Source organism: Balaenoptera ricei, chromosome 13 (assembly GCF_028023285.1).
Source record: "Balaenoptera ricei isolate mBalRic1 chromosome 13, mBalRic1.hap2, whole genome shotgun sequence".
In the NCBI taxonomy this organism is placed as follows: Eukaryota; Metazoa; Chordata; class Mammalia; order Artiodactyla; family Balaenopteridae; genus Balaenoptera; species Balaenoptera ricei.
The window spans coordinates 97,805,375-97,949,553 of NC_082651.1; positions in this window are offsets into that span (position 1 = coordinate 97,805,375).

Genomic DNA, 144,179 nt, shown 5'->3' on the forward strand with positions numbered 1-144,179 from the left:
GAGAGCTGCTTAATCTGCAGGATGCTCCGTGGGAGAACAGACACACATTTATTGTGCTGAGCCATGCGGATGATTTAGTTGTTTGTTAGAGCAGCTACCTGGTATTAATTACCTTAACTCTCAAAGGGATGCCAAGACATGGTATATTTTATCTTGCTGAAGAACAAGGATAACTGTCAATCTATTTCTTCTACTTTCCATAAAGAGAAAAAAAATCAACACATTAGGTAATATTAAGGGGTCCCTGACTAGTTTGTGAACTCCTTGTTGACATGGATTTTGTAACATTCACTTTTGTATTTTGTGTCCCCCTTTCTCCAAATGGAGAACCTGGCACATGGAGGTTGCTCCGTAAGTGTGTCCAGAGGCACTGATGGAGGGCAAGATGAGGCATTATTTTTTAAATTTTATTGAAGTATAGTTGATTTATAATGTTGTGTTAGTTCATGCTGTACAGCAAAGTGATTCAGTATCCTTTTTCATATTCTTTTCCATTATGGTTTATCACAGGACATTGAATATAGTTCCGTGTGCTACACAGCAGGACCTTGTTGTCTATCCACCTTGTGACTCATTATTTTAATATATTCTCATAAAGTGCAGCCTAAAATTTTTGAAAATACTTGAATAGTAACTATGACTTAACTTGTTGATTTGCTCAAAAATGATAAACCACTGAACAATAAGCAAGAGAATGATAAGTAAAATCTCATTCGTACAAATAAAATAAATCTGATTTTTATTAATGTTAAAATTTCTACTTTTGATTAACAAATGGTTCTGCACCATTTGCATTAACTGAAATTAATTCAGCCTCCACACATATGGAGTTTTGATCACATGTCATCCTTCTAATAATTCTGAGATGTTCTGTGCTCGACAGTCTTCCGAGTTTCCTTAAGCACTAATATCTCATTATACTACGAAGCCAAAGGAAGTGTATGTCAGATCTTTCTCTCTTTCCATCTACAAGCTTGCTTTTGAAATGGGTTAACTTTAATTAGTTTCATATGTGTGTTTTGTCTTTTATAATTTAAATAGTGTGTGGATTTAAAACCATTAATCTCACTTCTTAAACTACTTTCTCTGTGTATTTTTCTCCCTCAATTTTGAACATCATAGAGATGGCCAGCATACAGTATCCACATGGCCTAATGTAAGTCAGAACAACCCTACGCAAAATGGAACTAGACTGGTCCATCCCCTCCCCTTAGTGACCCCTTGAAGCTGTTTAGAGACGATGAAGGAATAATTTTAATGAACCAAAGAGCTATTGCAAAGCCACATTTCTCACTGCCTGCCAGAAACTGTCACAGCTAAACTATTCCAGGGTTTATTTCATGCAAACAAGACAATAAAAGTGACCAACATAATTGCCATTGTCTTGTTTATAAGCATCGATGTTTTCACAGAGAAGCCACTGAGCCTGCTCAGTCCATGTTTGTCCGCTGCTTCTCCCCGGCTCTGGCAATTCAGTCTCTAACAAGCATCTAGAGGGCGGAACCATGGGAGCTTTCACTTACCTGTCTGTGCTAGCACTGTATTGACCAGCATGTTGGTGTTTGGGCAGGCTGGTGAGGGACCCAAAGGAGGCCGATGGAGAAATGGTAAAGGCAGATACGTGTTAACTGCTTTTTGGGAGCAACTGTGATCTCTAACAAGACATGAATAATTAGCAAGGACTCAGAAATGTGACTCTTATTTGCATTCCTAATAATTGTTATGAATAACAATAAAGAAAAATATAGTAAGTGTAAGAATATAATAGTGCTAAAGACTTGTCCACCAAATCTCATCCTTTTGGATGTTTGTAACCACAGTGATCTAATATTGATGGATTAGGAACCAGAAGTGATTAGGAGATATTCGTTCATTGCATGCATATTTTTTTCATGCATATTTGCTGAGCCCCTTCTAGGTGCCAAGGAATGTAAAAGGCATTGATGACACAAAACCAAGTGAACCGGTCTGCCCTTAGCTGCTCAGATTTAATGTGAATGCAATCTTGAGAGCTCACTGCTTCAACAGGAATGGTTTTCAGGTCTTACAGTACTGCTCTCCTGTGATACGACTCAGCCCAGAATAAATATGTGTGTTGCTCTGAAGGATTTTACTGTTAGAAATTCTTTTCATTGTTTTCACTGATGCCCAAATGCCCCAAAGCGAGTCTAAAAGTTTAACTTGTCCTTTTATTAAATACAAGCTTGCGTTTCCAAGCAAATAATAGAACCTAACAGCCAGTACAAGGTATAGGAGAATATAAAACAATGAAATTTTGCTATTTGCTGCAACATGGATGGACCTGGAGGGTATAAGTCAGAGAGACAAAGACAAATGTATGTTTTCATTTATATGTGGAATCTAAAAATTAAAACAAACAAATATAACAAAACAGAAACAGACTCACAGATACAGAGAACAGACTAGTAGTTACCAGAGGGGAGAGGGATGGGGGAGGACAAAACAGGTGAAGGGGGTTAAGAGGTACAAACTACTAGGTATAAAATAAGTAAGTTACAAGGATGTAATATATACAGCATAGGATGTATAGCCAATATTTTATAACACTTTATAATTATTTTCTGGAGTATAATCTATAAAAATATCAAATCACTAAATCACTATGTTGTACACCTGAAACTATTGTAAGCCAACTACAATTAAAAAAAAAAAAAAAAAAAAAAAAAAAAAGGGGCTTCCCTGGTGGCGCAGTGGTTGAGAATCTGCCTGCCAATGCAGGAGACACGGGTTCGTGCCCTGGTCTGGGAAGATCCCACATGCCGCAGAGCAACTGGGCCCGTGAGCCGCAATTACTGAGCCTGCGCGTCTGGAGCCTGTGCTCCGCAACAAGAGAGGCCGCGACAGTGAGAGGCCCGCGCACCGCGATGAAGAGTGGCCCCCGCTTGCCACAACTGGAGAAAGCCCTTGCACAGAAACGAAGACCCAACACAGCCATAAATAAATTAAAAAAAAAAAAAAAAAAGAACTACAATAGACAATGATGTCTCCTGCATTGTGGTGGTAGCCATCAAAGCTATGAGCTCAAAAGGAATCACAAGCCTTCTACTGACAAACGTCTAGTGATCTCTCCCAAACTCTGCTGGCTGCCCTGCTATACATTCTTAGTTGTGAATTCCTCTTCTCCTCGATCTGACCCCACATCATTCTTTATGTTTTAGGGGAATCTGTCCCTAAAGTCCGACTATGGAAGAGGACGCCACCTCCTGTGGCTTCAGAGATTGGTCCACTTATTTTTATATTTTAGAGATTGAAGCACAGACCTCGGGGCCAGTAAATCTGGATTTGAACCATATCTCCCTCACACTAGTTGTGTGGCTTTAGGTGAGATATCCGTCTTCCTGCAGACATTCAGCTTTAGCTTTCTCATCTTTAAAAGCAAAAATGAAAGAATGCATAACAGTGCATGCAGCGGGCATCTTGGTCCCCAGGTCAGTGTACAGCGGGGCACCCCAGTTCCCTTCTGGTGCTTCTAGCCTCTATCTGCCGTTTCCCAGGCCAAGATGGGCTTTGCTACACCAGGCCAGGGCAGGGCTGGAGGGACCCCACAGGACGTGACCCAATTCATCTCCATGTCTTTTTGCAAGACGTTTCATATGTTGGTTTTACATTCTCATTTTGTCACTTTTATTCCCCAGTGCTGATGTTTGGACATCCATGTTGGCTGAGTTTCTCCCTTACAGTTAATTTCATACTGAAGCTTCTCATTCTGTCTCTTCTTTAGTTTCCATACAGATTCACCTTAGTTGTCATTATCTGCTTTTCACATCTTCATAACAACAAAGGGGCTGTGATGTGCAGTGAGCTCTAGAATAAGTTTAAGTTTGAATCTGGATTTTACTGTTGACTGGCTGTGATTTAGGATGAGTTATTTAAGCTTTTTGTACCTCAGTTTACTCATCTATAAAACGGGGTTAATCATACTGAATTAGTTTGCCGGCAGTGCTGTCGTGAAGCACCACAGGCTGGGGGCCTTGAACAATAGAAATGTATCATCTCTGCACTTCTGGAGGCCAGAAGTCTAAGATCAAGGTGTTAGCAGGGTTGGTTTCTTCTGGAGGCTGTGTGGGAGAATCTGTCCTAGCCTCTCTCCTTGGCTTGTAGATGGCTGTCTTCTCCCTGGGACTCTTCCACTGTCTTTCCTCTTTCTGCCTCTGTTTCCAAATGTCCCCGTCTTATAACGACATGAGCCAGGTTGAATTAAGATCCACCTGGATGCCCTCATTTTAACTTGATTTCCTCTGTAAAGACCTTCATCTCTAAATATAGGCACATTCTGAGATACTGGAAGTTAGAAATCCAATGTACGAATTTGGGGGAGATTCAGCCCATAACACATAGTAATCTCCATTATAACCTCAGTGGGAGGCAAAATGATTGCAGATTTACAACAGAGCCTAGTTTGTGGTCAGTAGAAGAGTGATTTATTAATAATAAAGTGGTTGTCCTAGTTCTCCTTTAAGAGAGATTTTTGTACTTTCAGTCTTTTTTCTAGGTCATTTCTTAACCACTCAGCATCTCTAGAGTTCTCCTTTGAGCTCCCTCCAAAACGCTTGACTTTTTAGTTGCAAAGCCCAGAAATGGGAGGTGGAGGCCAAGAGATAGTCTGAGAGCCACACTGACCTTCCAGAGGGTCTGCTTGCACGCACACACAGGGTGGCTTATGGCTGTACTTGGGCTTTCGCTCTCCTGGCTGCTCTGCCATGCTTGCTCCGAATACCCACATCCCATCTGCTTCTACACAGACCACCTCCCCTCTCACAGAGGGACCTGCTTGGCCTTATTGTCCCCTCAGTCTTGTAGGACACCCACAAAGTGGCTCAAGTCTTTTAAACATGGAGAACAGACAGCCTTGCGTCTGCCTGACACTCAGCAGCACAGGAGACTGGCTTGCTGATCTCCTTATTTTCTGATATCGACCCCCTAAAGCAACTGGATCTTTGGGTTGCATGTACTAGTGACATTTTACGCATACGAGTGAGCTGACAGCTCCAATGAGCTGCCCCGTCATTTCAGAAGAAGGAGGACTCATCAGGAAGTCAGAAATTCTGTCTCAGCATCCGGATTCTGCCCCCAGGAAATAAGGCCCCTCCTCTCTCTGGGATGCGGGTGTCCCTCTACACAGGGGGACCCACAGTGCGGACCTTTCCTAGCTCATAGCCTCATGAGAGGGTGGACAACACACCCTGGAAAAAGACGTAAAGTTCAAGAAATTGTCTAATCATTCAGATTCTAGCTTGACGCCGGGATGTGGACCCCCAGGCACACTCTTCCCCTGTGGCCGGTCTGACTTGAGCTGGTCTGTGGGTGAGATTTTATCAAGTCACTTTATTGTTGTTTGGTCTTTGGATGAGGTGAGAAGGAATAAAGAAGAAAGGCTGAGACACCTGTGCAGACTTTCAGAAGAAAAGGACTTTTTGGACCCTTCCTTCCCTACTCAACAACAGTGCTGCAAATGTCTTTCTTCCTTGTCTGCTACTCAAAGTAACGAATATCGGAGAAAAATTCGCTGCAGAGTGCATTTGAATTCTGTTTGGGAATAATGTTTTCAGATTCTACACTTGAGAAGGAGCTTAGTGTTACACTATTTACTTCCTCAAAGCAGTTTTATTGTCTTATTAAAGTAATTACTGTGTTACATTAGGGAGACCAGACACTAGTCTTAGGCAGAAGCCTAAAGTTGGTTTTATTGATATTTAACAAAATAATACTTGATACCAATTTTATACTGTAATGGCCTGCTCTCTTTCTGAATGAGTGTCTTCCACCTTTCTCAAACTTGTATTACTGCTCTTAAATATGCACACACACATCACATACACACACCCCACACATACCACACACATCACATACATACACACACACCACACACATCACATACATACACACACACCACATACACCACATACATACACACACACCACATACACACACCACACACATACCACACACACCACACACATACCACACATACCACATGCACACACACCACACACACATCACATACATACACCCCACACATACACACACCACACACATACCACACATACCACATGCACACACACCACACACACATCACATACATACACACACCACACACATCACATACACACACACCACACACATCACATACATACACACACCACATACACCACACACACACACACACACCACATACACATACCACACACATCACATACATACACACACCACATGCACACACATGACACACACACCACACACACACACCACACACACCACATACACACATACATACACACCACATGCATCACATACATACACACACACAGCACATATACATCACACACATACATACAAATCACGTACACACATACCATATATACACACACCACACACAAACCCAGTTAAAGAAAAGAATCTGCCTGTGCTTTGCAACTCCCCAAGTATCCACACCAGTGATTCTTGATTCTTAAATTCAGTGTGTATACAATACCCAGCAGTCTTTTAAAATGCAGATTTGGGACTCAAACCTATAGATGTTGATTTAGCTATGAATAGGGAAGACCCCTTGCATCTGCGCTATGAATAGGGAAGACCCATTGCATCTGCGTTTTTGCCAGCATCCAAGCGATTGTAATGCAGATGGCCCATGGGCTTTGCTTTCACAAACGCTACTCTACACCAACAAATTCCCTACCGACCAGTTCCTAAGGCCACCCTGCCTGGAGCAAAGCCTTCTGCAGGGGAAGCCCCTGTACCGGGGGTCAGCGGCTTTCAGGAGTGGAGCTTCCAGTGTCTTGGTCAAATGTGTGAGCTCTTTGGTCACCACACACCCTCTTCTGGTCTGACTCTGCCCCACTTCTCCAGGACTGCATTGAAAATAAATTCTCCACACCTCTGATTCCTCCTCCTCTTGGCTTAGTATTAGATGAGTTCCTATGCAGACCTGACAACCTCTAACCCAAGACATAGCATTATGCTTACGAATAAGAGACCCTAAATCAGAGTCCCAAATGGTCAGAGCACAGCTGACCTGGTTCCCATTTTGAGGATTGAGCCTGAATACGATTTGTGACCTGCCTAATGAGATCTCTCAATTCTGTAGACTTCTGTATGTCCTTCTTCTGTGGCACTTGTCACTCTACCATGCATTATGGTTCATTTAGTTCATGCTCCTGGGGCCTTTACGGGACTTAGTGTCCACCTTACTTAGCATGGCACCTGGCCTCAACAGTAAAACCAATAACTGAATCAATAAATTAATTCAAATAAAAAGCAACCATACTTTCAAACTGTCTGGCCTCTAAGAAGACAAGCTAATAATTCATGCTCTCACTCAACCAATGCTAAATCTCGATTTAGTGGCTTTCTCATTATTTGAGTATTTAGGTATTCTTCAAGGACAATTGATTAGTCAATGGATTGATTTGCTTGAAGGAACAGTATATTTCTGCTCTATCGTCCCAAACTGAATGGTTTTCACACCCCACAGGCTTGAACTCTTCCAGTTGGAAGATAATTCTTTCATTTTGTCACATGAGAGATGTGTATTGAACAGTTACCCTGTGATAGGCAGTGACCTAAGCAGGAGGGCTGCAAAGAAGGAAATAAAGGATCTCCGTCCTGAAGGATCGCCTGCAGCACATGGTCAACTCTTTGTAGAGGGCTCAGGAAAACACTGAAAAGACTCTTAAAGAAGAAGCTTGGATCTGTGGGAGAGGACATTCTGGGTAAATATAAACCTGGAATTGAGAAAATGAACAACATAATGTAGCAATCATAAGTGGCTTGGGCCTGGTTTCCCAGGAGACAGCTTGTTTAGATGGAGATGTGCCTGTAGTACATTTCTTGAGGGTTTCCCCAGGATCTTCTATTGGGGAGTGAGGAAGTAGGATTGTTCAGAAGGGGCCTGTGAACCGGGCTGCAGCTGTAGTACAAGCCAATCTCAAAGAAAGCCCTGAAATTGGGACTTCCCTTCAGAGTTGTCCTGTTTAGCGCCAGGGGCCAGGATCTTATGCCGCCACATTGAGCCATCCTAGGGCTCAACGCCCCTACCCCGAAGGGTGTTATTTTCATCTAGGTAGCTGTCTTTGGCTGGGGATGATTCTTGGAGAGGGATTTAGCTGCGAGCTGTCAGTTGCCGATATTCCCAGCATCCCGGGAACGAGTGCTTCAGTCCTTCCCCAGGCCTGGGCCACACAGCAGCGTACACTACAGTCAGCCCAGGAAGGAGGAGTGGGGAGAAGACAGCTGCCTGTGCAGAGGCGACAGACAGTGAGCTGGGGTAAGGATCAGAGACCAGACCAAGAAGAATGCTGGTCATCAGAGGCTTGGGCTTATCCTTAGAGTAATGGGGGCCACACAAAAGTTTGAAGAAAACAAACAAATGGACAAACAAAAACCATGATCAGAAGACTCTGTGGGTGTGGTAACATGAAGATGGCTTGGAAGTCAGGAAAGTCTTGAAAATCTTGAGAAAAGTGATAGAAAAGAGGCATGGATTGGAGAGCTATTTAGATGGGAAAAAAACTAAAAGTGAGTGGTTGATTCTTGTGATCAGTGAGGGAGAGGAACAGAGTTATAGAAACTGACAAACAAAAAGAACTTTGGTGTCCACAGCAAAGAAATAGGGAACCCCATGCACTGCCTCTTAGTGTCTGGAGGTGAGTTCACTTAGGAGGTCAGGCTGAAGAATACATCCACTATTCATATGATGCATTCCTTACCCAGGTGCACAAGAATGAAGAATATGATGGTTCAGTACAGGGAAGTTTTCTTCTTTTGTCTCAACAATTCATGTATGACAAAAATAAATAAAGAAAGAAAATAAAGAAAATTAAACTATTGGAGGTGATTGGTGAGCATTTGATGAACAAATTCATATTTTTCAAGATAACCAACTCAAACTAAAATAGAATCATTACTAATTAAGAACATGTGAATAAATCTGAATACCTGAAGTGTTTGTGAGGCTTTATATTTATTATCTTCATGGTCTCGGACTAATAGATTCCTCAACTCTACAACAATTCTGTTTGGGGGTTATCTAGTGAAAGAAGCAGCAGAGGAATTAAGGAGAGAAGATGTGCAATTAATTAAAAGGGTATTAGTTCTTGCTCCTAATTAAAATCAAGTAAAAATTGGAATTTGACAGGTGTTTGGTCAGAAAGAACATATTAAACAATTTTCAATCTTTAGGGAAGGAGCAGGGAAAACTCCCAGAAAGCGTTCAGAGGACATTTCTTAAATGTTCTTCTTTGTAATATGATGCTTTCAACACATTTTAGAGGTTCCCTTCCTTTTTTTCCAGAACCAGTGGGCACCTATTCCACTCTTCATGGCTAGATCAAACCTTTTCATAAAGCATCATCCTAAAAATCAAAATTTTTCATCAACTACCACTAGGATGTAAAGTCCATGAGGGCAGGGATATTTATTCTTCCTTGTTCACTGATTTATCTTCAGTGCAAAGAACGGTGTTGAATCAAAGAGTGAATTAATTTCTCTTGAAAAAGGATTATTCAAGAGGTTGGAGCGCTGAGGGCACGAAACTGTAATTTTCAATGTATCCAGATGCTCTTCTCATTTTGACACCAACTGTCAGACTGCACAATGAGGTAATGGCATGAGCTCCACGTAACATCTGTCAGTCATCTCTCCCACTCGCCCCCCAACCTCTCTCTATCTCCTTCTGTGTCAGCTTCTGCTTCTGAGGCCCCTGCTGACTTAGACACCTTAGTTTGCCATTTGATTGCTTCTACCATAAATGCATTCACAGCAAGATCTGTGCATCTTCATGGATGACTTTCAGGATCATAGCAAAAGGTCTTCTTGTCAGAGAACACATGGCAGGTCCTGCTTTTGTAAGAATGTCCCCATATCTCTTCCTTAACCACCCTTCTCAAGCACTCTGCACCTGATGTATGTGGAATTTTCTAGACACAGGACCATTTCTTCCCTATTTACAGTTGGACCAGATAAGCAGAATCACTATGTGTGATACAGATAAAAGAATTGCTTATATCTTGTAAAGATATAGATACAGAATTTGCTATTGACCTCATGGATTGTTGGAGCTGGTGAAGCAGTCTACTTAGGGCAGTTGCTCCAGTGTCTGGTGTTGAGTTTGAAGTCAGCAGAGTTGGTGGTTGGGAAGGAAAGGAAGATGTTAAGTGGGAGAGAGCAAGGACAGATCTGACCTGGTGTGTCTCTCCCTGCCTCCAATCTTAGGGATGCGGGTGCAGGTCTGCTGGTGCCCTTCACCGCAGAGATGGGCATGAGTCTGGCCCGGGATCCAGAGAAGCTGGAGGGGGAGGGGAGGAGGGAGCCGGAGGAGGTGCAAGCTTAGCTGCTGCCCCTCACCCACAAGGTGAGCCCACGATGAGCAATGATGGGCAGAGCTGCAGCAGCACCAGGCCCGCACCAGCCCCTCAGGAAGAACCGTGGCTGCTGCACCTTCTGGCTTCCAAATCGCGCGCGGATTCCTCTCGTGGCAAAACCCGAACATTCAGAAGTGCTTCTGGGACAGCGGCTCCGGGGCAAATCCACACGCGTTCCCCAGCTTCCTGTCTCCAGGCAGACCCGCCAGACCATCACCGGAAGATGGTGCGGCTCTTCTATGTCTTCAGGAAACAGGAGGAGCCTTGAGGCCACCTTGGCTCTCACAGATAGCCGGTGACGGGCATGTGGAACAAGGGAAGGCCCAAGGAGTTTTAGTTCAGTTATGGTAAAGACTGAAGGGTGGGAAGTTGAGTGCGGAGTGATTGCATTTCGGAGATCTGGACCTCGGCGCCGACACATCCCGCTTGGAACTGTCATGGGTGCTGTGTCTGTTCCTTCTCTCCGCTGATGTGCGTCTGGAGGTGATCGTTACTGAAAAGCACTGCCAATTTAGAGTAGACATTCAGAGAGTGTAGAAGGGAGGGATGTGCAGATCACAGGGGCTAACTTACCTGAATTTCTCAAGTGTACATGACTTGAATGTTTGATTTGATTTAAATTTCAAGTACCATTAATAGAGAGATGAAGTTTGTATGTTCATAAAAGGGGACAGGGCTTTAAGAAGTTTTTATATATAAGTTAAAAGGATTTATGAAGGGAAGCATGAGTTCAAAGAAGGTGAATCTTTTGATTCGATCCAATCCCTTAGAGCCCACTTGTTGAAGTCTGCTTTGGACATATGGCTCAGGCCTGCTATTCGAGTTGACCCAGCGAAGGACACTTTCATTAAAATAGGCACAGTTTATTACATACATGTTTCAGAGGTTTTACGAGTGAGCGCTTTACACATATAAGTTCAAGTCCTCACCACAACACTGCCATGTTGCCTTATAGTTGCTTATTTTGTCGATGAGAAACTGGCTCTCACCAAGGTTAAGTGACTTGCTCCAAATTACCCACCCTGTTAAATGGCTAAGTGAGGAACCGCATCAATTATCTGCCTCTGAAACACAAAGTTTTAAAAGAATCTCTCTCTGATTCTTCCCTTTCTCAAGTTCCTGGGGCCAACCTGAGGCTCATCTGAAGAAAGTGTATGAACTCTGTGCAAAAGAGTGAAGAATGCTAAATTCACTGTGATTTATTGTGTGGATATGTATGCCATTGTGTGTGTGTGCGCGTGCACACACACTTGTGTACACAAACACACACACAGAGGACAGGGACGATGTCTAGCCAAGGCATCGACGTATTCTAATGCTTAACGCAAAAAGTATTAGATTATTTGTCCATATGTCACGTACTGGGTCAGGTGCTGGGTAAACGGTGGAGAACAAGATCAGCTCCTACCGTCAGGAGCTGGTAATCAAATGGGGGAGGGAAAATAATCAAATGCTTCTACTAAGACATATATAGTTACAATTTATCTTATTGTAATCTCAGTGTAACAGAGATCTATGAGCACTTGTTACAAAGGAATTCAACCTGGACTGGGAAAGTCAAGTAAATTTTCCTTAAAGAAAGAGGGTCAAGTTCATCTGAAAGAAGAGTCATGGGCGGTAGTGTTCTCGGTAGTGGAATATTAAAGACAGATGAAACAGCATGTGTTAAAGGCCTGTGTCAGGAGGAATGAATGGACGTTTAGTAATTAATCCATTTAACACCTGGAAGCGTGGGTACCAGAACTTCTATTGGCAGGGTGTGAGGGTCACTTACCATTGCTTGCAGTTCACTGGGCGGCCCCCTCCTGGGATTTTACGGCAGTTGGAATAAATGACACAAAGGCGCCAATGGGTGTGAAATAAAGATTACTGCTCACATAGTAAACAGAAAAAGGTTTCCCTAAGCAGAAAGTCAAGGGTGAAACAAGGGCAAGGGAGCAGGAGTCAAGCTTTGGGTTTTTACTGCTAATGGGGGCTGGAGCTGGGGTCAGGTACCCTCCCGAGTAAGTGCTTACATTGTTTGAAATGTCCATCGGTCAAGTGATGAAGGACACAGACACTGGTTCTTATCAAGTTGCCCAGATGTGCGGCAAAGGGGAAAGGGGAAGGTGAGCCTGGAAAGCTGGCAGCAGTCATCAGAAATAGACTGTTGATCACATAGTGGAAGTCACAGCAGAGTGAGTTTTCATAATTTCAGTGCCACATCAGTAAGTCACCATCCAGGGTAAAATGCAGCCAGAAGAAGTCAAAGTCACATAGTCAAAACAGAAAAAAAAAAAAAAGGTTTTCCTGTTGTCAAAATAATTATCTGAAAAGGAAGGAAATGCCATGGGTGATTTAGGGTGTGTGCGTGTGTGTGTGTGTGTGTGTGTGTGTGTGTGTGTGTGAAATGTATGAAGACTAAATTGATTTTTAGAGAAGCAGACTGATGAAAACATTATTTACATCAACACTTCTTCTGTTAATGGGATCACAGGGGTAAAGAAAAAAGAGGTAAAGAAAAGAAAGATAAATGAGATAAAGTAGTAGTTTTTTGGTTCTTATAATATACTACTGTCTGCCTGGTACTTTGCATAGGTCAACTCTTGAAACCTTCATAAAAATCTATTATGTTAATATTCATTTCATTTTGCAAATCAGTAACCTGAAGTTCAAAGAGTTATGAAGGATAACTCAATTAATAAGTGATAGAGTTGGGATTTGAATTTATAGTTGGGTAATTATGAGATTACCACTGTGCTTAACCAATTGTTTCAAGTGTGCTGTGTTGAGTTTATCTAGAATTTTTTCTCAAAAACTCATTAAAAGTTTGAGAAATTCCCTTCAGCTTACTCTTACTATTGATTAATTGAAAGGAATTTTCCTGCCAGTACAAAACTTTATATTTCCCAACTCGCCCATGAATTCAAAGTTATTTTAAACACAAATCTTCTTAAAACTCAATAAACACTTTTTAATTTATTCCAGGAAGCCATACAGCATAACTATTCTCACTCTCAGAAATAATCATAAAATGCTAATTTGGTCAATTTTCCTCTATAATTTTTTTTCAGAGCTCTGTTTGGGAAGTATACTGGCATTACATATAACTGTACAATATTCTGCTGAGAACAGAAATCAAAAAATATAACCTAGCCCTGAAGTCTCAACACATTTTTCTTTCCTTTTCTAGTTTCATTTTGTTTGTAATTTCATTCTAGTCACCCTTCTTCCCCTTCGCACCTATATTTTTATACCCCTGTTGGAAGAGATGAAGTTGAGACTTCGGGAAACAGAACATTTGTCTGTTTTAGAAATCCCTTAAGAGATTTAAGTCAAAAGATTCTTCTTTCAAAACCTCTTTGTTTGAAAATGTGGTTTGATAATTTGGGGGCTCATAACTTGGTGAAGTCGTTTGCTTTGTTGACACAAATTATAAGATGCGCCATTTTTTTAAAAATTTATTTATTTTTGGCTGTGTTGAGTCTTCACTGCTGCGCATGGGCCTTCTCTAGTTGCGGCGAGCGGGGGCTACTCTTTGTTGTGGTGCGCAGGCTTCTCATTGCAGCGGCTTCTCTTGTTGCAGAGCACGGGCTCTAGGCGCACAGGCTTCAGTAGTTGTGGCTTGCGGGCTCAGTATTTGTGGCTCGCGGGCCCTAGAGCACAGGCTCAGTAGTTGTGGCACATGGACTTAGTTGCTCTGCAGCATGTAGGATCTTCCTGGACCAGGGCTCGAACCCGTGTCTCCTGCATTGGCAGGCGGATTCTTAACCACTGCGCCACCAGGGAAGCCCCACCATTTTTTGAGAGTTAGGAAATATAGCAGTATCCAACCATCCATCTACCCATCACTGTGCAATATCCATAGTGGTATCCCAACAACCAATGCGTGGGTCTGTGTGCATCCACATCCCTGCAATCACCTTCAGGGGGAAGGAGGCATTAAAGGGAGAGAGTCTTGGGGCAAGGAGGTTAGTTTGGAAGCTATTGTCTTTGCTCCCAAACCCATAGCAGTAGGCCTCCTGTATTACTCAGGTTAGAGGTGGACATAGAGTAGACTCGTGGTCATGATCTCAGGTGGCCTGCAGGAGCCAGCAGGTGACATCCTACCTGACTCAAACCTGAGACACGGGGTGAGGAGCCCGGGGCTTAATGAAGAGTATACCCCACACTCAAGGGCATGCACATTTAGTTTAGAACAAAACAAAATTGCTGCGCCTGCCGCAAAAATCTTCAGGACAAATTTTGCCCAGGGGTTACCAGCTTGCAAGCTCTGGTTTAGAGAAACCTGCTTAAACAGTCACAGTGACACTCACACATCATACAGGGACATGGAGTGTGAATCAGAATCAGAGACAATTCGACATTTTTGACTCCCTTACAAGCCTTCATGACTGGGCCAACTGGATGAGGAAATACTCTAAATTAGGGGATTTAAGGTGTGGACACCTGAGTGTTTTCACTGAACACAATACTTTTCGCAGCACCCGTGTAACTGATCTCACAGATAAGAAGGACGTGGAATGGAAAAGCCAAGTTTCATTCACCACAAACATGACTTTTAAACCACAGTAGCAATGTCAGTCTTCAAAAAATAAAAATCACTGTTGACGACTTACAGTATTCCAGACATTCTTCCACATATTATTTAATTTCATAATATTCCTGTAAAAGAGGCATTATTATACCCATTTTATACATAACAAAACTGAGGCTCAGATGGGTATGCAATACACCCGAGGTCACACAGCTGGTAGATGCAAGAAGTCAGATTTCAGTGAGTGCCAGGTCCAACACTTTTCCCTATATGTCCTAGTTTTCCATCCATGTCCCAGGCAATTAAACAGTAATCTAAATCTCTTGGAGTCTGTCTGGCCTAAATTCTCGACAATGCTGAGTTTGACCTTGCTTCTCTTTTGCAAACACTGATGAGCACCTTTCTGTTGCCTCCCTGTATGGTGAACGTGACGTGTGAACCGGGACGTGTAAGGTAGCCTCCTTCTCTGTTCCACAGTGTGCTGGGGGCTGCAGCAGGAATCCACCTTAGACTCAGAGTCAGTTCCTATTCATTGACAACCTACTACTTGTCAGGGGCGATGCTGGAAGAAGTTACTCAATAGCTACATTTTGACTGATGATTAACATCTCCACCAAAAGTCAGATGTTATTGCCAACTAGCCACCCTCTCTTTCTGTTCCCAGGGCACTGTTTATTTCGCTACTGGACCTTTCACCTCATTTTGGTTTAATTCAGGTGTGTACATGGCTGAGACCTCCTGTAGAGGAAGCTCCAAATGCTCCCTATTTTTCAGTCCCCATCTTGCTTAGCATAGGTTCTGGCCCAGAGTAGATGCTCCATTTCAAAAATTAATAAACAAAAATAAGACAAAGAAGCTTCCCATTATATACCAACCCTGGTCTTCATGCTCTGCCCAAGCCACCTTCTCATAGCAGAATAATTCTATTTTCGCATGGAAGGAGCAACCACTCATGGGTTTTTTTCTTCTCCTACAAGGGTGCGGGAGAAAAGAAGAAATAAATAATATACTTCCACAGGCTTCTCATTATTATTTCTGGGAAAACATAATAAAGCTACAGCTGGCAGGCACTTATTTTTTTCTTAGCATTTAATAATAGAATTAATTGCTAAGTGGAAAGCTTGCAAGCCCCTTTCTGTTGTGCATTGCCCTCTGCTATCATTATGAATAGATGTAAAAATCAAAGCTAATTATCATTCAGAATGTTTGAAGAGATAGACTGAACCACACACAAAACTCATTTTACCCCTACCACAGCCCCAGGTTACAAAGTTCACACACACATGCTGTAGGGCAGAGTATCACATGGGTACCCAAGTATTCCTTGAATTTATGTCCTTTTGCTGTAGCCATTGACTGTAGTCTGGCTATTTCATGTGGCTCTGGTGTATCACATTGTTTCCTAGGAGTTGGATCCATGTCAGCTGGAGGTCAAAGACTTGGGTTGTCTTGAGAAACTCTTTATAGACAAGTGTAGGGCTTATCTACCTTCAGCATGATGTAAGTGACCCTCTGAGTTACCAATGTCACTTGGCAACATGTAATGTCAAAAAGCAAGAGTGAAGGCTACAAATGTGGGAGAGGGGAGTGGACAGGCAAAATCTCAGTTTAGAGAGGAAAGAGCTGTAAGGGGGCAACAAGTCCAGGGAACAAGGGGATTTAGAAAAGGAAAACCTTTTAATGTTGTAGGACACGCAAACATGACAGAGAAAATAGATCATGAGAACACTTTCCCCCCATAGCTCTGGAAGCTCTGGAGAGCCCCCAAAGAAAGCTAGAATCAGTAAAACCTATGAAAAACAGCTTTTTTAGGAATGGAGGGCTAATTTCAAGGTTTTGTTTTTTTTAAATTTATGTTCAGTTAGAGACATTGAAATATACTTTTCAAAAAGTTAAAGTCATTGTTCTCAAGTAAATAACAAATAAGCACAGATCAAAGATTTTATGAACCCATTAATTAATGGGTGAACCAATTAATTAATACACCAGATTCAAAGAGTATTTAAGAAGGTAAATATAGATACAGGCACAGCTACAGTACAAAAGTGGTTAATGTCCAACAGGGCCATAGTAATTGGGGTTATATGTTCCAGCAGAGCGAAATTACTAAACTCTCTAACAGGCATACATTTCTAATGCACCTTCACAAGTCTGAAGCTCTTAATTGATGGGAAACAGTGAAACTCCGCACATATTTCTAGATAAGTTTCGGGTGGCCTCTGCCCCCATGTGACACTGAGAGGTCATGGTACCCACCTCTTGGCCTCATTTTCAGATTTTGGATCATTTTTCTGACTAAACATGGAGTACCCTGTCAACAGTTCATGGGGCAGGGTTGGGAGGGGTTGGTTTGTGCATGGAGCTGCTGGCCTCTGGAAAGCGATTGCGGGAGAATGATGTGGTGGGGATATAGAAGTTCTGCTGCATGTGACATTGAGCTTCATTTACGAAAATCTGTCTTTCATAGAGATGACTCATAGGCACATGAAAAGATGCTCAACCTCGCTCATTATTAGACAAACGCAAATCAAAACCACAGTGAGGTACCACTTCACACTGGTCAGAGTGGCCATCATCAAAAAGCCTACAAAAAGCAGGGCTTCCCTGGTGGCACAGTGGTTAAGAATCCATCTGCCAATGCAAGGGACACGGGTTCGAGCCCTGGTCTGGGAAGATCCCACATGCTGCAGAGCAACTAAGCCCGTGCGTCACAACTACTGAGCCTACGCTCTAGAGCCCGCGAGCTACAACTACTGAGCCCATGAGTCACAACTACTGAAGCCTGCGCGCCTAGAGCCTGTGCTCTGCAACAAAGAGAAGCCACTGCAATGAGAAGCCCGCGCACCGCAACGAAGAGTAGCCCCCGCTCACCGCAACTAGAGAAAGCCCATGCGCAGCAACAAAGACCCAAAGCAGCCAAAATTAAATAAATAAATAAATAAATTTATATATTAAAAAAAGCCTACAAATAGCAAATGCTGGAGAGGGTGTGGAGAAAAGGGAACCCTCCTACACTGCTGGTGGGAATGTAAATTGGTGCAGCAACCATGGAAAACAGTATGGAGGTTCCTTATAAAGCTAAAAATAAAGTTGCCTTATGATCCAGTAATCACTCTCCCTGGCATGTATCCAGAGAAAACCACAGTTCAAAAAGATACATACACCCCTGGGTTTGTAGCAGCACCATTTATAATAGTCAAGACATGGAAGCAACCTAAATGTCCACTGACAGATGAATGGATAAAGAAAATGTGATATATAAACACACACACAATGGAATACTACTTAGCCATAAAAAAAGAATGAAATATTGCCATTTGCAGCAACATGGATGGGCTTGGAGATTACCATACTAAGTGAATTAAGTCAGAAAGAGAAAGACAAATACCCTATGATATCACTTACATGTGGAATCTAAAATATGACATAAATAAACCTATCCATGAAACAAAAACAGACTCACAGACACAGAGAACAGACTTGTGGTTGCCCAGTGGAAAGAGGGGTGGAGGGGGGATGGATTAAGAGTTTGGGATTAGCAGATGCAACTGTTATATATAGGATGGATAAACAACAAGGTCCTACTGTATAGCACAGGGAACTATATTCAGTAGCCTGTAATTAACCATAATGGAAAAGAATATGAAAATGTATATATGTGTGTGTGTGTGTGTGTGTGTGTGTGTGTGTGTGCATGTCTAACTGAATCACTTTGCTGTACAGCAGATATTAACACAACTTTGTACATTAACTATACTTCAATACAATAAAATTTTAAACTGTCTGAAATTTTCAACACAACTCCATGACTTGTTAATGTTTTGTATAGTCGGGTGGGATGCAATCAAGTCAGTCCTCAAGGTGGGCACACCAGGACCAACTGGGGGGCTGCCCATGGGAGGCATCCATGATCCCTGTCCCACACAATAGAAGGACCAGGAGTTTTACCCAGTACATTAGATCATCAGTCTTCATAAGAGGTCCTGGAGGTGGATTTCATTCTCACTGTTTTGGAGATGAAGTAGCTGAGATACAGAGTTCTAGTAACTTGCCATACACACAGCAAGTGCCAAGCCAAGATTAAAACCAGGTCTACTAACTTCTGTATCTGGTGCTGCTTTCCTCCCATGGACTTTGCAGACAACAAGAGCCGGGGAAATGAGGGCAAATTGTGCCATTTTTCAGCTTGGAAGTAAAGCAGGCTAATGGCATTTCATGGAACATAGTCCACGAAATAAATGTAGCACCGCAGTAATTTGAAATATCATTCCATGTATTTCCCCTCAGCCATTTTGTCACAAGACCTAAGCCAAAAGTCTCGGCTGGTTGCCCCAGACAACAAACACCACCTAGAGCCTTTGCTCAGCTTCAAGTTTCATACCAGACTTTAAAAATTTGATGGCAAGACAATAGCATTTCAAGAGAGAAAAGGTTTTGCTAGAAACTCTTAAAAGTGGAATTTTGCTCGGGAGTCAAAGCTGGAAAATGTCCCACGGAGTAACATGCCAGATGAAGGTGAGAGGGGAAGGAGGAAAAAGCTTCTAGGTGTTAGCAGGGCTTCCAGTGACTCCCAGCGTGCTAAGAAGACAGGATGACGAGAAGGGTCTAAAAAAGAAGGTTCCAGAGCATGGCAGACTGGTAACCAGAAACAATGGAAGGTTTAAAATCACTATCAGTGGGCACCTGCACAGCACAAAAAGGAGCCGGTGGGATCAGCCTTACACATCAGTCTCTTGACCATCTTAATATCCCACTGTCTTCCCTTTTCTCACAGATTTGTAGGAGGCTCTCTATGTGATGGATGCGAGTCCTTTCATAATTAGATATGTTCAACGCTTAGCGAAATCTTCTCTGGATTTGTGGCTCACTTTTTAACTCTTTATGGTTTCTTTTGGTTAACACCAAATTTTAATTTTAATGTAGACCACTTCATGCTTCTCTTTTAAGGTCGGTGCTTATTCCGTTCTACTTAAGAGAATACTCACTACATGTAAACGTATAGCTGATTCACTTTGCTGTACAGTAGAAACTAACACAACATCATAAGGCAACTATACTCCAATAAAAATTTAAAAAATAAATAAATAAAGCTAACAAACAAGGGAAAAAAAGAGAGAATACTCACTACCCAAGGCCAGGAATATGCTACACTAGGTCATCTTCTAGAAGCCTTTCTGCTTTTTACTATTGAGTCTATTTATTTTATGTATGGTATGAGATAAAATCATATTTCATTTATTGTTAGAAATGGCCGCAGCACTGTTTATTGAAATGACCTTTCTTTTCCCTCTGCTCTGTAGTTTTACCTCTAACATAAATCAAGCATCCATGTATGTAGAGGTTATTTCTGGGTGTGCTTTTCTAGTCCATTGGTCCTTGTGCCAATGCCACCCTGGTTTAATTACTGTAACTGTATAATACATTGTGACAATCATTAGAGTAAATCTTTCCACTTTGGTCTTCAAAAGTGCCTTGGATAGTCTTGGCCTATTTCATTGTCATGCATGTTTTAGAATCAGCTTTTTCAGTTCCACAATAAATCCTGTTTGAATTTTGGTTGAAATTGAACTGAATTTTCAGATCTTTGGAGGAAAACTGTCATCTTTAAAATGTTGAGTCTGCCAGTCTATAAACATGGTATATCTCCCGATTAGAATCTCCTTTTTTTTTTACTGTATCTTTATTTACTTAATATTTGTTTCATATTATTTAATGTTTATTATTTTCTTTACTCTATCTTGGTTTATAAATGCTTTTTTGATTTTTTTGGTGCTTTCATACATTCTATTACATTTTTAAGTATTAATTTTTTATTTTATTGTTAATTGTATCTTTTCTTTAAAATTTGTATTTTTACTTTCTGATTGCAGATACATAGAAATAAAATTGATTTTATGTGTTCACTTTATATTAATACCTCATTAGGCTTACTTCTAATATTTTATCTGTAGACTCTTCCATATTTCCTATGTAAGTAATCATTTTGCCTCTGTAAACCTGTGTTTAATGTGTTTTTTTCCTAAATTGTATAACTTTATTTTCTTTTCCTTCTTTTCACCTAGAATAGGACCTCCAGTAAGAAGTTGAATAAAAGATGCCGTCCTTATCTTCCTTCAGGCTTTCAACCAGTAATTAGTAAGCACAATATTTATTCACTATTGATGTTTCCCTCATAACCCATTATCAGGGTTTCTCCTTGGTTGCTCAAATGTGTTTTTGTCTCATTTGGTTTGTTTCCTTCCTTTCTTCCTCCCTCCTCCCTCACTTTCTCCCTTTCTTTTCTTTACTTTCCTTCTCTCTTCCTTCCTTCCTTTCTTTTTCTTTCTTTCTTTCTTTCTTTCTTTCTTTCTTCTTTCTTTCTCTTATGAGGTTGCTAAATTTTATAAATTTTTTTCTGCATCTCTAGAGATGACTGATTTTTCTCCTAGATTATTTTAATATGATGAATTATAATAATTGATTCCCATATATTAAACCAATCTTGTATTCTGAATAAAGCTAGCTTGATAGTCATGTAGTATCATTGTTATACATCACTGTATTCATTTCATATTATTTATTTAGGATTTTTGCATCTTTATTCTACAGTGCAATTGGTCTATAATTTTTTTTCTATCCTTGTCAAGTTTGGGAACTAAGGTTATGTTAGCCTCATAAAATGAGTTACAGGAGTGCTTCCACTTTTTCTATTCTTTTTTCACAATTTTTAAGGGTTTTACTTCATTTATAGTTATTATTAAATATTAGCTATAGTCTCTGTGTTGTATAATATAGCCTTGCTGCTTATCTGTTTTATACATAGTAGTTTGTATCTTTTAACCCCCCTACCCCTAGTTTGTCTGCAATTTTACCTTGGCCCAGCAATTTTTACTTTCTTATAAGTTTTCTAGTGACACCAAGCAGCCTTGTGTTGTTTAATATTATATCCAGCTTTTCTAGTTTTTCACAGAGAGTAGGTCAGTTTGAATTACCAAATCTTCCATTACTAGAAAGAAAAGTCAAAAAGTGTCTTCATTGGTGAAATATGTGGTGTCCAAGATAATGAATTGTCTAGGACAATCTCCCTCCTTATATGAACTCAGTTTAAGGAGCTAAGGAGCCCTCTGGTCTTTATCACTAGGGATGGCCCCTCTGCTTAATTCCTAAGTAACGTGTCCAGGTATTAGTTAAAAGGGCTCTTAGTAACTTGGGTCCATCTGGTAGTCAGGCCATTCCTATTGTTAGAATATTGGTGCTTCGGATTGTATAAACTTTTAATGCAAGGTACTAGTAGAGCGCAAAGTAGAGAGCTGGGACTCCATCGAGTTTGGAGCATAGGCAATAATGCTGCTCTGTGCTTGCATAATAAATGTCCACACACGTGGCAGAATTTGGTGTAGTGATATACTTCCCTTATAACTGATAGGGAGTTTATAGAAGCATAGAAAACTCTCACCTGTCTGCCTATATTACTAGAAGGGACCTCATATGTGTGTGTGACCAAATAGGTAAGCTTGCAACATGGTTAAAGGGAACTTGGAGTAGTTTATAAGCAATAACCAAAGACTATCTAGAAAGAGTAAGATAAAGTCTAAAACATGAAAGCTTCTTTTCCATAGGTCATATTTGAATAAGAGCCATGTAGGAAGTACAGGCTGGAATCAGGAGGCCTGTGAGAGACAGGGGGACCCAGCCAGGGTCAGAAGAGAGATGGTCTCTTAGTCAGGGATAAGCATTCCCTTCAACATTCAGGAAGATGTTATGGAATCTATGAAAATGAAGCAAAACACCAAAGGAAGAGACCAAACTGGGATGAAAAGACAAAGACATATTAAAACAGAAATGGTAGGCAGAATTCTAAGATGACATCTGGTGCAACCCCCCCTTTGAGTGTAGGGAGGGTGTAAGTACAATCGGATGCTACTGCAATGATTAGACTACAGCACATGTCAAAGGTGAAGGAATTTTGCGGATATAAATAAGTTTCCAAATCAGTTGATTTTGAGTTAATCAAAAGGGAGGTTATCTGGGTGGCCTGAATTAATCAGATGAAGACCTCTAAAGGAGGGCTATGACCTTCCTGGAGAGTTCCTCCCACTGGCCTTAAAGAAGCAAGTTCTGTAGTTGTAAGGAAATGCTTTCTGACAAAAGCCATGTGAACCTGGACAGACCTCAGTCTCAGATGAGCCCCTCGCCTGGCTGACCCCTGACTGCAACCTCTTAAGACCCTGGGTGAAGCCAGGCCCAGATTCCTGGCCTGCAGGGGCTGTGAGATGGTAAACGGTGCTTGTTTTAAGCCACAGTCTGTGTGACAATGTCTTACCTCACAATAGAAAACCAACACAAGGAAGTGTAAAAGCAATAGCAGAAATTAGAAACAGAAAATAAATGGCTCAGAAATTCTTTTTGGCAAACGTAATCTAAAGACATATCCTAGCCAACTAAAAGATGAATAGAAATAAATAATTCAAAAATGGGGAAATTAAAATATTAATAACAAAAGGCAAACAAAAGTCTTGATCATTTAGATGTTTTAAAATATGGAAATAGCCCCTGAAACAACTCCTGATTCAAAGAGGGAATTAAAAAAATAATTATGGACTAATTTAAAAATTATAGTGCTGAGGGTATTATGTATGAGTAATTGAGAAGTATACATATTTTATGCCATGTTAAATTTATAACCCTAAGTATTTTTATTAAGCCATAATGATAATAAATAAAACATTTAACCCACATGATTAGTAAGAGAACAATATCAACTTTATGAAAAGAAAGTGGAATAGTACATTTAAGACAAAAGCAGACAGTAATAAATTAGAAAAAAAGAAACATGAAGTATATAAATAATGAGTTGTTTCTTTAAAGAAAACTATAAAAGGTATAAAACACTGGCTGATCTAATTAAGCAAAACAAGTAGAAAGAAAACATAAATAAATCCAATTAGGCATAAGCATAGAAGGATAGATGCCAAAAAAAAAAAAATCAGAAGAAAATTATACCTCTCACTTACTGTCCACACTCCTCCCTCAATAACAAAGGGCCACTGGGATTGGAATTCACTCTTTCTCTTCTTGTGTAAAATTAGGCAAGTCTCTCACCTTTCTAGGCCTCCCATAAAAAGTGAATAATCTCAAATATCTGACAATTTAATAGAGTTAACCCTTGCGGGCACTGCCTCTGGGTGTGATCAGGATAATCAAAGCTCACTTATCAGAGCACTTGAGATCTCCTGGCTGGCTGAGAACTAAGCAGAGCCTCTTTGCTCCACCTCTGCTAATCAAAATCTTCCAAAACATAGGAGAGGAACAAATATTTCTAACTGTGCGCTTGATAGATTGAAATCACACAGTCAGGGAAATCAGGGAGGCTGAGGAGAAAGGGAAGGTGTGGCTGGAGGCGCAGGGCGGGCAGAAGTGGTTATTGTCAGCCTGTGTGAAGCATCTGGATACACTGGCAGCCAGAGGGTCCTGACTGGATCCCCGTCGTGGTTAGGTGCTCCTCCGTGATCTCCCAAAGCACCCCGTGCTTATATATCTATCATTAGGGGCGTCACAGTGCGTTACGATGGCCCATAGAATGCCTGGTGCTCCAGCAGAGTGAAGCACTTTAGAGGCAGGAATTGTGTCCTCTGTAATACAGACGCCCAGTGCGGGGAATGAGGTCTGCCTGCCTGCCCTCTGCATCACGCCTGGAGAATTGCAGGCATGAGTGGGGCAGAGCCTACGGGCATGGTAGGACAGGACGTCTGGGAGCAGTGAGTGGCCTGTCCTCACGATCCTGATATGGCAGGAGGCGCGTATCACCACTGGGAAACAGAGACTGCCCACCGGTGACCAGCTGGAACCAGCTCGGTTCACGGACCCAATCCCCAGCTGGAGGGCAGCTCCCGGCCTCCCGTGGGCTTCAGGGGAGAAGGTACAGATGGGAAGATGTCCTGAGATCAGCCCAGGCTGCCAGTTCTCCCAGGGGGATCTGGCAGTGCAGATGCCTCTGAAGACCCCACAGCATGCCCACGAAGGAGCAGCGCTTAGACAGCTGCCGAGAAGAGGCCCCAGGGCCACCAGGGATGGCAAGAGAGAAGCAGGAAGATGTCAGTTTGAAGGTTTGGTTTAGAAACCCTGGTCTTTTAAAATAGCTGACTATGACTCTTAGTTATCTAAAATCATTATATATAACTGTGACCCGGCAGAGGCTGCTTGATGGCAGTGATTGAAGAAGGAAATCAAGCTTTTTATATTTGTTCCCTCATTGAGTTTAAAAAACTGGATACACATTCATCCACACAATAAACAATTATTGAGAAACTATTATGGAGAAGGTAGGTCCTGTGGATAAAATGATTAAGATGGTCTGTAACTTGAGGTTCTCAATCTAACGGTGTATGAGGAGTGGGTAAAAAGTGAGTACAGCACAGTAGGAGAAGGGCTGTAGTAAAGGTACAGGCTGCAGGTGCACCCAGTTACTCCGGAGAAAGGAGAAGGGACCTCTCTAGGGAGCCTCGATCATGGACCTCGGCCCTGCGCGGCCGTCCTGTGGTCGTCCACCAACACACCGCGGCGTGAGACACACCTTGGAGCTGAGTAGTGGGAGCTTTTGAAAAGATGGAGAGAGGGGGCAGGAGACAGGCTTAGAGGCCAGTGGACGTGGGAAAGGATGGAGTGTAGGAACCAAAAGATGAGAATTCATTTTGATAGAATGGCTTCTTGGGAATATTGTCCTTGTGAATATCAAGCTAAGTCTCATCAAGTCAGCATGGATCGCAGTGGGGACACGTGCAGTTTAATTTGCTTAATTACATCTGCTGTGTAATATCCTGTAGTCGGTTAGTGCTTTAGTTCATGGTCACTCTTTCTGGTCTGGGTGCTCTGGCTGGCTCGAGGCACCATGCAGAGACTGGCATCAGACTCTCCTGCACGACCACGGGGAGTGAGCCTCACTTTATGATGAGTGTCCTGACCTACAGGCTGGGCCTACGGAGGTTGAAGAAGAGTCATCCCTATTGTTGATTTAGGGCCTGGGGAAGATGGAAAAAGGAAAGGTGAGTGAGAGTCGGGGAAGAGGGTGATAGACAGCTTCTCAGAGTCTGCAGCACAGACTGCTCCATTCATTACATGTTCAGTGGAAGCCCGGGAATGCTTTCAACAACCAGGGACATCTTATCTGCAGCCAGGATGCGAAATTTCACTTATAACAAAGCTCCGCGTAGAAAGGGCTCTTATCTCTGAGTCCAGAATGAGGGTATTAGTAACAGTGCCGGCTTCTTTTTCAAGCCCCATTAATGCCAGGTAATAGGTTTCCCCAATGGTCTTAGCATTTGCTCAGCTGCAGAGAGCTACTGAAAAAGACAATTTCTTTGGAAACAAGGTAGACTTATACTGAGAAACATTACCTAATCACTGAGGTTGCTATTGATTCAGGTATATCAGAAAAGTTGCCTCTAAGGAATTTCTGGGGAGTGAGTCAGATTTTTCCCGTGGACTTTCATTGTGAGGATGAGGGTGGTGTACTTCTGGACAAGGCTTCAGACAGCCTCGCAGGAAACCTGTATGTGTTTCTGTGACTGTAGTTGTCTTTATGATTTCATAATGCTTCACTGCAGCAGTTTGAAACTCTGGGGTTATGTGAGTCAGTTTCTAGGGTTCTCCGAAGTCCATGAAACTATATCCAAGACTTCTGTGCATTTTTGTGGGGGACAGAAGGGCATGGCTTTAACTAATAGCACAAATAAATACACAGATCATTTCCACATACACTATTAGAGAAAAGGTCTGATAAGGGGTGTGTGACAGCCATTCTTGTTAAGAGGTTGGAGCAAGCAGCAGGTACAAAAGCCTTGAGTCGGGGCGCTCCTGAGATGTGCAAGAAATAGCCAGAAGGTCAGTGCGGCTGAACTAGAGTGAGGAGGAGAATTGAGAGAGATGAGGCCAGAGAGACATCCCACGGGTGGAGTGGGGGCATGTCTGAAAGAGCACGTGGCCATGCTAAGGACTGTCTCTGGCACTTGAGAAGGATGGGAAGCCAAGAGAAGACTTTGAATCTGCAAGTCCTTGACTGGACGAACGGAATCAATGGGGGGAAGGACCGCAGTGGAGAGACTGATCAGGAGGCCATTGCCAGGATCCAGGTGATGGGGACTTAGATCCGAGTAGGAGCCATAGAGCTGATAAATGTAGTCATATTCTGGATAAGTTTCATAGAGCTACAGGGATTGGTGATGGTTAGGTTATGAGTGCCATAGAAAGAAAGGAACCAAGGATGACTCATTTTCAAGGCAAAAGCACCGAATCCTCTTTTACTTAGAAATCCTGGAGCCTCAGCTGCCTTTGTGTGGGCACCATGTGCTCCTTGCTCCAGGTAGAGGAAGGGCTTAGTGTCCTGGCAATCGCCCTCTGGAGTGGTCACTCAGGAGGAATTCCACACACTTGGTCTGTCCTGAGAACCTCTTCAGATCGTGAACAGACTCTATGCGAGCAGTGAGTGCCCATGTCACTGTTTGCTAAAGGCAGGACCAGGAGGAGGTAGAGAAGATGGAGGAGAAGAATGTAACTTCATTTTTTTCCAAATTGAAAATTATCCTTTTTTAAACATCATTTACAGAACCCTTCTACTTTCCCCACAGCTGATCACATACTAAAACTTATGGAGTCTATCTGGACTCTATCTTGGGAACTGACCTATTTTCCATTCTTGTGCTATTATCACACTCTTTTAAATATTGTGGAAAAATATTTCAACTTGATTTTGTTGAAGCATGTTTTGGAACTGACAAAAATAATTATATTCAGTTTTGTTTTCTCCATGCAATGTATATAAAAAAGTTTACTCTTTCACTGCCAGAATTTTTTTTAATAAGTCAATGAATTTTGTGAAAATGAAATCTTTAAAAGAAATGACTGATGTTTGGGTTCAGCCTGTTTATTCCCATATTCAAAGGCAGGATAACAATCGGTGTGCAAGCAAATCTTTCCAAACCTGCCTCAGACACAGGGCACCTGGAGTCTTTAAAGGTGCCCTGGGAGCATGACCAAGACGTAACTCCACAGGAAGTCTTGGGGTCACAAAATTATACGTGATTTCTTCAACGGACAAAACGTGAAATCTCCTCCCTGACCATTTATGTTTTATTGATGATTTTCTAACAATCCAAACCAACTGCCTTAGGTATAGCACTTTTCTTGAACTTGAAGGTGATTTGAAGAGCCAGGTGTGTATGTGTGTGTGCATGTGTGTGCACATATATGAATTTTGACTGGATCTGTAAAAATGTCCTATGTCCTTTGATCAACACCACTTGAAGTTTAGTACATTACTATTTTGGGGGACAAAGGAAAAACATGAGGGAAAATTACCAGAATGTACTGATCCTCTCTTTAAAGGCTCTAAACCCGTGGCTTAGGCTAATGGTGTTGAACAGAGGACTAAGTCTATGAGTAAGATGACCGTGTTTTCCCACCTGCTCAGGAGTGTTACTGTTTTTATCTGTTGTCCCAGTACTGGGATTTATAGAGCCTCTTGTTCTTCAGAGCCCTTTTTTAGATAATAAATAATGTGGTCACCCCGGGCATGAGGTCAGTAAGCATGATGGTGCCAACTTGGGCCTGTGAGGGAGTGGGGCTTTGCTCTTAGGTTCAGAGGTATTTGAGGATTTACGGGTGAAGCTGGACACATGCTCAGGGAAAATGCAGATATGAGGATGCAAGTCCATCATCCTTGCTAAGGAGGGATGTGCATTTCCAAAAGAGATGTCTGAGAAGGGTAGGATTGTTGGATTGGAGACATTTGCCTTCAGGGAGCCCCACATTTGCATGGGTTTTGCAGAGTGTCATGGGTGTGGAGATTTCAGAATACAGGCCATGGAGCTTTGCTGTGGCAGGCAGCTGCGATGAAATGGGAAAACACTGAACTTGAATTTTAGGACTGTCACCTATGAGCTACGTGACTTCAGGGATGTCATGAAGCCTTTTTGAGGCTCTTTAAAATGGGAAGAATGATGCTCACCTCATAGGATTGTTGTGGGAATTTAAAAATAGAAATGCGTGGAGGTATACTTAGAATACACTTGCTGAAATTACATGTGAGGGAAAGAGAATGAAATATCTAGAGGCTAAGGACGAGTGTTATGACCTAAAGCTTCAGAACATGTCGCAGAAATTAGTAGAAGGCTCTCTAGCAGTTTTAATGTTGCTTCTCGTTAAGTGTGGTCTGTGTGTGTGTGTGTGTACATGCACAGAGAGAGAGAGAGAGATCTTTGTTACTGTGTCTATTTGCTTTGAAGGGAATGGATTGGAACACCCAAGTCTGACCTTTATTTTTTTGTTTCTGAAAACACATGCTGTCCTCTAATTCAATCCCTACTGTCCTGGTTTAACAAACTGAACAAGCCTCGCACAGAGCCTTATTGTTGGGTGCCTGGAGAGAGCTGGAAGCTGGAGGCACAGAACACTCTCCACACGGGGAGGTCTGCACACAGTACAAGCCCTTGTCCTAGAGGGTGACTCAGAGGAACCTCCTGCAGGATAATAACAGAAGTGCCACTTGTGGCTCAAAGAAGACCATTGTAATTAAAAAGAAAAAAAAGTATTATATGTATAATCAAGTCTAGGGTCTGTCCACAATTCCTTGTCTGCCAGCAAACTGTCTGCTCAATAGGCACAGTGAACAGCAATTATCTCCTCCAAGCTATGAAACCCCAGTGGCAATTGACAGTGACGGTGGCATCCTATGGGCTCACAGTTTGAAGGAGCCTGTTATTAGCAATCACATCAGGTCCCCTCCCTGAGTCAGGCTGAGGTTACATAGGTGTCAGGCTTCCTCCTGTGTCCCTCCATCCCAATGATGAGTGTACTCACAAAGGCACAGCTTGGTGAGGAGTCGAGGACATGGGTCTCTAGCCTCAGTGCTGCTGGACCATCCACCGGTACATTTGATCTGGCACTGAAAAAGGGCAAGTTTTATGATTAGATGAGGCTTCAACCCCAAACACCTAATGAGTTACAGTGGCACAAGGAGGTTTCTTTTGTTTCAGTGGATGTAAGGTTGAGGGAGACTGTTCTTTCCCTAATTCCCCTCCCAACATTGGACTTGACTTCTCACCTCTCCATGACGGAAGGAGGCCAATTTAAGGGAGAGTGAGACAGCCAGCAGGAAGCAAGAGTCTTTCCTCCAATAATAACATTTTTAAAGCCCTCATGCTACTGTTGTTCACCTAGAAATAGGGCTCAGTGAATGTTCTCAAACTTGATAATCTTATGTCTCCTCTCCTCCTCCCTGATGGTGGGGTCAGAGAACAGCCCCAGAGAAGAGCTCTCTTCCTTTTAGATCAGAGCTTCCCAGCCTGGTTCTCTAGGGTGGATGCAAGTTTGCTAAGATATTGATCCCTCTTTACACTCAAGGTAGGAATGCCTGGGCCTTACTGTTGTTTTAAACGGTATATTTTACAAACATTACTATTTTCTGTATATTTCATAACATGAAAACTTGGGGAAACAAGGTTCTAGCAAACATTCTCCAGCATTTTCGTTCTTTCCTTTGTTGCGCTGGTCATCTTACTTGTCAGATGCTGTGTCAGCCAGCCTGCTATTCTCCTCATTTAGGTCAGAAGGGCTCTGGGATATAAGAAAACGCTACAGTTACCTCCATGGAAACATTCTCCAGTCACGCTCTGCTTTTATTTAGGTATTAATTCTGTACTCATCAAAAGCCTGGGCAGTGTCGACCAGGACTTTGGGAATGAATGGCCCTTTGATATTAGTGCCACATACTTGTGAAATAGGTCAGGATCAAACATTGCTGAAATTTGCCCACAAAGCCCACTCTGAATTAAGCTGACCAGCTGCTTCTATTTCCTTTCTCAACTTAAACTCAGCTGCACTGTCCATCCAAGTTCACAAGTAGAAATATATAAGGTAGACCAGATCTGGGTGACGATGACAGTTGAATAAAATGTCAGCCCTGAAATTTGATGCCAAACAATGTAACGTGACAAAGTGTGCTCTTTACTGGTAGTGCATCTCAAAAATGAAATCTTCTCCCACCTTTTCCACAGATAAATTAGAGACTAAATGGACCGATTTCATTTTCCCCACCATCACAGTGACATTGGACCCAAGAGATACACAGAACTATCTTGTCTTCCATGTGCAACTAACTTTACTCCTATTATATACCAGGGAGTGTTGCCTGTCATTTAATTCTTGTAGCATTCGCTCCATTTTATAGAAGAAGTAACTGAAGCTTAGAGAGGAACACTGCTATGCGGTGACGGAGATTTGATGGGTTGAGTTGTCTCTAAATTTCATTCTGCCATGTATTTTTCCAGTATCTACTTCAGAAACCACACCAAATGCCTCCCAACCTTCCCACTACCCCCAGTATTCTTACTTTCAGTGTTTTATAACATATATGTGCAGAGCCGTTTGATATGACTCAGTGACACCAAGTGACAAAAAGATCCCTGACATTTCTTTTAAAAGTAAGATGATATTGGAGTATAATAATCTAATAAGTATTTCTTAAATTCTTATGATGGGCCAGGTTTGAGTTGAACAGGGACCAAAACCAGATATTGTCCCCACCTTTATGGAACTCCTGGGGAGGGAAGGATATTACTTAAAGGTTCACATTAACAGATGCATAATATGGACAAAGAAAATGACCGTAGTTCTGGGGGAGCATATAAAACAGACTTGTCAGGGGCTGACGACCAGAAGAAGTCATCCTGAGCTAAGATTCTTAGGTGACAACTAAGTGAAGCATAATGGGACCCTGTGAGTATCATTGCAAGCAGAGGGTGTTGCCTGACCCATAACCGGGGCAGAAAGAAACACAGATTTCCAAGGAGCTGAAAGAAGTCTGGGGCAGCTGTACACGAAGAGCAAGAGAAAACACAGGAGCATGAGGTGGGAGCCAGAGGATGGACGGCGTCCCAAGGTCACGTGTCATGGTGTGAGCCGAGGCAAGAGGGTGCTGATGCGTCAGACAGGACCCAATATGCATTTAGAATGACCCGTCTAGCTGTCGCGTGGAGGACTGAATGGAGGAAGCCAGTGTAGATGCAGGGAGGCTAGTTAGAAAGCTGAAGAAAAAGGATCGAGCTTAGACTAGGAATCTATAGAGGGCGCAGAAAGAAATAGATGGAACTGAGATAAAATTGACAGAACTGTCTGAGGAATTACGTATGGGGGAGAAGGAAAAGTCAAAGAAGATCTCTAGATTTCTGTCCTGTGCAACATTCAGAGATGGGAAACACTAAAAATATCAGACTAGGGGGCAAATACTAGTCTTGGTTTTGAAGCTGGATTTGTGTTTCCTTTGAGACATCCAGGTGAGCACACTAAGAGGAGGAGGAGGGATGGGGTGGGGTTGGGAAGCAGGGATGGGGAGGTGGGAAGGATGCAGGTCGGGAGAAGACGGTGGCATCTTCCTCAGAGGAGGTCCAGGAGGCCGAGGAAAACCCTCAGGGCTGCGGAGAAAGAGCAGCTGCTCCACAGAAGGGAGGGAAGGAGCTGGGAGCTGCCGGGGCAGAGTCAGTGGCAGTAAATGCGCCCAAGAAGCAACTGCACTGCATTTGGGCACTGACCCCGCCCCGGTGTCCCTCTGACTGCAGGGGGCTTGACACGTTTTTTCCCAGGTGGCTGGGAAAAACCTTCCCTCCCTTGCGGTCCCTCTTTCCTTCTCCTGATGAGGATCCTAAAGCTACACGTGGGAAAGAGATGGGAGCACGTGACTCAGCGGGTCAGCACCAAGCCTGACCCTCCCCCCAGATGACCAGCAACTTCTCAACCGTCCCACACAAGTCCTCACCATAGGACCTGTTCTCCACAATCCAGAGAGGCTTTCTTCCAGATTTAGGATCGAGTTTGTGCAGAGGTGACAACAGCCAAGTTTGCACAGCCTGCTAACTACACCCCGTGGAAGGAGGAACATCAGGCTGAGGGGTGCGCACACGTCTGTCCTAATTATTCCCAGTGACTTTCCGGTACAGAAGCTAGTTTTCAGCCTGTGATGAGAAGCCCCCTCAGTGCAGATGGGAAATGCTTATTATGTTAATTGAGTTCTGGGTTGTTAGTGAAAATTATTAAATGGAGATGTTAGCGATGCCTCTGGTGGGATGAGGAGGTGAGAAGGTTAAAGGCAGAGATAAATGTTCCCGTGACTGCACGGGGCTGGGCTGGGGGTCCAAGTTCAAAGGAAGAGAACGGATTTCATTTGTTGCAAATTCCAATTTAAAGGGTGTCAGTTTTTTACAGTAAATTTAACTGAGAGAAATAAAGTAAAATGATAGAGGAATGGCATTCCTTGCTTATTTACTGACCCTAAATAAGAGAATTACTTTAAAATACAGTATTTTAAGAAGAGGTAGTTTAGGAAATGTCAACAAGAATAAAACCCAGAACAGAAAAGGGAAGAAAAACTTCTAATATGAAATCTATGTATTTGGACAGTAACACTGAGCAAGAGAAGAAAAAAATGAGTCGATTATAAGAATTTAACAACATGTTCTGAGGACAATAAACTAATTGTAAGAAATATATGTGTATGTGTGAGTATCTTGTTCAATATTTCTGAAAAGCTAGAAATTGATTTTTTTCTAGGAAAACATAGATTTAAATTGATTTAAGGAGGCAATTAATCTGCATGGACCAATAAATATGGAAGAAATTTTAAAAAGGTTGACAAATGTTTAAAAATCTAATGGGTTAAAAGGTGGTCCCCAAAAAGATATGTCCATGTCTTCATCTTTGAAACCTGGGAATGTGACCTTATTTGGAAGAAGGGTCTTTACAGGTGCAAGGAAGTTAATGATCTTGAGATGAGATCACCCTGGATTACCCAGGTTGGCCCTAAATCCAATGACAAGTGTCATTCTAAGAGACACACAGAAGATACACAGACACAAAAGCAGGAGGCCATGTGACCACAGAGGCAGAGATTGGAGAGATGCGGCCACTGGGAGCTGGAGGAGGTAAAGGAAGAGAATTTTCCCTAAAGACTTTGGAGGAAGTAGAATCCTGACAACACCATCTGGCCTCGAGAATGTGAGAAAATAAATTTCTGTTGTTTTAGGCAACCCAGTTTGTGGTAAGTTTTTACTTGGGGAAACTAATACCCAAAACTCTTCCTAGAATATCAATAGATGGATACTTGTTTATTATGATCAACAGTATCTATCTGTCAGCGCAAGTGAGTGCATCTTAAGATGGATACAACAGTGCTTGGGATTTTGTTGCCAGACCTTCTCAGTCACTTACCTTTGGTCAAGTTTGTTACTAAATAGACCTCATTTTCTACAATGTGGGTAACAAAACCTTGTATAGTAATTATTAGACATAATGTTATTATGTATATGTACATAATGTATATACAAAGGTATATGTATGTGTTTGTTAGACAGAATGTATAAAGATGATTACTACAATGCCTGACACACAATAAGCCCGTAAAAAGTAGTAGCTCTCACATACACGCAGATACACACACAGAGCTATGGGCCCTGGGCCATGCTGCTTGGTGCCTGGAAGCTTCTTATTTCATCAAATAATTCGGTAAGACAGACACTACTGCAACAAAAATAGAGCTAACTGGTCAACCGAACAGGTTAAACCAAAGTGATTTTTTTTTCTTTCTATGACTCAAAGAGAAATAATATCAAACAAAAAAAGAGAAAAAGGGTAAGATTACAAAACTAAAAAAAGGTTAAGGGCCTTTGTATCAGCCATGAGGAAAAACATATTTTCCCAAATACTGTCTTTAAAATCTGGGAACACCCACAGCAGAGAGGCAGTGCCCATGCCCTGGCTCTCTCCAAGGGTACCTCTGTGTGGGACTTGGTGTCTGGCAGGAGAATGAGTTTTTAGAATTCTTGGTGCATGCACTCAGCTGTGTAGGCAAATAAAGGGAAATAAAATATTTATGATAAAGGGTGGGCACATCAGTTGAATATGTGGTAATATCTATATTCAGGAATACTGAAAGGTCTTACCTCTTCACACAACACTCTCTGCCTTTGCTTCCCAACACCTCCCTGGCCGTAGTTCACTCCCTTGAACTGGCTACATTTCTTTCCAGCCTCAAAACATTTGCGTTGTCAGTTTTCCCTGCCTGAAATGGTCCTCCCAGTCTCACATGTGACATGGCTAATCCCTTGTCATTCTTGCCTGATCAACTGATAGCTTACCTTTAGAGGCCTTCCCTGACTACTCATGTTCAAAGTAGCTCTTTCTCAATGGATTTCTATCTCTGCTCCTTGTTCTCTCTTTTTGGCTCTTAGCACAACTTAATTTCTTTTATTTATTTGTGTGATTCCTTGTTAGGGTTTGCTCCCCTCACAGGCATGTACACCACAGGGAACAGCGATGACGTCCGGCATTTCCACCCTTGAATCTCTAGCACCTGGGCTGGTGCTTGGAACCTGCATGCTCGGTGCACATTAATTTTGCTTATAAGGCAACTGATGTTGTTACCGGGAGTCCATGAGTTATTCAGTATTAAAAAAAAATATCAAATAGAAATAACAAGACCTGGATTTTATTAAGCACTTGCTATACTGCCTCTTGGAAGTAACTCATGATAAAGCAACATAGATTGAAAAAAAAAAAAAAAACAACACACAAAATTACTTGTAGTTGATTCTCATTATTTGCAATAGTTACGGTCTTCAAAGTTTCCACCAACACCGGAATGTAAATTGATACAGCCACTATGGAGAACAGTATGGAGGTTCCTTAAAAAACTAAAAATAGAACTACCATACGACCCAGCAATCCCACTACTGGGCATATACCCTGAGAAAACCATAATTCAAAAAGAGTCATGTACCACAATGTTCATTGCAGCTCTATTTACAATAGCCAGGACATGGAAGCAACCTAAGTGTCCATCGACAGATGAACGGATAAAGAAGGTGTGGCAGATATATATAATGGAATATTATTCAGCCATAAAAGGAAACGAAATTCAGTTATTTGTAGTGAGATGGATGGACCTAGAGTCTGTCATGCAGAGTGAAGTAAGTCAGAAAGAGAAAAACAAATATCGTATGCTAACACATGTATATGGAATCTAAAAAAAAAAAAAAAAATTGTTATGAAGAACCTAGGGGCAGGACGGGAATAAAGACGCAGACCTACTAGAGAATGGACTTGAAGACACAGGGAGGGGGAAAGGTAAGCTGGGACAAAGTGAGAGAGTGGCATGGACATATATACACTACCAAACGTAAAATAGATAGCTAGTGGGAAGCAGTCGCATAGCACAGGGAGATCAGCTCGGTGCTTTGTGACCAGCTAGAGGGGTGGGATAGGGAGGGTGGGAAGGAGGGAGACGCAACAGGGAAGAGATATGGGGACATATGTATATGTATAACTGATTCACTTTGTTATAGAGCAGAAACTAACACACCATTGTAAAGCAATTATACTCCAATAAAGATGTTAAAAAAAAAAAAAGTTCCCACCAACACCAAATTAGCAAATATGGAGCCATTGCTCCTGGGGGAAATGTCAGGTTATGTTCCTAAAAGCCCCTGGTCACAACGTTTTTAACAACTGATCAATATATAACTTTGTTGGTTGTGTGCTTCTGTTTGAAGAAACCTTATTTGATACCAATTATTGATTCATTACCATCTAACCAAATAGCACTGTCCCTCATGCTGCATGAAGCTGACCTAATGTGATGCATTTTCTCTGTTAAGCACATCACAGCTGTCCTGCAGTCAGGAACGCTAGACAGCACTTTGGTGGTGGTGTTGTGGACCACGTTAAGCAGCAAAATCACCAACAGAAAGCACAAAAATGTGAACAACGTAGCATAAAATAGACCGTGAAAAGGACACTTGGGAACAGTGTGAGAGCTAAGACAAGAAGGCAGAGGCTTGCCCTGCTCGACGTCAGCTGGGAATGTGTGTGCGGAGTGACTCAAATACTTCAGCACTCTGCACACGCCCTTGAACGACCATGAAAGCACCACGAGTATTGACTTGTAGGGTTACAAATATATTTCAGTGAGTAGATAAATTCATAAATACAGAATCTGTAAATAATGAGGCTTAAATATACTTCCTTTTGGTTAAAAATGTATCATCTTCGGGGGACAATAGTGGTTATCTTTTGCTGACAAAAACTCTTATAGTAGATAACACGGGCATTTCTGGAGGTTTCACGTCCAGTAAATGAGTTTTCGGCATGTTCCACATTGGAAATGATTCTCCATGACCAGGTTTGTAGATGAGGGCTGATATTTACAGTCTGGACTGAGGTTGAACAGGTCTTTGGCTCCTGGTTAATATCATTCTACTGCATCCCATTTTTTCCATAGAAATAGATTTGAAAAATACACCACCAAGTAGTTTATGATTCATTTTAGAAAACAACTTAGGGATTTAAAGAGTTAAAATTTATGCAGAAAGGCAGCATAATGTCATAGGGGCAAAAGAGGGCATGGGCGAGAAGTTTACATTTTGACTTCAACTCTGTCACGGACTGGCTATGTGATCTTGCCCAAGTTCTGACCTCTGTGAAATTACAGATTCATTTATTTGCTAAATGGGGATGATACTATCACCTCCTTCAAAAGATGTTCTAATTGTCAAGTGGGAGCATAAAAATACTCTGTAAATAGTAAAATAAAATATACGTTCACATATACATACTTATGAGTGTATGTGTGTATATGATTTAGCACTGATTCATCTGTCATCTCCTACCTCAAAGTGGTCTCCTGTTTTTCTACTCTTGTTCCCTTAAAACATATGCATTATATACATATATGATATATGTGTATATATATAATGCTGCATACATATTTATGCATTACATATCTAAGATATATATTTATTTATTATATATGCATATATCCTCCATTTACATATGAAAGGCAAATGGCTGTTGGGAAGCAGTGACTGGTTGAGGTATGGGTGGGAGCAGGGCAGATGAGACAAGAGGATTTCCAGTGGGAGGACAGGGAGAATGTGGGTTGGGTGTGACTTCAGCAAGAGATGCTGGTGTCTTCTTGCTTATGTCAGAAGGGATGCAGGATCTCAAGCTTAAAGTTTACTGCTTTTTAGCTGAACCCGGCGCACAGTGCACTCTTAGAGGTGCCCTAAGTTTCACCCCCATGTTCCGTCCAGGAAACAGGCTGAGGTCCCCAGTGGCACGGTGGAGCCACATTTGCAGAGACAGGTGGCTGGTCCCCAAGCTGCCCACCGATTCTCTTAGGGAAATAGCGCCGAGTGATGCAAACCTGCCTTGAGGCCCCAGAGCAGAAGGGGCTCTGCATGCTCTTCAAATGCATCCCGAGGAAGCCTGGGCCCCCCTGTGTTTTCCTTCTTGGCTGTGAAGCAGATGGAGATGGGGGGGGCGCGGTGACTGAAACCGGAGACAGGGGCTCTGCAGGCTCAGGTCAGCCCTGAAAGAGAAAATCTGTCACCTCCCCTGACCTGTGTGGAGCCCTCTAGAGAGTGGGAAGGATGAAACAGGGATTCAAAGAGAGACAGAAGCAGAAAATGCTGCCAGAAACTCGCCTCCACCAGACGGCTGGCCTCACTCAGGTCCACAGACATTCCCTCCTCCCACACTTCACGGGCACAAAACCGGACTCACGTTTGTTTTCCAGAAACAGGACCTGTTCTCATGTGGTACCCAGTCCTAAGAAGCAGAGCCCCCTGAGAAACTCTCAGGTTGTCACCCTCTCTTGCCCCTCACAGGTGCTCAATAGGTCCTACAGAAAGAGTATGGATTTTGCTCCATCTGTAGCTAAATAACTGAGAAAACCACTGAGGCTTCTGATCAGCAGTTGGTACAGGTGTAAAATTGACATCATAGAGGCTGAACCAAGGTAGTAGTTGTAGGGTGAAGAGAAAGGTAAAGATCTGAGAGAACCAAACAAAATAGAAATAACTAAGCTCCGTGACCAGTTAGATGGGGTGAGAAGACACATTAGATTTTACGCCCTTGAGTTTCATGAGCCTGCATGACCCCCTAAGAGGAGGAACTCAGTAAGAAGTTTGAAAAATAGATTGAGAGATCAAAAGCGGTCTGTGCTCTGATATAGATTTCACTTATTTTGTATATATATTTTTAAATAATTTCACATTAAACATTGGTAGTTTTTTTGGTTTTTGTTTTTTTTGTTTTTGGCCGCTCAGCTTGTGGGATCTTTGTTCCCCGACCAGGGATTGAACCCGCGCTCCTAGCAGGGAAAGCTCGAAGTCCTAATCACTGTACCGCCAGGCAATTCCCTGATATAGACTTTAGAGGCACCAGCAAATTCACATTAATTGAAAGCATAAGGGGGAAAGGAGAGATCAAGGGGAGGGGCATTGCTAGGGGGGGGGCACTTACCTTCCGTGTCATACAGTCTGCGTGACTGCCTTTTACATGCAGTGTCCTGATGGCTGGGAATGGATTCTTGCTGAATTGCCTTTACCTCAAATACACATTTTTATAATAATCTGTTCTGCTTGCTTACTCATTTATTCAATAAACTATTTATTGCATGCATATGATGTACCAGACCTTGATTTTATCTCTAGAGATATAACAGTGAAATGATATTTTAGAAGAAGAAACTAATTTATGAATGAATTAGTACATGAATGAATGAATTCTGCATGGAGTCATATATATTATATGAATTAAATTAAAAAAATTCCACGTGGAGAGGACCACCCCATGGTGCTGCTGGATCACTGGCAAACAGCTATTGACCAGTAGCTCTAATTAAAGTTTCCCTTGAAAGTTACAGTGACAGAGTTTAGGACTAACTTCTGGGCCCATCTGCAGGAGAGTGAAACGTGACCAAGTTCATCAGCTGCATTTGGGCGTATTCTCCTAGAGCTACATCTGGACCCTCCTACTGAACACTGTACTGTTTATGCTGTTCTCTGAAGGAAAACACAACCTGTGTCTAGCCTTTGTTTTCTCTTTTCTCCTTCTGCAGAGCCATTCAACCTTTGCTTTATAGTTTTCTTTCATAATCTTTTTATGTTCAAACCCTCAGCTCAGTTTGCAGATGTGGCTGGAATCTGACCGCCTCGGACTGCCGTTGACTGACTGTAGGACACCCGCTACAAGGACACCAGCTACAAGTTTTCAAGAGCATCTGCTTGGCAGGGGTTGATACTGGCCTTAGGCAAAAATAGGATAGAGGCTGAGTCATGGACAGTCAGCACACATTGCTGATCTGATCCCATGAGAAGGTTAGTAAACACTTAGTTCTGGAAGCCCTAAGAAGCAAATACTCATGTCAGGGTGTAGCACTTCTGAGGGAGGTTTATCACTCTGATGAAAATTGTTCCATTGCCTCCTCCTCCTTTATTTTTCATGGAGGGATCTTGGCTCTGCCAGCCTCATTCCCTCGTGTCAAATGCCCTCCTCCACAATGACCCTCTTCCTGGAAATGTGGGTCATTTGTTGTCTTCTGAATAGGTCTGTCCTTGGAGGGTTGCAGTCAGCTTTCTCTGAGTCTTGAGTGGTCTCCACAGGGATGATCCTTATCCAGAGATTCATTCTGTCAAGAGATGAGGATTCTGGAAGAGGCGATCGGGGCCGTGCTTCTTGCCGACATCAAACTCCAAATGTTAGAAATGGTCCATGACTCCCCACAGCCCCCAATCTGCCTTCCATACAGACATGTCCATATAATGAGGAGTCCTTCAGTCAACTTTCTCAGCTGACCTGGAGCACGTACACTATCAAGTGGCAGCAATGCTCCAGAGAACGTAGCCACTAACAAGATCCCCCTTTTAAATAGCACCATGAGTTGTGAGTTATGTGAATATGTGTGTGCTGTTTTTGCTGCTGTTGGTTTTTTACTACTCAAACATTTTGAGGTAGTCTGTTCCCTAAAACTTATGTTTGACTACTAATGAAAGTTATTTTTATGCAGTGCTGATATTTCATTCTTTTGAGTAAAGTTTTATTTTATCTCTGTTTAATCTTCTTTGACAGCTACTAATTTTAATTGATTCTACATTCAATGTGATGTAAAGGACAATGACCAAGAATTAAAGCACAAAGATTATGGTCTAGTTTTGTGACTTACTGACTGTGTGATCTTGAGTGAGTCACAAAATCACTGACCCTTAAAAAAGTCTTACTTGAAAAACAGTGTAATCTCTGCCTAACTGGTACACACGTTAGATAGGGACTTCCCTGGTGGTACAGTGGTTAAGAATCCGCCTGCCAATGCAGGGGACATGGGTTTGAGCCCTGGGCCGGGAAGATCCCACATGCCACGGAGCAACTAAGCCTGTGCACCACAACTACTGAGTCTGCGCTCTAGAGCCCGTGAGCCACAACTACTGAGCCCACGTGTCACAACTACTGAAGCCCCCGTGCCTAGAGCCCGTGCTCTGCAACAAGAGAAGACACCGCAATGAGAAGCCCGTGCACCGCAACGAAGAATAGCCCCCGCTCGCCGCAACTAGAGAAAGCCCACGCGCAGCAACAACGAAGACCTAACGCAGCCAAAAATAAATAAATAAATAAATTTACAAAAAAAGAAAAGTTAGGTAAAATTTTCAAATTATTTGTTAACTGTTAGATAATATGTGTGAAGCAGTTATGATGCAATTATCATCCTCTGTACAATTGCTGTTATTTTTCTTGACCATTTGGTGGCATTTCTGTAAACTTTCATGAGGATAGATGTCATATTTGAATGCATGTATTATACACAGTCATATTAAGACAACCAGCACAGTGCATGGCCCATAGAAAACACTCAAAAAATATTAGGTGCAGAATGAATAAATTTTCCAGATAAGAGGTTTTCATAGAGAGGGTAGTAAGCCACTAATGAACCATGCTGAATTAGTGGACCATGACAAACATTAAAAAAATAAGTAGAACAGAATGGAACAAGAAAATATTAGTGCAGTATAGTTGGTAAAGTTGAGAATTATTGACTTATCCTTGCTATTTGTTGTCATAGTTGTGTACATGTATTTGCATTTGTATGAACCAGAGGGTATAATTGACTTATACTACCTACCTGGAAACAATGTCAAAAAATTCTTCTGGACAAGAGGAATTCAGATTTTTAAATCTTTGGAGCATGACACAACAGAAGATATGAGTGAAGAACATTCTGGGTCAAAAGGACTTGAGAAACTAGGTGAATGTAGCTACTGAGTCAGCAGTTCTTCCTTTCTCCTCCTGGAAACTATACAAAGCAAAAGGGAGAATGTAAAAAAAAAGGTACAATCTCCATCTTTAGTGGAACTTGGTCACATATACGATGCACAGATTTCTAAAACATATGTAAAACTGGTCAAAAAGAGCCAAGATCATGCAAAACTCTGGTGTGAGGAAGGAACAAGGAGAAGTTCAGAGCCTGAGAGGTATGCTGCAAGTGACCTTAGAATCAACCAGCTAAATATGCTTCTTGAAAGTGAGAGGGTCACCCTGAAAGGAAAGATTTTGCAGCTGGTGTAGCAACAATAGGTTTCGACAGTGTGAAGAGCAGGGATGGTGGTGGAATTGTTTCTGAACCTGGTTTGAATCAGGGGCAAGGGAAGGGAGGGTACAGACGGGCTCCCGTGTAGGATTAGAAGGAAAAAGTTTGTTTTTGTGGCAGCAGAATCCAGGGAGCCTTTCATCTTTGAGCCTTGGATTACTATTCTGCTGTACTAGTTTCTCTCCAGCACCCATCACTCTCAGAAATTCCCATAAATAGGATGTAAGAAAATCCAGTCCATTGCTAAGTGATGTAAAAATACTTAAGAAGTAAACGCAAAAAAATTGACAGCACATGCTCCCTTGCCATGTAGCAATACATTTTTCTCCCAATTGTTTCCCCTTAAAAACACCAACACCAACAAAACAAATACAGAAGACACTGGAACAGTTAACTCTGAGAGGGAAGACCACAGTTCAGAAATGCATGACTTGAGGGAAGAAACTGCAAGCTGATGAAGAGGATGAAACATTTGGTGGCAAAACTCAAGAACAAAGGTAAGAAAACAGGAACCAAATCATTGCAAAAATAAAGTGTGTAACTTCACAAAATCTGCCAAGAGACAGGCTGGAAATAAGAGATGGGGGAAGAAAATGAAAACAAAGAACAGAAAAGGATAAAAAGAAAGTGACAGCCATGAAAGACCAGAAAAGCAGAGTTAACACACACATAAATTCCCCAAAGAAGCATTAGAACACACTAGTATACAACAAATATTTAATGTTATGAAGGAAAAACAATTATTTTCCTGAAATTAAAAAAAAAAAAGATTTGACTCTACCTGTTGAAACGCTCCCCTATGTGCTAAGGGAAATTAACATGAAAAGGTTAACTTTGAGACATACACTAAAGAAGTTTTAAAGATAAAGAATCCTTAGGACAGCCAGGTAAGGCATCACTAATGGAGTGAAAAAAAAAATAGTTGGTCTCAAATTTCCCCCCCAAAACCTTCAACAGGAGGGAAATGAAGCAACATGTAGAAGATTCCTAAGGGAAATGTGTGGACCAATGGTTTTATAATTAGCCAAGCTGTCAAATATAAAGCCTGTAGACAAACTATGTGAAAAATAAACACATTGGGAATATTATTACAGAATTGTGAAGAACACTGACATTACTACAAGATAAACTTCAACCAAGTGACTAGGAAAACTTTTGCACTGGTAGTGGACACCGGATATATTTAACTGTAGATATAAAATGGAAACTCCCATGAGTATGATGGGATATACAAAATATAAAGGTCATGTGTCCCAGCAATTAAGAAATGACACAGCTAACAAAAAGTGGGAGGAAAGAGGAAAGAAAATTGAGGTAGAATAAGTTTTTTGATACCTCAGCTGTAATAGCTGAGCATCAAAGCATATCATTTAAAGCTGAGAAATCAAGTCTCAGTGTATAAGCATTTTTAACAGGGCAAGAGTCAATATTAACAAAGACAGAATTAAGGGATTGAATAGAATTAAGGGATTGTGAGAAGAAGGTGACATGAAGGGATAAAGACACGTGTCATTTTCAGCACTGTTCACATTAGAGAACTAGTAGATATATTTTCTAAATAAATAGAAACTAAAGGTTTTGTATTAAAGTCTAACATTAAAGGCAACCATTTGAAGAAAAATACAAGACGTTCTAAGTACTAGAAAAATTACAAAAAGTTAAAAACAAAGACCATGAAAATGGACCACACAGACATTTTAAGCTACAAATCAACAAAGAACATGTGAGGGTCAGTTTTAAATGTCAATTGGTCTAGGACACACAATCTCCAGTTATCCAATCAAATGCTAATCTAGGTGTTGTTGTGAAAATATTTTGTAAATGTAAGTAAAGTCCATAATCAGTTGGCTTTAAGTAAGTAAGACTCCTTGAGGATCTGTGTGGGTCTGATTCAGTCAAAAAGCCTTCATTGCAGGGTTCAGGCTTCCCTGATGAAGAAATTCAACCTGTGGACAGCAGTTTCAGTTCATGCTTGAGAGTTCCAGCTTACCTCTTCCGATGGCCTGCTCTCCAGATTCTGGGCTCACCTAGTCACCCTCAACAACTATGTGAGTCAATCCCTTGCGATAAATACTTTAATATATATCTCCAAGGGTCCTGTTTCTCAAGCTGAACCTTGACTTATATGAGAGCCAAGCTCAAGCATATTTGTCTTATTAATAAATGAATAGATTATCCTATCTACCACCAAAAAAAACTATTTTCAGAAAGAATCACAAAACAAAATAACAAATCCTGCTCTATGCTGTATAAAAAGACACATCTAAAACAAAATAATTGAGGAAGCTTGAAATTAAATGAATAGGCATAGCATAATGGCAAATGCAAGAATTATATAAGCAGTGGTAATGATCTTAATGTCAGACAAGATGGAATTCACTCCATAAAACATAAAATGACCTAAAGACACCATTTTACATTGCTAAACTCAGCAGTGAATAAATACTAGAATCTAAATATTTAAGGGCAGGAACTTTGGTCACTTTTGTTTATTGCTATATTCAAGGATCTAGGTCAATGCCTGACACTTTGTAGTTTTCAATAAATATTTGTTCAATAATTGTTTGAACAGTCGTGAAAATCCATGCACAAACTAACACACCAGTGACATTTATAAAGTAGAAATTACAACATACAAGATGAAATAGAAACATAGCAGGAGTAAAAGACATAAACTCATCTCTACCCTTTATCTCTTTCCAGCCAAAAATCAAGCAGATAAAAAATAAGTAAGGCTATTTCCTTCGCTTGGGTCTTCTAGAAAGAAAACCATAAAGCAAGGATTAAAGTGCTGACATAGTGTCAAGCCCAAGGCTGTGAAAATGAGGACAAAAGAAGTGAGTCAAAGGGAGATTTGGGGAAATGCAATAGGCTGTGGTACAGCGCTGGCCTCTCAAGAGATTTTGTCACTTGTGCTCACTCAGTGTAGGCTGCTTCTCAGGTAGATTTTCAAGGAGAAATTACACTTCAGAAAGTTCCTGCAAGGAGAGAAAAGAGAGGAATCCATCTGCCAGACTTCAAATGGTCAAAGTTCACCTACAGGAGCTCAGCCACCTGGCCCTCCCAGGTTACGTCATCTGGGGTGTCAGGGGCCACTCAGGTAGGCAGATGCCACATGCACTGCATTTTATCCTGAGCACTTCACCTCATTGTGGGCACTGCCTTCCATCATGTGCAGTGCATTTCATCCTGCCATTGCATTTCTATCACCCCTGGGTATGATGAAGAGAACTGATCTAAACAGGGCACAGACAAGAAAGAAAGGAGACAGTCAATGGAATTGAGAAGACCCACACAGTTTGTGCCCAATACAACTACAGAAGACTTCATGAACAGAGTACATCTGATTTCTGAAGATTAATCTCTGCTCCCATATTGAGGTTTTCCAATATTCATGACAAGTAGTCATATATTAGGTCAAAATAAAACTGAGTGCATTTCAAAGTGAATCATAGTACAGACAACATCTTCTAATTATAATGCAATAAAGTTTTTAAAAATAATAACTAGGAAAGAGATAAGTAAATTTGAAAAATCTTTTCAACATATTTCTGATGGGAATAATTAAACATAGATCAATACCTTAAATCATATGCCAGTGTAATTCCAAAGTGATCAAATATTTAAATGCAAAAAATGAAACTATAAACATACTAAAAGAAACACAGGGACATGTCCTTATAGTTTTGTATTCAGGAAGACCATTGTAATATGGGTCACAATTAAAAAGTCCAACAGGAAAATAATGATAAAGTTGACTAAGTAAAAAATACACAAACTACAAAAAAAACCCTTCTGCATAAAAATAATCATATAAGCAAAATCAAAATATAAGTGAGAAAACTATATTTATAGTTCCTATCACAAAAGGACTGAATTCTGTCATACCTAAGGAATGCTAGGAAATTTTTAATAAAATAACAAACAAAACAATAGAAACTTGAGTGAAGAATAGGTGTATGGACAGTTTACAAGAGAGGAATTACAAATGGCTCTTAAGCATAAGAAAAGATGCTCACCTTCTCTCATAATATGAAAAGAGTAATATAAGAAACTACACTAGGGTACCATTTTTCACCTCTGGGATCAGCAAAAATCAAGAATTTCACAACACTGTTGGCAGTCTGTGTCAGTGGTCAGTCAGACATGCATGATGGGATTATTTGTCATTAAAACCCTTTTGAAGGAAAATTCAGCAAGAACTCTGAGCATTACAGGTGCATGTAGGTTTGGACAAAGTCACTGCAGTTTGGAGGTTTCTGTGGGTATATTTGCAAGTATGTGAAGTGATGCATGTACGGCATTACCCACCCCCCAGCACTGAGGCAATAGCAGAGTACTGAAAACTAGCTAAGTGCCCATCAATAGGGTATTATCTGAGTATTTGGTGCTGCCTCTATTCATGAAATCCTATCCAGCTGTTAGGAAACATAATGACAGTGCTCTATAGGTACATACAAACATACTCCAAACACATTTAACCCTTGCAGACAAAAGGAGGGAAATGAGTATATATTTGTATTCTCTGTGCTTAAAGAAACTCTGGAAGGATACCCAGGAGACTTAGTGTTTACTTGATCTTGGGTGGGTCAGCAGATGAGAGAATATATACACCAAGATATAAACTTCTAATAAGCTTTAGAAATCTAAAACTTTTAGACTTACATACCCTTGACATGAGTCTAAATTGAGGTAAGGGTTCTGGAGGATAATTTGAAAATACATTTCAAAAGCCTTAAAAATAAATATACTCTAAGGGTCCAACAATTCATTTTACAGAGAATTTTCATAGATGTTGAAAAGAAATTTTATAAATGTTATAATTCCTTATCAATGCACTAATGAAGTGAAATAGAAAGATATTTTCTGAAATGATGGCAGGTATCTCGAGCTAAAGACCAACATTTTTCTTAATAGGGGAAACACTAGAAACATTCTAGTGAAAATCAACTAAAAACCAATCAAGTGCAGTCCCATCAATGTCATTTGACAGAGTCACTAGCTGCGTCAACTAAAGAAGTTGTAAAAAGATACAAAAAGTTCAAAAGGATGAGTAAAATAATCTTTTGGGGGCATAGTAACCCTTTAATCTCTCTCTGTGCCTAAAATTGAATACAACATGAGGCAAGAGTGTGACATTTTTCCCAATTTGATGTTTTTTTGTCCCAACATAGTTTATCGAATACATCACCCCTTTGCTCACTGCTTAAAATATCCTCTTATACGAAAACTCTGTTTATACCACCATTTTCCTCCATTCATATATTTGTCAAGTTGACTACCTATCAGTGCTCACTTAGAGTCTGTATTTTTGTGTTATGTTTTGACATTTAGCATTCTTCACCCTTTTCAAAATTAAAGATAATTTTCCCACATCTGAAAGTGCGATAAATTAAGTGCAAAGAAAATCTGCATGTTGATCAAATATTTAATACTTACAGCAGCCAGATTAAGTGGTGCACGGCCTCTGTCCACAGGTTCAGCATCGCTCAGGGTGTAAGTGAGTTTTATCATCATATGTTCCTGGAAGGGAAACTGAGGCAGCCATCACGAAGGGAAATTTTTTAACAATAATATATGAATTGTCCAGCTTTATCTTATCATTTATTCAAGCATCATTAGCCCGTCAACAAAACACCCAGACATGTGTAGTAATAATTAAATGTAATCATCTTTGATATTTTGCTGAATTTTAGTTACATAAAAAACATAATTTTTGATCTGTGTTTTGAAGTTTTATTTGTCAAAGTGGCAGAAAAAATATTGTATTTAACAGTTTCTTGGTTTGCTTTATAACTTTCAAATATTTCGACTAACGGGCCTTTCTGTGTATTCTTGCCCTGGACCCTGCAAATTTAGGGACGGGCCTCCCAAGTGACTGTTCATCACTTTTAACATCTGTGGGATCCAGGCCTCCACTCACCAGCTCTGAATCCCTGGGCTGGTGGCTTTACCTCTCCAAGCATCAGGCTGACCCCATCAGCCCTACTCTCTCCAGAGTCTGCTTTTTAGAAAGTGCTCTGCTCACCAGAGGGTCCTTGGACTTAGATTTGGTGGCCTTGTTTCCAGAGCAGACTCTGGTTGCCTCGAGGGCAGTGCCCTTGACCTCTGGCATTTCTCCCAGATACAGCTACAGGAGAAGGCATGTGGGCGCCTCTTCTCAGCCCCTTCCCGCTCCTGCACCATTTTGCAGAGAAGCCAGGGAGTTGAGCACATGTTTAAGAGTCTTCGACCCCGGACCTTGATGCTGCCATCCTGCAAGGAAGGGAGGGCCAGCAGCCTCTGCCCACTGGGCGGGAGCCCCTCGGCTTTGGCCATCAGGCTGCGGGGTTGGACCTGATGACCCTCAGCCCCACCGCTGCTCTTTCCTCCTCTCACCCCTCTGCAGCCCACCTCTACCCCTGACCCTGCCTCCTGCCCCCTCTCTCTGAATCCATTGACCACACTATCCTTCCCTCTGGCCAAAGCCCCCAAAGCTTGTCCTCTGTCCACTGACATCTGGGCTGACAAATCTTCACAGTCCCTGCTCGCCACCCTTCCTTTGCAGAAACTTCCAGAAGGCCAGAAAGAGTCCTCTGGAGAGGCGTATGGAAAGCAGTGGATAGAACAGAGAGCAGGAGAACAGGAGTTTATGTGTGTGTTCTGTGTGTGCTAATGTGGAGATCTGAGCCATGCTGATACTCCGGCAGCCCAGTGCTAAATAACTGCGGGTCCAACATCACTAAAAGTACGCTGTGGAGTTCCTTCACAGTCATGGACCAGGCTTCATCTACTTGGCTGCTGAGTTTCTTCCTGGGGGACCCTCAGCTCCCAACCATGAAGACCAACCATTCCTGCCTCCCATGCACCCCTCTCCCTGCTCCCCAACACCTATGCCCAACTCAGGCTCCTGGGAGCCTCTTCTAGATCTGGAGAACAAACTCATGCCCATTGGGATAAAGCTGTAAGGGATGTCTGATCTTTATTTCTCCATCAGGGTTGTTTGATTTTGTTTAAATGAAATGAAGTATTTGCATTAATCTCCTTTTTATCTCCTTTTATAAATAAAGTCCTTTTTGGCATTTATCTCTGAGTTCTAAAGTTCTGTAAGATTATAACACCCATACTAGAGTTTACTTAGGGGTCTACTTGTGACTGCCTGATACAGATCATATTTTATTCACTGGGCAGTTTTATGATGCTGACAAAGTTCATAGCTGTATAATGCTTCCAAATAGATGAAAATGAACATAGAAAATTAGGTGTGATTGATTAACAAGGTCTGGGAAATAATGTCGATATTTTTGCCAGAATTGTTCCGCCTAGAAGAAAACAGATATACTCTAGTGAGAGGAAAATTAAAGCAGGAATGATCAGTATTTCTCTGGGCCACTTTGGAAGCCCATTGGTCAGGGCCTTTCAGTGAAGAAATTAGTTTAATGTGCATATAGAAACAGTTCTCAGAGTTAGGTTTTCTTGATGTACAATTATAATAATTCCATAGGTTCAAATTCCCTTCTTTGCAAGTAAGCCAATAAAGGGGAACATATGTAAGTTTTTAACGAGGAATCTGCTGGGGGGAAAAATAACAAGTCACCACGTCAATGTTATGCCTTTTTTCCCCAAGTATTTTGGACTGTGAAACAAGAGCATCTTCCAGAATCACATGAGTTAAAGCCTTCGGTGGTTGGGGAGTGAAGGCCAGGAGAAGTGTTCACGTGAATGTTGCCCTCCTGGCGCTGTGGCTGAATTACTCACAGCCCATCTGACCAATGTTCTACGTTCTCCACCCGCTAGGAGGTCTTCGTGCTCTCCTGCTCTTGCACAGACTGCAGGCTGCAAGGCTGAGGACGTGGACCAGCAGAAGGGAGATTACACCAGCACGGACTCTGAAGATTCCTGCAACACCAAGGACCCTCAAGAACAGAGTATGCAGTTTTATCCCTGGTGGCTCCACATGTATTTGGAGAGAAAAGCTGAGTCTTCACTGTGATTATTAAACAAGGAATGAGGGACACAGGGAAGACCCCACGCAGGTGAGAGGGTGTCCCGAGGGCTTGGGAGCCGGCAGCAGGGAAAGGATTGTGGGGAACTCGAACTCGGGGGCTGGGAGGTTGGACCAGGGATTCCTACGTTATTTTGCCATGAGCCCAAACACAGAAAGAAGATTGTAAGAGGGTGGGGAAAATGCACAGCCGCATGCACAGGTTTTACTAAGGGACTGACATCCATCAACACCAAGTCCTTACCTGAGCCCCTCTCCAATCACCAGCAAAATTAGGACCATTTCGCATGTAAAACCTTATGCCTGCGATTTTTCATGAATTTCGCCAGGCAATTAACTGCATCAAATATTGTTAAGTGGCTTCAACTCCGATTCTCACAACAGGTCCAACCACAGAAATGGATTGCCAGTCTATGTACCAGCCGCTGTTCTAGGTGCTGAGGATACAGCAGTAAACAGGAACCAAGTCCCTGCTTTTTCTAGCATACCTCCTAGTAATGGGAGGTAACTGAGATAAACCAATAAAAAAGAAGGTATATACACAATATCAGAGCTTGATCAGTGCTGCGGATTACAGTAAAGCAGGATGAAGGGAGAGAAAGAAGTGTGAATGCTGTTCTCATCGGGTTAGGCAGGCACATTCTGTCTGATTGGGCGGACTTTGAGAAGAGACTTGCAGGAAACTGAGTGCAGGGCTACGCAGGTGTATTCAGGGAGTGGGTTCCAGGGGGCAGACAGCAATGCAAAGCCCTGAGCCTGGAGACCACTGCGCAGGTCTGAAGAACAGTCAGGCCTGCAAGGCTGTGAAACCGAGCGGGGCCCTATGGGGCTCCCAGGCAAGGAGGCCTTTTTGTCCCCCATTTCTTGTAGGCAAGACTCCAGCTTCCATAACCTTACCTGAGTTTCAAAGGGCAGATTCGAACAGTTGCTAATCAAGGGAGGAGCGGCCAGGAAACCACCTGAGGCGAGATTAAGGGGACCTGAGAAGCTCATCCAGATTAGGAGAGCGACCACCTGAGACCCTGCACACACCCTCCTCTTGTCAGCAACTCCACCCTTTTGAAACCCTGCGGAAGAAAGAAGAATGCAAGACTGTTACTGCCTTGATCCTTATCACATACTCCTGACCTCCCTGACTATAAGACTTCTCCTTATTCCCCAAGGAGGGGGGCACAGTTCTTGAGGTGCCAGCCTACTGTTTTCCCTCTTTGCCTGGCAAAGAAATAAAGCCACTCTGTCTTTCTCCTCCATAACTCTGTCTCTGTGTTTCTGTTTGGAACTGGTGCACAGAGAGCCAAGATTTTGGCGTCAGCTGGAGCGTTAAGTGAGGGGAAGTGGTAAGCTGGTGGCTACTGGTGGAAAGGTAGTCTGTGAGAGGCTGCGTGTACAAAGATTAAATGAATTATAAAATGATTTTATGCACGGCATTAATGATTCCATTAATAGAAATTATTCATTGAAAATTACCTTAATAAAATAATAATTACAGACTTAAGAAACATAGAAATCACAGGAAATGAATCTTTTTCCAAGTTATCAAAAAATTGCTTCAATAAGAGAAAGGAAACAGAACAATAATGATGGAGAAGTTTGACAAAGAGTCTCCGAAATAGGGCCATGTCCATTATTAATTTATTTCTTCTCAGATCCAAATGCACCTTTTCAATACATGCTCTTGGGTACACAGCAGAATTCCTCTAGGTATTTCTTTTAAAGGGAGCCTCCATGTTAAGCCTTCTCAGTAGAGGGCGTTGGAGGGGCATTGCAGGGAGAAGAGGCTTCCAGCAATTCCCTGAGTGGGTGGAGGCCTTGGCCATGTGGGTGTGAGGACCCCCCCCCCCCCCCCCCCGCCAGGAGAGGCCAGGACCCCAGGCTTGGTGCCCAGCCCTTCCTGCCTTCCCTCTGCCACCTGTGGACCTTGGTCTGGCAATGACTTTTCCATGACCTTTATAACATGAAAACTAGGCAGTTCTTTTGAACCTCTGCATCGGTTACCTCAAATTCAGGTCTTCCATCTAACCTAGACTGTGAGTTGCTTAGGGACAAATCATTTTGTTTGTTTGTTTTCTTTTTTTGGAACTTTAGGTTTCCTAGACCAAAGGTCGGCAAACCATGGCCTGCAGGCCAAATGCATCCGGTCACCTGATTTTGTAAATAAAGTTTTACTGGCACTCAGTCACACCCATTTGCTCAGGTGCTGTCTGTTGCTGTCTGGCAACAGCAGAAATGATTGTCTCCAGAGACCATTTGGCTAAGAAAACATTTACTCTCTGACCTTTACAGAACAAATTTGCTAGGCCCTGCCCTGGGTCATAAAACACATTCTTTATGTTAGACAAATGAAAGAAATTAAGTGGATTAATGCCCATAAAATTATCCCATCAATACTTTACAATGACAATGAGATGTGAGATAGCTTCCCTTCCCCACAGCCCAGCAAGAAGGTGGCTTAAGCTCTTCAGAGAACTTACAAGAAGGAAATTACACTGTGATTTGGATGGATTTTCCAAGCTTTAGAAAAGCTTAGCTTTGTTTGAAAGGAAGCATTATTTGTGGTGCAAGAGAAGGCACCCTGCCAAGGGAGAGGAGATTCCTCTTTTATAAACAGAAAGGTTTCAGAGTGAAACCTGAATCAAGCAAACCACGTGTCTGTGTCGTCCTAGGTCCTAGGGACACTGGGGAGGCAGCTGAGGCAGGAATGGGGAGGCCTGGGTGGGAACGGGGTCTCCACCGCTCACCACGTGGGTGGCCCTGGGCAACTTCTGCCAATGTCCTAAGATCTTACACTTCCCATTTATAAAATAAAGGATTTAAATAAAGAGTTGCTAAACCACGATAAGCATTAACGTAACCTGGGCAGCTTTTTAGAAACATTGATCGTCAAATGTTTCCTTGGAGATTCTGGTTCCACGAGTCAGAAGTGGGACCCAGGAACATGATTCTAGGAGGCAAGTAAGGCTACAGGGAAGCAGCGTGGGCTCCACGGGCTGACGTAAGGGCACCTCGGAGTTGGAGTCGAAGGGTCCTTGCAAGTCAATAACCTGATGCTGCCTTCATACCCACAGTTCTGGGGAAACACACAGACACACAGACACACACACACACACCATTAAGCTTCCTCTTTCCTTATGTCCTGGGTTTCCATATTTATGGGGAAAAACACTTTGAATTAAACCGACCTTTCCTGAGGCTACTTGGTATTCCAGGAGACACCCACCCCAAATTCATCGCTGCTGCACGTTTCACTAAAATCAGAAGCCTCCTCGTTTGTGGGGCGGCCACTGTCCCTGATGACACAGGACCTGGGAAGCAGCCAAAAGGTGAGGGAGAGCCGCTGGGTTTCCTGTGCACCTGTGTTCTAACAATTTCCAAAAGTATGTTGTGCTTTCTTACATCAGTGAGAAACTTTGAGATCTCAGTTTCAACTCTGATGCTTGGCATTTTCCAGTTTTTGTTGTTGTTTGTTTATGTCTTGATGAGTTAGGAAGAAGGTGAATAGTTTCTGGTCGAAGTTGGTATCCTATCTCGAGGCCCTCAGACAGTCCAGAAGATGAATTTGTTCCTCTCTCCCAGGTTGAAACAATTTGGCTATTGCCTAATTTTCAAGTAGGATTAGCTTCAAACAGATTGTCATGCATTTTACTAAGTAAGTAGAGGTTAGAGACACATGTGATTCCGGGAAATGAAGCGACAAATCATGTATAAAAAGAGGGTTAGGCAGCAGACGTGTGCCATTTCTGGGCACCTAGGGAGGGAAGGTAGGAACACTGAGAAACGTGTCCTTATTTTGTAACAGCCTCTGTCTCCCTTTGCCTTTCCGGTTACCTTAAAAATTTAAGCTACAATCGTGTCAAAGTTAGTTTTGTTTAATTAGCAAGATGATTCCATAAATAAAATCCACACCACAACGCTGTCTGAATGTATGTTCAGAAACTAACTCGATCCACTTTTCTGTTTCCTTAATACATTTTAAAACAGACAATGACACTGGACCTTCAGCTCTAGAGTTTTCCCGACAGCCTTTGGGTAAACAGTCAGTTCTGCTCTGAATGGTCTCAGAGAGAAGAATCAAAGCCTGCGGCTCCCACCTGGCAGCAGAACACAGTTTCTGTTTTGCTTTCTCATATTTAACCTGGGGCGTCATAAGCACCTGCTTACAACACAGAAGGAGGGAAATGTGACCCTGCGCCTGGTGCAGTGACCTGCACGCGAGGTTTTGGAGAGCAGAGGTGAAAGCTGTGTTTCCTGCATGCAAACACCTCAGGTTAACGGAGAAACTGATGTATAAAGCAATAATTAAATCTATAGTTATAAATGCTAGGCTATGCAGGATTATTTTTAGCAACCTTGATTTCCATTATGTCAGTGAAGGACCCTCCCCAAATAAGAATGAGTAAGGAAGATTGTACTAGTGACCAGTCCATTCTACATCCTAATTCCTACGAGGGACAGAGAGGCAGACACAGGGCAGGGGGGAGGGTTAGACAGAGATCCTCCCATGCTTCAAGCAGCATGGTGGTGAAAAGAGCACAGGTGTCTGGTCAGAAAGGTGACGGGGAGACAGGAATCTCTGTCCCGCTCTCAGCAGATCCCTTCTAACTTCTTGGTCATGGTTCCCTCGAGATGTCACCTACCTGAAGTGCTGCTGTGAGAATTAAGTGAAATGACACAGGTGACATGGCCAGCCAAGTCTGGCCAATCAATAACCATTATTTTTATTCTTCTTTCAAAATACAGAGCAAGTTCCTTAATGAGCAGCTCCCATCTGTCCCCTTTTGTCTAAGAGCCACTGAATGCAATGGTTAAGAGTGACTGATGGGGTTCAAATCCCAGCCCCTCCCATACTAGCTGTGTGTGCAGTTTCGGAGCTTTTGTATGCTCACATATGTGCAAAATGGGGGAAACAGCTGTATTTCTCTCCTAGTGTCGTGAAGGTGACACGGATCAGTATACATACATGAAACACACACAGCAGTGTCAGGCACATGCCAACAACCACAGTCCCTGTTCTTGGAAACAGCTGTGGGTTATCTCTTCCCCTTGTTCAGATCGCCTTTATTGAAGACTGTCTGTCTGCCTTGGGACAGAAAGGGACCCATCCACGCCTTAGTCTTCACCCAACTGTGTCACCACTTTGGGATGGATTTCCATCAAGACCGCTGCTGTCCATAGACACACAGAGCTTCCTCTGGCCGGGACTGGCTCAAGGCAGCCAAGGGTCCCACTCCCCACCTGTGGTCTCTGGTGCTGTATGCAAGCCCAAGATACATATTAAAACTGGAAGGGACCTTAGAGGCAGCTTGTCCCAGCCCCTCATTTCATAAAAAGAGTCAGACACCTTGAGATGGCAGGAGGGTTCATCTCTGGCCAGCCAATGTCAGAACCTGGGCTGGAATCCATGTCTCCTGTCCCTGCCTGCTGCGCTTTCCATAACATGGTAAGAGGCAGCGCGGTAGATGGAAAGGTCATGAACTCAGAGTCAGAAGGCCAGGTCCAAACCTTGGCTTCTCTGATGTGCCACCTGACTGTCCTCATCCAACACCTAAAAATATTAACTCCTTTCTCATGGAGCTGCTTTGAGGATTAAACAAGGTTCTGTGTGTGAAAGCACCTGGCTTGAAGCAGGTGCTTAATGAATGTTCGTTTCATCCCCATTGCAGCAGAACGTGTATATTTATAGATGCTTGGAAACAGGAGAGAGACCCAGAATTAACAAAGGCTTCCGGTGGAACAGCTGGCCCCGTGCCTGCGCTCAGAGGTGTGCACAGGTGAGTGCCTCAAGGCAGTGACCCAGAGCAGACACTGAGCTTTGGAGCAAAGAGAGCAATGGGAGCTCTCTCTCTCTTTTTTTTTTTTTCTGGGAACGCAAACGAACTGGCTAGGATGCTGTGGGAAAGGGAAGGTAGGTTGTGAAACCCACAGGTGGCCCTGAGCACCGCAGGGATGAGAGTCAGTGTCAAGGCTGTTTTCCTCTGGGCTGTGCCCGCCGCCGGCTTCGCGGGGCCCGCGGCCAAGTCAAACAGGGCTCCCCGCAGTCAGGGCTGCACTGGTTGCAGGTGCTCCCAGGACGTGGCATCGGGCTCTTGGGTCAAACGTTTGCGCCCTGTCACCAGGAGGCAGTGCACCTGTGTGGCTGGAAGGCGCCGGCGGAGAAGCCAGCCCCTCCGTTCCCAGAAAAGCTCCCGGGTTTGCATTTTCTTGAAAGCATCGAGCGCTAACTGAACGCCAAGCCCTCAGCCAAGTCTAAACATTTGCCTTTGGCATCAGGCCATGCTAACACAGGGCCCCAGTGCTATCCCAGGCTGACGCGCCTTAAAAGAGCTTCACAAGTTGAAATTCAGTGGGATCGTAAATATGCCAGGTAGACAGTTGAATCTGAAGATTAGAATCAAAAGGGTGAGTTATTAAATCCACGGAGAAGTCAAGAATAAGCAAACCAGTTTCCCAGTGTCCTGGGAGCCCAGTAACACTCAGAAGGGCTTCCCTTCACGGAGTGCATGCTTGGTGCCACGCTCCCTCTGGCTGTGCCCTCCTGCTCCTGCTAAACACTCACTACAGTGATTAGATATCACGTCTCTTCGTTGGGGCACAAACTGAGGATCGCTGACAATAGCTGACTTAGCACAAGGTCACAGAGCTAATACGTGATGGAGTCAGAATTTAAATAAGGTTGATTTAATTAAAAAAAAAAAACACTTAAGTTGTTTTCACTAAATTCATGCTAGGAAACCAACGTAAGTGAAAGAGAAATTAAAAATTAAATATCCTCAGAGATAAGAGCTTTAACAAAAATTAATGGACGTGGAGATTTCACTTTCAGCAGTCCGCAAACAAATGATAACTCGCCTTGACTAGGGCAGGAGACAGAAGTTCAGGCTTCAGCTTATCGCCTGTGGTTCTTCTTCACATATCCTGTGCCCTTGCCGATTGGATTGTTTTCCAATATGCTCCCCAAGGCTTTTCATGTTGCCTTTGCCTTGCTGATCCTTCTGCAAAGAATGCCTTTCAGATCTCTGATTCTTGAAGTCTTAAGCATCCTTAATTCTTCTGCCTTCAAGACCGATCTCTGACTCTTGTAGGTCATTCAGAGAACTACATACTCAGGTTTGCCGGGTTCCCCTCTTGGTTAGAATGAAGATTCCTGAGTTCTGCCTCTGGAAATTCTGATTTGCCCAGTCTAGAGTGGACCCCCCAAATATCTATTTGAATTAACATTCAGATAATTCTGATGCAGAAGGTCCATGGGCCAAGCTTTGAGGAACACAACCTAAACTTATGGGTCCTCTCCCATTAGAAACGTTACAGTTCTTATTCTTATTTTAGTTGTTTCTATATGTTTGTTCTTACCTCTTTACACTTCATGCAGGGGCTGTGCCTTGTCAATTTTTTTATTCTTCGAGTGTCAGACACTTCGTAGAGACTTCACAAATAGTTACTGAACTGAAGTTATTACCGTCTTTTTTAATTAAAAAGAAAATATTTGGTAAATATTATTTTGGGGTCTTTTCCCCCTTGTAGCAGGTAAAGAGTAAATTGGGGGAAGGGTTGGGGGAAGATAAAGACAGCAGATGTGGGGACTTCCCTGGTGGTCCAGTGGTTAGGACACTGTGCTTTCACTGCAGGGGGCACGGGTTTGATCCCTGGTCAGGGGACTAAGATCCTGAAAGCCGCACAGCACGGCAAAAAAAAAAAAAAAAAAAAAAAAAAAAGACAGCAGGTGTGGAGAGATGAGAAAATAAGGATGCTGGGAGGAAGTTCAGTGAGTCCGTTCATTCACCTCCCAGGGACCCAGGGGATAAGCACGGAGATTGTAGCACAACCTTGGTATTCCGAGAGAAAATGGAAAAGGTGCCAGGAGGAAGGATTTAGTTCTATCTTTTGATGCCAACTGACTTTTAAAGATATTCAGCCCTGGATGGTTTGGAAACCAATCTACATGGAGATGAGAGACTGAGTTACACGGATTCCTCGGGGCTATTGGACCCTAACTGGATGAGATACAACTATTTAGGTCTCTTGAAAGTTTATATGTCTACCCGTTAAGATAAATTAATGCATCTGCAAAAAGCTTTCAGTATGATAACCTAAGTTTGGCCCCAGCTCAAAGCCTCCTAAAGTCCATGTGCATTTAAATTCACTAAATTCAGAGTTCATAAGGGAATCAAAGCTCGGCCAAAGCAAGGCTTAGAAGATTCTAACCTATTGTAGGTTTGGGAATTCAGTCTCTTCACAGGGGGCTTTAGAAACTTTAACCTGAATCACCAGGAAGGCCTCCCCTGCTCTCATCCTTTTTACCTAGAGGCTGAATATATAGATGATTATCGTTTGTGCTTGTTCTATTCATCCCTTGCAGGATTGTTCTTTTGTTGAACCCTCTCCAGACTCATGAAACTTTCCTTTACTCAAATAACTATTTGGCTGTCTTCTCCCTCCTTCCATTCGTTCTCTTCTTTCTCTTACTCCTAGAATGACTTTTAAATTACAGTCTTCGAGGCAAGCTCAAATCACCTTTATATTCCATAAGATTCTCTATAAGGAGGTTCCGGTAAGGATGTTGCTAAGAATTAATTTGTAGTCATAGAACCGAATACAAATGTCCACTGGTGGGTGGACCATAACATAACATCATTTATTTACACAACATGAAAGGGGACCATAAATAACGCATTTTATGTTGCTTAAGCATTCAACAGGACAGCCATTTTTTGTTAAACACCTTTGACTATTTCACCGGACACCAGGGATCCTGAAGGCAGAGCTGGGAAACAGGGGTTTGAACACTTAAGCATTTACAGCTCTCGACATTTACCCTCAGACTCTTCCAGATGTCTGTGGTGACACCACCACTCAGTAACTCTTCAATATTCACTGATTAAACAAGAGCAAACAAAAAATCAGCACCTATTATATGCCAGGCACTCTGAAAGGTGCTGGGAAATATGATTTTTACTCTTAAAGGACTCATACTCTATTAGTCAAAATCTAATATAATGAACAATTTTGATAAAACCAGACAATTTTTCCAAAGGGGGTGTGAATAAGGTTCGAGAGGCCAAGGAGAAGAACGCTCTATGGGTCTGTGGCCTGGCTGTGGGGAGTGAGGGTCCTGAGCCCAGGCTGCCTGGACTGGAGTCCTGACACTTACCAGCTCTTTGAACTTGTGCTGGTTACTTAACCTCTGTGTCTGTTTCCTCATGTGAAAATTGAGTTCAATAACAGCACACGCCACATGGGGCTGTGTGAGGATTACATGAGTTGATATCTGCAAAGTCCTTGGAGGAGTGTAGTGTGTGGCGTGTTTTAACTCCTTTTATTAGTGTACAATAATATCTATTTTAGCATAAATGTCTATCGATAGCATATATGTCTAACAATAGCATTTCATATGATTGACACCATAGCTTTGCACTTCCTAAGTCTTCATGCTAAATGAATATAAATGGCCACACCATATATGGTAATAATCATTAGAAGATAATACTCCATCTTTCCAATTTCTCATTTGTTAATTCATCAGTAATTTAATAAGCACCAACATTCAGTAGAGGTGCTGCCCTATGCTAAGAGAGAGGGAGATTAGGATCATTAAAAAACCTTCCCCCTTTTTTTTTTTTAAAGAAATTCTTCATTTTTATTATTTATTTAATTTATTTATGGCTGTGTTGGGTCTTCGTTTCTGTGCGAGGGCTTTCTCTAGTTGTGGCAAGTGGGGGCCGCTCTTCATCGCGATGCGCGGGCCTCTCACTATCGCGGCCTCTCTTGTTGCAGAGCACAGGCTCCAGACGCGCAGGCTCAGTAATTGTAGCTCACGGGCCCAGCTGCTCCGCGGCATGTGGGGTGGGTCTCACAGGGAACGGGTAACTCCGGCTCTTTATTTGCCTGCAGAAGACTCAATTCTTCCTCTTTTTCTGAGAACAAAGTTGAGGGTTCAAGTTTGCTTTGATTCTGCCCTACTTCGGGTTGAACCCTAAGTACCCCTCCAGGATCCCACACATCCCACACCCAAGCAGAGCCTGCAGAATCCAGAATGATGTTCTTCTGCAGATCTGATCATCAGAGAATTTATGAGATTATTCAAAATCTTCCGCCTTTCTTACAGGAGAAAAACTAAGTGACTGGCTTGGGATCCCTGACCTCACCTCTAATTAGTTCCCTTTCATTCCTCACCTCCTGCCACTCCTCAGACAGGCTTGATCCTTCTTTGCAACTCATTCACTCAGCAATCACCAGCAGATATTGTGTACCTGTTGGGTCTCTGCCTGAAATGCACAAAAGCCTGCATTTCCATCATCTTCTCCAGTTCATCCTTCAGATCTCATTTCTGTGCCATTTTCCTCAGTCCCTCGTGCATAGTTTGGTTTTTCCTCCTTCATGCTCTCACTACGCCTTGTATGATTCTGCACTGTACACTCCCTCCTACTGACCTATGGTCCGATCCACCTTTCCCCACTTGGGAATAAGCTTGTGGGGACTGTCTCATTCATCACTGCACCGTCACAACTTTGCACAATGCATGACACACAGTAGGTGCTCATTAGTACTTGGTGAATCAATAAACTTACCTTTATTCTTGACTTCACGAGCTTAGAAAACACAACATATGTGTTTAGTGCTTGATATGCATCATGTAGTATTTTTAGATGCTTGGGATACACGGAGGACCCCTGACCTTTTGAGCTCACATTCCAGCAGAATTATAATTCAACCCTTTCCACATCTCTTTCTGTCAAAACAGCATTTTTCATTCATTCCCTCATTCATTCATTCTTATAACAAAAATTAACATGTCTATACCATGTGCCAGGTATTTTAGTGAGGGATCCCCATGTACGATTTAATGAAATTTTTACAAAATTTTTTACAAAATTTCTATGAGGAAATCACTGTTTCTCTTCCACTTATGGAGAAAAAAAGTAAGACTCAAAAAAGTTAACTAATCTTCGAGGATTCTTTTGGCTATAGGCTCAAGAATTCTTTTGGCTATAGGCTATAAGAATCTGCCTCATACTGGATCAAACAATGACACAATTTTTTATATCAAATGACTAAATTCAGAGATAGGGGAAACTTCAGGGGTTGATGTTGATGTTTTCAGCGATTGTAAATAAGGCTCGAGTTCTTGGCAACCCTGGTCTTCCATGTTACTGACTTCATCCCAAACCCCCAACCCCCAATCCACCGTGTTCTTAAACAGGGTTGCTAGTAACACTCAGAGCTCTGCTGCCTTGTTCCCATCCAGTGGTAGAGGGAGAGAGACAAAGAGAGAGAGAGAGGCACTGTAGCCTTTCTTAAGACGCCTCTAGCAACCTTTTCCTCATAATTTATTAGCCCAGATTTTGTCATATGCCCAGTATGAGTTAATTAATTGGCAATACTCTTAGATCAGTTATTCCCACAACTTAATTTGAGATCAGTTCTCCAACTTACATTGCATCAGGGAAACACGAGCCCAGATATTGAAGAGTTAACCACAGTACCCTCTATAGATAACAGCCAAGAGTAGGAAGAACCAGAATGTTAATCTATGTCTCAGGAGATTCAAAAGTCAGAACTGAGGAAGTGGATCTTGTCATATCCCGAGAAGAAAATAGCTCCGACACAAAAAGCCAAATTTTTCAGAATCTGGAAAGAGGAAGTAACATGGAAGAAAGTGAAGAGTGAGGACGCGGAAGAAGCTTGAGAGCCGAGGACTACTGATGTGAGTGTATGGGACAGAGTTATTGCAGCTCTTTTTTTGTAGGCACTTAAGTGGTGCTAAAATGGTGAGGCCACGCGGAACTCTGGAGGTAATTCTTCAATAAATGTGTAGTTTTTATCATTAACTGAATTTTGAAGGGGATTATTTTGGCTAGACTCACTCTGTGTCAGATATATGGCAATAGGTATTTGGATGTAGAAACTACAAGTACCATTTTTTCACTTTAAAAATAGAATGTGCTAAAATATAGAAGTATATCCCTGTATTCACTTTCTGGATTTTGGTTCACAACTGTTTAAAATTTTCAAACTTTTTTAGTCCACTAAAATACTGTCTATGAAAAGATTGATAAGGAGGCTGCATTGGGAGTATAATAGGAACCGTTACTTTGGAAAGTATTTTGATAATATCAACAATTAAAGCTGAACATTTGCAGCCCTGCCACTAAATAAGTCACTCCTAGGCGTGTACTCAACAGAAAGGTGTACGTCTGCTCACCAGACAATGTATGCAAGGCTGATCATAGGTGCCTTATTGTGTAATAGAACCAAAAGGGAAACAACCCAAATATCCAGCAAGGATAGAACAGGTAGGAGATGAAGCTTCCATACTGACCAGACAAGGAGCCTGGCAGAACTTCTTCCCAGCAAAGTAACAACTAACTGGTAAGAATCACTTTTTTTTTTTTGTTAAACGATTTTTTTGATGTGGACCATTTTTAAAGTCTTTATTAATTTTGTTACAATATTGCTTGTTTTATGTTTTGTTTATTTGGCCGTGAGGCACGTGGGATCTTAGCTCCCCGACCAGGGATCGAACCTGCACCCCCTGCATTGGAAGGCGAAGTCTTAACCACTGGACCACCAGGGAAGGCCCGATGTTTTTCTGTTTTGTTTTTTAAAAAGAAAAAAACATCATTTAAACTCTCTGGAAAATGTTCTAAGTACACACAGCAAATGGAAAAACATTCATTCAAGAAAATCTACTGTTTCTCCGTATAATCATCAAGAGTGTGTGGTGTTTGAGCTACAACATGCTCCATTAACCTGCCTCAGCTCCAGGAGTTCCGCTCCCTGGTGAGAGCAGCGAGAGGGGGCTCCTTCTCCCCCAGCTCTGGAGTGTGGTTTGACTGCAGGAGACACGGTTAGCAGCATTTTTCATCACCCCAGCCCTGTGTTTAAGAAGCTCTGTTCTAGCAGGTGGGCATAGATGACCTGTCTCTCCCTGCTCAGCCCCCAGTGCTAGGGCAGGGGCTCTACCCCAGCTGAAGCTGCTGAGACTATGGGCCTTGTATGGTCCCTATCCCAGCTAGCTTCTAAGGCAGGGGTTTCATATCTGGAAGGACAAGCCAAGAAAACCAGGGGTTGCTGTTTTCCTAGTGCCCATTGTAGAGACAGGTGTCATTCTAGGAAAAGTGGACCCCCGCCTTCAACACTGCTGCAGGGATGCAGGGGATTTGCCTAAGGGGAAAGGCGCGCTGTAAGGATGAAGACCTCCACAGCTCTGCCTGAGAACACCGGCTCTTTGGAACGGGATGGGAAAAATTCATCCCTAAGGGTGTTGTCAAAAAGAATGGAGACCTTGGTGGAGACTAATGAAGAGCAGGACGGTGGATCTAAGATGCATGTGAATGGCTGAGCAGCAAGAAGTTTAATAGAAAGAACCAGGAGAAGAGAGGCCAAGAAGAGCCCTCCTGGGACCACTGGCAGCTCTGGGGGTCAGGGAAGCTGGGAGTGTGTGCTAGAGCACACCCACTCCGGAGCAATCAGAGCAGGATGTGGGGCAGACCTACAGGCATTCCTCAGGTAGCGCCCAGACTCATCAACACAGGTCAGAAGCCTCACTGGCACAAGAGGCTTAAACACAAATTCTGCCCACACGCTGACGAACCAGAGGCTCTGACCTGGGGCCACTCGTAGTAAGCCAAGCTCTTAAGATGAAAAGTCACGCTCAGCCCTGGAAGACCAGAGGTCTGTGTGTAAGCCCAGGACTGCACATTCTCAGGGGTTACCACAGAGGCAAGCTCCAAGCTACCGGTCCCTGGAAGAACATGGGGAAAAAACAAAACAAAACAAACAAACAAAAAACAAAATAAAACAAACCACGTGAACTCCCTAATCTGTGATAGCAATCTCAAAGCATACACTCACCCAATGATGAAAGGGTAAAGATGTAACTGGCTGAGGGGACTTAAGCACAACCTGTTGACCCAGGAGTAACTCCTAGATAGCAAGGCTAAAAGATAAAAAAATCATGGGGAAAAATCTGAGCACAAATAAGAGAAACTATGCATTGCAAGGGAAATGGATGTAATAGATTTAGTTTCAGCCAAATCACTAAAGAAATAAACAACAACCACCTCTGAGAAGGGGGGTTACTAGCCAGAGTTACTACAGTACGTTATCTAAAATAACCAGTTTCCAACAAAAAAGTGTAAGGCATGAAAGTAAACAGGAATGTATGACCCATATACAGGGTCATACAGGCATTAGAAACTGCCCATGAAGGTGAACTTAGCAGAGAAAGACTTAGAAGCAGTTATTATAAATACCTTCAAATAACAACCAAAGGAATCTATGCTCTAAATTCAAGGAACATAAGATAACACTGTCCCATAAAGAGCATATAAGTAAAGAGATAGAAATTATGAAAAGACCAACAGTTGAAAAGTATAATAACCTAAATTTAAAATTCACTAAAGATCAGGAATAAGAGAAGGATGCCCACTCTTGCAATTTCTATTTTACATTGTCCTGGAAGTTCTAGACAATTAAGCTAAAAAAAAAAAAAAAAGGACATCCTAATTGGAAAAGAAGTCAAACTTTTTTTTTCTCAGTTGACATGATATCATAAATGGAAAATCCTAAAGATTCCACTAAAAATCTATTAATAAGCTAGTAAATTCAGCATTTCTGCAGGATATAAGATCAATATGCAAAACTCAGTTGCATTTCTACACACTAGCAATAAACATTCTGACAATGAAGTTAAAGAAACCATACCATTTATGATAACATCAAGAAGAATAAAATATCTAGGAACAAGTTTAACAAAAGAAGGACGAACCTTGTATTCGAGCACTAAAAAACATCAATGAAGTAAATTACAGATCTAATAGACGATGCATAATAAGCTACACATCAGAAAACTTAATATCGTTAATATGGCAAGACTCACCAAATTGATCTATAGATTCAGCTCAACATCTTAAAATCCCACCTGCCATTTTTGCAAAATTTGACAAACTTTTCCTAAAATTCATATGGAAATGCACAGGACCCAGAACAGCCAAAACAGTATTAAAACAAAATAAATTTGAAAGACTCACAATTATTGATTTCAAAATTTACAACAAAGATACAGTAATCAAGACAGTGTGCTATTATCATAGTGATCAACATATAAACAATAGAACAGAATTGAGAATCAAGAAATAAAGCCATACACCTGTAGTCAGTTGATTTTAGACAAGAGTGCCAAGACCATTCATTTGGGAAAAATAGTTTCTTCAACAAACAGTATTGGGAAAACTGAATATCAACATGCAAAAGAATTAATTTGGACACTTACACCGTACAGAATAAAAGATTGACTCAAAATGGATCATAAATCTAAGAACTAAAACTATAAAACTCTTAGAAGGAAACAGGACTAAATCTTAATGACCTTGGATCATGCAATGGTTTCTTAAATATAACACCAAAACCATGAGTGGCAAAAGAGAAAATTGATAAATCATACTACATGAAAATTTAAAACTTTGGTGATGCAAATAATACCATCAAGAAAGTGAGAAAAGGACCCACAGAATGGGAGAAAATATTTGCAAATCATATAACTGCTAAGGGACTTGTATCCAGAATATGCACAGAACCCTTATAACTAAATGTTAAAAAGACAAATAACCAATTAAAAAATGGGCCAAGAATATGAATAGACATCCCTCCAAAGAGGATATTAAACGACCAATAGCACATGAAAATATGCTCAACGTTATTAGTCATTCAGAAAATGCAAACCAAATACACAGTGAGAGACCACTTTATACCCACTAGAATGCAGTAATCAAAAAGACAGACAATAACAAGTGTTGGTGAGGATGTGGAAAAGTCAAAATCTCTCATACGTTGCTGGTTGGCATGCAAAATGGTTCAGCCACTTCGTAAAACTGTTTGACAATTCCTCAAAGAGTTTATCACAGAGTCACCAAATATCCCATTATTTCCACTTCTACATATGTACCTAAGAAAAATGGAACATACGTCCATATAAAAACTTGTATGTAAATTTCATTACAGTGTTAGAAACAACCTAAATGTTCATCAACCAATGAATGAATAAATAAAAAATGGTATATCCATACAATGGAATATTATTCAGTGATAAAAAGAAATGAAGAACTGATACATTCAACAATGAACCTTACCATCATTATGTTAAGTGAAAAAAGCCAGTCACAAAACATCACCTATTGCATGATACCATCTATATGTAAACCAGAATAGGCAAATCTATAGAGACAGAGAGCAGATTAGCGATTGCTGAGGGCTGGGTGGAGGAGGAGTGCATGGGGGAAAATGAAGAGTGACTACTAATGGTTTCCAAGTTTCTTTTAGTAACAACAGAAATGTTCTAAAATTAGATTATAGTGATGGTTGCACAACCCTGTGAATATACTAAAAAAAAATATTGAATTGTACATTTTAAATGGATGGATCATATGGTACGTGGATTATATCTCAATAAAGCTATTAAAAAAGAGATAAATTCTCATTGATTTGTACATTAAATGCCATACAGGAATGAGAATGAACAAATTTACAAATGAAATGGGTGTGTCTTACAAAGACAGTGTTTTGCAAAAGAAGCCAGACACAAAAGAACACATACTGTTTGATTCCTTTACATAAATACACTAACCTGTGTAATAAAGATTGAGGCTACCTTTGGGAGGAGGAAAGGAGTGGGGAAGGCAGAGGACAGGGCAGCATCTGACCTCCTATTTAATATTTTATTTCTTGATTTGGGTGCTAGTTACATACATGGGTGTGTTCAGTTTATGCAATTCTACAGTTGAGCCCTGCTGGTTTTATACAACTTTTTGAAATGCATGCTATACTTCAGTGTTTATTAAAAAAGGATTTAAAAATACTTTTTATGTCTTATCATTTTATTGTGTACCCCAGTTCTGAGCAATGGTGGAGAAGCAGCCAGCTGCACAAGATTTTCAGTTTGGCAACATGTTCTTTGTTGGTTCAGCATAATGTTTAAGAGCCACATGCAGAGCCTTTGAAAATGGCCCAGGTTTCTGGATTAAGAAAGTGGACTGAACATTGTAACTACTTCTTCCCCAAATACCCATTGAATTGGCAGAAAACATGAAACTGCTTAAAAGTAAGGAAGAGAGCCAGCAGTGGGCCAGATATTTTGAGGTATCTTGGGAAACAGAAGGCAGATTGGATTGGATTAATGGAAAAGAGGAAAGAAGCAGAGATGGCATCCACATTATAGAGGTAAGGTGTGAATGCGATCCAAGGGGGCTCCAGAGGACCCGCAAATTTATAGCCATGGGATAGAGAGAACTGAGTGATCCATGGGCAGTCTTTGGAGGGATACATGAAAGAAGGAAAAACTATATTCAGAACAAAGGGGCTAGTTGAAGCCCGGTACAGCAGAGCTTTGGGTATTCTGATCCTCCAGGGAGGGTGGGACGGAAGGCAGCTCCAGTAGGATGAGTATCACGATAAATTCACCGTCCTCATCTCCATAATTGGCATTGAGAGATACTCCAAGAGTTCACTGCTCAAACTGTGTGTGAAAACTGCAGCTGCAGCACCTGGAGGCTTGTTGGAAATTCAGGTTCTCAGGCTCTACCCTGGACCTACTGAATCAGAGTCTTTATATGATTCATATGCCCCTGGTGATTCATACACACAGTAAACACTGAGAAACTCATTTCCTAATACTTTCTAATCTACTATAGCAATGTTTTTGACATGCATTTCACTACATTACTATGTGTTCTTTTGCAAGAGAAATTTCCCTCACTCTTTGGTGCTAAAAAATGAATTAACTCACTATTTGTCAGAGTTCTCCAGAGACACAGATCAATAGGATATGTCTATCTATCTACCTCTCTATCTCACTGTCTATCTAGACTATTTAGAAAGAAACTTATTATAAGGAATTGGCTCATGCCTTTATGGCAGCTGGCAAGTCACAAGATGTGCAGGGCAAGTATAGGGACACCCAGGGGTTCTGACAGTGTAAGTTCCAGTCCAAATCCAAAGGCCGGAGCACCAGGAGAGCCAGTGGTGTGGTTTCAGTCTGAAGAATGGCAGGCTTGAGACCCGGGGAGAGCCGATGTTTCAGCTTCAGTCGGAAAGCATGAAAATAGCAGATGTCCTAGTCCAAAGGCTGTCAGGCAAGAGGAATTCTTTCTTAACTAGAGGATGCCAGCCTTTTGTTCTATTCAGGTCGTCAACTGATTGGATGAGACCCACCCACATTAGAAGAGGACAATCTGCTTTACTCAGTTTATCAATTCAAATGTTAATGTCATCCAGAAACATCCTCACAGACACACTCAGACTAACAAAGAACATCTGACCAAGTATCTGTGCCTCACATCTTCTGGTCAAGTTGACACATAAAATTATATGCTTACCAAGGATTTAATTTCTTCAGTGCACATTAGTGAGTGCCGGCTGTGTGTCAGGGTCTGTGAAGAGTGCTGGGAGGCCAACGTGATAAATCCCCAAGGCATTTACAGCTAGTCCTGTGGATGCTCCAGACTTTATAACTGACAGTTTCCCCATTGCCTTGTCCCCTATTAAGGACATGGAACATTGGAGGAAACTGTCAGTAATTATGTAAAACCTCTCAGCATTAGTTTTTCTGTACTATGATCATTTTCTCCATAGCCTTACTTTACTATTTTCCTTTATTTTCACTTCACACTAATATTTAATATTTATCTTTGGCTGTTCTATGTGTATTTTCCTGTTATCTGCTTAAGTTATCTTTAGGACAGTGTGGCACACTTGACGTAAATGTGAATATCTGAAATAGTCTGCTGTGGCCAAGGTTATTTGAAGTGTTCATGCTGGCACAGAGCAGGGGCTAGCCCTGGGAGGAGGGATTCAGGTATAGTGGCTGAATGTGGACACCAAGTCTCTCCCACTCCCTTCTCATCCCTAAGCTCATGTAGTGACTCTGCTTTCTAGTCCTATTTCAGGATGCCTGCCATTTTCTCAGTAGCTTCTCCTTCTTGCGTGGACTGAATTGGGTCCCTCACAAACTCATATGTTGAAGCCTTGACCCCCAGTGTGACTGTATTTGGAGATGGGGCCTTTAAGGAAGTAATTAAGGTTAAATGAGGTCATAAGGGTCGACCTTAATCCAGTAGGACGGGTGCAGGGGGACCACACACAGAGGCAAGACCACGTGAGAACACAGGGAGAAGATGGCCATCTGCAAGCCAAGAAGGGAGGGCTCAGGAGAAACCGAACTTGCTGATGCCCTTATGTTGGACCCCCAGGCTCCCAAATTTTAAACAAAAACCTAGTGCTCTTTCAGCCTCCCAGTCTGTGCTGTTTGGTTACAGCAGCCTGTGTAGACTAGCACACCTTTGACTTGGGCTAAATGAACCCTGACCTCTCCCTCCATCCCAGGACCAAAGCACATCCTCCAAGGGCCTTCAGTAACTCACCCCTTGGCCTGGCTGAGTTGATCTGATTCTTTTCCCCAAGTATCAGTGAGAAGCACTTTTCACACACTAATCCAAGGGCAAATTAAGAGGTGGCAGAAAGGATCTCTCTTTGAGGAATGACGTTCATTCAGCGTCCATGCTGGTTTTCCTTGAGGTCGAGCAGAGGCTTTCTTTCTACCTCCTACGTTTCCTCAGCCTGTGAGGATGCAAAGTGGGGAAGGTAAAGGCTTCTGCAAGGCTTTTTCTGCTTCTCCCACCAAGGAGGACACAGCCTGAGCTCTGGACCTAGTTGGGTACACTCTCCATGTCTGTCCAGGGCTGCCGCAATGCGTGGGCAAGATGAGGTCTGGGACAAAATCAGACAGCAGGCACTTCGGTCACTTTTCCTCCTCAAAGACCAGAGAGAGACCCCAGCTGGGACTCTTCTATGCCTGGCTCCTTCTCTTCAGCTTAGAATTCTAAGTGGTCTCCAATCCCTGCATCGAAATATGCTCAGGTGTCCTGCCCCTCCCGCGCACGGCCATCCTGATCTGGGGAGAACTGAGTAGTGGACACAGCTCCGGCTCCATCTGGACAGCCTCTGTCTCACCTAGGATCTCAGACATCAGGGAGGAATACGTGAGCACCGTGAAGCCAGAGGGAAGATGAGAGAGACGCATTTCAACCCCGGGTCAGGGAGCTTAATGTGAAGACAGGGTCTTAGTCAAAAACACAGGAGAGCAAATTTGCAGGACTATCAATTATTATTAGTTTAAAACTCCTTTTGGAAATTTGGCCATGGATGAAAATTAAAATGAGAGCCAAACATTTCAGCTTTAATAAAGATAAAACCTGCAAAACATCAGCCCCTTTTTGGTCCAGGCACTGACAGAACTCCTAACCACACAGACAGAATCAGCCTTCTGTTAAATCTCTCAGCCCTCACACTCAAGGGCAGTACTTAGAGAAGGATTCTTGTCTTGCTTTAAAACAAATGCGCCCACTATTGAAAAGCTCCTCGGAGAGACAGGCCCTGAAAATGATGTGAAAGCAGCTGCCAGAACAAGTGTCCTGCCTGGTAAAGTCAGTACCAGGGAAAGAGGGCCCTCTGGGTCAGGACAGACCTGGATTCAGGTCAGCTGTGTGACATCCCCCAGGTGACCCAGTCCTTCTGAGCCTCTCTTTTCTTTCAAGTGGAAGAAAATTATATTTGTCCCCTTAGTTTGTGGTGACAGTTAAGTGAGAATCATATGTAAAACACCTAGCCTAGGGCTTGGCATCTCAGAAGGGACCAGAAAATTCTAAACTCTGCCTTGTCCAGTTGCAGATCCTAGAAAAGCCCTGAAGAGTCTGTGTGCTTGGCTGGCCGAGGACTTAAAACCTCAGACTCTGATATTCCTCTTGAACATCCGAGTCTGTCACGGCTGGACGGAATGGTTGTAGCATTTTCAGGAAACTGTTTGAGATGAAAGAAAGGCTTCTAGCCTTACAAGTATGTAATGACTTCTGAATGCGAACGCTCGTGCCTGCAAAGAGGACTTTCAGCCAAGAGTGACGTGCATTCTGTGTTGGCAGACACAAGGGCTCCTGGCATCACCTACCTGGCATAAGAGAAGCCCCTCTGGATAAATTTTTATTTTAAATTTTACATCACATTTGCTTTTCTTAATTATGAAAGTAGGGAATTTTGAATGATGAAAATATAAGACAAATGAGTCCCACGGTTGGAGAGCCTGAAGACAACCACTAGAACCATTTTGTTTCAGTTCTTTCTTGTGTGCTTTCCCTCTAACATCTCCCTCATTAAAAAAAAAAAAAACACGCACACGCACACGTACACACACACACTCACACAGAGCGGAGACTGCCCTGTCTTGCTTAGCAAATTATGTAATATTCTAAATCCTTTGTTGTCATTTCAACAATCTTCACAACATCTTCATCAGGAGGAGATTCCATCTAAAAAAAAAGAACCACTTTCTTTGCTCATGAATAAGAAGCAACTATTCATCTGTTAAAGAATTACCATGAGATATCAGAGGACTCACTATCTCTGGCAGTTATAGCCTTATGAAATGTATTTCTTAAATAATAAGACTTGAAATTTGAAATTACTCCTGATCCATGGGCTGCAGAATACACGTTGTACTAGCAGGCATGAAAACAACATTAATATCATTGTACTTCTCCATCAGAGTTCTTGGGTGACCAGGTGCATTGTCAATGAGCAGTAATATTTGACAGATTTTTTTTTTTCTGTGCAGTAGGTATTAACCAGTGGGTTTTAAATATTCAGTAAACCATGTTGTAAATGGATGTGCTCTCATGCTTTATTGTTCCATTTCTAGAACATGGGCAGAGTAAATTTAGCATAATTCTTAAGGGCCCTGGGATGTTCAGAATGGTAAATGAGCATTGGCTTCAACTACAAGTCACCAGCTGCATTAGCCCCTAACAAGAGAGTCAACCTGTCCTCTGAAGTTTGAAGCCAGACATTGACTTCTCCTCTCTAGCTAAGAAAGTTCTAGATGGTATTTTCTTCCAATGGAAAGCCGTTTTGCCTACACGGAAAATCTGTTGCTTAGTGTAGCCACCTTCATGAATTATCTTAGCAAGATCTTCTGGATAACTTGCTGCAGCTTCTACGTCAGCACTTGCTGCTTTACCTTGCACATTTATGATGTGGAGAGTTTCTTTCCTTAAACCTTGTGGACTAACCTCTGCTAACTTCAAACTTTTATTCTGCAGCTTCCTCACCTCTCTCAGCCTTCATGGAATTGAAGAGAGTTAGGGCCTTGCTCTGGATTAGGCTTTGGCTTCAGGGAATGTTGTGGCTGATCTGATCTCCTATCCAGACCACTCACACTGTCTCCATAGCAACAATAAGTCTGTTTTGCTTCCTTATCATTCGTGTGTCCACTGGAGTAGCACTTTTAGTTTCATTCGAGAACTTTTCCTTTGCTTTCACAACTTGGCCAACTGTTTGGAGAAAGAGGCCTAGCTTTCGGCCTGTCTAGGTTTTGGCATGCCTTCCTCACTAAGCTTAATCAGTCATAGCTTTGGCTTTAAAGTGAGAAGGATGTGACTCCTCCTTTCACTTGAACGCTTACAGGCCATCGTAGGGTTATTAATTGGCCAGATTTCAATATTGTCATGTCTCAGGAACGGGAGGCTTGAGGAGAGGGCGAGATATGGGGTAATGGCTGGTCAGTGGAGAAGTTAGAACACGCACATTTATTAAGTTCGCCATCTTTAGGGGTTCAATTTGTGGCGCCCCAAAACAATTACAACAGTAACATCGAAGGTCACTGATCACGGCTCACCCAGACAAGTATAATAGTGATGAAAAGTGCAAAACGTGGTGAGTATTATCACAATGTGACACAGAGATACTAAGTGAGCAAATGGCGTTGATAGACTTGCTCAACACGAGGCTTAATTTGTACCTTCAATTTGCAAAAAATGCAGTACCTGCAAAGCACAGTAAAGTGAAGCACAGTGAAGGGAGGTTTGCCTGTACTACAGTGGTTCTCAGGTCCAAGGGTGCTTCAGAACCCCCTGCAGCGCTGTTGAAGCACAGCTCACTGAGCCCACCCCCAGAGTTTCTGGTTCAGTGGGCCTGGGACTTTGCATTCCTAACAGATTCCCACATGACGCTGCTACAGTTGGTCAGGGGACCCCACTTTGAGAACTGCCGCTGTACCGTGACCCAGAGGGAAGGAGAGTGGTTCCTGGATGATTCTTGACACCAGGCCTGAAACCCCACACCTAAAAGGATGGCAGGCTGCAGACCCAGTGGTTAGTGAAACTACTGCCAAGTGAAATCTCAGAGCCAACCACACCGCTGCCAACTATTTAGGCTCTGAGTCAAAGTTCAGGCGGACCGTGGAGAATGTGATTTTTAGCGGTGTTGCTGCAACCGAAAACTTTGCCCGACTTGAAGTGTCAAAAGCCAGCATCAAACACTGGCCCTGCCTCCTGTCTTCTGAGGGAGACTCTGCTCCTCCATATGTGAAAGTTTCAGCTGCTGTAGTGTTTGGGGCTTGGCAGGGAGGGACGTTCCACAATAATGAGATGACTCTGACCTAGAGGACACCACAATGCCACACCTGTGTACGTGGTGACTTCCTCCATCAGAAAAGCTCCCTGGAGTCTCCCTTCCCAGGAGGCTGACATTTCTCTCTTCCAAGGAGACCCTGGTAGCAGAATGCTAAATGATGTTGTGCCCTCCTGCAGCCACAGCTACCTGGGATTTGCCACTGAAGCTATCAAAAAAATAAATCCTACGGGAGAGACATTGCTGCCACGAAACTCATGCATTTTACTGTGTTAGAGTATAAGAGAACCTTGCAGAGATACACAGCCAGGTAATTATTTATAGAACAAGTTTATGAATAATATTATATATTCTAATATATAATAGTCATAGGAAGTGACAGAAAACAGCAGGATAAATAAATAGAAGAGCAATACAGATTAGAGAGAGCTTCACCAGAACAGTGATCTTGGGTCAGTCTAGAGGGAATTATTCTTTGCAATTTACTCTGAGGGCACTACTAAACATGCTCTAGTGGGTGTAATATTCTAAGTTCACCTACATGACCTGGAATTATAAGGGGAAGGCTCTACGCAGTTCACTGTTCTCAATTTAGGAAGGCAAAGTTACGCATACTCTATGTCATTAAGAGTTCCACAGAATGATAGAGGGTGTATGGGTTGGTGGTTAAAAGCCCAGACTCTGGGCTGGATTTGAATACTGGCTCTACCACTTACTAGCTGTACATTCTTAGATAATTTACAGGATGTCTTTGGGTCTCAGTATCCTCATCAATAAAATGGGAATATAGGAATACCTATATTATATAGTTTTTAAGGAGATAAAAGATTTTAATGTATCTAAAATGCTTATAATGGCACAGTGTAATATATTGTTTACTAAATAAACACTGGAGTAGCTAATGAAGCACTTTGTATTGCTCACTAAATAAATCATCAAAATAAAATTTCAGATATATTGTGCTTGTAACTATAAAATTCAGTTATGGAGAGAATTCCTATTGTGTGGAAGCTTCTCATTTTCTGATACTGGTGGGTAAGTGAGATGTCCTGACTGTTCAAGTCTTAGAGAAGCATCCTGGAAGTGAAGAAAACACAAGCCTTCGAGTCGAGCAAGTTTAGGTGCAAATCCTGGCTGTGTCAGTTCTAGTTAGAGGACCTTGTGCAAGACCATCAACCTCTCTGAACTTCAGTCTCTTCCTCTGTGAAATAAACATCTATGATTTATTTAAAGCACCTCATAAAAGTTGAAAGACTCACTAGGCTCTGGATAGATGGAGACTCACGTATGTGTGTGTGTCAGGGAAAGCATGGCACAGTCATACACTCTGATGGGACTGAAGTGTGAGCAGGTACAGGTGAAGGACTGGATGTTACCTGGGCTACAGCCACCCTGCCTAACGCCTCCACCAGGTGCTGCCTACCTGCCTGGCAGGCTGTTTACACGTTTCAGTCTTGTTCCGTGAAATCAGGTATGGATAAAATAAACACGAGGAGCCACCAAGAGACCCAAGCTCTTTTCCATCTCTGTATTAACTGACTGCAAACTTGGGCAAGTCACTTTCCCTTTCTGAGGCTCAGGTTTTCTGTCCGTAAAATATCAAGCCTGAAGTGCCTTCTAGCTCCAAATCCATTAAAAGCAACACTGGTATTCTGAAGGGTTTTGACTGAGCCTTAATCGTGCTGCTGTGAGCTCTGTCGTTCTCATCGTTTGCTTTTCTATGTGCTGGCTTCATGCCTCTTCACGGGCAGCCTCCTGGATTTTCTAGCCCTATTCCTCATCTCCATAAGCCTTAGCCATGGGAGGTAAGCACCTGGCCACATTGCCCTCCCTCTGTCCAAACTTTACCTCCTCTTGCCAGTTTCCAGAATGCTTATATCAAGGGGCAACATAAAAACTCAGAATATTTTAGACAACAAAGGAAAACTAGTATATGACAAAATCATGTCTAAGGAATATATCTCAAAAGACTACGTGAAAGGAAACCCACATGGTAGATTAGAGAAAGCCTGGACTTGGGAATTTCAAGTCTTATTCGGAACTTATAACCATTCTTTGCACCTCGTCTTTGTCATCAGGGAAATGGGAACTAGTAAGAATGATCCAGCAGAATAGCTGTGCACGATGAAGGCACTAACTTGGGCTTTCCGGTACAATGCTTGGCGCCATACAGAGTTCATAATTTTATTATTTTTCTTTATAAGTTTTTACTTAGTTAAACGTCACTATAAATTATAAGGCCAAGTGAACTTTGGAATAACTCAGAAGGAGTTATTACCGTGAGAAGACTGTGCAGGGGCTGCATGATGGGGGCTGCCTCTGACAGACTCCCTTCTCACCTTTCCAAGGAGGGTGCCAGGAACTGAAGGACTTGGATTCGGGAGAGGTGGGCTGGAATCCTGGCTCCTGCACTTGGTCACGGTGGGGCTTTGTGCAGCTTCCTGAAGTGGGGAAACACCTCTTAGGATGGTTGGCTCCCTGTGGGATCTCATGCACTTTTCCTTGGATGGCAAACGAACAGCCTACGGTGAGTGCCCTGGAATAACGTTCATGCCTGCTGCCAGGATATTTTCATGTGAAATGTAGGTTTCCCCCTACATTTCAAGTCTCTCTTTCTACTGTTTTCAATATAGCGTTTGGGAGAAAAACACAAGTCCTTAGGGCAGTAACCACAGTCTCCCTCAGCTTCTTACACAGCTCTTCATTTTTTCATTTTAAAAATGTCACTGACATAATTTAATTTTCCCTTGCAAGCTGGATTCAAGCAGCGTCTTAATGTAAAATGTTTACAGGCAGTCTTGTTCATTGGCAGCGGCAGTGTCACCGATATGTAAGGGAAATTATTACATAATCTGAGGTTTTAGCTTTTTGTCATCTAGTTAATTTTTTTCATGATTTCACAATGGGCCTTCTGTCTATTTCTCCACCTTTAAGCAAACAAAAACAGTTGGCAGATGCGAGACTACACCTCACCCGCCATCACCAAGTTGACTTTTCATCTGTTTCTGCAGAGGTGTCTTAGCTTTGGCCTGGAATGCTGTCACGCCATTGATGTTTTTTTTTTGGGGAATTAATTTGAGAGCTTGATGTTTCTTGCAAAGCTTGATGTTTCTTGTTTTGTTGGGTTATGTAGCTCTCTCCCTGAGCTAACTAAAACAGTGATGGGCAAACTCATCAAATCTTTGCCTTCCCCTTAACTATCCCCCTTGCAAAGTATTCGTCATTTGCTCATCTTGTCATCAACTCATCCTTCTATTTAACAGAGACACTGACCCCCTGCTGAATGACCCACTGGATGCAGAGTTCACAGTGAATGTTGTCTGGGGGCAACGTGCAAGGTGCTATGAAATGCAGGCGCTGTTGTCTCAGTGTCAACTCTGACCGCTGTGCACCTCGCCTCCCGCTGGTGGTTGAGCCCCATTGACCGAAATATAACACGAGGACATTCTTCTGCCTTTGGACTCAGCACCCTTCCTAGTCTTGGAGCCCTTGTCCTCAGGGCCTAGTGGGGTGATCGATAGGCAAAGAGGTTCCTATCCATGCCTCTGTGTGTGTGTGTGTGAATATGTGTGTGGCGTGTATGTGTATTACATGTGTGTGTGATGTACAGTGTGGTGTGTGTGTGTGGTGTGTGCTGTATGTGTGTGTGATGTGTGTGGTGTGTGTATGCAGTGTGTGTATGTGCGGTGTGTATGATCTGTGTGTGGTGTGTGTATGCAGTGTGTATATGATCTCTGTGTGTGTGTGTGTGTGTGTGTGGTGTGTGCTGTACGTGTGTGTGGTGTGTGTGTGGCGTGTGTATGCAGTGTGTGTGTGTGGTGTGTATGATCTCTGTGTGTGTGTGAACATGTGTGTGGCGTGTGGTATGTGTATTACATGTGCGTGTGATGTACAGTGTGGTGTGTACGTGGTGTGTGTGTGTGGTGTGTGCTGTACGTGTGTGTGTGTGGGTGTGGGTGTGGCGTGCTGTGTGGCACATGTAAGTCAAGTTCATGTGTGTTCTGTGGGCAAGGTGCTCATATAATAGGTTTTATTACTTCTGGCAAATTTTGCATCACGCTGAGCGGAATTCATTTACTCAGTAAGCACTGCCCGTTGGGACGAGGAATGAACGTGCTCAGGGGAGTCAGACGCCCAGATGCAGAGGCCCCTGGTGGCTGGAGGTGAGGGGCTGCCGCCTGTTCCCCCAGGGCACGCAGGTTGCAGCGGCAGCGTCAGAGTCGCCGCGTGGAGCGAGCAGCCCCGCGGGGAGGCCCCGCCGTCTGGCAGCAAACACAGGCGGCTCCGGCGCATCCCGGGGAGATGGCCCGCCGGAGCCCCGGGCCCGAGATGGATTATCTGCCGGTGGGACGCCCCAGGCCCCGCATCGCGAGCAGGAGAGGGGCCGAGGGAGACGCGTGCTCTCTGGGAGAGCAGGACTCAGCCCCTGCGGCCCTGTGGACCAGCTGTAGGGACCAGAGCGGCCTTATTTGGTAGCAACGCCGGGCCCTGATGCTCTGCTCCAAGGTCCCCTCTGAAATCTGCCTCGGGGTCTGTGGTTCCTCAAGCGCGCAGGCCTGAGCTGCTCCCCGGTAAACAAGCTCTGGGCTGGGAGCCGCTGTGAGGCCATGACGGCTGCCAGACAGCAGCTGACAGAGGCGAGGACTAATTTGGTAATGGGGAGCGTTGCAGGGTGACATTTACTGGATCTTCCGTGGAGCTAACACAGAGCACACAGCCGTGGGGACCTGGGGAGGGGCGCTGGGTGTAGCGCGCAGGGGAGACGGAGAGCCAGGCCCACTTCCCGGGGGTGGGAGGCGCGGGGAGCCATGACTTCCGTGGCCCTGGTGCTTCTCCACCTCGGGGCATCGGGCTTTCTCTGCCACCGCTGCTCCTTGCCATCCGATGCCCCGATCCTGCCATCCCGCCATCCCTGGTTACCCCTCAGCGCGCACCCTGAGAAGTCATGGTGCCTGAGAGGCAACATGTTCCCTGAAAAAAATGACGCCTGCCCTGAAGTGAGCAGCAAAAATGCAGAATCCTTTGGTAGGAAGAAAGCAGGGTCCATCACCTCCAGGTGCGCCAGGAGTTAAACACATAATTCTACCAGATTAGAACTGTTATGAAGGAAGATCTTGGTTTTGGGTATTCATCCTTTAACTCGGAGGTCGCCAGACATTTTTCATAAATGGTGAGATACTAGCTATTTTAGGTTTTGTGAGCCATAGGGTTTCTGCTGCAATCATTCAAGTTTGTTGAACAGTGCAAAGGCAACCAGGGAGAACGTGCAGACCAGTGGGAGAAGCTGCGTTTGATGAGGTTTCCTTCACAGAAGCAGCCCCGGTGGGATTTGGCTTGCACCTGGATTTGCCCACTCCTGCTTCGATTCTTCACCAAATACTGAGTGAATACCTACATGTTCTAGGCCCTGAGGGAATATTGATGACCTCAAAGACAGAATGTTGCCCCAGCAGAGTTTATGTTTTATGGGGGACAGAGACCGAAACTCCTAAATCATTATGTAATAGATGACAGCCAGGGCAACATGCCCTAAAGAAAAGGAAAGCTGGGTAAGTGAGGGTGTTCACATTTATTCAGGCTGTTTCTCTTTAAGCTTCAACCTTTCATTCAGCCCTGTGAGGGCAGGGGCCTAGAGGATCTAATTTATTTTTACATCCCCCGCACCTTGCATGATATTTTCTGATGACTACTTCCTGACATGCTGGCCAACGCAATTAGATAAGAGAAAGAAACCAAAGACTTACAACTTTGTAAGCAGACAATAAAGTTGACTACTGTGGGTGATATGCTCATATTCCTATATGAAAAAATATTGTAAACAGCAAGAAAATCCAGCTAATAAAGGGTTATGTACATTTTATAATAAAGAAGGGGTTTATTAAAATAATGAAATATGTAGCTTACATATGTAAACATATATGTATATATATATATATATATATATATATATATGTATAAAACACATGAACAAAAACAACAAAACAAAATTCTTAAGAATAAACTGGGGACGTATGTGACCTACAGCAAGAAAATTGAAACATACTCCTGAGGGACAAAAAAATACAAATATGCCAAATGGAACAAACGTTTATATTTTTGAATAAGAAGGCTCATCCTTATAAAGATATTAAAATTCCCAAGGAAAAATTGTATATGCAATATAAATCCTTAATTTTTTTTTCTTTTTGAAGGGGTGTGATTCTATTGAGAAGGCACTGGTGTCTGTGGCTGCACCATGTAGCTGGGTCCTTTGCTTCAGGATCTCTCACAAGACTTCACACAAAATGTTGACAAGGGCTACAGACTGCCTCTTCTGAAGGCTGGGCTTGGGAAGGATCAGATTACCAGCTCACTCACGTGGTGACTGAGATATTCAGTTCCTTCAAGGATGTTGCATGGATGGCCTCCATTCCTTGATGGCCACCTTCACTTTCTTCCCTCTCCAAAGGGAAATTCACAAGGTGGCAGCTTTCTTCATGAGCGCAAACCCGAGAGAAGAGGCAGAGAGAGAGTCTGAAGAAGGCAGATGTCATATTCTTTTATAACCTAATAACGGAAGTGATGTTCTATCACTTTTGCTCTATTTTATTTCTAGCACAAAATGACTAGTCTAAGCTCAAGGATTGAGGACTGCACAAGGGTGTGAATACCAAGAGCTGGGGCTCCCTGGAACCCTGGAAGTAATATAGCAAGGCTGCCTGACAAAGCTCATTGTCACCGCTGTACAGCGCTCTGCTATTTTCATTCCCTGCGTAACATTTATCACTATCAGGTGTGCTCCTTGTTTGTTTACTTGTTTATGGTCTGCGTCCACCCCCTTGAATAATATGTCCATGAGTGCAGAAACTGTGCCTGTTATCATAGTAGGTGATCAATAATACTTGTTGAATACGGGAAGAAATCAACGCATGACCTGGAAATACCTGAGCCATTGGCCGAAGTTCCCGGGGAACCGGGCAGGCTGTTCTCCCTGAAGAGAAGGTTGCGGAAACCAGCATATATTTTGACGGATGCAGGAGCAGTGAACCAGAGCTTCTCTGATTTATTTTACAGCAGATGTTCTTTCTGTTCTCTGACCTCTGTCCTGGGGACAGCAATTTAGAAAATGAAGGGGTAGCAGTACATGATTATGCCACATACACTTATTTAATTGAAGTGATCTCATTTGTAATAGAGCCTGCAAACTGGGAACGAGCCCTGAGTGGCAGCTGCTCTTCTCCTCTGTGGGCTGTTCACCTGGCTCCGAGCTACATGAATCATTCTCTGCTCACCTCTCTTCTGCTTCCTTGGCCTTTCCCCTCTTCAGTTTCCCCCTGTGCCTTCGAAACTACTTGTCTTCCTCCCTCCAGCAGTTAAAATTTAATTATCCTTTGCTTCATGACCTCATGGTCTTCCATTTATTCTACTTACGTAAATTCTGTTCAAGGGTCTGATTTTAGCCATCCTTTGAAAAGACTGTGTGGAAGGGAAGCCTAAGCCCGTCCTCAGGTGCTACCTCTCCCATTGCTCACCTACATTCTTTAGCTTGCAGAAGGCTATGAAACTTGCACTGAATCGTCTATGACTTGCAATGTGTTCTTGGCAACCTGGACATGCACTAAATGAATTGGTAAGTTAAAGATAATGTTCTCCACTCTTTCCAGAATTTCCATTTTCTGGGCCATGTGTGGACCCTCCTGTTATTTCTTATCCCTTTCCCCAAAGCACCCCTGGACTATCAGCTAATCCAGAAAAATAGGAACTGATAACTTCTGTAGTGACGGTGAATTTTAATCACAAACACAGATGTTCAGATAATAAAATTTTCTTTTAATGTTGTCAAAGATGTTCAAACACATCTTTCTTAGAGTCAAGTACCTTTGTAATGATTATAACAAAAACAGTAGACTATATTTCACCTCTCTCACTTCTAGTCCCACCTCAAAGAGGTGGCCACTTCCAACTGGTCTAGCTGGTTTTTGCTGTGATGGCCCATATATTTCTATAAGGCATCCGTATGCATCTATGTCTTGAATTTTCCTTTTTAGGTATTATCTACCGACTTTCTAATGTGTAAGATGAGGAATCAGCTCTCTGAGAAGCCCCACCCCTAATGCAGACATGTGCACACATGCATGTACACTCACACAACCCTCTTCCCCCAATAGTGATGGCTTCTGTACATTATGAAGATCAATTTCCTTTCTGTAAATTTTGTTTTGCTTTGTTTTAATGTTTTATCTCTTTTATCCATTTAGATCTCCAAGTAGTCATAGCATTCTACACGTCCCTAACTGAAGAGTAAATCTCCTCTTAACATATTGGGTTTTTTTGTTTTGTTTTTTTTTTTTGGAAGACATCCATTAGGAGTCTCTATTTTCCTCCTCCTTCACCTATGCTAGGTCTGTGCATAGGGGTTCCCATGCCATTCCCTTTATAATCATCCTGGGAATTTGACTATTTGCTTTTTATTTCTTTTGGGTTAAATATTTTTTGACTTGGAATCCATCTCTTTCTTTTTCATGGTTAATTCCTCATTTATTGGCGTTCATCCTCCAGCAAAGAGTACATGAGAAGCAAAATTTTGATAATTTGTTTATCTGAAGGCATTATTCTACACTTTTGCTTAATTGATGGTTTGAATACAAATAGGACTCCAGGTGAAACATAATTTTTTCCACAATGATTTTGAAGATGTTACTCATTTTCTTCTACCTTCTTCTGTTGCTGTTGAAAATCTCTGTTTCAGTCACCTTTTGCTGAGAAGGAAACTGCCCCAGATAGTGCTTAAAATAAGGATTTATCATTTGTCATGATTCTCTGGGTTGGCTGGTGGTTCTTTTGCTGGATTCACATGGTCTATCTTATATGATGGCATTCAGCTGGGGTACAGCTTGGCACTGGGCTCAGCTGTGACTTTCTCTCCCTGGTACTCCATCTTTAAGAGGACTGGTCTGGACTGAGCTTCCTCACGTGGTGACAGATGTTTTCCCAAAAGGCAAGACCCCAACACAGTAGCAGCTTATTAAGCATATGCCTGAAACATATTTGCTGATGCCCGGGGGCCAGAACACGTGCCATGGCTAAACCCAGAGGCTTTGAGAGCCGATTATACAAAGGTGTGGTTATTGGGAGGTTTGATTCACCAGGTACACCATTTATGTAACAACCTACAACAGTCCACAGTCCGACCCCAGTGATTCACACCCCTCTATATGCAAAACACACCCACGCCCTAACAAGACCCCCGTGCTAAACTCATCAAGTCACAACAGTGACTTTGAAATTCATGATGTTATGATCTATATCAGGCCCAGATATGGAGCAGGCTCTGTGGATACTTCTCTTTTTGATCTAGAGATTTGTGAATTAAAAAGACGTGCAACCGGCTTCCCTGGTGGCACTGTGGTTAAGAATCAGCCTGCCAATTCAGGGGACACGGGTTTGAGCCCTGATCTAGGAAGATCCCACATGCCGCGGAGCAACTAAGCTCGTGCACCACAACTACTGAGCCTGCACTCTAGAGCCCGTGCATCACAACTGCTGAAGCCCGTGCACCACAACTACTGAAGCCCGCGCGCCTAGAGCCCATGCTCTGCAACAAGAGAAGCCACCGCAATGAGAGGCCCATGCACCACAACGGAGAGTAGCCCCCGCTCGCCGCAACTAGAGAAAGCCCGCGTGCAGCCAAAAATAAAAATAAAATAAATTAATTAAAAAAAAAATTTTTTAAATAAATAAATAAAAAGACATGCAAGTCGCCTTTCACACACCTACACACAATGGTGAGATAGGGACAAGATAACTGCAATGGACACTGAATAGAAAGGGTAGAGACAGGAGGCACAGAGGTCACTGGTACATAGCAATTCTGAAATCCAGCTTGTCACATGTCAAGGCCTATGTCTGGTAGCAGGGAAGCTTCCTTGATTAAGCCCAATTCTGCCCCTCAAAACTAGTTCTCCAACTCATGATTTTCTATGGTTTTGGGTTCCACCCTCTGGGGATTCTTCCCTCTGCAACATCTTTTCATTCCCATCGGAAATATCCCATGTTCTTACCAGAGCAGTTCTCTCAGGCTCCTTCTTGACTATAGAAAATTGAGAACCCCAGAGGTATCTTTTCTTTTTGAATGGTTTATGCCCCTTTTAGTCCAAACTTGTACGACACCTTTAAAATTTGTGTGGGCTTTCTACAAACCTGATTGTGATTCATTCCATGTCCCAAAAGCCATGGTCATAATTCTTTTTGAATGAACTCTCTCCACTTTGGTCCAAGTATACAGCTGCAGTGAAATAACATTTTTAAGATTTTTAGAAGTGCTTTTTCCTAGTTGAGAGAATCTATTAGGTGAGGGTCTTTCTGGGGTCTTAACAAAGGGTCTTATGACCACATCCTTGATTTACTCTTTACCCTGGGGCCATTTTTTATTTTGAGAGTCTTGTGCCAGCTGGAGAGCCTGGAAATGTGAAACAGTTTTATTTTTCAACTTAGTAAGTCTGGATTGGAAATTCTGTTCGCATACTGAATAGTTCTCTCTTTAGCTCAATTTCATCTTTCCATATCTTATCATATGCAACTAACAGAAGCCAATTGGCACTTTCAGTATTCTGCCTAGACACGTTATCTGCGTGCGTAGGTTAATTTGGTACTCTTTTTTTTTTCCAGGTAAACGCAAACAGCAGTTTTGACACTTGTTTCATTACTACAAAACATGGAGCATCATGTTTTAAACCTCCCGTATCAGTTGTATCACTGCACTTGCAGCCTTCATCAACAATCTCCTCATTATCCTTCCAGCCTCCCCCTCTGCCCCATGAAAAAGCCAACACCTCATGTTTTAGGTCTTTTTGACAGCAGTGCCCTATTTCCAAACCACTTTTCTGTTTTACTTATCTATCAGAACAAAGCACCCTAAAATGGGATAATATATAACTGTGGAAAGCACTCTACAAACTTGAGGAATATTCTGTATTATTATTTAAGAAGACATTCTATCTGAGGATATAAAAACTGTTCGTTCCATGCAAATGGCAGAAAGAGAGTGAATACCAATCTCTTAACATTGTCTACTGATTTTTGCAACGTGATACCTGAAAGTTTAATCAGAGGTTTTCAACGTCTTGCATCTCCCCAAAAGGCATGCTACAACAGGGCTGAGAAAAAGTCACGACATTTTATTTTAAGATGTGTATTTACTCAGAGAGCTGATTGAAAATGCATTCGTGTGGAATTTAGGAAAGATGGGTTGGTCTGCCTTCGCTCCTGTGAGTGGATTTCAGTAACAAAGATCAAGGAGGGATTTAGAACAGTTGGTTTCCAGTGTCATGTCTGACACCAAGTGGATGACCTGGGAAGCCACCTCATTGTTCTACCTGTGTCCTCATTTGTGATGTGGCAATGTTAGCCCATCTGCTCTTCATCAACTCCCCTAATCTTAACAGTCAATGACAGAATAAGTTGAGCCTTTAAACAAATCTCCATCTGGAAATTGGACTTAACATCAAAAGAAGACAGTGTTATTATTTGGGAAAACTCCTGAGACAATTTTCATCAAATATCTTGGGTTATTTTAGTAAGGTACCATAACAGTCCTAAGTTTTTATTTACTAATAAGCTTGTTCCCATGGTAAACTAATAGGGGTAAATCTCTTCCTAAATATATGTTGCCCACCCTTCAGAGATTAATGTGATTCAGGTGATTAATCTAGTTTCTATTTAATTGCATGAAAGAGAGTGTTAAATTTTCTGGCTGAATTATGAAAAAACTGTCCACCTAATAAGCATGAGTGCAGTTAACATGAGACAATCTGTATGTCTGGATCTTTATCTATTTAATCATTTTATCTTAGAGAAGTTGTGTGGTGACAGGCTAGAAAACATTCACAAAGCATGGCCTGTGTGGATTAATTGAACATCTCTCCAAAGACATGAAATTAGAGAGAATCTTTTCTGCTGCAAAATGAATTCAACTTTCCAAATTGAGAGTGTGATTCCTTTCTGAGGAGTTTATTTACCAGATGATTGTAGCTTATCAGAAGATTCAAATTGAGGAACGGAAAGACTCATACCACCTCTGAGACCTTACTGAACTTAACATTAGTTTAAATAACAACAAATATAACAGCTAAAGTCTCTTTTGGGCTATACTGTTTAAAAAATGTATGATTTGGTCAAATAAATTAGTTCCACTGAGCTTTATCTTTATAGGCTACAGAAAGATAAAAAGAAATAAAAAATATGAAAATACTTTGTGAACTGTAAGTTGCTATTAATATTTGAAAGCTTACTTTCATTCATAATGCTATTGTAATTTATTTCCTTTTATTGAAGGTTTTTTAAATGGATAATGAAAAAGCTAGAGTAAATGTTAAGCAAGTTTTATTGTTCCATATACACCGATTAAGTTATTTTGAAAAACTGATAGGTACTAATATTATGTGTTTAATTTATTCCAAAGGGGGGAAGTAATTGTATCTTTTTCTAAAATACGCTATATAGTAAATATTTTACAATTTAATGAATAACTCCCCCAAACTTAACTTTAAATGCATGTATAAGAGTTAATTTTCTTCAAGTACCCATGTTTCCATTGGTTACTCATTTAAATGTATTTCAAATTAAAAACAAAATTATAAATGCCACAGTATTAATAATTTTCATGCACAAAGTATTATCAATATCTCTGACTAGTTTGGTAGATAGATTCCTAGAAGTTTCTGAAGTTATTGGGCCAAAGTTAGGAACTTGACCCAAATTGACAAATTATTTTAAGGACAGTTTGGGCCAATTTGGGCTCTAACAAGTAAATTGTGACAATTCTTTTTACAGTACATGCTCCCCACCATTAACATGCTTTCAAACATATTTCTAATTTGTTATGCAAAAACAGTGTTTTATTGTTTTTGTTAAGGTAGAGCTTCACTGTCCGAAACAGTAGCCGCTAGCCACATAATTTAAATTTAAATTAACTAAAGTTAGGTAAAATTAAACATTCAGTTTCTCAGCTGCACAAGGCACATTTCAAGTGCTCAATAACCACATCATATTAGACAGTACGGAACACTGCAAAAGTTTCCGCTGTTAGAGAGACTAGACTTTATTTTCATATATTAATTAGTTTTTATCCGCTTTCAATTGTAAATGACAGACACAGACACATAACTCAAAATTGTTTAAAAGTAAAAGTAAATTCAAGAATGTTTTAATATTAATTTTAAACTGTGGCCGCCCACCCCCAGCTCCACCCTACACACACCAGTTACCTCTTTAATCTTAAGTCTTTTGCTCATTTTCTGCCCTGCTCTCCATTTGGTGGCAAAGACCACAGCTTGTGATTTATCACCTCCTCATAGCTAGTTTTTTCATTAAAGATTGGATTTGACTTATTTTAATCACATAATTAATAATAGAACAATTTTTAAAAGTTTATTTTTTAAAAATGTTTATAGTATTCCATTTTCCCATCCCCCAAAAAATTACACTCAGTGTATTCATGTTTCTTTTACAGATCATTGAAGTAGCTTTGTTAATTTACTGGTTTTTATATACTTTATAAATAAACATTGCAAAATTTATAGCTAGGTACTTCATATATCTACTCTTACTCTCAATGTGGTTATTTAAAAAAATATATTTTCTAAAAACTTATGGTTTATTTCTAAGAAAATTTTTGAATTTTCTGTAGTTTTTTTTACCTGGTTATTTTACTTAGCTAATTTATTGAGTGTAATAGTTTTTTCAGTTTATTCTCTTGGGATAGCTAAAGTATAATCTAAACATAATCTTTGAATTATATTTCAATATAATTTGGTATATATATCTATATATATTGGTGTTATCTGAGTACAATCTTTGAATTATATGTGGATTGTTTTTCTTTTTTGTTTCAAATAGTTTGGATTATATTTGTTCCTGTCTTTTTCCATTCATGGGAACATTCTGACCCATTTAAAAACTTTTTATTTAAAACTTATTAATGGTTGTTTCATTTTTTTTATTTTGATAAAGTCACATTGAGAAGATTTAATACAGATTTTAAGTTCATTTTAGAAATCTTCACTTGGTCACATATGAGATAATTTAAAAATAGTTAAGGTGTTTTAGAGATAAACAGTGTTTAGAGGTAAACTCCCCCCTTTGGAATAAATTAAACACATAATATTAGTACCTATCAGTCTTTCAAAATAACTTAGTCGGTGTATATGGAATAATAAAACTTGCTTAACATTTATTCTAGCTTTTTCATTATCAATTTAAAAAGCCTTCAATAAAAAGAATAAAACATTGCCAGATTTTCATTTTTTTCCCTCCTTGTTGGATGACTAAACAGGAAGAGGGTAGAGTTGGTAAGTCAGCATTTACTCAGCTGCGTCCTGCTCGGTCTCAAGAGCAAGGTGAGCTCAGCCGGGGGCCAGCGGCTGTGTCTCTTAGCCATCTCCTGAGGGAGGGTCCTCCAGACTCCTGAGTTACAGCACTGAGGGGGCTGCTGCCCGTGGGTGGCTTCTCCCTGTGTCACCCTTTCCTTCTCTTCCCAGTCCTCTCCGGGATGCTTTAGCAAGGAGAACCCATACAGATGCACGGCCGACCTTGTGATGCACCCAGGTCATCAGCATCCTCTGTGTCCGCATTTCCCCCTTGTGCAGAGGGGTTGGAAAACTAGCTTGAGTTTGAATCTTCCAATTGGTCAGCCCTGACCATAGCAGAGAGTTAGAAGCAGTATGAAATTCCTTTTTGGGATGAATTTCATGGAGAAGTCAACACAAACTGCATAACTGCATAAACTCTTCCTGCCACTGCTTAGTTTTGTTTGTTTTTTTTTTAAATTAAAAAACAAAATCTTCTTAGACAGCCAATATCCCAAGATATAAGGCTGCTCTGTATGGTTTTTTTGTTTGTTTGTTTGTTTGTTTTACCACTGTGTAAACTGGAAGTCTCTGAATTGGAAGGAGGTGAAGGGGAATAAAAACTTCAAATATTTATTGTGTTCCAGGCTGTGTACACATTGAGCAAGGATGTGACCCCTGGTTACTCAGCCAGTACCTCTACTGAGTAAGAGGAGTTAAGTCTGTGTTTATTCTTATTCATTTATTTTTATTTTCTTGGTTGTATCTTGGCTCATTTCACAGTCAGCTGAAGTCCCGGGATCCTTGAGAAGGGGCAGGCCATATAAGAGTGTCCAACAGTTTTTTCTTGCTATTCTTTGAGCCATTGGACTTGTTTTAACACACAGCTAGTTAGTCCAAGAACATATTTCTCAGTACCCACACACAATAGAAAGTACAGTAGGAGAATACTGCCTCTTCTTGGGTGTATTGTCCATTTCTATCTTCAGTATAATTTGCTGAGAGATTCTACTTTAATATATTTTTATTTAACATATTTTAATGAGATGAGGGAAACATCATCTGCCATGCTAAATAGAAGTCTTCTTTAATATGTTGAGTATCACAAAGAATTGGTAGAAACTGCTATTGATTTGAAGCACCTGCTTTGTTGTTATATGATTCATTTCAGTTTTCCAGATAGACTCTAAAACCAGGATGGGGGTAGGGGCAAAGAGGAATGGGAGAGAAATCATCATGTTTTTGTAGCACCTAAATGCAATATATTTCAAAGTCTTATAATTGCGCTAGCAGTTTAATTTGATTGGCACAGATGGTGAAACAGGAGCAACCCTGAGACTTAGACTGTGCTCTTAGATTCCATTTATTCAACAAATATTTATTTTGTTCCAGGTCATGTACTCATCATTGAGGATAAAATGGTGAAAAAGACACATGACTTCTGACCTTTTAGGGTTTATGTCTTAGTGAGGAGACTAAAGGAACAAAACGATGCAGCAACAAATTTAGTAAAAAATAGTCAATTGAATAAAAGCATTGGCAAGTTCCATTAAGTACCATGAATTTTTTAAAGTAGCTAAGATTAAAAAATAATGAACAGGAACTTATTTTGGATGAGATGGTTAAGGAAGTCTTTTTCAAGGAAGTTGTATTTAAACTGAGAGCCAAACCATGAGTGGTAGAAGTAACTAAATGAACAGTAGACAGAAATCCTTAAAGTCACACATAACAGCATGCATAAAAGCCCAGAGGAAGGAAATTAAAATACAACTCAATGTGTTTGAGGTTCAGAAAGATAACCGGCTATAGCTGGCGAGTGGTGACCAGATAGGATTGTGGCAAAAGGTGGGGTTAATGAGATGGGCAGGGGCCAGGTCACGCCCCTCACTGTAAGCCATGGTGGGATGGGCGGTGGTTAAGAAGGGTTAGGAAACCTTGGAAGGATTTAAACAGAACAGTAACATCATGGTGGTTATAATTTAAAAACATTACTTTTACTGTTGTGTGGAGAATGAATTAGAGAAGAGTAAGTTAGGAACCCTGTGGGGAGGCTGCTGCAATAATCCAAGTGAAAGCTATGGGAACCTGAACTGAGAAGGTAGCAACTGGTATGGAAAACAGAGACCACATTCAATATGTATTTTGGATACATAACAGGTGAACATATATTGATGTCAAATAAGAAAATATGAGTTGATGTAGTCATCTTAGAGGAAGACATAAGGAAAGAAGAGAAAATGGTTCTGGGAACAGAGAAGCTCCAAGACCCAGAGGTTTGGTGGAATGAGAGTATCTGGCAAAGGAGAATGACCAAATACAAGAATGACCAGGAAGGCATGGAGTTCACTGGGGACTGACAAGTAAGGAGTAATTGGGGCAAGAAACTCCAATATTGTTTTAAAAGTTGATGAGAGTACAGGAAATGGAGACTGCATTGTAGACAAATCTCAAGAAACCCATAAAGGGAGTAGGAAAATAATCTGTTAGCCAAGGAGTGCTAGGAGGTCAAAGATGAGAAATTCTAGGACAATGTCTGTCTATCGATTGGAATGATGCATTGGAAAAAGAAGTAAATGAGGTGGGAGAGAGAAGGAAACCACTTAAAGATGAAGTCCTTGGGAAAGTGAGTGAGGATGGAATTTGAGGATGGGTAGGATTGGTCTGTGATAAGAGAATGAACATGACTTCCTTTTTAGTTGTTGGGCAGAGAGAAAACTTTGGTGCATGTATAGACAGGTCATTAGTTTAGTGGTAGGAATATAAGGGTTTATAAACCTGATTTTTAAAAACATTTTCAGTGACTATGAGGATACATGTGGGAGGATGGTAGAGATTTCAGTAACAAGAAGATATGGACATATAATACTGGGAAAACTTAATTGTAGTGCCGAGATTTAGTATCAAGAGTTTGGAGATTATGAATTTAAAGTGAATCTACTCCTGTTGTTTGAAAGCTGCTGGTATGGATTAAAAATCATACCAAACAATGGTGATGAGGAAAGCAAATCCAGTCATTAGTGATGCTTGCCATATGTTGACATGAGACTCAGTTGGGTCACTCCACCCACTGTCAAGCCTCTTGAGTTAGTTATTACTTTGCTGGCACTCCTTTCATGCCCTGGGACAGCTGGGTTTGGCTTCTTGGCGTGCTGCTCTTGAGAGGATGCCAGTCCTTACTCCAAAAGTTCCCAAATAAATTTTCATCTGAAAAATTGTAATCAGTATCTATTGTCCTACTTCTCCTAGAAAACTTCAAAAATCCTGAAATCTGAATATTTTCTCCCCCTCCCAATAGCAGTTTTGTATGTTTTGATTAAAGCACTTATGACATTTCATCATTATCTGGCCCCTGCCAACAATCCCCCCATAATTTCATTCCACATTGGCTTTCTCTTTGAGACTGGTCCATGTTTCTTGTTCTCAGTATGTAACACATGTTGAGCCCTTTACATAAAATGCTAACACCAAATTGTTTTTCTGGTTAAATATCATATCCATAAAAAGATCTTCCCTAACTCTTCCTACTAGTATTTTTCCCCTCTGTGTTAAACAATACCTACCATTTCTCCCTGGGAGAGAACTACCCTTCATCACCCCATAAATCTATCTCATGGCTTAGTCATGTGACTTGCTTTGACCAATGAAATGTGAATAGAACAGACAGTTGTCACTTCCAAGTGGAAGCTTTAAGAGCCGGCACTTTACTCACCATACTCTCTTTCTTTTCACTCTGAGATTTTTGAAAGCATGTGCCGAAGACATAATACCTGTCAGTCTGGGACTTTGATTACTATGATGAGTGGAACATGTGGCTCTGGCTTCAGAGCTGAAGAGCGAGCAGTAAGGAAACTCTTAACGGGGTTTGTTAGGATGGCTATCTATGTTAGGTCACAGTGAAACACTTAGTAAAACTGCCAGGCACGGTAACTTGGAAGACAAACATGTTCCTAATAAGATCATACCTAGCTTTAGCCAAGTAAATGGGAATTCAGATTTAGTGGCATGAGTTTGTTGGTAATGGTTGTATCTGGTGAAGACCCATGAGAAAGAGATGAGATTAAGAAAGAATTGTCAAGTTTACAAGCAGGAATAAAAGTAAGTGAAAACTCCATAAATCAACAACTTGAAGGATTGACAGATGGGACAGATCCTTAGTCTCCCAACTTTGAGCCTCATAGGTTGATGAAAACTCAGCCTTGTGAAAAGGGCCAAATCCAGGGGATCCCTGTACTCTTTGTTAAACCATGTAAAATTTTATTGAATTACTTCCACTTGGGTAAAATGGTTCAGGTAGAGAGAATGAACATGTTTTATTCCATGGAAATCTGCTAGACTCAAAGTACAAGCAATTAAGTCTAGAGGGAAAAGAAATCCATGTCTAAAACGTAATTTTGGGCGTGGCTATTAAAATAGAGTAGGTATGAGATTGACATCATTTTTGAGAGAGTTGTATTGTCAAAAGAACCACTAGTCTGAACTAAAACAGAGTAATCCTTGAGACTTAAGCGGAGGCTTAAGTCTCCAACATTTCCGAAGAAGGAAGCATACTAAGATATCTGCTGAGTCCTAAAGACAGATATTATCCATTGATCTCTTCAAATGTGGCCAAGTAGGACAATTAAAAGGAGAGTGGGACCACGGAACAATCTGATCAATGGACCAAGGAGCAGAACAGGATCTTAATGAAGCAATGCCTGTCAGTGGGGTTTCAGAGTGTTTATTGAAACTGTGCCTCCCCTCTTCCATCATTGTTGTATTGGTTGTAGGGAGGGAAGGTTTGTTTTGTTTTGTTTCTTTTTTCAGTATATAGATTTCCAGAGCAAGAGGAACTATTTCCTTTGGGGAAGGTATGAGTGTATTTGCAAGCAAAAAAGGGGAGTGAAATTAGCATTTGTGACCAAATGGCAGATTGCGGGAGATTGCATTGTTATTTATAGCAATCTGCTGCCCCTCTGGAGTGGAGGACACTTCCCTTCCCATTGACTAAAGACCTGGGCAAGAGAAGGTGAGCATTCTGTTGGTCAATGGTAGTGATCAGTAATGACTTCAAGAACCAGTGTGTGCTTAGCTATGCTGTTTTTCATCCCAGCTCTTATGCTTACGGGTTGAGGTAGAGCCACCATCATCTTGGATGCCTGAGTGGCTAGTAAGAGTGGCCCCCTTGTGGACCAGCAATAGACTTGTGAGGCAGATGAGAAATAAACTGTTTTAAGCCAGGTCAGTTAGTTTCTTTGTGTGCTTCCCCCAAAGAACCGTGCCTATTCTAATTCCTCCTGTTATAGCTCTTATAGCATCCTGTTCCTTTTCTATCACCATCAGGTATATCATTAGTTTTGCAACATTTTACGCATTGGGCTGAGAAACAGCCTTACTTCTTCAGCTAGATACGTTTAATGAAGTATGCTTTTTGTTCACAAACTTTGATCAGATACCTAGGAATAGCAGGTAGGGCCCTAAGCACATGAACTGAAGGGACAAGAAAAAGATAGATAAATTGGGCTTTTATAAACCATGAACTGGAATTTGGCACTAGTTAGGAGAGCAAAGAAAGAAGAGAGAGGGGCAAAGGTCCTGGTAATCTCTAGGAGCAAGATGGAGATGGCAGAAAAGGAAGAGGAATATTCCAACTACAGGGAAACCTAATACTCAGCCCGAGTTTTTCAGTTATCATTGGAAGGCTGTATGCTTGCTGTGTCGGGAAGCCCCAAGGGAGTTCTGTGAGAGGCATTGCTACTCTGCAAACAGTCAAGCCTGTATGATATGTCTGTGTTTGCTTTTCAGGACATGTAAAAGAATAAGCACCCAAATGAAAAATAGAAACCAAAGGTAATTAAGATTATATATCCCCAGGGATTTACAAAGATCTTGGGAAGAATGAAGGGATTTCCATAGTATATAAGATAGGAAATTGGGCAGAATCTCTGGATCTTAAGAGCACTGGTGACCCCAGGTGACATCTGGTTTACATTCATTTAATATATATCCCTTCTACTACTCTGTAATCTGCCTGGAGTCAGACTTGCTCAATGCCTTTATTTCAGTTCCTACTACAACCCCTAGCATAAAACTAAGTGATGGCATGAATGAATGAATGAGCAAATGACTGAATGAACTGGATTGAGTCATGTACATGTATATCTGTCTTCTCCATTCTGTTGCGAGTTTCAGAGCTCCAAAAGTCATATTGCATGTGTCTTGACCTCCCTGCTAAATAAGGAAAGTGACAGTCTTTGGGGAGTTGAGGTATTAAACTAAATTTTCCTTTCTTGGTTATTTATTTGCTTTAGTTGTCATTGTTGTTGTTTTAATTAACTCCCTTAGTCTGACTGACTTCCGTAAGTCATCAGAACCAAATGTCTTTGCCTGGAAATGTGGAGTGCTTTCTCTGAGGCTGCTGGAAAAAACAGTCAGGTGGAAAATGGTGACTTTTGGGGCCAGATGGCTATAGGTCCAAATCCTAGCTCACCCAAATACAATCCTGGGCAAGTTCCTTACTCTCTGAGCCTCTGTTTTCCCTTCTTTAAAAGAGGGAGAGCAATGCTCATGTTGCAGACTTTTACGACAATTAAATTAGACAAGATGTTTAAAGCCTTGTGCAAAGTGTTTGACGCATGGTGGATGCTCAGTCCATTATGGCCCCCTGATGGGGCTTTAGTGCTGCAGCCAGAAACGAAGAAATCCCATCTGCAAGTCCAGAGCGCTCATCAGTCCTCGCGTTTTCATGCTCTCGCGCGAAGCTGCCTTGTTGCCCCTGCCACTGGGAGATCATCTTCACTTTCTACTATTGCCATTTTGGTTAGCACCTGCTAAAAAGACTGAGGTTACCTAGTTCTGATATCATCCTATACACAAATCATGGTTTTGGTTTTTCTCAACAGACGGATGAAGAGGAAAATGAATTGTACAAAACTCAGAGGGATGTTTGAAACTTGGGCTCTTGACAGATCAAAACGAAGAAAAATGTCCTGTCATTTTAAACTTTTTTTTTTATTAGTCTGAGTTCCAGAACTGGGGAGGTGACATGGAGGGAGAAACTAAATGGGGCGACATTGTCATTCTGTAATGTTTTTCACAGTTCATAACTGATTGAAAAATGTGCATTTATGACATTTAGGTTAAAAGTTAATTAGACAAAGGAAAAAGTTCATTGGATGAAAGTTGATGCCATTCTAGACATAATAGCAAGCCTGTGGAGGTCACTGCCATCCTGGACTAGGGCAGAGCAGTGAGACATGCAGACACAGGCTCAGTAACTGCCACTGTTCTAAACAGCCATTAATCCCTCAGAACTTCACGTCCTGAGACTGTTTGCCATGTGAGGCTGTGGAAACGTCGAGGGCCTGGAATTCCAGGTTGGTGACCTGTTCCCAGAGGAGGTCTGGTCGTGGGTCTGATTTCACCAACCACAGGCTGCATAACTTCTTCTGTCTCTGGGAACCAAGTCAAAGTTAAGGTGACACCACCCAGGTTGTGGGAAATACCACCAGGAACTAGGGAACTGGCTGCAGCCTGTGAGGCTTGGCTGCATCACAGATGCAGGTGGGAGGCCATTACTCATGATACCTGTGCTGTGAGCAGGAAGTGGTGGGTTCTCGGGAAGAAACAAAGTGATTTTCCTCCTGGCTGTTCGCAAAGGCCAGTGATGGGCTTTGTGCCAACTGAAAAAGTTCCTGGGAACCTGTCCCTCTTCCCTTATCAGATCCCTCAAGATTTGGAAAGTAAGGCCCCGAGACAATGAGTTCCATTTTTATTGCTTTTTCCTATCTCTTGTGACCTAACTCAGAGATCCTGAAATAGTAAGTTGATGTTAGTTTAAAAAAAAAAAAAATGAGTTTAAATTTAAGAAGACACCTATGGTGCTCATATGACATGTTTGCTTTTTGTTTCATCAGCAATGTGACCACAGTTCTACCCCACTAAAACCTTTACCTGGCTCCCCTTTACCTACAAGTGGTACCCACATCATTTCAGCTGATACTCAAGATCCTCCATGGGCTGCCATCCGGCACCTTCTCAGCCTCATTTCTCTGTGTCTTCTCTCATCTTCTACACACAGGTCATGCTGAACTACCCTTTCACGGTCAGACTGTCCCCCGATCCATAAGTTTTCATTTGGGCAGAGGCAGCTACTCATCATTGAAAACTTAACTCAGAATTCTCCTGCTTGTGCACATTTCCCAACTTGCACACGTAGAACAAATCTCTCCCTCTTATGTGCTAATATTGCACCGGGTACATAACCTCTATAACAGCACATTTCCAGTGTATCACAGCTAACACATCAACTCCCTTTCCACCTTGTAATTTATTTGAGGAGAGAGAATCCATCCAACTGATGGTTAATGGGATGACTAACCCATGGCTGGCTCGTAGAAGGCACTTACAAGTTCATTGAATTAAGATAGAAAACTCTCCTTAAGCAAAATACGTTTAATCATTATCAAAGTTGGAGCTTTATAAGCAAAAAATAAAGAAGGAAGAAAACAGCAAGAGAAGAAAGAAATAGATGTCTATAGCTGATTTAACTTGTTTATTATCAGATCCTTTATTCCTGTTATCAAACACTATGCACACCTCCTAAAAAAGCATCATTCCCAAAAGCCATTCTATTTTCCTTATATCACAAACTAGAGACAACAAAATCAGCAGATGAAGGGAAAGCATGAGACAGACACACTCTTGAATAAGCCACAGACTGACTCTGGGCACCGAGACCAACAGGAGCTGGGAGGGTTAAAACTCTGCACCATAGTGGCTGTGACTCAGCTCCCAAGTACAAGGGCACAAGAGGAGGCTCTGGTTGCATTCAAGTCATGAGAGAGATTTAGGATGCAAGTGGCATAACAGTCTGACGAAGGGCTCTTTCCTTCCATCTGGGTGCAAAGCTGAAGTCCATTCTCAGAGATACAGAAGTCAATCACCATGTAGCTTTGTAGAGTATCCAGGCACAGGTTCTTTCCAGGCTCTCCCAGGTTGTTCCTAAGCGAGAGCTGGATTGCTTTTCTGCTTTCCTTCAAATATGTTTAACCAACCATGTGAACGCTATTCTGCACAGTGGCCCCAGCAGCTCGTGTCCACAGGGCATCCCCATTGGTCCTTTGCTCATCCCCTCCAGATACTGAGCTGGAAGGAAGTTCTCTGAAGCCTTCCTGCATGCCCATCTCCACCTGCTCTCTGCAGAGGGAGATTGTGCATTGCTCCTCACTCCGTTTTGACAAATTTACCTTAAAGTTGATCAAATATCTATTCTATGTCAGGTATAAGGCATTCATATGTATGCATCATCGTATTCAATCCTCGTGACAAGTGGAAAGGTCGTTATTATTGTCCCCATTTGAAGGATAGAGGGATGCAAGGGCAGAGAGCTATAGAAATGCAACTTTGCTCACGGAGCTGACTTACAGGAGAGCAGAGATTCCCAGGTTTTGGACTCTGAAGCCCATTCTCTTTAAACATCACACTTTCTTGCTCTGTTTCCTCTGCCAGAGCGCTGCCTTATGCTCCTGTTCTTACATGTTGTGGCCACCGAGGCAGGGCCAGGCGGCATCATCTCTTAGCAAATATGCAGCCGCAAATGCCACTTCTAAAAATAAGTGATACTGACAAATCTTACCGACTTACCTCCTTGAAACCGTAATTAGTATATCAATATAATCACCTTTACTTGCTTTTAACCAAGATGCCTATTCTATCCTTGTTGATATTAAAGCAACATTTACTCAAATTTAAGGGAAAAATGGACAGTGCAGAAAAGTAGAAAAAGGTCACTCACAGTAACTCAATCCAAGAATAGCTACTGTCAAGTATGAATCACCTGTGTTCACAGTTCAGACAGGCTCAAGTCACTCTGCTTCAAGGTGGATGCAGCCTAGTGGCCCATGTGACGGCAGAGACGGCAGATCGCCTGAATCAGTGACCATTCACTGAGGACACTTCCTCCAGCCCCTGTTGGCTCTTGAGAGGATTCAAATGTGCACCAGAGCCCACGTGATCTGAAGCGTCACTTGTAGATTGCAGCTTCCTTGTAATCAAAGCATCTGAAAGACTTCTGCTTCCTTTGGAGTCCTCAGGAAAGGCTGTCCCCCATTACCCCACAGGTCACCCCCATGTCAAGAACAGGAGTTGGTCCCCAGACTGGAGGGGAGACTTTATTTGGAGGATCTCTGAGAATAAACAAAATTAATATATTTTTTAATACCCACTATCTGCCCAGTACTTTGACAAGGGGTTTTTAAGCTCCATGAAAACTAGGATTGGGTCTCTCCTGTTCACTATTGTTTCCTTAAGACCTAGGTCTGTTTCAAACATAATGTAGCATTTAAAAAGGATGACAATTCATTACATATTTATAACAAATCCATAAGATAAACATCAAAGGATCTGAACCCAAGGCTTAGAAAAGTCCAGGGAGCTTCCCAAGTTTACAGTATATGGCACAGCTGTCACTGAAAGGACTGTTTGATTCCAAAGCCCATCTTTTTTGTACAACATCACTCTGCCTTTTCTCCGACTGTGAATTTGATATACTGGTAAGTGGCTTCACGTAGTCATGTTTGGTCCTGGCAAAGGAGAACTTCATATACAAAGGCCTTATTTTTGTCATCCTTGCTTCATCCCTTTCTCATTTGATGCCAGCCTTCCTACATGCTGGATTTCCTGACCACAGTATTTTGTGGAGATAATGTAGTTTCTCTTCTGGAACTGTCTAGATACTACTCTTTTTATTAAAAAATTAATACAATATAAAGTGGTTTTTAATTCCTCTGTCTCGATCAAGTACTCTGTGCTTATCTCTTTCTTCCTGAGAGCCTTTAATTCACATTAAGCAGTTTGAACTTTATTTCAAGGATAATGAGGAATCCCTCAGCAAACTTTAACAGGTGAGTGACCTAATAACATTTGCTTTTCAGAATAGCTCTGTGTCAGAAGGATGAAGGATGGATTGGAGAGAGGCAAGCTTGGAGTCAGGGAAACTGATTGAGAGAACAGTACGTGACTCCAAGTGAGGGAATAAGGTGCTATGGTAAAGAACTGATCCTCCCAAAGTGAACTTTGGAATTTGCCCTTGGCTCCTGGAGGGTAAGCTCCGAGCCCTGGAATGTCACGCCTGATAGGGGTGTTTGTTGCATGGGGGCCTTGGCTCATACCCACAGAGACTTAGGGTGGAGGCTTTGCATAACATTGCGTCAGCTCAACCTCCAAAGGGTCTGGAGAGCAAGGTCAGCCATGTGGCAGCCAACCAGGTTTCCATGACCGGGGCCAATAAGCACACTGGACCTCAAGGCTTGGGTGATCTTCCCTGGATGTCCACACCGTGCATATTATGACACGTTGTTGTCTACAACCCCCCTGGGAGGGATAATTGGAAGCTGCATGTTGGAACCTTCCTGGACTCTGCCCTGTCCACTTCTTCCCTTGGCAGATGTTAATCTGTATCCTCTCACTGTGCTAAACTGTAACCATGAGTATAACCACTTTCTGTAAGTTTTGTGGGTCCTTCTAATTCATTAGTGAAACTCAAGGTGGTCCTGGGAACCGCTAAATATGAAACTGGTGTCAGAAGTAAAGGTGGTCTTTACTCAAAATTTCACAGATGTCCAGACAAAGGGAGTAGAAGCAGAGATTTTCAAGAGATACTTAGAACATATTACTGGTGAGGCTTGTTGACTGATTGGACTTGGTGAGAGGGAGGATGAGAGGAATTCATCAAGGATGACATTCAGATTTCTGAGTTGCCCAGTAGTTGAGTGGTTTGTGATACTTACCCAAACTTGGTTTTGTCTTCTAAGACATTTTACTCCTAATGCCTAGAACAATGTCTGAGATATTTTGCATACGAAACAAATATTGAATGAAGAGTGGTCTGGGGCAGTGGGAAAGATGTGACAAATTCATTAAGCAGAATGCGAAGTGATAGTTAATTTACAGTGGAATATTAATCGGAAGATAAACCCGACAGTTTTGACATCTATCTAGGAAACTAGACTATAGTTTGAATGGATGCTTACAATTAGAGGAATCTTGTTGTTTATTTGCTGCATGCTTATAAAAAGGGTATAAGGCAGCCTTTAAGTAAAGAAGTTAAATCTTCTGAAAGATTAATTTCCACCAAATTATGTTAGTGAATATTGGCTTGCTTCAATTCAGATTATTGCTGCCCAAGTAATAGGCATGGCTTCTCCACTATCTGAACGTCTAGAACCCTGAGAGGCATCCTGAACAAATCTTACTGTTTATGAGATCTCCTTGGGTGATTATGTATTTAGAGCACTGATTCTTTATTTCATCCATTCTTTGGTCACCATAAAATTGAATTCACAAAATTTTCTATATATTTATCATATTGCTGTCTTACAGCTAAGCGAAAATTCTGACTATGGTTTCCTTGCTGGTGTATATTTTCTCATTTTTATACTCTCTTTTCTCTATCAGTTTTAGATTCTACAAAAACCTCTTTGGTTAAGCTTTTAGAATCACCATTGTCTCACTAGTATTACATGTATTTTACTAACATTATTAAATTGTTTTTAAACTGAAAAAAATGTTAAATTGAAAAAAATTGGAAGACTGGATAATATTTCCTTCCACTTGTTACCTGAGAGGTCTTAATCATCATTGTGTAATTGAGAACAATAATATTAATAACAATGATAATTTATCACCTGCTGAATTATCAGACATTTTAAGAAGATTAAATATGATAACATAAGCCTAAGTACGGAGTAAAATATAAAATTTTATACAATTGTTAACTCTATATTGTTTAATTAGCTGAATTCTTGGTAGATGACTAAAACCTATTTTTTGTGAATTCTGTGAAGTCCAATTTAAAGACATTTCACTTTACTAAATAACTTCATAACTTTTATCCTACTTAGTCATAACAGTAATCTTGTAAGCTGGTGTCGTTACAGATTCTGTACACAGCGCACTCAACTGCAGGGAGACCGAGTGACTTACATAAGCTGCACAGCTGCTGAGCGACAGAGCTGTCAATCAAGTTAGACCCGTTCCCCTCCACAGGCCACGCCACTTGCCTACCCCACATTCCTTCCAGGTGGGAAACTTTGGTAAAACAGATAAATAACATTTCGTTCTTTTCTGAAACAACACTCTGCCCTTCCTTAAAAGTGAAATCATGGTCCAGTTAGTCACGTGGCAAGAAGAATCAAGTTGAAATAATACCTTTGTTCTTTTTAAATGATCCCTGCTTAGTCTTGATTTACTCAGTGCTGAGTGATGATAGGCTCTTGTTTCCTAGCAACAACAATAACAACTAACATCATAGAAAGGTGCCAGTACTTGTCACTGCATCTCATTCAATCCTCACCACAAACTTCTAAGGCATAGACTGTTATTACTACTACAGGTGAGGGTCGCAGAGTAAAGATAGTAAGAAATGGACTCAAGTGGAGGGGCTAGTCCATGGCAGACGTGTCCCTGTGTCCGGCCAGGCAGTGCCTCCAAAGCCCCGTTTCTCAGCTCTGGCCTTCTGTAGCGTAACCCCAGCTTTTCTTATTTCTCTTTGGTCCAGACCTGCTCACAGGGAAGGAAATCCATGGCCAGTCTGAGTGGGCAGATGGCAGTCACTTGTGCATTTTCCAAGTGTATTGAGAATGTCTCAAAGCACGTCTTAGGTAGCAGTCAGCACGGTTTGTATTGAATGGATACTTCAAGAGGAGCGATGTAACTTCACTGTTTTCTACTGGAAAAGGTTCCCCCTGTGTGCAGAATAATCAGGAAATCTCAATCCCTGGAATGATGTCTTGGTGGAAAATTAAAATGTTGGGAATTGAAATCCGGAGTGAAAAAGCCTTCCTGACTTAAGAGAGGCTGATGGTACAATGACACTGATGGTTTAGAAACAAACAACAACAGAAAATTAAAATTTCTCATTAAAATTGCACTCATGCAGGACCCAGGAATCGCATTGCTCCCACAATCAAAGCAGCTAAGTAGCTCTGCTGTTCATCCCCGTATGATGAGAGCTCTGGGGTGGGGTAGGGCAAATGTGAGCTTGTTAAGCAGAATGTCTTGGTCTGAGGTTCTCTCTCTGACAGTTGCTGACTGTGGGGCCCAGGGAAGTTCCTCACCTTCTGCAAACCTCAACTTGCTCACCCATAAAGTGGGAATTAAATAACAGCCATGTTGCACGTTCTCACACAGGTACCACCTACAGGGCGTCTTTGCTGCTTCTCTTTCCACTCCAAGCCCCCTGCCCTGAGAATTACTGAGGGAAAAGGGCCCGGGTTTGTTTCCCCAGTGAAATGCTTCATGGTATGCATCCAGTACAAGCACGACACATGGAAATCATCTGTCTTCCTTGTCTTTTAGAGGCAACAACTTCTAAAGATCAGGTTGAATTTAGTGATAACAAGGGAAGACAGGAAAGCAGTGACAGATGTTCGGATCTAAGCAAAAATAATACATTCACTTCTGGCTTTGATTTCCTTAAATGCTCCCCAAAGTCATGGACATTGTTCCATCTAATTTAGAGATACTGAAGACCATTCACTGAGCAAACAGTAAAACCCATTTTCAGTGGGTTCGTTATGTTTCCACTAACCCTATTTAGTTAATGTTGCATTTTCTAAGAGTGTGCTTTCCATAGAGCAGTTACGAGTCAAAGACAAAAGAAAATTGCAAATTAATCAATGCTTAAATAGTAAACAATATACCTAAATAGAGGCTTTAAATCTTTTTTTTTATATTGGAGTATAGTTCATTAACAATGTTAATGGGAGAAAATTAGCAAAGGCAGTAAGCTTTTAAAGTGTATATTTTGGAGTAAATGTAACCTGTGATGACCATTCCTTTCTTAATTTCATTTCAGTTCATTGGATAGATACTAGAAGAGGATATCGGGATATATTTATACATCTTGGGTCTGTACCCCTGGCAGGGCCGTGGAGTGACATAATGTGTATTTCCCTAATTCAGCAGCATCTTCTCGTCCTCCTGCTTTGTGCCCAGCGAGGGCTCAGCTGTGAGGACTTAGTGGTCTGGAACAGCTAGACTCCTCTTCCCTCTGGAGGGTCACACAGCACACTCACACATGAGCCACTCTTGTTCATGTTAATGGGAGCTGCCCTTGGCTCTGCAGTAAGTTAGCCTTTACACAATTCCACTTTGGGGACCCAAGATGAGCTACAGTTCACTAGATTTAGGGTACCACCCATTTTTCAAAATCATACTTCAAACCAGACCAAATAGGCTAAACAGTGTTCTCTAATGGAGGTTCCACAAAGACAAAAGGAACAGCCAATAGCTACCCTTTTCTTGTGCACTTCCTATGTGCCAAGCACTGTTGGATGCCTCACATGTGTTATCTCCAATCCTCACCAACACCCTGTGTAGTAGGCGCTGTTATTATTGAGAGCTGCTGTATCAGGGGGGTTAAGAGAGTGAGAACCAGATAGACGGGTAGGATGTCACAATGCTGCCGTTTCCTCACTATGGGCCTTCGGACGAGTCACACAGTCTCTCTAAGCCTCAGTCTTCTTATCTGTAAAATGGGGATACCATCATCCACTTCTTACTTAGATTGTGATCAGGACTGCCTCACCTATCACACTGCCTGGCACATGGAAAGGGCATGATAAACACTACCTTTATCTTCATTGTTCAAATTAGGCTGGGTTCAGAAAGATGAAGAATCATTGTACTCCTATAGCCTCCATGTCTCTCCCAGACAAAGAATAAAGTTGTATAACTTTTCAGTTTTAAGCTTAGAGCCCACTTCTTCTGGGACCCCATTTTAACAGTAGGGTGGTAGTAGATGGAGTGCTTCTCCAGCTTCCTCAGGGGCACCTCACTGGTGATTACTCAACTCATTTTTAAAGTCTATCTTCAAAATGGACTTTGCCTCTATTCAGCATTGTTCAGAAGTTACTAGCCAGTGTCATAATGCAAGAAAAGAAAAATGAAAGTCATAAAGATTGGGAAGAACAAAGTAAAACAATCTTTATTCAAACTAGATTCACGGATATAGAAAACAAACTTATGGCTACCAAAAGGGATAGTGAGGAATAGCAGTGGGGGAGGAGATAAATTAGGAGTTTGGTATTAACATATACACACTACTATATATAAAATAAACAACAAGGACCTACTGGAACTATTGATATATTCAATATCTTGTAATAACCTATAATGGAGAAAAATCTGAAAAAGAATATATATATATGTATAACTGGCTCACTTTGTTGTACATCTGAAACTAATACAACATTGTAAATTAACTATACTTCAATAAAAACGTTTAAAAAATGGCCTTGACCTACTTCTATTTATAAAGAGCCATTTTGGATTCTCAACCTCACCCTCATCGTGTTTGTCTTTGTTCTGTCCTTGAGAAAAGCCTGTCAAAACCAAGGGTTAATCATCTGAAAAGCAAGTAGGCTGAAGCCTCCCCATCCTCGTCCTCCAGATAAAGCTGACAAGGGCATGAAGACCCCAGAGTCCTCATCTCCATCATCCACCCATCTTGGGCCAGTCATCACTGGCAGCAATGAGTCTTACTAGACACCTGTAAGTGACAGCTGCCCCACAGGACAGTTTCAAAGTCCTCTCTCAACCTCATGATGCACCGGGACTTCTGCTGGAAGAATTCTTTGCGTAGCTGTCAGTCTCCACAGAATGCATTCAGAATTCTCTAACGGGACTCTCACTTGCTGCATATATGTCCCTCATTATATCAACACACGGTTTAAGAATCAGTAGGTGCAGAGGGGCTGAGTCCCCGTGAAGTCCTGTTGCAGGTTGGGTTCTGGGGAAGCTGACTCTAAGATGACAGTTTAGTATGAGGAACTTTATTGAGGAATGTCTTGGGATCAACACCTGTGGAAGGGAGAGGAAGGAAGCAGAAGAAGGCAGAAGGAGGATCCAGATTCAGTTGGTGCCTAGGACAGCCTCAGCTTCCTTTATGGGAAGCTTGCAAGCTACCATAGCCCTTCAGAAGAGTCTCTGAGTTGGGTTGAGATGGCTAGAGTTTTATTACTTGCCCTCATCCCCAACCCCTGTGGACCAGTCATCCATGCAGATCTCCCCAGAGTAGACATGATCTTGGGCCAGCTCTCAGTAACCAAGGAGACCTCTGAAGGGCTGTCCACCAACACCGCCAGCCCCAGGGGCAGCTAGTGCTTCACCGAAGGGCAACCTGGGTGGTGCATGATAAAGTCCATGAATACCCCCCCAACACACACACACACACACACACACACACATGCACACACATACATTCTGCACAAGCTTAAATGACGCAGCCACTTCCCTTGTGACAGGCATCATGCTCAGAACCAGCACAGGAAACACAATTAGGATAATTTATCCAGGTCTTTGGCTTCGGATGGTCCAGAGCTGTGAGAAGATAGAGGGTAGGGAAAGAGAGAGGAAACGGATAAGAAGAAGAATGGAGGGTAAGAAGGAAACTAACAATTACTGACCATCATGTTGTGTCATGCACTGTGGTAGTTTATCTCCTCAACTTAATTTAACTTTTACCACCTCCCTCAGAAAACATAATGTGGTTATTTGCCATTTTATAGATAAAGACTCGGGCTCAGTAAGTGCTTTATCTTGTCTCTTTTGCCTTAAAATCTGTGTCTAGAGCTGTGGTGAACCTGGTCCGAGTCTAAACACACGAAGACAACAGCTCTGCCAGGTGCACTCGGCATCAGTTAACGGGGTCCGCACCCCTGCATCGCGCTCTGCCCTCCAAACCACCATGTTTGCTCTTGAATTTGGAGCTCTGTTTACCTTTTCTACCTTTCTTCTCCTTTCTTGACCACAAGCACACTATTCTCTAGCTTCTGACTTATAAAATGTGCTCAATATTTTGCAGTGAATCTCAGGTGGGAGCCCAAGAGTCAGAGCTGTACAGTGGTCACGACCTTGTGTTCTCCCCAGCCCAGTGCAATCCACCTGCATTAACCTACCTCCGTGGTGTAACGATGTTAGAAAAGGACTCGAGGAATTGCAAGGGACAGCCCAGGTGGCTTAGGAATCCAAGATGATGTGCCCTTGGAGGTGCTTTACAAAGAGTATGTTTTATTACATAGGGCACACTTACATACACATAGGAACGGCTACCATTTGTACATAGTACCTCAACCCACACAAACAGCTCCAAGAGACAGCTTTTCGCCTTGTTTCAGAGATGAGGAAACTGAGTCACGGAGAGATTAAGGAGTGTGCCCAGGGGCACCATGGCTAGGAGGTGGTGCAGCCTGGCTTCAGATCTGACTCATTCAGACTCTACATCTTAGCTTTTAACTCTGCCAAGCCAAGATACAAACACAAACTGTCATGCCCCATCTTACCATCTTAGCTGGGAGACCCGCGTGGCAGAAGGGAGCCCACGGGAAGTGAGGTGTACAGTCTGTCAAATGAGAAAATGTAAGCTATACGGTACTCTATAAAGAGTTCATGTATTCATACACATAAATGCAAGCACATCTCCCACAATTCACAGTGTGGTTCCTATGAAATATTCGATACATGTTGGATGTATTTGGGGTACCTATCTTGATCTAGATACCTACACACAAGTTATTAGTATACCCTACTCATATCTCACACTCTCTCCCACACACTGGCGCACACACACACACACACACACACGCACTCGTGCTGTTCTTCCCTCTCAGGAATGTTTGCTCAGAGGCTGGCTCTTGCCTCCTGCTGAGCCTCAGGGTGGGGCCCCTTGCACAGGTGTCAGCGTGGGTGGAAATTTATTTTCTAAACAAGTGAGAGAATGGCAAAATGAAAAGAAAAACCACAAAAGCAACTATGTCAGATCTTGTTTCCAAAAAAAAAAAATGTAGACAGAGAGGGCTGAAGTGAGTCTATAAGGCGGTTTACGGAATGGGTTGGGAGAGGAAAAGGAATGGAAAAAAGAAGAGAAAAAGTAATAAAATAACTTTTCCACACTCCCCTCAGCACAAATGAGTCTAGTGGTTGCGAGCTTGTGAACCCATCTTACGAATTACCACACATTAGCAGACATGGGAGGTGTTAGAAGTTTTGCAGTTGATATTGTCACATTACTGATGGCTTTGCTCAGACCAGGTCCAAAGGCTACAATCGCAGGCCTCGCTTGCGTGCCTATAACCTCAGCTGCTCTGAATCGTGTGACTTGGAGTGCAAGGGCAGTTGTTTCGGTTTTCATAGTTCCATTTCTGTGAGATGCATGGTTAAAAACCCTATTTGCTTTTTGCATGTCAGCTACCTTGCTGGGCTTGCATGAGAGCTTCACCAATCAGCCTGCTTTACAGGGAAGGCAGGGATAGAAATGGGACTTAGGAACCCTGCTTTCTTAGGGTTTTCCTTAAACTCTGAAAGTGTCTCCTTCCTGCAAAATTTCACTGACAATCTGTAATCAATTAGCTAACTAGCTCCCCCTTTTGAAACTTTTCTTTCTGATAAAAACTGCATAGTGCTATAAAGAGATGTCTAACATCAGACTAATCTGTGTTTATGGCCATCCTTGGAATCAATTGTATCAGAAAAAAAATGTGGATGGATGCGTTAAAATCTGTCCACATGTAAAATCTGCAACTGTGCCATTATTTTAATTAGGTTTTCAGCTTTTACATCTTTTTTACTTGAAGTTCTTTTGACACAGCCTAAAAAGGAAACAAATCAGACACTTTCTTGTAGACTTAGCTTAAAGCCACTACTGGCTTAAAGAGTTTGGTAGGAAATACGGTGAAATTCGTCACCAAAAAATAAGTTTGTGTTGCTGTCAGAAAATTAGGCTCTTAACAAAATGTCATGCCGTCTGCATTGTTTATTTTGTATTGTTATTTTATTTTTGCTTTGATACAGACATTTTCTCCTTTCGTCTTACACTGAAAACAAGAAAAGCTTTAACTATCTCTACAACTCAAGCAATGAACTTATTATGTATATTATATAAATTTCAGAGCAAGTAATGTGGCCATTATGTGGTGTACCACTTCAGATGATAAGAGTAATAGCAGAGAGATAAACTGGAAAATAATCCATGCTGAGATACTAGGTACCAGGCTTAAACCTCTTTAATCCAGCTGTCCTCCAGCTTGGTGACACATTTGAATCCTGTGAAGAACTAACTCGTTACTGATGCCTGGGTCTCATCCTCCAGAGGTTCTGATTTCCTTGGTCTGGGGTGTGACCTGGGTGTCAGGGGCTTAAAAAATTCTCCAGGTCTCAAATAGGCAGTCACAGGCCACGGGTGAGAACCTATTTTAAGTGAACTGCAGCATCTACACATACTTCTTTTTTTCCCAGCTTTATTGAGGAATACTTGACAATTATAACTGTATACATGAACTTCTGACAATAAAAACAAGCACCCACGTTCTCCTCATTCATCCTGGTCCTACTTTTGCTCCAATGTGTCTTTCCAGGGCTCCAGAGTTTTGCCTACATCGGTGACTCTGGTACTGCTTTGAGGGCCAGCACTTGGCCATGTCAGCTTTTTGACCCATGGTTAGTGTATCAGTTTGCAAGAGCTTCCATAACAGCATTTGGGGGCGTGTATATCAGAAATGCATTTCCTCACAGTTCTGGAGGTTGGAAATCTGAGATCAAGTATCGGCAGGGTTGGTTTTCCTGAGGCCTCTGCCCTGGGCTTGTAGATGGCCATCTTCTCTCTGTCCTCACATGGTCACTCCTCTGTGTGTGTCTGTGTCCTAATTTCCTCTTAAAAGCACACCAGTCATACTGGATTAGGGCTCACCCTAATGACCTCGTTTGACCTTAATCACCTGGCCATCTCCAAATACACTCACATTCTGAGGTACTAGAGGTCGAGGCTTCAACTTATGAATTTTGAGGCAATATGGACCATCAGAGGCTGTAAGACTTAGAAAAGCTGGGTGGGCTCCTCTCATTAACAGCAGAGCCATTCTTACTTTCTTTTAATCTTTGGATCTTTGGACTTTTAGTTTGTTCTTGGCTTTCCTTGGTTTGACTCTCAAGCCCTCAGTGTTTTGGGAATTATTCTTCTCACTCTTTCCATTCCTTACATCTAAACGTCAGATACTTTTCCACTTTTATTCCTATAAGGGAAGGTCCAGGTAGGTCCAACTCTCAAATTTTCTAACAAAATTTCTTTGACCCTTTCACAATCCTTGGTTATTCCTTTATCGATGGCCAGGCAGAATTTGACTTGGTATAAAACTTTGTATTTCGTTTGTGCTGTATCATGTTCTAGTTATTACTCTAAGTGTTTATTGAGTCCTCTAATTAGTGCTTCAGAATATCTATGCTATTTCAAGTCCTCTTCTTTAACAGCATCTACTCTTTGAAAACTGAGTTTATTACTACTGGAGAAGAAGAAAATTTTCCTCTACCTTTCAAAGGTTCTTTCAGTTGGTCTAATAATCAAATCGATAGGAAACAGATTAACGGAGAAGATTGAATTTAATTTCATATATTCAGGAATCCCACGTACACGAGAGGTTCAGAGACAGAAAGGTATTGTAAAATGGGATACATACGCCATCCCAAACTAAGGAATTGGTCAGGGCCTGGGCTTCCAAGGACAGGAGGGTAAGTCACAGGACAGTTAGCAGAGCAGATGATAGGTAATTAGATGTTTGCCCTGCTTTACAGGTGAGGCCGCTTAGAAAAAATTTATCTTAACAATTATGGTAATAACTATTTTTTTTCTGGGAAAATTCCCGAACTTAAATTCTTCCAGGTAGTTATGGGAGGAGCAGTAGTTTCTCTTGAGGCCACGGGGTCTCAGTTGCCTTTAGTTCAAAGTAATCCACACGTCAAAGTGGCACATCTTAGGGATGCCAACTTCTGAATCCTACAGTAACAAGATGAAATAATAAAATTAAATAAAGTATTATTTTGACTCCCTGAGAACATGGGCCATTTACCCATCAGTTTCTGACATTGTGTAGATAGATACACATTCAAAATCTGGTGAGTTGAACTGAATCAATCTTAATTTAATTAAACTAATCATTTTCTGCCAAAGCTAGAAGGGACCTGAGACAATTTACCTTTAGAGATGAGCAAGATCCAGAGAAGAGAATTGGTCCAGAGTCAGACCATGGTGTTAAATCAGAGCTGGGATTAGCTCTACATCAGTTAACACCTACATTAATTAAGATATTAATAGGAATATTCTTAACAGACATGCTTCAAGATTCGTGAGCACTTTGCTTTAGGAAGATGTCAAAAAAGAACACTATTTCATTGTCTTCCTTTTAGCATCTCTCCAAATAGCACATAACTTTAAAAAATGAACAGTGATATGCATGTTTGTTAGAAATTTTAAAACTCCCGTTATGTTCAAAACACAGAGTTTCTTAGACAAGACCATGTGGCTTGCAGGCCATGGGGAGAAGATCTCCTGCAATAAAAGAGCTGGATTGAGTTTGCTGGTGGCAACCCCTCTCAGCTACTAACAGCCATCTGGATCGTTTATGTGGAGGCCAGATTGCCTGTTATGTCCACCAAGTGAGTTGTCTTGCCCTGGAAAGACAAAACACAAAACATCAACAAAAGAAACCTGTCATCTTCCTGCCTTTCTCCATGGAAATGAGCTTTCTTCCAACTTGCACTGGTGGCACAGACCCTGAGCTCATCTCTGCAAATCTGGAGGGTGACAGCTGCCAGGGGGTGTTTGGACGAGAATCTGATGGGCCGGGAGAGGGTTCCAGATGAGGAAGCCACAAGAAAGATTTTAGTGTGTTATTTCCCTTGCAGTCACCGGGAGTTTAAGAAAATAATACCTATTTATTAGCTGAATAAAAATCCTTTTCCTACTTCACTTTGCTAAATAGAAGATGGAAGTTTGGGGCTGTTTGTCTGAAGGCTCCCACACTCTGCCAATCCCTTCCTTTTGTTTCTAAGAAGAAGCAAATTATTGAAAGGCTGAAAATCTCTCCTTTTAAAACAATGAGCTGGTTTGATCTGGCATTTAATCAGGGTTTTTGTCTCTGTTTTGGATTTTAGCAAATCTCACTCTTAGAAAGTGGCGGTTCTCACTTTTCTTTCAAGTTCCTCCTTAAGTTCTATTAATATATCTGTGAATTGTTTTGCAAGGCTGACCCAGAGGAGCAGAGTGTGTGTCTTTCTGGACCAGTGTTCTGCTATCAGTGGAGCGCAGGAACCCCAATATTTTCCCAAGTAACATGGCAGCCATTTATCAAATTAACTGTAGCAATTCTACATCACAGGCCTGTGCATTTTATACCGGTTCATAAAAGATCTGTCTCACAAAGAACACAGTGGAATACATTTTGCAAACTGCTATGTGGGGATGTATCTACCAAATTATTTTATTTGCTGTAAAAACTTATCAATTTGTAATTGTGATGATACATCTTATACTGCCTACCACACCAAGGGTGGGGGGATGGATATAGATAATCAGATAAAACAACAATCAGAAATCCCAAACAACCTGTGAGATTTACCTTGACATTTGCAACTAAGGTTTGGGGCTGGCATGATGTTCCACTGAAAAAGGGAAATGTTTATGGATAGTTTAGATAAAAATTTCGCATGTAAATCAGCATCTGAACGACTGATATAAAGAATCCATATTATTCTGCTTTCTTTTTTTTTTAATTATTTGTCGTTTATTTAAAATTCAAATTTAACGGGGCCTCCCATGTTGTTGTTGTTTTTTTTTAAATTAATTAATTAATTTATTTATGGCTGTGTTGGGTCTTCGTTTCCGTGTGAGGGCTTTCTCTAGTTGTGGCAAGCGGGGGCCACTCTTCATCGCGGTGCGCGGGCCTCTCACTGTCGCGGCCTCTCTTGTTGCAGAGCACAGGCTCCAGACGTGCAGGCTCAGTAATTGTGGCTCAAGGGCCCAGTTGCTCCGCGGCATGTGGGATCTTCGCAGACCAGGGCTCGAACCCGTGTCCCCTGCAATGGCAGGCAGAGTCTCAACCACTGTGCCACCAGGGAAGTCCCTATTCTGCTTTCTTAATCTAAGAGATCAGAGGTGTGTTCAGGGTGTCTGCATGAAGAGAACAAAAGCTCATTCACAAAGCATATGCTAAGTTCCAAAACCAGAGCCTGGAAAGCATCCTTTGAGACTGAAGGAGGTGTGGGGATAAAAGCAGGGAGACACAAACTCTTACTGAGGAAGCACTAAGCCGCGGTCACAATGATGCCAGGATACACACACATACACGCATGTTACAAATACACACACATACACAGGCATTTACACACAGTTACATACATTTGCTTCTACTTTCATGCATTAGGAAGAGTTTGCCTTCTCTGCCTGCAGTGACTTTTCCCCATACACACGAATCTACCCCACCTCATCATTTTTGGCTAATTCCTTTTCTGTCTTAAACATGTTGACCAAATAACACCCCTTGTAGGAAGTCTTCCCAGGCTGTGCTCTTCCCATGACAGCCCTTTCCATGGTGTTCCATAAATCCCCAGGGCATCCTTTCCTAGAATTTTGTGATGGTACATTGTGGTCATACTCTGGTCAATGCACAAAAGTAGATCTGCGAGGAGTCTCATTTTATTGTCTCGTCTGAGCCTTCATTGTATTCAGTCTTCTTCAGCGCCCCTCTGGGCACAAGGGCTGCGCTAGAATCTAAGACCTATACTCAGGGGACTAAAATAAGGCTGGGGCCTCCAACCTGCTGCCACTGGGGGCATCACCGATGTGCTCATTGTCAAAGAATGAGTGGTCCTTCGAAGGCTGGCAGGCCTGTTTCTGGGTGGCATTGGCTTAGGGACACTTTGGATGCTGCTAGGAAAGGTGGTGCCTAGGACCCAGGTGGTCTAGGTGTTGAATAGAGATGAGGAGGCATTATGGAAAGCAAAAGCCAGTGGACAAGTTCAGGGAACTGGAAAAAAAAGCATGTCTATGGGGTGCTGGGTTTTCTATTTGGCTAGTATAGTGCTATAGTGTAGCTATTAAATGTGTAAATTCTAGAGCTAGATTGTGATAGGGAATCCAAACTTATTTATTCACAACTTGTATGAACCTGGAACAAATTTCTTAAACTTCACTTTCCTCATCTATAAAATGGGGTTAAATTATTACCTACCTCACAGGGCTGTTAGAAGGATAAAATGAGTTACGTTTAGAACAGTGCATGAGCTGTAGTAAACACTACATATTTACTGTTGTTGTTACTGTTATTATTATTATTGCCCAATGCATTTATCTATTTACTGTTTTACTAGATCTTTAGGCTGTTGGTATACACATGCATGAGGAAAATGAGGCTCCTTCATCTCATCTGCATTTTCATTCTAGCAGAAGCACATGGTGTGTTAAAACCTAGACCTGGTCATGATAGAAAGAAACACTCACTTTTTTATGAAAACTAAATTGATATTTTACTAGCATCCATTTGGATTAGTAATATGTACATAAAACATGTGGTAGAATGGTTAGTAGTAAATGTTACTAATACGATTTAATATACAAAAACAAAAAGATGTGGAAAATCCAATGATATTGTTGATTATAGATCTTTACTACTAAAGTAACAATGAGTTACATACTTAATAAATATATAAAAGAAACAAATTACTCTGATCAAACAAAAATATAAAATAATCCCATTAATTGCTAAAAAGATGGTAAGCTACCGACATTCACTTTGACATCTGGCACCACAAACCATAGAGCTGAGGAATAACCAGGACAGTTATTGTAATAACTGAGTCTTATTCAGATAAGCCTGTGGCTTCATTTCCATGAGCCGGACCGAGATTTTTGAGACAATGCATGAAAGCTGAAATGATGATTTATCAGGTATTTCAACACAGTTTTCTGTCAGTTTTTGAAATTTCATGGCAGAGAAAATATGCTTAAGGAGTTTGATGAAATGAGTTAGCTTTTGAAAAGATTTTTGCAAAAACTTTTATATTCTATCTTAATATTTAGCAACAAACTGTTCAAGGCAGACTCTTTTCTAAGGGAAATATGTTTTTACACTAAATTTTTTTAACATTAATTAAATAACATTGAAATCATATTTAAATATTATGGAAAAGATAGTATAAAACACTCAAGTATATTTTTTAAATGAGAGAGAAGCATAACCCCAGCATTATAACAAACTAATGTTCCTTTTGGCATCTTTCTCCAGTCTTTTATTTAAAGAAACAATTTTAGATTGCAGTATTTATATCACACATATTATTTTTTAGCATTCTCTTTTAAAATAATTATGACATTTTAAAGTAATTTGGAATAATTATAAAAATAGTACAGAGAGATCTCCTGTACCCTTCATCCAGCTTCCCCCAATGGCAGCATCTTACATAACTATAGCAAAATATCAAATCCAGGGAATCAATATTGATAGAAGCCACAGACCTTATTCAGATTTCATCAGATTTCACAGGCACTTGGGTGTGTGCGTGCATGTGCATGGGTGTTTGTGTATCGTACGAGTTTGCATTTTCTTTTTTTTAACATCTTTATTGGAGTATAATTGCTTTACAATGTTGTGTTAGTTTCTGCTGTATAACAAAATGAATCAGCTATACATATACATATATCCCCATATCCCTTCCCTCTTGTGTCTCCCTCCCACCCTCCCTATCCCACCCCTCTAGGTGGTCACAAAGCACCCAGCTGATCTCCCTGTGCTATGAGGCTGCTTCCCACTAGCTATCTATTTTATATTTGGTAGTGTATATATGTCCGTGCCACTCTCTCACTTCGTCCCAGCTTACCCTTCCCCCTCCCCCTGCCCTTAAGTCCATTCTCTAAGTCCACATCTTTATTCCTGCCCCTAGGTTCATCAGAACTTTTTTTTTTTTTTTTTTTTTTTAGTTTCCATATATATGTGTTAGTATACGGTATTTGTTTTTCTCTTTCTGGCTTACTTCACTTTGTATGACAGACTCTAGGTTCTCCTGTATTTTCTTTCTACACAATAGGTTTTAATGTTCTACAGGTCTACATGTTATTTATAATTACCAAGCTTTTCAATATAAAAACTAGTCACCTTACGGAAGAAAATAGTTCATAAAAGAAAAAAGAAAACCTCTTCAGTTGTAATTTCATTGTTTTCTGCAAGTATTTTCATCAATATCATGAGTTTCTATCCAGCTAAAGGCAGAGTTGTATTTATTAATATTTTTAAAGTTGGGGCACTGACCTATATAGTTCCTTGTTTAATGCCTGCTACCCCCAAAGACAGTACATTCCACAGGGTTGGGGGTGGGGCATGCATGTCTCTTTATTTGCCACTTTATCTTCACTCTGTGTGATATTTTTAGCTGGCATTTTATGTGGTAGTCCTATTTTACCTGATATTTGTAGATATTTGTTGAATTAAATAATTAGTAAGTAAACACAAAACATAGACCACCAAATTTTTAGCATGGCAGCAATTCCAGATTTATCATTTAGTATATTTAGGGTCAAAAGAAATGGCTCACCATCCCTCAGGTGGACTTGAAAGTTAAGGAAGGATAAAGCCCTCTGTCTGGTTATGAAAATCCCAGGCTCTGCCTACTACAGCTTCATGGAAGTGGTGCTCAGCAGAGTGTGATTAAATTGACGTAAGACACCATCCTGGTATTTCAAGAATGACCCAGAAATTAATTAATGCTCTTTGGCAGAGTGTAGACTGATCATTGTTTGGTACACTGTGTCAGCAAGCATTTATACGAGACCCCTAACTGTGTCCAGATCTTGATAGGCTAAAAGACATGGATTTTATGATTTACTTGGAAAGAAACAGAAAAAGCCGTAATTACAGCAAGAAGGATACTTGCTAGATGGAAGTAAGCACAAGGAATCTCAAGGAGACTTCTGATATTGCCTGATGGGTAATGCTGAGTGGCCCACAATGTATAATAATTCTCTAGGAATATATAATATTCCAAACTTATATATGAGTGGCTCCATTTCACCTGTCATTTCTTTCTTTTTTTTTTTTTAATTGAACTATAGTTGATTTACAATGTGTGTTAGTTTCTGCTGTACAGCAAAGTGATTCATGTATACATATGTATACATTCTTTTCTATATTCTTTTCCATTATGGTTTAACATAGGATATTGTTCCTGTGTTATACAGTAGGACCTTGTTGGGAGTTTGGGGTTAGCAGATGCAAACTATTGTATATAAAATGGATAAATAACAAGGTCACCTGTTATTTCTGCTGGAGCTCCTCTTCCTGCCACAGGAGGATGAACATTTAGAAGTTTTAAGAACATGTGTGCCCTGGGTAAGTGGTTGGGGAAGCATAAATCTCAAAATACTGAACGGGGCTTTCTCCCAGGTCAATCTGGTTTCCTTACAAAATTAATCACATGCCCCAAATTCCTCTTCTACCTCCAGAGAAAGATCTGTGTATTTTTTTACATAAAGCTGGTATCTCATTAAATGTTAAGTCAGCACAATCATCTTTAAAATGCAAACAGCAGGGAAGTAAGATTAGGGTCTACTAGTCACTTATTTTTTTATTAGCAAACTGCTTATTTTTCTCCTACTGCTTAGCAGAATAAAGCGGAGCTGAGGGATATTTTTATTGGGGGATGAGTCGGGATGGTGATTTTATAACCCGGAAATTCATGGAAATGAGGCCAGGAAGAAAGGAGTTCACATCGGTGGATAGGTGGGGACTCCCTACTCAGCAACATTTGAGGAAATTGGTTTGCTCTGTCTCTCCCTTTCTTCCCTTAGGACCTCGGTCTTATACCAGTGCAAGCCCATCATGGGTCAGTAGCGTGTAGAGGACTGGTCTGAGAACATAAGCATTATTTATAACACTGACTTGACCAAAAAAAAAAAAAAATGTGACCCAGGTTCTCAATAACCAAAATTCAATTTAACTTGTGCATCATAATCAGTGTGGAAAGATGGACTCCTTACTATACTTGCCAATGTGTGAAGCTATGCTATTTTTCAAACAGCTTGGGATGTAAGAGCCATAAGTAACCCTGTGGTCATCCAATCCCAAATCCTTAACAGAAAGGCTAAGTGACTTGCTGGAAGTCATATGATTAGTTAATGAATAGGGAACCTAGACTTCAGTTGATTCCCTTTACTTTTTTTTTTTTTTTATCATTTAAAAAAAATTTTGTTAACATCTTGATTGGAGTATAATTGCTTTACAGTGGTGTCTTAGTTTCTGCTTTATAACAAAGTGAGTCAGCTGTACGTATACATATATCCCCCTATCCCCTCCCTCTTGCGTCTCCCTCCCTCCCACCTTCCCTATCCCACCCCTCTACGTGGTCACAAAACACCTAGCTGATCTCCCTGTGCTATGTGGCTGCTTCCCACTAGCTATCTATTTTACATTTGGTAGTGTATATATGTCCATGCCACTCTCTCACTTCGTCCCAGTTTACCCTTCCCCCTCCCCGATTCCCTTTACTTTGATCCATGAGACATCCTTTAATTTATAGCACTTCCTGTCTGTATTAGCCAGGGTACTCCAGAGAAAAAGAATTATGCATAATCTCGTTGGTTCTCTTTCTCTGGAGCACCCTGGCTAATGTACATATTATATAGAGAGAGAGATAGAGAGAGAGAGAGAGAGGGAGAGAGAGAGAGCCTCTATCTCCATCAATCTGTCTATGTATGTATGGAGAGAGCTCACAGCACATAAGGAACGGGTTTACATTATGGAGGCTCAGAAGTCTCAAGGTTTGTAGTTAGCAACCTGGAGACCCAGGAGGCCCAGTGCTTTGGTCCGAGGGTCAGAAACCAGGCTAGCTGATGGTGTAAGTTCCAGTTCAAGTCCAAAGGATTGAGACCCAGGGGAGGCAATGGTATAATTTCAATCTGAGTCTGAAAGCCTGAGAAACAGGAGAGCCGATGGTGTAGTTCCAGTCTGAAGGCAGAAGACCAATGTTCCAGCTCAGCAGTCAGGCAGGCAGAGTCCTGTCTTTCTCAGGCTTTTTGTTCAGTTCATGTCTTCAGTTAATTGGATGAGGCCCACCCACATAGGGGAGGGCAATCTGATTTACTCAGTCTACTGATTCATGCGTTAGTCTCATCGAGAAACACCCTCACAGACATACCCAGAATAACGTTTGACAAATGTCTGGGTACCTGAGACAGTGACACCTAAAATTATGCGTCACTCTGTCCTACCTTCTGTCTCTAGTAATAACCTCACCCCGACACCCCACTCCCTACCTGTGGATCCTCCTTCGTATGCTTGTTTCTGATTCAAACAGAAATAACTCTCAGCTTCACCTAATTCTACTAGTCTCTTCTGAGTTGAGGCATCTTGACTTTGATGAGGTAAAGAACATGCACGGGTGGCCAGAGTGGAAATGAGACACCAACAAGAGGCTTAGAGCTTAGACTTTGAGGAGAAGGGGAGTCAAGGGGCTTATAGACTCATTACTCAGAAAACCATTATGATGAAGGATCTGTATCTATGATGAACCCACAGTGCATATAGGAATTATAGAAATTGACATTATGTTTCAGAAAAGGTAGATTTGTCCTTGACTAGAAATTGAAATGGTAACAGTCGGTGAGAAATTATTCTCCATTCAGCTATGAATATAAATCCATACTTTAATAAGTTGAAAACAGCTTGCATTGGGGAATTTTTTAAAAATATGTTTCCCTACGTAGTGAGTGATGTGTTTAATTAGGCACTATCTTGACTTCCCTGTGCCCTGTCAATCTTCTGGTGTTGGAGGACACATTGCTGCTGTGAATGGCTGGGCCACTGGAGCCCCAGAGCCAAAGCTGGAGCAGTAAAGACAGACAAACATCCAGACAGGATGAGCAATCCATGGATGGAGACCTTTAAGTTATTGGAGGACACAGTGAGGCTGATGGTGAGAAATCCAGGCTGGCAAAGTGTAAAAAATCAGAAATAGCTGTAGTACACTGATGAAAGCTGGGGAGAGAGTCAAGGTACCATGGATTTGAATCTTGGCTTTGCATCATACAATTGTGTGACCTTGACAAGGACTTGCCTTTCTTTATTTCTAGAAAGTTGGATAATAACTTCCTCCACAAGAATTATTAACCAACATATGGGGAAATGTTTAGCACAATGCTTGGCTTGGAGCAGGTGATTAATAAATGCTAACTAGATCGGAATATTAAAGAAGTGGTGAGTAGCAGAGGTGGACAGCCAGAGGCAAAGTTGCCAGGGTGCTTGCGAGTTAGGTTGATGCAAATGGATGGCCAAGACTCAGTGGTTTAAACTGTGGGAGGGACCAAGACACTAGGCAATATAGGGCATTCTACATTATCCTAAATAAATTCTCAGGGAGGCACCAGAAATAAGACTTTTGTCTCATTTTATAATTGTAATTGAGAAACAAGGCTAAGAACTTTTCCGAGGATACAGTTTGTTAGGCACTATGGATATAACCCAAGACAATTTGTCCCCAAAGCCCAGGATCTTTCCACTACACTTACTCCTCTCTTCAACCCAAACCCTGGGGTTCTAGCTCTAGGTAAGATGGAGAAGGCTTACTCCGCCCTATCTCTCCCACTGACTGCAACATAGAGGCAGGCTATAGCATTAAATACATTAGAAGAAAGCAAGACTTAGAATCAGTGATCTGCACTTCCACTTCAGGAAACTAGAAATAAAAGAGCAAAATAAACACTAAGCAAACAATGCATTGATTTCTGCACTTTATTTATATTTAAAGTGCAGAAATCAATGAAATTAAAAACAAGAAACCAATAGAGAAAATCAATGATACCAAAGCTTGTTCTTCGAAAAGGTCAATGAAATTGACAAACTTCTAGGAAGAATGAATAAGAACAAAGGAAAGATATAAATTTACTGGTGTCAGGAATGATAGAGGAGATATTAATACAGACTCTGCAAACATTAAATAGAAAATAAACCTAGTCCATGAACAATCACTGGTATCTCGGGAAAATTACTTAACCTTGATTCTTACAACTAAAAAATGGAAATAATAGTACCATAAATAATCATGTGAAGATTGTTATATGGATTAAATTAATACAGAGATAGATAGATAGATAGATGGATAAAGCTTAATGAGGTATCTGATCTATGAGAGGTGTTCTACAAATATTTCCACAATTGACAACTTGCCAAATATTTGCTGCTGACCATGCCACGGGGGTCAGAGGAGGCCAGGAAGCCCTGGTGGACAGAGGTGATGAGGGGAAGGTTATGCATGAACTCTTCATAGAAGAGGTGGGGGCCTGAAATGAGGTTTAAAAAGACAAGACTATGGAGATAAGAGACAAAAGGGAAGAGCCAACAGAGGGTGCCCAGGCAGAGGAGTGCTGAGACAGCTCTCAACTAGGGAGCACCTGCTGGCACGAGGTGAGTGTCCTAGGGTGAGATGATTAGAAATGCAGAGGGACCCCTGGCTTGAGTAGAAGGTTCGGGTGCAATGTGAGTCACCTGGGACCATTCTTACATGACCTGAAACCCTGGATAAGGAGTCTGGACTTGACCTTACAAGTGATGAAAGGACAATGACACTTTGAAAGTTGATGTTGCTGCTTGAAATTTATTTTTTAAAAAGATTTCTCCATGAGATTGATTGAACAATGGGCCGAGGGGGAGACCCGGATGTAGAAAGACCCCATGGAAGGCTATGAAAATGGTCTGAATGCAAAATGGCAAATACACAGATTAGGATGTTAGCAGCCGTTTTTGGGCATTTATGTTGCAGTGTTACCTGGGGCAGAGCCTTACCTGGGGCAGACCCCTGAGTTTTGTCAACCAAAGTTCTTCACAGGCAAAGAATTATGACATTACCCAGCTTTGACTGTAACAAAGTTGACACACATATCAATACTCCTAGGGCACTGTATTTTTATAATAGTTATCCTGAAGGAGGTATTTTCCAAGCCACACTGATTACAAATGTACAGTCTATACGTTCAAGCTTGTGATGAGAGATGCCATGTTCCATATGAATGTCAGATACCCTGATTAGTTTCTTTCTCCTTTGCTTATGGCGTCTGGTGCCTAGGCTGAAATATCAGAGGTGGATACAAATTTCTTTCCGTATTGGTTACAAGAGCTAACACTCATGGCAGTAACACTGAATGTGCCAGCAGGCACTGGTGAGACTTCATCTTGTTTCTTTCTGCACTACAGCCCTGGATAGCAAGACTCTCCTATTCCCTCTCTTCCTGCCTTCCTTTGTGGAGGCTTCACTCTAAACCTGCCACCGTGCTAGGTGTTTGGGGCTACAAAGTAAAGCAAATCCCTCTTGGGTCTGTCCTAACCAACTTTAACCTCTACTACACTCTTGGTGATCTTATTTGACTCTCCTCCTCGCCACCATCTTGTTCTTACAAAGCCCTGGGGATGTAATTTCCACATATAGTACCCTAAGGTCACCTGATCCCGAAGTCCCACAGAGGATGAGTTATGCAGCCCCAGATAAAGGTGCGCTTCCCTGCTCATCTGGAACCTCTTCCTGCATTTTGGGTTTGGAATCACATACCGATGGCTTGCAGCTTCAAGATTACATTCCTGTTTACTTCTTCCTCCACATTTCACAGATATACTTTATTTTTTGTTGGTGGATAAATACCTGCAGGTTTTCACACCTGTTTCCCTTTCAGGAAAATGTGAATCTAAAAAAAATAATCAGTTTCTTTACTGACAGGTGGATGTTTAGTAAAGTTTCGTGGTAATTAAAACCATATTCTAAATATTTAAATCGGCAACATAAAATATGAAAATAAGTTTATATTCAATAATTTGATGCACATTTTTCAAAAATATCAAGTGTTTCTTTAGAGCCTTTTGTTTGATTAGGGAATTTGTGAGCCCTCAAAGCACTTAGAAATGGACAAGTTTACAGCTTGAGCTGTTCCTAAGTAACCTATATTGGCGTCAGACTAAAAAAGAAAAACATTTCAATTAAAAAAAGAAAAGAAATTGACACATTTATAGTATACTAGTTTGCTATTAAAATTATACAAATCATACCTAAAAATATAAATACTAGAATAATATCAACTACTTGTAATGGGCAGAGAGTATGATTTTTAAAAATTTATATGCATCTAATAATTCATTATTCTCAACTTTCATGTTCCACAAAGCATTTTTTGTAGTTTGTGTGACCATTCTATTCCAGAGCAAATTAGGAGGTAAACTTGAGAGGAACAGAAAGTTGAAATAAAATATGGGGTGGATGCCATCACACATAACAAAAGTGTGTTCTTTTACGTGAACTTGGCATGCTGTCTTGTGACACAAATCACCTAGTGTTTGGCACACAAATCCTACTGTGCAGAGACGTGAAAAGTCCACCTCTCCCGATCCAGGATACACAACAAAGTGCAGGCTTTCAGGGATTTGTGTTTTCTTTTCTTCTCCTTTTCCTCTAGAAGTGAGGATCAGATGTCTTTTCCAGGAAATCACCTTTAGCCAATCAGAGCACAGAATAATGTCTCATTTTTTCTACCCCCCCATTAGTGGCTATACCAAATACCACTTAAAACTACTTTTCCTCCCTCTCCCTCTCTCTCTTTCATATTTCACTAAACACATAATCTCTTTTAAAGTATCATAACCAATCAGTTCCATTCATATGTGATAGGAAACAGTGCGGTTCATCCAGAAGAGGGTGCATGGCACTTCACACCATCCAACTCCCAGAGAGAGGACGCCACACTTTGAAGCAGGGATTCTTGTTGACAGATTCTGGCCATACCCATCTTGACACTGGGCAAATTAGCCAGGCCGGGAGCAAATAAAAAGAAGAAACAGGTGTGAAATCACCTTCCTGCCTCCTGGGATGAATACACTGTACACTGAAGGCAATGCACCTGCACTATTGTTTGGGAGGAAAAAATAGCATTTAAGAGCAAATGCTCATGAGCCTTGAGAGAGACAAGCGACTCCTGTGTAATTTGAGTATAAACGGGTCCCTCTTTCTTCTTTTATGATGGTTTATATTATGTTAGCTCTTGGAGGAAATGGCTTTAAAGCTCAATTTAAATATTTAACTGCTGCCTGCTTTAAGTAGAGAGGAGAAAGGAGGCAGACGAGGGCTCTGATTTCTGGACTGGCTTCAGCGGATCCCACTCCCTGCTGTCTGTCCTGATTTCTCTGTGACCGTGAGGTCCTTGGCTTGTTTCTGTGCTCACTGATCTCCTGGCAGCTCTGCCCACCCAAAGCCAGATGACACCCTTCAGAGGGTCAGTACCAACAGTATCATGGTGAACGCCTGGGCTTCCATTCTCAACGTGTAATTCAAAATAGAAATGTTAATATCTGTGGCAGGGAATCCCAGGAATTCCTACTTTTTCCCATGATCACTACTTTAATGCCCTTGACCTATAATTATTTACAATTTTTTTAACTGGTGGCCTTGTTGGATTTTGCTGCAAACACGCGAGGTTGGCGCCCCTTGGGTAATAGGTCTGCCCCCAAACGTAGAACTCCCTCCCCTGTGCTGGCCTGAGCACCCCCCAGGCCAGCCTCCCAGCTTCCCACTGCCCCCTGCTCTCTGTCCCCTTAGCTCTGCCCTGGTGCTGAGCTGAGGTGGAGGAGAGGAAGACAGAGATGATGCAGCTGCAAATTCATATTCATTAAGTCGGGCTGGTTCTACATGACGAATAATTATCTAAGATCACTTTGGAAATCATCTTCATCCTGCTTCTTTGGTTGGACCTGAGTTCCTCCCTGGGGAAAGCTGCTTCCTTCTCTGGTTTCTTCCTGAGTCAGGGTCCTGACTTTCTCTGGTAAGTTCCTGTTCTAGAAACTGTAAAAACTGGAGTTTTGCTCCTGGAAATTTGCCTTTCTGAGAAAAATGAGAGCTGTTTCTGCTGATCTGGACTTCCAACTGTGACCTTCCCCAACGGGTCTGCTTTTCCATGATCTCAGAATCACATTGCCAACTGCTCGCCTGAACTTCCACTGCTGTTGCTGAGTCCTTCGAACATGTATCTTGTCCTTCAGAAGGAACTCTCTCTTGGTTCTGTGAGGTGCCACTAACAGCTGCCCAGGTGGACATGTCTAGCACCTGTTCACAGTCTGCCCATATCTGCTCTGGGAAATCAGGTCTAGCCTGGCAGTGGCTTAATAAGTGACACTCCAGACACTCTGCCAATCTTTACCTAGCTAGTATCTCATTTTCTCAAAACCCTATTGCTGTGATAATGGATTATAAATTAGGTTGCAATGCTCTACGTGATAATATTTCCAAATCTATCAACAAACATTCCTTGGATCTCCACTATGTGTTAGGCATGGTATTAGACATTTGGGATGAACAAATGGAGAACAGTTGCTTTTGTCCTTGAGGACCTTACAAACTACAGCTGGGGATGAAGCAAGTATATATGAAATGAATTCACATCATGACATGATGGTTTTCCTACAGCATCCTTCTGGGGCAGCCTTGTTTATTAGCAAAGTGACTAGTTTTTCTTCACTTATACAAAAGGAGCTGTTGGGCTCCATGTGGTCCAAAGTCTTTTGCATGTAAAAACTTTATGATTCTGAGTGACAATAGAGTGACTTAAAAAAAAAAATGAGTGCACTAAGCCTTTAGAGCAGCACTGGAAATATTCGATATCTATCCAATAGCCACGTGTGGCTACTGAGCACTTGAAATGTGGCCAGTGCAACTGAGGAGATCTGATCTCTAATTTCTATGTATTTTAACTAATTTGCATTTAGGTAGAGTAGCCAAGGAGCAGGTACACTTTATTCTCCCGCGTTTACGAGCCGACATGGGACAGAAGAGTCTTAGCATAGCTCACTTTGGAAGTCCTCATTTTCCGAAGTCAAAATGGCACGCTCAGCTAAAAATATGCACCCCTCTCTTTATTCATGCTGCTGGGGAAATGAGGGGAAAATCGAATACAGATACACAGGGCAGTTTCCATATTTCTGTAATTTCCCCCGAATTGCTCACAAAGTGACGATTATTCTCCTCCCATTAAACACGGGGCCATCTGGGGCATACATGTGCGAAAGATTAAAATGCGACTGCGCAGAACCTATTCTTTAAACATGGATGCGTGCCTTTGTGTTGTTCAGAGGACAGAAAGATTTTCTGAACTTCTATGGGAGCATCCCGGCATCTTTATCGCTTTCACATCTGCCGCTGCGTGGAACTGATGGTAATCGTGGTTATTATCGTGGTGTCTTCCCCCACTTGATACAAGGCCATCTGGGGTTTGTGTGGTAGGGGTGGATTAGCATTTTTTTTTCAAGTGCTCCTCTCCTTTAGTAAAAATATTTTACGGAAATTATTTCAGAGAAAGGATTATGATAATAATGATGATAATACTAATAATAGGGTTATTATGTGAGATCGCCTTTTAAAAAAAAGCCTCCAGGAAGCATAATCCAGAGGAGGCAAGGCCGGGAATTGAACACCTGGCCTCTGGGAGCAGCCGTGAGCAGTTGCCTCAACACACAGGGTCCCGAACTGGAAACGTGGCTTCGAGGACGGAGGTAAAACCCTCAGACGTGGAGTCAAAGGGCTGCTCCAGATTCTAGCTCTTTGGGAAAGCTTAACATAATCACCCTCTCTGATGTCCTACTTGTAAAAAAGAGATAATAGTACTTACCTTTTGGAGTTGTGAAAGCACAAAATCAAATAGTGTGTGTGAGGACACTTCGCAGAGTGCTTGGTACATAGTCTCGATAAATGTTCAAGGAAAAACTCAAGGATATTAGATAGAATGCTTTCCAGTGCCCAACTAAGAGGCTTTTCAGTTTCCGTATTTCTTGACAGATTATCACAATAACAGTTAATATTATAATTGATGTTGTAGCATGTCTACGTTGTGGCATATATTTAGCTTAAGTTCTATTTAAATGCCAAGAGGTTGGGCGAATCTAAAGCCTTATTTAAATTGGTTCCTAATATATGCCTATAACATAGTGATGTATAGTGATAAGAACAGAATTTGAAGTCACACAAGATGTCCTGGAATTATTGGCACTGTGTCCTTGAACAAGCCATCCTCTTTCTTAGCTATGTGTCATTTACATTAACATCTGCATGAGGAAGGTATAGCACATGTTTAAGAAGAAATTAAGTTACATCATTTATCTATTCGAGAGTCTACATGGTAGGTACTTAATAAATGCTGTTTTATATTTATAAGTGCAAATGATTTATATATCTATATCTGTGTGTATATGTATGTATACATATATATAGAGTGTTAGGGTTATTCAATTCTTTCTACCGCTCCAGTTCAGCTCTGTCTGTCTCTCTGTTTCATGGAAATTATGTGAATATGTGCATCCAACTGGCGTGAGTACCTTTCTAAGGCTCGGCTTCTGTAATAAGGTATAACCTTCCCTGTTTTCTCAACTACGCTGCTTTCCATTTCTGGAATATCATTTTCTTTACCACCTACACCATTACTTTGGATGCCCTTGTGAAATGTCTTCTCTCTGAGATTCCGATTTGCAGGGCCACCTTCAAAAAGGTAGATTTAGAATGGTTGTATGCATGAGAAACCAGACTTTGTTTAGAGGACACTGAACTAAATAAAGGTACATTGTTTCCTAATAACATATGTTAGCCTATATTTTAACTTGATGAGAAAATTTCCTTTTAAGATTATAAACTCAAATCTGTTTCTTTACACAAATATTTATTTTACTCCATTGTGTAGGCACGTGTCTTGGATATTACAGCACTGTCTAGAATAGCATATTTGCATCTGTTTAGCAAACTTAAAAAAAAAAAAATCGGGGCCTGGAATCCTACATTCTTGGCATCTCTTCCAAGAAGAAAAGCACTTCTACAAAGCCGTAAACTGTGCTCTTGATCTTGAGCCTGACCAAGGCCTGAGCAAAGACAGGGTGACAGAGCTGGAAGGGACCATGAGCTTCATGTGGGTCTTGGGACCTTTTCCCGCAGATCCATTCCTTGCTCTTTTCCTGCTTGAATCCCAGGAGGCTGATCCGTGTGGGCTGCCTTTCCCAGTCCCCTGGAGCAGCTGGATTTCAGCTCAGTTGGTCAATATGGGGCCCAAGTGGGAAACTGGAAGATGGGAAGAAGCGAGAACATAGGCCCTTTTGTTTTTCTCTCCCAAGATGGTGGTCCCCATGGTGGTTGTCTCTCCCACCACAAACGTGTTCCACGATCTGAATTTCTACTTGGTCCCCAGGCTCCTGCAAATCGCATCTTTATTTTATTCCTCTGTCCTAGGCCAGGTAGTGTCTTCCAGGTCCCATCACTCATTTACCACATCATGCCCTGGGGTAGTTCTGAGCTATCTTCCATCCTCCAATGGTCAAGCATTGCTCCATGGGTATGAATTTCCTCAGGCTTGTGATTGGACAGGTCTGGGTAGAGCTGAGCAGTTGCCTTAGGACCTGCAGGGGCAGTGGCAGGGAAGCCCCAGGGCGGAGAGCAAGGAGTAATGGAAAGTGTCCCCAAGTGCGCCTGGATTCAGAGGCAGGGTTGAAGACATAACGAGGGCAGAGAGGATAAGAGGGGTCACAGAAAAGAGCTGCTACAAAAGCTGGAGGTGCCCCCAGGGAACCGAGAACACCCATGTCCATTTCGGTTTTGCATTTTATATTAGCAGAGCTGCCACGTCTCAGAGAGAGATTAGGTGCACAGCCCTGTGGGGACCTCTCTTGTACCCTTACCTTGAGCCAGCAGCTTACCTGGACTTGAACGGTACCAGCCCAGGACAGGTTTTCATAAAACTCAGGTCAGGGCCAATGAGCACAAGATCATACCAGCTCTTCCTTACAATTCACGTGGACTCAGCTCTCTTAGGTTTTGTCCCAGGTCCCCTGCACAAATGTTCATTATCACTGGCCAGCTGTTCAGACATCCTACAAAGCCATTGTGATGCTAGCAGGGTGGTGTTGGTGCCGGAACAGAGAGATGGGCCAAAGGAATCAAAGATGTCAAAAGGGTGGTGGCACCAGGGCTGCCACACAGAACTGTGTGTAGCACAACTTACATGCTAATGATAAAACTACTACATGAATTTAAAAATGAAAGATAATATCGTCTTTGTGATTAAGGAAAGCTAAGGACTTTTAACAACTTCCAGAGCACTAAATATGAGGTAGGAACTGATCATTTGATTACTTCAAAATTAAAGTTTTCTATTATGAAATAGAATGGGGGAAAATAATTGTAAGATATAATTGACAAGAGATTAATATCTGAATTATGAAAGGAACTCCTAACAAGTGTATGTAGAGGTTTCCAGTTATTAGTAATCAGAGAAATAAGAAATGCAAGAAGTTATGACTTCAAAACTATTAGCTTCTCTTCTTCTACAAAAAAAGTCATAAAAGAGGATAATGTCAAAATTGACAGGGACGGGAATAGAGGCACATGTTCTCCAGTGGGGAATAGAGACTGAAGGGCTATTCTGAAGACCAATCTGATACTAATCAACTCAAGTATAGATGCGTCCTATAACTCCAGCAATTCTTTCCCTAGCAGTATCCTCAGGAAATCCCTAAGAAATTCTCACATATCCCTAAGAAGACATGGGCAAGGATGCTCATTGGTTACTTTCCTGATGGTGGAGACTAGAAACCACCTGTGTCCTCCTGGGTAGGACGCTTAAACTGTGGCAGATGTACATCACGGAGGGGGAAGTGGCAGTTGGGCAGGGCTCCAATGCTCGATGCTTAGATGTGCACACAGCCCCTCGGATGGACTTAAAGACGTGATGCTTAATGGAAATGTAAGAAAAAGTTGTGTGGGGTGCAATACAATGGTAACCATGTCGATAATTTCCATTTTGAAAAGTCACATACTAACAGAAAGATACTCATTACATAATATCAGAATGGTTGTATTAGGTGTAGGAATGTGTTATGAAGATAAAAGATAATTATAAATAAAGAGAAACTTGCATGAACCGATGCTGATAATGTACAGTGAACTGAAGAGTGTAATTAACTCCACCTTCTGAATTTCTGTCTTTGAAGTGAAAAATCAATATGTAACTATACATAGTTCTAGATTTCCCCTTCCTATAATAATAAAGGGGGATAACGAAGCAGGGAGATGCTTGCTTCTATGCACAGAATGTCTGTGGCCGTGACCGCTATAATTGAGAACTGATCCAGATGTTTGAGTGGTCACCCAAATACCACCAGCAGTGATGCCATTATGCTGTGACTTTTTTGGACATGTGACTAACTATTGGTAAAATTTCCATAAGACGAAACATACTCTTTCCTTCAATTATGACTTAATTATACTCTTGGAACATTCAGTATGTAATAAAGCTTTGCGAAGAGAGCTCTGTGTTTATAGTTGTAAAATGAAATTAGATTCTAGTTTCAAATAATTTTAAAAAGATTTTCAGCTGCATGAATTTCTGGTGAGGGATTTGAAAGTTTCACAAGCTATAGATACGTTTTTTATCTGCACCTGGCATCCCTGGCCCTTGCCTACCAAATGCCAACAAACCCCAACCCCAAACTGTGACAGGACAGGGACACTCAAACTTCCAAGATTACTCCTAAAGGTAGGTATGGCCCTCATTGATCTCTGGTGGAAGAATAGAATTCAGAATGACTGTTATAATGGAAAGGAAACTTCTTTTTTCCCTCTATTGTAAGTTTTTTTAACCTCCAGATCTAGGAATCTGACTTTCCTGAAAGTGATCCTGAAATGAAGGTTAGAAAGATGGCAACGTCCCCTGTGAAGTGGTTTACAGGAGATGAGAATTGTGTTTCCATTCGCCTTGGTCAGACATGTCTTGGTGGTAACTGTCATGATTGATCATCAGTCTAACGAATAACGACAGAAACAATGAATAAATAGTTATTTGCCAGGGAAAATCCAAAATTCTGGTTCTATCTGAAGTAACTCAGGCAGCATGGGAAAGGCTGAAAATAATCAGTGACTAACCAGAACATGAATTCCAGGAAACTGAAAACAATGTTACAGTATAAGCAATTTCTGCTTTTAGAAGCAGAATTAGTACAGTATTGGTCTACTTGAATGTTTTTGAAACTTTTAAAAAAGGAAATATTATTTTCAAATGAGCTGTTAGGTAGATCCCTAAAATATAAAGCAGATGAACCAAGTATTTTTTTTTTACTACAAATGTATTTTATAAGTTCATATTTATAATATTTTATTATTAATCAAGCAATCACAACATGAAGCTGTTTTATGGCATAAGCATTTGAAATCAGGATTATTGATGATAGCACAGTCTCATCTTTAGCATCTCATTTTTTCTGGTATTTTGTTATGGCTGCACAAGATGAAAATATCTTGATATGTACAGATAAGAACATGCAAATAGTGATTTTTTTAAAGTTGGCCTTGTATCCTCAGGACTTAATTTATGAATCTGTTGCAAAAGTTTAAAATATAGATGAGAAAATTTTTGTTTAAAACTTATATCAATTATCAGCAATATCTAAATTCTCTTATAGTGTGGAACCACAATGTCTAAATATTCTTAGAGCCAAACCACAGATTTAAAGCTAGAAAAACAGCAAAACTAAGCAAACTAAACCTAACTAAAGCAAATAAAACAAACAAAAGATTACTTAAGCCCCAGAGCTATCGGTAGTAAAATGTAATCACACAGGGACATGTCATAGGTTCTCATATTATTATACAGATGATGACAAAATTCAGATGGGAGTCTGAACCACTCAGGGCCCTAGGGCTCCTGACCCTTGCCTGGCATTGACTGAGAATCCAGGCTCTTATTAGGCTGCAGAAGTGCATGGTGTACATATGGACTTCTGATAAGCATGAACCGTTGCATAGGTCTGAATCTTCTGAGGGCTGGTGTAGAGCTGTAGTCTTCACCTTTAATGCTATATCTGACATGAATTTAAATATATTGACGGAATGCGTGTAAAAAATTTTCAGAGCTGTTCCAAAAGGGATCAAGCTGGAGGTACAAATTAATACATTGGTCACCTCCAGTGCGTTAAAATTTGGTAAAGAACTACACCGTTTTAAAATCACTAAATATGCATATTAAAAATGAAATTCTGTTCTACCATTTATACAACCAGAAGCAATCACTTATAGAATCTGTTCTACTTAAAATTAAGCCTGCATTTTTAGAGAGAAACTTAGAAACATATTCTTAGCACCAAAGCACAGAGGAAACTAGAAGAAAGCAGACCTCATGGTCATGTCTCTCCCCACCTCCCAGCGTTTTGACCCTTTATCTCTTTATGTCCTATTATAATGTTAATCATTGTCCCATTTGCTGAATAAGATGGCTTTGAGAATCAAATAATTGAGTTCTGTGAGAGCGCTTTGACAGGAACGTTCAGCGCTATATGTTCATTAAAGATGCATAACTTGCCTCATGAACAAGATCTAAGGCTTTGCCTGCTTGTCATAAGATGGTAGATGTCTTTCTAATACAGACTCTTCAGTCCAAAAATAGGTTTAATTATAAGGCAATTGCTCTTAAGGCACTTTTGGTTATTTTTAAATATTATTACTTATTCTACTACAAAGTATTATCTACTTATGAATATGAGAATTTTTTTAATAAAGAGAAATCTCAAGAGAAAAATCACTCCTACACTATGGCTAGAAGACAACCAATGTGAACAATTTGATTCACTCCTTTACCCTCTTTTATTTCTTATTCGTAGTTTTATATTTAAGCATGGCCATGTTTATGTACAATTTTTATTTCACTATTTTGTCTTAATGTTAAAGCAAATATTTTCTCATGTCACACTGTAGATTTTTGTAACTCCAAGAGTACACAGCAAGCTGTTTTATTTTACCCAGAGGCAATATATCTGACTTGCGTCTCTACCTTTGCCATTCTCCAACTGTCTTGATCTGTTCACATGATTTTTATTTTTAATTCATAAATAAGGAATGGTGACTTTGGGGAAAAAAATACTTTTGAGATCAGTCAATAGCTATTTTATACTATCTTAAGTATGGGGTGAGAATTTCTGGGGAATATTAAGCCTCATTGTCTGATATATTCAATATACACACATCAAGGTAAGGTACGCCAGACCACAAGTATGGACCATTGCAACAACAGGGTCAAAACATAAAAGAACATAATAGCAAAGCAACAAGACTGGAATTGGTTAACGGTACTACTGGAAAGAAGGACAGCCTGGTACAGTGGTTGCTGTGGGCTGAACTGTGTCACCCCAAAATTTATATGTCAAAGTCCTAATCTCTAGTATTTCAGAATGTGACTGAGGTCGTGGGAGTGGGCCCTAATCCAATATGTTAGGGTCCTCATAAGAAGAGATTAGGATACAGACACACACAAAATGTAGACCCTGTGACATAGGACGCGAAGGCACAGCGAGAAGACGGCCGTGTGTAACTCAAGCAGAGAGACCTCAGAAGGAGCCGATCTTGCTGGCACCTTCACCTTAGACTTCTAGTTCCCAGAACCATGAGGAAATAAACTTCTGTTGTTTAAGCCTCCAAGTCTGTGGTACTTTGTTATGGCAGCTCTAGCCCCCTAATATAGTGGTGAAGTATAGGGGATGCAGACCACGTGGGATGAAATCCCAGTTCCTTCCTTAATAGCTCTGTGCCTGACTCAAGCCATCCATTCCTCTGGATCCTCATCTATTAAATTAGTGATAAGAGTACCTGCTCCTATCCACTGCTTAGGGTTAGAGGATATTTAAACCATCACTGGTATATAGTCAATGCTATGTAAGTATTAGGGGTTTTTTTGTTGTTAATATAACTATAATGTAAAGATCGTGGGCACTGGCTTTAGACCAAAGTTTGCATCCTAACTCTGCTACTAACTAGCTACATCTCTACAGGCAAACCACTTGGAGAGACTTTTCTTATTTGAAAAATAGGAGACTGATGGCTAGCTCATGTGAATGCTGGGAGAATTGAACATGCCTTATACACAGGAGATAGGGGTTGCAATTCAGTAAACAGCAGTCCCTGTACTCAACCTTGAGCCCTCACATTTACTGGCCAGGGATGGTAGAATTTTCCAGTTGTCAGAGGCATTTCTGAACAATGCGTATCAGCAAAAGGACTTGAAGGGGGACATGTACCCAGCCCAAATAACTCCAGCAGCTGAGCACGCTCAGCGCCCCATCTGAAGAGTGAATACAAGTCACAACCACCAGGACGGAACATTCTGTTGACCTCCTCATTGGTCTCAGGGACTCACTGTTTTTCCTACAAGAGTCCACGATTGTTCCACAGGTCAAGTGGCCACTCTATGAAATAGCTGATTGTCCACGCGCACAACCGGTTTCACTGGAACCCTGCTCTACAAGAGCTTTTCTTACAATGTTATGATTTGGGGGGTTTATTTCTATTTCATGACACAGCCTCTTCTTGAGGTATTTTTCACAATGTGTACGCACTTTTCTCTTTGTGGTCCAGAAGAAGGAGGATTGAATTACAACCAGAAGTCCTATTTCCAGTTGTCTCTCCCTGACCATACAATTATTTCTTATTATTCTAAAACCAGTGTTGAGCACCTCATACATGCAAAGCTCGCTGACACTTCCAGTCGTTTATCTCATTGAATTATCACCACTTAATAGGACACTATCACGATGCATGTATTACGAGGTAGAGACTGACACTCAGAGAGTCAATCAGAACGCGTAAGAAAGCCAAGGACTGCAGGATGCAAACCCAGCCCTGTCTAATTCCCACTGCCTATGTATAGCATGTCTCTCTCCTTCCCATGATTTATGCCTTGGTTTACTTGTTTGTTTCACCCGGCCTTAAATTCCCAATGGAATTCATTAGAAATGACTCACAAGGAAGCGATTTTCACCCAGGACTAATTATGTGGAAATCTTTGGGAAAAGGATGCTATAACCAGACCTATTTTGCTTTAATGGATCTGATTGCCTTCCAGTTCTTTGTCCTCTTTCTAACCGGCAATGTTGGTGCTCATATTTCCTCCATTTTATTGCGTTCAAGTATTTCAGTTGAAGATCTGTCTGGGCTGGCTCCCGATCCTCCCACCCCAATCTTTCTCTCTCCCCAAACGAAGTCACTTCCTTCTTTGAGGAATTTGCCCTGTCAGATGAAATCCCTTGCCTGGGTGAATGGTGTGCATTTGCATACTGTAAGTTCCCCCCAGTTGAAGACGGAATATTCTCTTGGCTTCCTAACAGGCTGTGCCCAGCTTCTTGTTCTGACACTGATGAGCTGGTAATGGCTGAGACTCAGAACATCAGTCCACGCTTGGGACCAAGAGAATCAGGAGCAAGCTCAGGGGATTCAAGGATGTGTAGAGTGAGAGTCAGAAATCTGCTTCTTATTTTCTTTAGAAGGAGATTCCTGGAGCCACCCAGGAGAGAATGTTTCTAGGAACTGGCCAGAGACCCAGGCCTTTTCAATCAGCCTGACCCAGTCTTCACTTATACAGAAAAATATATAGTATTTTTAGAAAGAAAAACAAAAGCTTTCCATTTGGTCCTTCATGCAAGTTCTGCTTCCTACCAGCTTTGTGACTATGAGCTCATTAGTCACCTTCTCTGAGCCTCAGTTACCTCAGCTCCAGGATGAAAATAATAACAACATAATACCAGCCTGCTATGGGCTGAATTATGCCCCAACGAAATTCATATGTTGGAGTCCTAACCCCCCCCCCCCAGTACTTCAGTCAAAGTGGGGTCATCAGGATGGATCTAAACCTTTATGACTGGTATCTTTATAAGAAGGGGACATTTGGATCAGGACACACATAGAGGAAGGAGGACGTGAAGACAGAGGCAGAAGACGGGCATCTACAAGCCAAGAAAAGAAGCCTGGAACCTTTCCTCACAGCCCTCAAAAGGAAGCATCCCTGACACACCTTGATCTTGGACTTCTGGCCTCCAGAACTGTGTGCCAATAGCTTTCTATTTTTTAAGCTTTTCAGTCTGTGGTACTTTGTTACAGCAGCCCTAGCAATCTAATACAGAAATTTCTGTAGGATTCAATGCAATCACAGGTGTAAAGTGCTTAACAGTTATAGAGGAAGCTCTCGAAAATGTGTTATCATAATTACTGCATTCATCATATCATCAGCGACATCATCATCATTGATACTGGAGAGGAAAGTTGTGTCCTAGGCTGAAGCCCACACCAAGACCTTCATCTATCTCCATTTAAGAGCAGGATATCTGTAAGAGTATGTGTGTGTTGCATATTTCCATGGTTTTGTGGTGGAGTAAAAAGTTTCTCTTTACTTCTCTTACCCAGTTATTTGCCCACAAAACGAGGAGTTCAGACTCTGAACCTAGAAACTTGTGAAGGTCTCTTTTGACCCTATCATCAATGTGGCTATGATTGGGTTGTATTTTCCCATCAACGTAGGACTCAATTCTCCACTAAAAGAGTCGGTGTAAGGGCATCAAATTCAGAACAGGTTCTCGATCTCTCACTAAATTTTTGTTGGCCTTTGGACAAGTTAATTACCTTGTCTGGACCATCGGCAAACACAGAGCCTGAGCAATCAGTAAGCCTTCTAAGAACCTATGACTCACAATTTGATAATGATGGTCATCTAATTTAGGTAATAACTTTCCTTCCATCTGTGGGCAGCTCAACCTCACTGAAAAATGTGTTGTATGTCTTACCAAAAAAGTATTTTTTTTAATGTAGTTTAATCATCCTACTGCCATACGATTAGCATTTTCAAGTGGATCTGAGTTAGTTGAAGCAGATGGTTTATCTTCTCTTATAGTGTTTCGACTTGGACATTATATCATTTCTACATCTAACTCCGTCCTTGCAGTGCTCAAGGAATCATTCCAAATTTTGCGCACTGTGTTTTGACTTATTTAATGCAGACGTACTTTACCCGTGGTAAACATGATTACCAAAATACTTTAACTTGAGAGCTTCTGCTTTCCTCCCCGGTGTAATTAGTCACACTGCACTCTCTCTGCATTTAAGGGAGAGGGAGGGAAGAAAAGCACCACACACAGCATCTTGCAAATGTGTCTTTACTTTTATGCAGCTGCTTGCCTCCCTCTTTTGAGTTTTCGGAGTGTCAAACTCTTGAAACAGGGCAGAAAAGTGGAGAGTTCCCAGAGTTGTCACCTAATCAATCAAAACAGATGAGATAAAGCTTTGGAAACTGGAGAGTCGCAGCCGAGACAAAATGGCCTTTTGCTGCCTTTGTCGATTCCCTAAGGGTCTCAACAACAGGGTAAATATTTCTTCTTCATGGTTAGGAGTCAACCAAGTCCCTCTGAGTAGTAAGAGTAACATAAAACAATCGAACACCAATTTACACCACATCTTAAATTTGATCTGCCCAACAATTTTATACAGAAGGGGGCAACCCCTCTAATTATGCCCATATGAACAGGGCAGTTGGTCTGATCTTGGTCAAGTCAAATAATTACGCTTTCCTTGCAGGATTATTGTGAAGTTTTGAGTTGATGTTTGTTCAGTTCCTAAGAGATTCTGGCACAAGGCAGGTTTTCAAAAACTAGTGTCTGTGATGTATTTCAAATGAGGAAACTAAGGTCAGTGAAACTGTATGACTTATGTTTATCATATAATAACACATAGATTCAGATTTAAATCTGTTTTTTTTAATTGAGGTATAATGTGTGTAGAGTGAAATGCACAGATTTTAATTATACATTTAATTTCTAACCTCTCTGGCAGAAGGAAACTCCATTCCTCAGACACCTCAAGCCACAAAGACAACAGCTTTGTACCTGAGTCCTAGCACCTGTACTGGGCACCCTTGGAGCATCTTGGGGAGGACCCAGGGCTGGGGAGGGACTTCTACATGTGATTCTCATCCAGTATGCTTCCTTTCTTCCAAGGGGTAAGATCTTCTTGATTTTGCTTGCTCTCCAGTGCCTTCAAATATTTATCTGTATCTGTATTCATGTATCTATGTACCTATCCAGTTTATTGATCTGATGATAGCTTATTCCACAATGACCACATTACCGAACCAATCTAATTTTTTTTCATGTATTTTTGTTTTCACTAACATCATATTATTTTTTCCAAAGCATTAGAAAATCAGAAGTAACACACACACAGACACAATCTCTGTATCAAGAAAATGAGTCAATTTAGATTTAATTTACAGGTAAGTATAAAATAAAGAATGGCAAAAACATGATTGAACACTGGAATACACTGCTATGGTGAGAATAACATGGGATGTGGTGAGAGAAAGCCCCTAGAAGCTGCTTCTACCACATAGGAGCTGTGAGTGTGTCCCCTTGCCTGTGAGCCTTAGACCTTTCCTTAATGAAATGAGACAATAATGCTACACCTGAGAATTAATATATACATCATGCATTTGTACTAATTACAAATTTCACTTTTTAAAAATGAAATGGCATCTGTCTCAGAGCCTGTTCCCACCTGGGTGCTGAGAAATTCAACCTGTCATGGTCTCTGAGTACCTGCCCCCTCCTCTCTGATGAAGGTGCTCAGAAAATGAAGTCCTGACTTGACTTCGCCGAGACTGCGTCCAGGTTCAAGATGGAAACATGAGTTTGTTTCTACGCCATCTCCCTGAATGTTGGGAGAGGGAAAAGTGAACCCTCCAGTCTAACGGGAGGCATTGATTCTTTTAACTCTTATGTTGATGAGTAATTGTCTGAGCTCTTTGTCTCAGATTAAAGGGATACAGTGAAAAAGAAAAGAGAATTTATTAAATGCCTACTGTTTGCCAGGTGCTAGACTAATCTTTATTTTTCTCTTGATCAAGAGATGGATGGATAGATAGATAGAGATGGATAGATAGATAGAGATAGATAGATAGATGATAGATAGATAATTTCATTGAATTCTCATAGATTGTGCTAAGATTGATATTTGTTAATAAAGAAATAGAGGCTCATAGAGATGGAGTATTTTGCCCAGAGACACATGACCAGTGGGGACCAGAGCCAGGATTCAGAGATAAGTATCTCTAACTCCCAAATCTGTGCTCTTTCCACCATGCCCCCTTGAAATCTCACCAGCACACATTAAACTCTGGGGTAATTGCATCTCATGTTTGCAAAAGACGCCTATTGATTTTCACACAACCCAGGAAGAATTAGGTAATTTGCATTTTCAGTGCATCTGCCCAGTTGGGCACTTACTTCTACTCTCTGCATAGTGAATTCATACGTCACTACACAGGAGTTCTGAAGGGAGACTACCAAAAGTGCATCAATACATTTTGAGAGATTGTGATGCTGTCAGTCTGCAAAGGGCACTAGGAAGCTGTGACTCTTGCAAATGATTCAAATAACTCAACTTAAGAAATATTATCCTAACAAACCCATCAAAAGTAGGTACCCCCAAATTCTTCCCTATTGCTAGCCAAATTAAAATATGTATTTCCTCTTGTAATAAAACTTTCCTCGGTTTAAAGATATTCCCCTTCAAATGTGAAGGCTACTGTGTCATATAAAAGAAAGTCAGCCTCTGACTTCCCAGTCGAGACTGGGAAGGTGAGGTCAGGGCAGTAATCAGCCATAGAAGAAAATTAACGAGGGAGCTTGTAATACCATGCGTCAGCCTGGCAGGGAGTATGCCACATTTATTTACTTTAACATCCACACTGTTGTGTATGAAACACTGCAATAGGAAATAAGGTTATGGAAATGGATAAGATAAAGTCTCTGCCCTCCAGGAGTTCCCAACCTGGTGAGATAGATGGGAGAGCAGATAGTTCATACCTAGCAGGATCAGTTCTATGACAGGAGACACAGAAGCAGGGGGACCAGAGTTGGGAGAGTGGTAAAGTCTCCAGTGAAGGAGACAGCTAAGGGAATCACATGGTAAGAGTTGGAATTTCAAGTCAGAGCGACCTAAGTCATCCACGGAGGAGATGCAAGTTTGAGAGGAACCAGGAGTGATGAGAGACAAGCCAGAAAGAGTCAGGAGGATCACGTCAAGGGCCTCGTGGCCATGCTATGGCCTTTGGTTACATCCTGTAGGAGAAAGAGAAGCCGAGAAAACCATGTATATAGATGACTGGGGGACACCTCTTATTCTGGAAGGTCGTGGAAGACTTCTAAGACGACACTGGTTTTAAGACCTGAGAAATCTTTAGGCGTTCTATAGGAGAGTGGGGACAAAAGAATATGCTAGACAAAGATTACAGTGTATGTGAATGCCCTGCATTGGCCTGATTTCTTTGATCAATTGTGGCACGTTGATAAAAGACAAGCAACTTAGCTGCAGCAAGAGAAGAAGGGGGGATTCATAAGAGGTAAGATTCTTCCGGTTATTTTCATCTCACTTAGTCCTCATGAAAATCCTACGAGGTAGTATGATGGTTAATTTCATGTGTCAACTAGACTGGGCTAAGGGATGCCCAGAGAGCTGGTGAAACATTGCTTCTGGGTGTGTCTGTAAGGAGGTTCAGGAAAGAACTTAGCATTTGAACCAGTAGACTGAGTAAAGAAGATCACTCTCACCAATGTGGGTGGGCATCGTCCAATCAATTGAGGGCCTGAATAGAACAAAAAGGTAGAAAAAGGGTGAATCTCCTATCTCTCTGTTCGAGCTGAGACATCCACCTTGGACCTGGGCTACATCCCAGGCCCCTGATTCTCAGCCTTAGGACTTGAATTACACCACTGGCTTTCTTCGTTCTCCAGCTTGCCGGATGCAGATCTAGGGACTTCTCAGCATCCATAACTGCATGAGATAATCCCTATAATAAAGCTCCTCTTATATATACCTACATATATATCCTACTGGTTCTGTTTCTCTGGAGAACCCTGACTAGTACAGGTAGGTACTTTTATTCCCATTTGACCATTTAGAAAATCAGAACTCAAAAAGAATAAGTAACTTGGGAGAAGTAGAGACAGGATTTGGACTTCAGTGCCTTTGACCCCAGAGTCTGGATTCTTTCTTTGATGCCATGGAAGTTTACAATGTCCAGCAGGATCTCAGCATCTTTGCTCCCACTGTGGACATTGTGTTTCTACCATTTTCATAGACTTTCAGAGCTTTCCATTCTATTGGAATGTGGTAGTTTAGATGACATCGAAAGAACATGTTCTATCTATTCTGTCATTGTAAAAAGAAAACAGTCAAATGATTTTGACATCAATCCAAGAAAGGAAGAAAGAAAGAGATAAAAGATAAAAGCAAGCATGTTTCCAGCTTACATTGTGAGTTCTCCATTACGCCCATGAAACCCCCCTCCACAAAGAAATGGCCAGTGGTGACACTACATAGGAAAACGGAGCTGGGGAACACCTGGCCACCCAAGAGCTCACACTTTCCCACTTCCTTCTCCAAGCTCAAGGCAGGAGACTGATTAAAGCCAATAGGACTAGTGGCACTTGATATTTTGCAGCTGAAGACACACTTTGAAATTTACAGAGAATCACAAAAGAGCTCAGTCCAGGCCCCTAATGGAGGTAAGGGATGGGTACTATAGCCAGAATTGACCATCTCAGCCCACAGAAGAGCCCTGTAGGAGCTGATTTGTTCCAGGAAGACACACAATACCAGGCACTTCCACAGCAAAGTTGACATTCGGTTCCCTGGACCATGTTGCAAAATCAGATGCCCTTAATATTTCTACCACTTACTTACGTGTGTCTGTCATTCTGGCAAAGTCTCGGTTTTTATTTAAAGAATTGACTTTTCCAGGAAAACCACCTTAGGCAAATCCTCTAAAGCATGAGGATTTCTTAGGTTTAACATAATTAAAAAAAAAAAAAAAGAATTGAGGGAGGGAGGGAGGGAGGGAGGGAGGGAGGGCTTAGTGGCAGGACTACAAAATCCAAGGGCAAAAATGGAAATTTCAGTGTGAAAATTGGGGTTGAGGGGTGATAAAACTTGGCCAGAGAAATGGCCTTTATAGCTGGAGTTTCAGAATCACATTCAAGTAATATTAGTCAGTGACTGCTAATTACTAAGTGAGCTGGCCACTTTCACATATACCCTCTTAATCGTTCTTCCCAAAAATTCTGTGAGGTACATATCATTAGCTCAGTACTGTACATGAGATACCAGAGGCTTGAGACACTATAACTCATTCAAGGGCCCACTCTCGGCAAGGATCTGAGTCAGGCCTGAAACCCAGTTCTCCTGATTCTAAACCAGTGCTTTGCCTACAATACCTGATCTCTTTCCAGAAGAATTCTTGAAAGGGAGAACTTCCTCTGGTTATGGAGGTTTAAGGGCTAACTTATCCCTCAACAAACACTCTGCGCTCCTTGCACCTGGGAGAAACACTCTCCAGTCCCTTCCCACTGGGGAAAAAGAATTCTTCCTGGAAGAATATCCCACCAATGTAAAGAAGGTCATCCTTTTGTTTGAACTAGGAAGAACTTACCCACATTCTTTCTTATTTTGAGAAGGCAAAGAGTTTGTGGAGGTGAGGGGAGTGACAAGGGGTCAGGGTGGATGGTGCCACGCTGGAGATGCTACACATTCATCAAGGATTCATTGATCAGCTGTCAGTAGGGGTGGGACCTATCCTGAATATTTTTCTTAAGATGTCCATTGGCCATAGGTAGGACTTTTAGCAGGAGATCAGGTTGGAAGAGCCTGGTCATTCTATCAATGGATTAAAAAGTGGGAGAAGTCAGATTCCCAAGGTAAAAGATTTCCCTGGCCATCAACCGTTGATTGGTTTTGAAAATGGGACAGTTCCTAAATCTAGCTAGGCTCAAAAGTTAAGGCCTGCACACACATTAAAGAAAAATTCTGCATACATTCTTCCAGGGGTCAAAGCCAGAACCCCTCCTGACTTCATGAAAAAGTGTTTTCTTATCACTTCCAGCCAGTTTTGGCTGGCATCCAGGCTTCTGTATGGGTGAAATGATTTTCTGGAAATAGACAAATGGTTCAGCACATCCTTGGACCTATCTGGGCATTTTTAGAGCAGGCCTCTGGTTGACATCTTAAAACACCAATTCAATGTCCCCTTTGAAACTATTTTCTGGAGTCTGAGTCTAAACAAGTCTCTCTTTAAAGAACAAAGAAAGGAAAGAGTGAAGACAGACAGGTTAGAACTGAGAAGAGGAAGAGGAGGAGGAGGAGGAGGAAGGGGAGGAGGAGAAGGGGGAGGAGGAACAGGGAGGGGAGGGGAGGGTGAGGGGAAGGGGGAGGGGAGGGGGAGGGGAGTGGAGGGTGAGGGGGAGGGGAGGGGAGGGGAGGGGGAGGGAGAGGAGAGGAAAAAGACAAGAGGAAACAGCCGATCTCCAGCTCTTGGCCCTGGTCCTGGCACCCAGGGGCCCAAGGGCGTGGTGACTGCACATTCCAGAGGTACAAACCTCATGTGATCATCTCCCCAAAGTGGTTCCCATCCTGTATTTTCAGTCTGAGAGTGCCAAAAAGGCCATCTGGTAAAACGAACCCAGGAGCCAATCTAGGCCCCTGTGCGGCCTGCAGGGAAAGTGAGATGCCAAGGTCAGTCGGTTCTGCGTCCCAAATAGCTCTTGAATCTGCCTTCGTCCACACTGACCCTCAGTGGCTTCACTCCTTCTAAAGGCCTCCTTGGCCCGAGGAGCCCTGGCCTCCAAAATTGTTCCTTCCGTACTGCAAGGTGAGTGATCTTTCCAGAATGTTTATCTGTATCTGTCAGGTGGCCTCTCCTCCCCTGCTCAAATCCTCTGGCATGATTCCAGATTGCCAGGGTAAAATGGAAGCCACCAGCTTAGTCTCATGGTTTGGTCCTTTGCAAGCCTTCTAAATGTGTCTGCGGCTCCCTGTCCCCATGGAAGAGTCCCTCTAGCATTTCCATGGGCCTTATTTCTTTTTTAATCTCCTTTTACCTCCTGTTCCTTCTATTTGAAGTATCTCCCACACCACTTCCCCACCAACCCCTTTCTCTGTCTCGTGAACTCCTCTGCACCCTGGGCTATCACCTGGACATTTCTGCACTCAGAAGCCTCTCCTGGCCCCATGCCTCCTGGGGTGGGGTCCCTCCTCTGTTCTCTCATAAGCCCCAGGGCTGGTCCTGTCATTGCATGTGGCTCTCCGGGCTGTAACTGCTGATTTATTTTTCTTCCCCCTCAGTTTTCTCTGTGTTCCCCGTGCTATCTGTGTATCCCAGACACCCATCGCAATTGGTGACATGTAGAAGGTGACCAGTATCTGCTGAATACAGAAAGGAGAACAATGAAATAAACATAAGTGGGAGAAAGAAAAGAAAGAGAGATAAGGCATGCTGATGATTAAGAAAGCAAAGGACTTTGTGCCATCTTGGGAAGGTTTTAAAATATGGGTTGTAGAATGTCACAGAGACAGGGTAACAGAATGCTGCCAGACCCCTCTCCTAGGGCTGCGTAGGAATGGTTAACCTCCGCCTGGCAATGAGGTAGATCTTCCTGGAATAACCCACTTGTCGTGGCCGTGGTCTCTTGCCCACACCCCGGATGCTGTATTTGCTTCCTCTATTTCTGCCTGCCCACTCACATGTGATTTGGCCTCTTTCTCATCAGGGAAGCTATTTTCTCTCACAACATATGCTTTTTTTTTTTTTTTTTTTTTTCTACTCATCCTTCTGAAATGCTCACATCTCTCTTTGGCATTTGTCAAAATGGCGTCACCTCGAGACAGTTTTGCAAATTCACTTAACAGGCTTGCTGAGAGTTAAGAACTGCCCTTGCAATTTAGTGATCCAGCCACCAGGTGGCAGGACAGTGTTCAAACAGCCAGTCGTGGGCTTTCCCTGAATTCCAATGGACGTGGTACAGGTTTCCACTCAATTCAAGAACCCCTTCTGTATCAACTTACATTCCCACCAACAGTGCAAGAGGGTTCCCTTTTCTCCACACCCTCTCCAGCATTTATTGTTTGTAGATTTTTTGATGATGGCCATTCTGACCCGTGTGAGGTGATACCACATTGCAGTTTTGATTTGTATTTCTCTAGTAATTAGTGATGTTGAGCATCTTTTTATGTGTTTATTTGTATGTCTTCTTTTTTTTTTTAATTTTAGTTATTTATTTATTTTTTATTTATTTATTTTATTTTTGGCTGTGTTGGGTCTTCGTTTCTGTGCGAGGGCTTTCTCAAGTTGTGGCGAGCGGGGGCCACTCTTCATCATGGTGCGCGGGCCTCTCACTATTGCGGCCTCTCTTGTTGCGGAGCACAGGCTCCAGACGCGCAGGCTCAGTAGTTGTGGCTCACGGGCCCAGTTGCTCCGCGGCATGTGGAATCTTCCCAGACCAGGGCTCGAACCCGTGTCCCCTGCATTGGCAGGCAGATTCATAACCACTGCGCCACCAGGGAAGCCCCCTATTTGTATGTCTTCTTTGGAGAAATGTCTATT